Genomic DNA, 131,848 nt, shown 5'->3' with positions numbered 1-131,848 from the left:
GTCAATCAGTACATAGCGTCCCCTAGATACCTAGTTCAAATTGCTCTAGTGTCCAAAGCAAGTTCAAAGGCTTAGGGAGAAGTGCAAACCCCATGGTTGGGGAAGAGATATTGTCAGTGGTATCTATCATTATGACTCATAATCAATCTTTTTTCACCAAAATTTTTGAGCTGATTGACCCTTCCATTGAATTTGAGCCATTGGAAGACTAGAAATTTTTTACCACACTTCTTACCTCCTACTATGGTTCTTAGTCCATTTGGGCTGCCAGAACAAAATGTCATCAACTCTTGGCTTATCAGCAACAGAAATTTCTCACTATTCTGGAGGCTGGGAGGTCCAAAATCAAGGTAGAATCAATGTCTGGAGAATATTCATTTTCTTGCTTATAAATGGTGCCTTCTTGCTGTGCCCTTACATGGTAGAAGAGCTGAAAGTTCTCTCATAGACTCTTTTATAAAGATGCCAACCCCATTCATGAGGACTACAATGGTGAAGTGTGTCCCCCATAATTTCATGTATTGGAATCTTAATTACTCAATGCAGCAGTTTGGGAATATGGGGCCTCGTGGACAGAGCTTGAATGAATTAATGCCTTTCTTATAGTAATGGGTTAGCTATTTTGGAGTCTGGTGCCCTTTTTCTTTTTTCCAGTTCCCTACTTCTCCTTCCATTTTTCCACCTTTGGTTGAAACAAAAAGTATGTGACCCTCACCAGATGTGATCACCTGCTCTTAGACTTTCCAGTCTCTAGAACTATGAACCAAAATAAACCTCTGTTTTTGATAAGACTCCTAGTCTCAGATATTCTGCTACAGCAACAAAAATGGACCAAGATCATGAACTAATAATCTATCAAAGGCCCTATATTCTAATACCATCGCCTTGGGAATTAGGATTTTAAATTGAATTTGGGGGGACACATTCAGACCATAGCACATGGTGGTGACTTTCAAGAAATTCTACAAATGTTGGTCAAATTTACATTCAGTTTCTGAAGAATTGGGGAACACACACCAGACTCATCCATGGGTTCAAACTCCTGGGTTTATCCCTAAAGTAAGTGGAGTTTACTTTCAGTGATAATGAAATATGTGGAATAGACAGACAGACATCTATGGACTAAAGCCTGAGCCTGAGTCAGACAGACCTGTTCTTCATATCATCTCCAGACAACTTTCTCATCAATCTGGATTCCACCAGCTGCTGCAGTGTGTCACAGCGCTGCTTAGACGATCACTTCTGATCATCTCGTTACATGAAATATGGAATGAAAAAGTTCCAGACTTGGTCAAAGTCAAGAAAACACATGTCAATGACTAGAGGAATGAAGGAATCTGAACAATTGTGCTGATCCTGGAGTGAATCATTTACTGTTTATTTTTATTATGTTCCTTTAAAATTATAGTGACTTAAACCTGAATAGCTAGACTGACAGGTTTTGGTTGTTTGGGGACAACTAATTAAAATATTTTAAAAATCCTTCTAAACCATCTCACATATGAACAAAATTCAAAGTAATGATTCCTTTTGTTTGGGTTCAGAGATTAAAGAAGGGTGTTGAGAGCATGAATGTTGGCCTGTATTTGAACCCTCACTCTATGACCTACTAGCTGTACGACCTTGGGAAAGTTATCTGTGTCCTCATCTATGACATAATAATATAACTTGTTTCATTGGATTTTGTGAATATTAAATTGGTTACCACATGTAAAATGTGCTTAGAACAGTGTCTTGCATGTAGCTAATCTCCTGGGAAATATTAAGGTTAAAACACAGAGGATTTCTGAAGTCGGAACTCCAACTAGAGCTCTCTGATGAATTTCAGTGGTGTTGTAGATCTGGAAATTCCCAGACAACTTTTTAAACAGCAGGACACAGTAATTAGGTAAAAAATACCATGAAGATGAAAATCATATCTTTTTCCTTAATGGATTGATCTCTCCTGAACCTATATGGAAGTTTTAAATTTGCTCTTTTCCCCTGAATATTTGATAATTTTAGACCACAGTAAACTGACTATAAATAATTGAAAAAAGTACAAAGTTTACATACAAATATTACATGTCTAAGGCATGAGAGTATTAGATTCAAACAATTGACCCATATAGACAGTTTAAAAGGACTGGGGCTCAGTTTTCCGGGTAGAAGATGGCACAGGCTATGGAAGGTTGGGGGAGGGTTGCAGGAAGCATCTTATACAGGTGAAGTCTCTCAAGGAAAAGTCACCTGTGGTCATCTCTGTCTGAGCCAGGTGTCAAACCCTCAACCTCTTCCTTCTGTGGAACGATTGATTCCCAGAAGAAAGGGAGATATCCAATAGAAATGTTCCTGTCTGCTTTGTTATTTACTTTACCAAAACAGGTAGATGTGGATTTATTTTTGAAAAAAAAAAAAAACAGCTTTCCAGTGCCACTCCTGTGTATGCAGAAGTCACCAGTTTCTCTGAATAAGTAGCTCAAAGTATGCCAAAGAAATATATGAGGGGTGGGGTATGTTTCTCTTTCATCACCCCTTACTTGAGAATCCATATCTGTACCTAGTTATTAGCTTCACAATTGTGAAAAGTTGTCAGAATAAAAATGGAATCAAGATCTAATAAAAAATTAATAAAATGAAACTGGAAGGCTGTGGAGGTGGATATCTTATGCCTCTGCCTGATAACAATAACTATCACAACAGACTCTACCAGAACCACAACCTTGTACAAAGACCATTACAATGTTGTACAAAAAGTACTTTTGCAAAGGATGTAGGCCCAACAATGGTCTGTTTAATTTTGGACTGATACTGTCCTTATAATTGATTCTTATAACTAAGAATCATTGCTTCAAAATAATTGATATAATTCTTATTTTTTAAAATTTTGTTCTTTTTAGATAAACATGATACTAGAGTCTATTTTGACATATTATATATACATGGAGTTTAACTTCCCATTCCTGTGGTTGCACATGATGTGGAATTTCACTAATCATGTATTTATATATGAACATAGGAAAGTTATGTCTGACTAATTTTACTGTCTTTTCTATTCCCATCCCCCCTCTCTTCACTTCATTCCCCTTTGTATAATCCAATGAACTTTTATTCTTCCCTTCCCATCCCCCTTATTGTGTGTTAGCATCCATATATTAGAACATTTGGCCTTCATTTTGGGGGGATTGGTTTATTTCATTTAGCATGATAGTCTCTAGTTCCATCAATTTACTGGAAAATGCCATAATTTTGTTCTGCTTTAAGGCTAAGAAATATTCCTTTGTGTATGTATACCACATTTTCTTTATCCATTTATCTGTTGAAGGGCACCTAGGTTGGATCCATAGCTTAGCTATCGTGAACTGAGCTGCTATAAATATTGATGGGGCCATGACACCATAGTAAGCTCATTTTAAGTCCTTTGGGTATATGCTGAGAAGTGGGATAACCGGGACAAATGGCAGTTTTATTCCAAGTTTTCTAAGGAATCTCCATACTGCTTTCCAGGGTGGTTGTACCAATTTGCAGTATCACCACCAATATATGAGTGAACCATTTCCCCCACATCCTCATCAACATTATTGTTCCTTATATTCTGTTTTGTAATTTGTAATTCTTTTTTTCTAATTTGTTATATATGACAGCAGAATGCATTACAATTCATATTACACATATAGAGCACAATTTTTCATATCTGTGGTTGTATACATAGTATATTTACACCATTCATGTCTTCATACATGTACTTAAGGTAATGATATCCATCTTATTCCATCATCTTTTTTACCCCCCTACCCCCTCCCTTTTCCTCCCACCTCTTTACACTATCTAGAGTTCGTCTTTGTGTGTCTTTGCCTGGGTTTGGAATCAGGGTGATATTGACCTCATAGAATGAGTTTGGAAATGCTCCCTCTTTTTCTATTTCATGAAATAATTTGTAGGTATAGATATTAGTTTTTCTTTAGGTCTTGTAGAACTCAGCTGTGTATCCCCCTAGTCCTAGGCTTTTCTTGGTTGATAAGCTTCTGATAGCATCTTCTATTTCCTTGCTTGAAATTGATCTATTTATATTGTGCATATCATCCTGATTCAATTTGGGCAACTCATATGACTCTGGAAATTTGTCAATGCCTTTGATATTCTCTGTTTTATTACAGTACAGGTTTTCAAAATAATTTTCTAATTATCTTCTGTATTTCTGTAGTGTCTGTTGTGATATTTCCTTTTTCATCACATATGTTAGTGATTTGAGTTTTCTCTCTCCTTCTCTTTGTTAGTATGACTAAGGGTTTGTTGATTTTATTTAATTTTTCGAAGAACCAACTTCCTGTTTTGTCAAATTTTTCAATTGTTTCTTTTGTTTCAATTTCATTGAGTTCAGCTCTGATTTTAATTATTTTCTGTGTTCTACTGCTTTTGGTGTTGACTTCTTCTTCTTTTTCAAGGCCTGTGAGATGTAACGTTAGGTCATTTATTTGTTGACTTTGTCTTCTTTAAAGTAATGAACTCCATGCAATGAACTTTGCTCTTAGTACCGCCTTCATAGAGTCCCAGAGATTTTGATTTATTGTATTTGTGTTCTCATTTATCACAGATGTCTTTGGTTTCCCTCTATATGTAATCTGATTCTTTTCTCAACCCATTGTTCATTCAGTAGCATATTATTTAGTCTCCAGGTGTTGGATTAGTTTTTATTTTTTATTTTATCATTGATTTCTAATTTTGTTGTATTGTGATCTGATAGAATGCAGGGGAGTATCTCTACTTTTTTGTATTTGTTAAGAGTTACTTTGCAGCATAATATATGGTTTATTTTAGAGAAGGATCCATGTGTTGCTGAGAAAAAAAGTGTGTTTGCTTGTCAAAGAATGAAATATTCTATATGTGTCAGTTAAGTCTAAGTTATTGATTGTGTTATCGAGTTCTATAGTTTCTTTGTCCAGCTTTTGTTTGGAAGATCTATCTAGTGATGAAAGAAGTATGTTAAAGTCACCCAAAATTATTGTAGTCTATTTGACTCTTGAACTTGAGAAGAGTTTGTTTGGTGAACATAGATGCTCCATCATTTGGGGCATATATATTTATAATTGTTAAGTCTTGTTGGTGCTTTGTTCCCTTGAGCAGTATATAGTGTTCTTCTTTATTCTTTTTGATTGACTTTAGTTTGAAGTCTATTTGGTATGAGGATGGAAACCCTTGCTTGTTTCCACAGTCCATGTGAGTGGTATGATTTTTCCAACCCTTCACCTTCAGTCTGTGGATGTCTTTTCCTATGAGATGAGTCTCTTGGAGACAGCATATTGTTGGTGTTTTTTTTTTTTTTAACCCAATTTGCTACTCTATGTCTTTTGATTGGTGAGTTTAGGCCTTTAACATTCAGGGTTATTATTAAAACATGATTTGTATTCCCAGCCATTTTTATTTATTTTTGTTATTTAACTTGATTTGGTTGTTCCTTTGATTAGCTTTTTCTTTAGTGTAGTACCTCCCTTTGCTGATTATCATTGTTGTTTTTCATTTCCTCTTCATAGAATATTTTGCCAAGGATGTTCTGTAGTGTAGGTTATTTAGCTATAAATTCTTTTAAATCTTGTTTATCCTGGAAGGTTTTTATTTCAATATCAAATCTGAAGCTTAATTTTGCTGGATATAAAATTCTTCGTTGGCATCCATTTTCTTCAGAGCTTGATATATATTGTTCCACAATCTCCTAACTTTCAGAGCCTGGGTTGAAAAATCTGCACATAACCTAATTGGTTTCCCTCTCTATGTAATCTGATTCTTTTCTCACATGGCTTTTAATATTCTCTCATTATTCTGTATGTTAGGCATTTTCATTATAATGTGCCTTGGTGTGGATCTGTTGTGATTTTGTACATTTGGTGTCCTGAAAGCCTCTTGAATTTGGTTTTCCAATTTGTTCTTCATGTTTGGAAAATTTTCTGAAACTATTTTATTGAATACATTGCTCATTCCTTTGGTTTGGAACTCTATGCCTTCCTCTATCCCAACAACTCTTAAATTTGGTCTTTTTATATTATCCCATATTTCTTGAATGTTCTGCTCATGGTTTCTTACCATTTTCACCGTGTGGTCTACATTCTTCTCAAGATTATATATTTTGTCTTCATTGTCTGAGGTCCTGTCTTCCAAGTGGTCTAATCTGTTGGTGATGCTTTCAACTGAGCTTTTAATTTGGTTTATTGTTTTTTTCATTTCAAGGATTTGTGTTTGGTTTTTTCTTTAGAACCTCTATCTCCCTATTGAAGTAATCTTTTGCTTCCTGTATTTGCTTATGTAGTTCTTTGTCTAAATTATCTTTTGCTGCCTGTATTTGCTCTCTTATATCATCCTTTAATTCACAGAACATTTTAATTATGTACATCCTGAACTCCTTCTATGTCATTTCCTCTGCTGTGCTGGATTCTAATGATGTGGTATCTTGATTTGTTTGGGGCACTTTCTTCCCTTGTCTTTTCATGTTGCTTGTGTGTCTTCCTTTCTAGGTCTGTGGATCCAACGCATTACCGTTTTTACCCTATAGGCTTATAGTGCCCCTGTAGGGTTCCAATACCTCATCTTTGAGGGGAAAGACAATGTTAACAGATCCCAATAAAAACAAAATACACCTAAAAACAAATAGTTTTTATTAAGATGTTTATTGTTTGGTCACAGTGTACAGAAATGGTGAATTCAATCATTATCTACAATATAATCATTAGGTTTGTAAAAGGATTTACAGTTTCTGATGGTGGACAAAGAACCAGGGGTGAGGTGTAAGATGATATGCTGAGGAGGTAGGAGGTTATTATATCTGAGGAAGTGTGAAAGATAAATCTAAAGAAGGTTAACAGCAGAAGAATAGAAAGGTAGTAATTTGGGGTAGACAAGTAAAAGGAAAGACAGTAGAAAACATAAGACACACACATATAAATTAAGAAAAATAAAAAATGTTAAAATAGTAAAAATTGGAGAGAAAAAAAAAGAAGAAAAGGAATATACAGCACAACTGTAATATACTATTCAGTCGTCTCAGTCCTCAATATCTTAATTCATGCAGAGGACTTGGTTCACATATGTTGGGGATGTGAGGGCAGGAGAATAAAGAGGGAGAAGAGAAAAAAAGATCTTGAAGGAAGAAACAAGGATTGTTTTGGTTGGAGATCAGTATATTTCTTGCTTCCCTTCTCATCCAATAGGTGGGGTTGTCAATTTTTAGTTGGTATCTCCATGCTCAGGATGGGTGAGGGTTATGAGGATGTGAAGGTTGGTCTTGGGTGCAGGCACCTGGAAGTGGGGTATGGCACCTGCCAGTCCCATTGGGAGACTGCACCTCAAGGATCTCCTTTTAGGGTCTACTCCTGTGATGTGGGAGCAGGGTCTTATCTCCTCATCTCATCTGTAGATCTCACAGTTCCTGCTCTCTAAATCAGTCTCTAAAGTGTATCTCCCTCAACCCTCCCTTTCTACTTCCTAATCAGGAACCTTTCTCTCTGGGCATCTGTGTGTTGCACTCTGGTGGCTGTGCACTTGTTGCAGAGGACTTGAGGGGACTATGTAGGGGACTATGGCAGTAGCCGAGTTAGTGGCTGCTGGGGATTGGGGGGAATTAGAAAACTATGAGTACCTGGTTATCCTGTGTTCTAAACTGGTAGTTGCCCCAACTAAAGATGATGATGCAGGTGACCCAAGCTGGAGGCAGCTGCCTTCAGTGATAGGATGTCAGGGGAAGGACAATGTCAGGTTGGGTGGGGGGAGCCGGACGATGATGATGTGCGACCTGTTCAGAGATGAGCTCTGTGGCTGCAGTGTGTGGCTGTCAGCTTTCTTTAGAGCCTGTGATGTTCCCAGGTGCAGGCAAGCTACCGCAAGTAGGGGACTATGGCAGTAGCTGCCAAGTCCCAGAAAGTGACCAGGAGAGCCCCACATTTATAGGTGAGGGTTCACATAGAAGTAGTGGTCTGAGTTCCTGTGCGTGAGTAGTGGCTGAGTATCCTTCGTGGGAGTGGTGTCTGGGAATTCTGTACGGATGCTGATGCTGGTGGTCCCACTAAGGCACCTGGAGACCTGCTGGGCGAGTAGTTGAGAGTCGAGAGTCCTTTTCTAACGCCCATGCCCGGGACCCTGCACAGCACATCTGCCATGATACCTGCTCAGGAAGAGCTGTGGAGGGGTTCTCTGTCACTCTCAGCAAAGCAGTATTCCAACTAGTTGAGACCCGGGTTACGGAGCAACACAGAATGCTGCCTCCCTCTGGCCCATCATCTTGGAACTGTTACTTATATTCTTGATAATTGCCATTCAGACTGGAGACAGATGGAATCTCTGTGCAGTTTTAATTTGCATTTCTTTAATTTCTAGAGATGTTAAACATTTTTTCATATATTTGTCGACTGATCATATTTCTTCTATGAAGTGTCTGTTCAGTTCCTCTGCCCATTTATTGATTGGGTTATTTGGGGGGGTTTTGGTGTTAAGTTTTTCCAGTTCTCTATACATGTTGGAGATTAGTATGCTATCTGATGTTCATGTAGTAAAGATGTTCTCCCACTTTGTGAGTATTCTTCTCACATTTTTTATTGTTTCCTTTGCTGTGAAGAAGCTTTTTGTTTGATACCATCCCATTAATTGATTCTTATTTTACTTCATGCACTTCAGTAGTCTTGTTGAGGAATTGAGTTCCTAAGCCGGCACGATGAAGATTTGGTCCTACATTTTCTTCTAGTAGGCTCAGGGTCTCTAGTCTAACACTTAAGTCTTTGATCCACTTTGAGTTGAGTTTTGCACACGGTATTTAATTTCATTTTGCTGCATATGGATTTCCAGTTTTCCCAGCACTATTTGTTGAAGAGGCTATTTTTTTCTCCATTGTATGTGTATGTCACCTTTGTCTAGTATAAGATAACTATATTTATATGGGTTTGTCTCTGGGTCTTCTGTTTTGTACCATTGGTCTTCGTGTCTGTTTTGGTGCCAGTACATCCTGTTTTCAATACTATAACTCTGTAGTATAATTTAAGGTCTACTATTGTGAGGCTTCCTGCTTCATTTTTCTTGCTAAGGATTGCTTTGGCTATTCTGGGCCTATTATTTTTCCAAATGCATTACTTGACTACCTTTTCTATTTCTATGATCATTGGAATTTTAATAGAAATTGCATTAAATATGTATAGTGCTTTTGGTAGTATGGCCATTTTGACAATGTTAAATTCTGTCTATTCTAGAACATGGAAGAACTTTCCATCTTCCAGGGTCATCTTCAACTTCTTTCTTTAGTGTTCTGTGGTTTTCATTGTAAAGATATTTCATCTCTTTTGTTAGATTGATTCCCAAATATTTTATTTCTTGTGAGGCTATCATGAATGCAATAGTTTTTCTAATTTCTCTTGTAGTTGATTCATTCACTGATATATAGGAGTGCAGTGGATTTATTTATAATGGTGTTAATTTTATATCCTGCTATGTTGCAGAATTGATTTATGAGTTCTGGAAGTTTTATTGTGGAGTTTTTTTAGTCTTCTAAATACAGAATCATGTTGGCAAATAGAGATAGTTTGAGTTTTTCTTTTCCTATTTGTATCCCTTAAATTTCTTCTTTCTACCTAATTGCTCTGACTAGAGTTTCAAAAACTATGTTAAATTGAAGTGGGGAAAGAAGGCATTCTTGTCTTGTTCCAGGTTTTAGAGGGAATGCTTTCAATTTTTCTCCATTTAGAATGATGTTGGCTTCAGATTTAACATGTACAGCTTTTATAATGTTGAAGTATGTTCCTACAATCCTTAGTTTTTCTTGTGTTTTGTACATGAAGTGATGCTATATTTTTCCAAATAATTTTTCTGCAGCTATTGAGGTAATCATGTGATTCTTGTCTTTAAGTATGTTGATGTGATGAATTACGTTGATAGATTGCCATATGTTGAATCAAGCTTGCATGCCTGGGATGAATCACATTTGATCATGGTGCACTATCTTTTTAATATGTTTTTAGATGTAATTAGCCATTATTTTATTAAGAATTTTTGCATGTATGTTCATCAGGGATATTAGGCTAAAGTCATCTTTATTTGAAGTGTCTTTGTCTGCTTTTAGTATCAAAGTGATACTAGCTTCATAGAATGATTTGTAAGGGTTCCTTCCTTTTCTTTTTCGTGAAATAATTTGAGGTAGGTTGGTGTTCTTCTTTGAAGGAATGGTAGAACTAAGCTAAGAATTTGTCTGGTCCTGGGCTTTTATTAGTTGGTAGGCTTTTGATGGTGTCTTCAATTTCATTGCTTGAAATTGATCTGTTTAAATTTTCTATGTCCTATTGATTCATATGATTCCAAAAGTTTGTTGATGTCTTCAAATTTTTCTATTTTATTAGAATATAAAATTTCAAAATAGTTTCTGATTATCACCTGTATTTTAGTACTGTCCATCATATTTCCTTTTTTATCACTAATTTTAGTAATTTGTGTTTTATCTCTCTTTGTCTTCATTAGCTTGACTAAGGGTTTGTCACTTTTATTAATTTTTTTCAAAGAACCAACATTTATTTGTTGATTCTTTTGATTTTTTTTGTTTCAATTTCATTGATTTCAGCTCTGATTTTAATCATTTCCTGTCGTTTGCTTTTGGTGCTGATTTGTTCTTCTTTTTTAGGGTTTTGAGATATAATATTGGGTTTTTGTTTGATGACTTTCTATTATTTTAATGAATGTGTTCAACGCAATGAACTTTCCTCTTCAAATCGTCTTTATAGTTTCCCAGAGATTTTTTATATGTTGTGTCACTATTCTCATTTACCTCCAAACATTTTTTTAAATTTCATCCCTGATTTCTTCTGCTATTCATTGGTCATTTAGTAGCATAATATTTAGTCTCCAGATGTTAGAGTAGCTTCTATTTTTTTTATCATTGATTTCTAATTTTATTTAATTATGATCTAATAGAATGCAAGGTATTATCTCTATTTTTTTTGTATTTGCTAAGAGTTGCTTTGTGGCCTAAAATATGGTTTATTTAGTGAAGAGTCTATGTGATGCTGATAAGAAAGTGTATACTGTGAATGATGGATGAAATATTCTTTATATATCCATTAAGTCTAAATTATTAATTGTATTTTTTATTTCTATAGCTTCTTTGTTTAATTTTTGTTAGGAGGATCTATCCAGTGGTAAGAGAAGTGTGTTAAAATCATCCAGTATTATTGTGTTGTGGTCTATTTGCTTCTTGAAGTTCAGAAGGGTTTGCTAGATGTACATAGATGCTCCATTGTTTGGGACAGAAATATTTATGATGGTTATGTCTTGTTGATATACAATTCCCTTAAGCAGTATGAAATGTCTCTCTTTGTCCCTTCTGATTAACTTTGTCTTGAAGTCTTCTTTATCTGATATAAGGATAAAAACCCTTGCTTGTTTATGAGATCTATGTGAATGATATGCTTTTCCCCATTCTTTCACCTTCAGTCTGCGGATGTCTTTGCCTATGAGGTGAGTCTATCGGAGATAACATATTTTGGGGTCTTGTTTTTTAATCCCATCTGATAGTCTATGTATGTCTTTGATTGATGAATTGAGGCCATTTATATTCAATGTTATTATTGAGAAATGATTTTTATTCCCTGTAATTTTTATTTATTTCTGGTTTTTAATTTGAATCAATTTCTCCTTTGAGTCACTATTCTTCTAGTGTACTTTCTTCCTTTACTGGATTTTACTTTTATTTTTCATTTCTTCTTCATGAAATATCTTATTGAGTGTGTTTTGTAGTGCAGGCTTTCTGGTTGTGAATTTTTTTCTTTTGTTTATCATGAAAGGTTTTTATTTTATCAACTCTGAAGCTTAATTTTGTGGGCATAGTATTTTTGGCTGGCATCCATTTTCTTTCAGAGCTTCCAAGACCTCCTCGCTTTGAGGGCCTGGGTTGAAAAATCAGCCAAGATCTGGATTGGTTTTCCTCGAATGTGATCTATCATTTCTCTCTGGAAGCCTTTAAAATTCTATTCTTAATCTTTATGTTAGGAATTTTCATAATAATGTGCCTTGGTGTGGGTCTGTTGTAAATTGTACATTGGGGATTCTGTAAGCCTCTTATATTTGATTTTCCATTTCATTCTTTATGTTTGGGAATTTTTCTGATATTATTTTATTGAAAAAATATGCATTCCTTTGATTTGTATCACCAAGCCTTCATCTATCCTGGTAAATCTTAAATTTGGTCTTTTCAGTTTATCCCATATTTCTTGGAAGTTCTGTTTATGGTCTTTTAACATCTTTTCTCTGTGGTCAACTTGATTTTCAAAATTACTTTTTGTCTTCGTTGCCTGAAATTGTCTTCCAAGTGGTGTAGTCTGTTGGTGATGTGTTCCAATGAATTTTTAATTTGGTTTATTGATTCTTTCATTTTGAAGATTTCTGCTTGATTATTTTTCAGAATCTCTCTTTATTAAAGTGATTTTCACTTTCTATATTTTCTTTCTGATTTCACTCTTTATATTGTCCTTTATCTCATAGATCAGTTTAACTCTATACTTTCTAAACTTCTTCGCTGATATTTTTTCCACTGTGGCATCAGTGGATTCTGTTATTGAAGTATCTTGGTTTGTTTGGGGAGATTTGTTCCCTTGCTTTTCATGTTGTTTGTATGTCTACACATCTAACAGTGTGGATCTGAGGCAGTAGAGTTTCTACCCTGAGGACTTAGAGTGTCCCTGTAGGTTTCCAGTAACTCACTGTTTAGGGGGAGACAAATAATAACAATAACCAATACAAACAATATACAACATTAAGGCAAATATTTCCTACTATGAAGTCTACAATGTTAATTGTCACAACAAACATAAATGGTATGATCAGTTATTGCCTACAGTAAAAACAGTAAGTTTGCAAAAGCGTTTACAATTTCAAATGGTGGACAGAGAAAAAACAGAAGTGATGTAGGCTGTGATGATTTTGAGGGAGGAGGAGAGAAGATAAAAGTAAAAAATTAAAGGAAGTATGAAAGAGAGAGCAATAGAGATTGTCTATTATCAGAAGAAAAGAGAGAAAGAGAATCCAGGTAAGCAGATGAGTGAGAGAAAATTATATATATATATATTAATAAAAGTATATAAGACAAAATTGAAATATACTAATCAAACATCTTATTCCTCAAAACACTGATCCATGAAAAATAACTGGCTTCATATATGCTACTAAGAGATGGAATTCTAACACAAAGGATCCAAACACAAATGGGCTCCAGAGTCCATTGTTGAGATGGAATTTTATCTGAGCCCTGTGCTACCAGGAAGCAACCAAACTTGAGAAACCTCCCAATGCATATGCATTTCAGCTAGCAAAAACCCTCAATCCATCAGAGATTAAACCTGTCTTTATCCTTCCTCAAGATTCTTGTTGACTTTCTCTATAAACCCCCTCAGTCTTCTAAATGGCCCTGTTTCATTATTTGAAATGTTCCTCCTTAATGAGCATTTTCACCCTTGCAATGCCTTGTATAGACCCTCTACTAAATTTCTGGTGCCTTTTGCCTTCATGCCATAAAAGCATCAGGTAACCACCAGATCCCCAATACCTCTCAAAACAAATCCAATTTGAAGACTCCTAAACTATTGCTTTGGTTCAGTGAGCCACACTCATTCCACCCATTCTCTCACAATCATTTCAGAAATTTTACCATGGGGAGAAGGTAGATCCATGAGGAGGTGTGAGGTAGGTAAGTTTCTAGGAACCTGATGCAACAACAGAGATTTATGAAAATACAACTCCTTTCCAAAATATCTCTCTCTCTCTCTCTCTCTCTCTCTCTCTCTCTCTCTCTCTCTCTTTCAGTTCAATGAATGTAAGTGTTCTTCATAGGAAGCACTAGCAAAATTACAATCAGCATTTATGAATATCTACTATATTCTACCACATAATTTTCTAGGGTACAGAAATCAATAAAGTCCATGTCTTGCTCTCATAGAGTTGACACAAATAGTCTGGTAGCATTTCATCCTACTTCTCTCTATATAGGATTGCTTATTGGAGCACACTGGTTGAGGACAACCGTATGTGGACTTTTCTAGAGCAATGAATAATACCAAGTACGGAGATAGATGACTCTGAAGAGTATTATCATCCTCTCTCAAGAAGAACCAAACTCCTGAATTTCTCCCACCTTAGTGTTTGACAAGTGTAAGTATTCACCTTGCAACAAATGTTAAGAACCTACTATCTTCCAAGACCTCTTTCAGACACTGAAGAAATAATCTCATGGTTGAAGATACCCATGTCTCAGTTTCTCCACTATTTTATGATGTCAGGAGTAAGGCACACAGGTGACATGGTGAGAACACCTGTATCCTCTTGTGTATGACATTTGCTTCCAATCTCCAGGAGGGAAATCCTGAGAATAGATGATCAAGATCTCCATCTCATTTTTGTAATTCTAACACATCTGGTACTATTAGTATTTAACACTTCATTTTCTTTTTGCTCAAGATCCATAGAAAACATTCTTTTATTTTTTTCTCCTCTGATATTATCATAGATAACAATTTTGTGCTGGGAATCAAAACCCAGGGCTTCACATATGTTAGGCAAGTGCCTGGCTACTGAGCTACATTTCCAGCCCTTAAAGCAAATTATTTTACAGTGTCCTTTGTGGGAATTTTTATAAACCACTTCATTAAAATAAATTTGGGGAAATGTTCAGAAGAAGGTTACAAGCATTGAGAAGGCCATTAATTGTAGTACTTCTGTCATTGACTATAATTACCTGTTTTGCTGTTGTTGTCTCTCCTTTAAGACACAATTTCCTAGCAAGGGCTTTCATTTTGCTCAGCATTTTTATTCTCATGGTAGTTGTCATTAATTAAGATGCAATTATTGATGGAAGACAGCTAAGAAGCTCCCTGGAGAGCTAACTAGAAGGGTGTGGCCTTCAGGTTCTCACCCTCCCTGCCCTGCCCAGATAAACCTGTTTGCATCCATTTTCCACTTTCTCTCAAATTCACCTGTTGGCCTTCCCTGGGATTCCTCTCAAGTTATCCTCAGCTGAGGAAAATGCCGGAATGCAATATCCAGCTTCCTGGGGAGCTGCAGGGATGCCGAGGAGCACATCAGAAGACCAAGGCCAGCTGAGAAGCAAGAGAATGTTCACTGGACGAGTAAAAACAAATCGAGAAAAAATTAATTTTGCCTGATGCAACAAGGGAAAGAGACACCCCCCCATGCCCACACCATCCCTGCCTTATCTTAAGGCATTTGCTTTGTTTTTTTTAATATAATCATTAACACATATAAATTGTATGAATTAAAGGATTCATGACATTTCCACACAGAGCTTTTACTTGAGAAAACTTATCACTGTGAATTCTTTCTCTGCCCTTTTAAGATGTATGTAAATCTCTAAAAAGCTTTGGCTGCCTTCACAGCCCAGAAATGTCTTTCTCAAGGACTTGAGAGCCAACTCTTAGAAATAGAACCATCAAGAAAGACAGCAACCTTATCTCTCAGTTCTGTGGGAGGGTAGGAGCCTAATTTGGCTGGTGCCTGGCTCCAAGTTGCAAAACTACCTCTTGCCATAAAGATAAATTTTCTTTTTCCTTGGGATTAAGGCGATGAGCTAACACAGATGGCCAGCCCAATTACCAAGTGAATTAAGGATAAACTGTGTATGACAAATGGTGCCGTCAAGTCCTCTTACTGGAGGACACACACACACAAGGGGCTGTATCCGCCTGGATGTGTACAAGGGCAGGACCTCTCTCACTTTCAGACTTAGTGTTATTCAATAACAAAACAATTTCTTTCTCTTTTCCCTTTGTGGAGAAGGTTCCTGAGTTGGCAGGAGTTTTTTGTGTTTTGGTTTTTTTCCCAGTGCCAGGGATTGAACCCAGGGTCTTGCATGTAATAAGCACTCACTCTACCACTGAGCTACACTGCCAACCCCAGAGATTTTGTTTTTAATTAAATTTCCCCAACATCTTCAGGATCTTGGAAAAGAGGACATAACTGCATCACATATCCCTCAGAGGCAAAGCTAGCTGTCCAAAGATCAAGCTTAAACATCCCAGGACAGAGGGATGGTTTGAGGTCCACAGTGATGCTGGGAGTGTAAAGTAGGCCAGGGACACGGTTCCTTAAGTTCAAGGGTGAGTGTGTGTGGAGGGGGCAGGGTGAGAATGGAGACTGCCAATACCATCAGTGAGGTCTACTGAAGGAGGCTTATGAAAAAGCAGGATTGGGATTCAGGCTTGAGGCACCGTGGGCAGCCTGCTTTACTACCCATGTCTTCCCATGTCCAGAGGTCATGGGTCGTTCTTGTTCAAATGCAAATTTGGCTTCCGTGGTCCAGCCTATGGCCTGAGAGTGTTTATTTCTAAGGAGCTCCCATGTGGTTCTGATGCTCTGTATCTTGGGAACACATTCTGAGTAGCAAAGAGAGAAAAAAATGAAGCAGAAGACAGACCCACACTGGGCACAGGAGGAGCCAGCTGGAAGCCAGAAGAGAAAGTCACTGCCTTGTCCTCCAAGAGGACACCTGATTATTGTTAGGAATATTCCCTGCTCAGACCCTGGACAGATAATACAAATTCTGGATTATACAGGAATCTGCCATCTTCTAATGGTACACAGCCTAATTTTGACTAATTTTCCTGAAAGTTAGGCTTCTGACTAAGTAGGACCAGATAAAATAGAGGCTACGGGCCATTTCCATAGGATATAAATTGACCCAAACTCATTGGCAAAGTATAAGAAGGAGACAAGTTTATCAGCCAGAGCCCTTCTCAGACCAAGCCCTGTATGTCTTTGGAGAACACTTGAATAAGCCACTTGTAGTTTAGGGATGAGATTCCAAAGACAAGAGGCTTCCAAGGAAGGCAGTTTTCATTACCAATTGTAGGCCTTCCGTTTTACTGAATGTGTGTACAGATATGCTTCCAGAGCTAGACTAGAAAAGAGGCTGATCTTTGCCACCAGCCCCCATAAACACTGCATTTGATGTTAAAGGAAAATAGAGCTTTGAAGAGGTGTAAAATTATTGCTAGTCTGATGCACCTGCCTATTTAGGTCTGACCTTGCCAGAAAGTTCTTATACCTACAAGGTCTCTTCCCATACACCAGCCTTTACCTGGATCCCTTTCCAACCTGCCTTTCTTCTGAGCTTCAGTTTAGAATTCTTTCCTGACCAAAAATTAAAACTATTTACTTAGCTGGGGCTCACTAGTCCTCTGTGATGGGAATATTCATGACTAAATGGGGTTCTCTCCCCCTACCCAGACCTTTGAAAAATTACTGATACAGTCATGCAATGCATAACAATGTTTTAATCAATGACAGACTACATATATATAGTACAGTGGTCCCATAAGTGATGGTAGTAGTAGTAGTGGTGTTAGTTTGTGTAAGTACACTGTATGATGTTCACAAAATGACAATATTACCTAAAGACACATTCCTTAAGATGCGTCCATATTATTCGGTGATGTGTGATTATGTATGTATAAAGTACTTAGAATAGAGCCTAAGATATAGCAGGTAATATTTAACTTTCGATAAAAGAGTAAATAGAGAATTTGAGAGGATTTCAACAGTAGCAAGAAAAGTCTGGGTTTATGTTGCAGACCTAACTGATAAACTGAAGGACCCAAAGCCTCTTCTGGTGATAACACAGTGCTGAGTGGCAACTCAAGACAAAACTGGGGAGGCAGAGAGAAAAAAAAAAAAAAACGAGTAAGGAGAAGGTGGGAGAGTGAAGTGCGAATGTCCAGATGTGGGCACTGTTTGGAAAGGTTGGAGGAAAAAATCATATTTTGCACCATCTAATATTGAATCCCAGCTCTTGCTCTATATATTACAACCTCCCCCAACCTCCTATTACGCATTTGCTAAAAAGGGCTTACAGTTGTAAATATGTATCCTTTGCAACTCAGAAGCATCTCTCAAGGACCCAAGTGCCATTCCCACCAATATAACCATGAAAAGAATGAGCCCTCTGTTTCCAAGACTGCATGGGAAGACAGAATCCTAACTTTGATAATCGCCAGCCAACAAACACCAGCTGGCCTCATCTCCTTCACACTAATCAATCTTTTGTACTATTTACTTTTCTGCCTGCTGAATGCCCCCTTCCTCTAAACTGCCCAAATTAGAATGGAGCTAATCTCTCTTCCCCAACTATTAGGTTTTTTTTAAAAAACTCCTCATTTATAGTTGTTTTATAAGATGTTTTACAGAACATGTGGTTCTACTGAGGCCCGAGAAAGAGCTAGGATAGACAGATAGGAAACATGGGCAGCCTCCAATGTCAAGTTTTCACTGTAACAGATACAAGCCAGGTCTCATCAAGGTCAAGTTGATTCCTTTGTAAGCAAAAAATGAGTTGATAGGGAGACATCTGTTGCCTAGTGCTCAGAGCCCCTCCAAAAAGGTCACAGTAACCTAATTGGACTAAAAGGTTCATGGACACTGAGTGTCCTACCCAGGATTGGGTGAGGGGGCTAACTTCCTTGGCTCAGTAGATGCATATAAACCCCTAGACAACAGACACCCATTGGCAACCTCCTGCTTTGGGACACTTCCCCCTTTGGGACCTCTGCTTTCTTTTTTCTATTACTCTAATAAATCGTGTTACTTGGCTCTCACCTTTGTGTCCGTTGATTTTATTCTTTAAATTTGTAAGACAAAGAACCCACCTAAGCCCATGCTCCATGCTACACTATGAAGCACCTTAAAAGTCTGACCTAAGGATCACCCCAAGATGGAGAGAACTAAGCCTCAGGAATGGGAGCTATATAGACTACAATCAAGAACGAGGGGCACTGATCACGAAATTACAACACAGGACTCAAGTAGCATAAGCCTTGAAAGAACAACTTATCCAATCCAGACCAGAGACTATTATGAGATCCATCAACTTCCAAAAGCTCTTGAAAACCCTCTTCACTGGCTGATCAAGGAGATGGATGGAGCTTGCCTCCTGTCTCCACACCAGACAACTTTCAATAAAGTTTTATTTTCTTTTTTAAAAAACCAGTGCTTTCATATTGACTTCTATGCAGCAGGTCAAACACCGAGCTCTTGTTCAGTATCAATATGAAGTATCGGGGCTGGGGATGTGGCTCAAGCGGTAGCGCGCTCACCTGGCAAGCGTGCGGCCCGGGTTCGATCCTCAGCACCACATACAAACAAAGATGTTGTGTCCGCCGAGAACTGAAAAATAAATATTAAAAATTCTCTCTCTCTCCTCTCTCACTTTCTCTTAAAAAAAAAAAGTGGTAATTTCTAAAAAAAAAAAATATGAAGTATCAGTATCAATATTAAAATTTTATTTCTGACAAAGGATTAGGTAGAACTCTGGCATTCCATCTGGCTAGGATTCTTATTCCTAAATGTGCACTTTCTTTCTGTTGTTGTATTCCAGGTATACCAGGCAGATCCCCTCAGGGTGGTCTCCTACTATTAAAGCTTTTGGAATAAATTTCTCAGCATCCTGTGGCATGGGTTAAGAAACTGAATTTACTAGGAAAAAGGAAAATCCCCAAGGCCAATGTCAGTGAGGCAGCATTAGTCCAATTTCACCATCGGGGCAAGGTTGCTGGACATCTGTCCCTTAACCCCACCACAGTGGGTCTCCCTTCCTATACAGTAAGTTGTGAGAAAGTAGCCTTGTTCACTAGAGAATGTACAGATTGCTTGGTGCTAATTATAGGGTCAATTAGGAATGCCAGTTCTCCTCCACCTAAGGACCTTGGAGCAATGGGTTTTGCAGCCCCTCAAGGGAAAGTAAGGAGGATTGCAGTCCCATGAGGAGCTGGGTGTGGGCTCTGTGGCTGCTGAAAGAATAAGGGAACTTCTGGGTCCTAACTGACACCAAAGGAGCACCCAGAGCCATTCGTGGGCAATCCTGCTTGTTATAGAATACAAAACTCACCTATGACTAGTTAGCCTTTTTATTTCTCCCTGAGGAAATTTTCTCACATCATTGAATTTTCAAATATCATATTCTATCAGATAATATCCAATATTTTACTCTCAGACCATCATGTAAGTCAGAAATGGTATAAGAGAAAGACAAACATTCCTCAGGAGCAGGCCATTCCTTCTTTACTTTCCATCTCTCCTGTCCCCTCTTCTTTTAAAATTCTCCCATGATTTGCAGTTTTTATGGATGTAAAATTCATATAACATAAAATTTAAGTGTAGATTTGTATCTTATAGTAAGTACATGTTATTGTGCAACCACCATCCTTGGATCACTCCAAAACATTTTTATCACCCACAAGGAAAAATCCTGTACCAACTAAAAGTTACCCCTTGTCCCCTCCTCTTCCTAATTCCTGACAACATCAATCTGTTTTCTGTCTCTAAGGATTTGCTTATTTTAGGTATTTCATACATGATCTTCTGTGTCTGACTTCTTTACTTGGCATACTGTCTTCAGGGTACATCCATGTTGTAGCATCTCTCAGGACTTCACTCCTTTCTTTGACTGAATAATATCCCGTTGTGTATACTACATTTGTTTATTTATTATTGGCTGATAGACATTTTGATTGTTTCCACCTCTTGGCTTGTATAAAAAAATGCTGCTATGAGCATTTGTACACAGTACTTGTATAAGTGCCTATTTTCGATTCCCTTGAATATATACTTAGGAATGACATTCCTGTGTCACATGGCAATTTTGTATTTAACTTTTAAAGAGCCATGGTTCTTTAAAAAGATTTGTTATCTTTTGAATCAATTTCTAGTTTGATTTAGAATAGATGACCACTGTGCTCAAGATAGGTTACAGTGCTGTTGAAGCAATCACTAGTCTTGAATATTCTGAAACATTTTCCACTGAGGCTAAGTAGAGATAGTATTTATTTATTAAGAGCTGGAAATGTTTCTTCTCTTCCTCCTCCTCTTCTTCTTCCTCCTCCTCCTGCTCCTTCTCCTCCTCCCTCTTCTTCTCCCTTTCCTCATTTGCTAGGGACGAAACCCCAGGCCCCCCACATGCCAAGCAAACTCTTTGTTACTGATCCATACCCCAAGCCCCTAAAACTGGAAATGTTTCTAAACAAACACTTGTAAAGTTAACTGAATAAAAGTTTTCTTTGAAGTTGGATCAATAAAGAAACTTCTGGGTAACAATTCCGAAGAGGCCCAGGGAATGTAGTCAGAAGTCATGTGGGGACTGGGTTAGAGACAAAAACAGGTTTTAATTTTACATCTTCTATAGTCTAATATCCTAAATCCGCATGCCCTGTCTGCCCCTCCTCTCCTGCACTGCTGTCCCTGATTGGACACTTCTTCCACACTACTTGGGGCCGACAAGGCCTGCCTTGGCCAGCAGGCCATTCCTTCTTTACTTTCCATCTCTCCTGTCCCCCACCACGCCCCCAGAGAGATGCTGAGTGAACTTGGCTTTTTGTTTGAACAATGTCTACGGATGGAATGAATCACTCAAGAATAACTGTACTCTTGTGTTGTTTATTTGGCCTTGATTTCACAATGTGCAGGAAATCAGGCAGCCCTGACATTTCACAATCCCCCAGTTTTGCCACACTGAGTTGAATAGCTATTTAAACACAACCCAAGCCTCATTTGCTTCTAGAAAGTACCAACAAACTATTTCCAGAGGGAACATTTTTCATGTTAGAACATATTTTGGAAATTATATTTTTAGCCACCTACCTGGCAACTCACTCCTGGCTCTCCATTAGAATAGCAAGTCCAGGCAGGCAGAGGTATTCTCTCTCACACACAATTAATTCCAACCCTTGTCCTTCTGAATGCCCAAACCCTGACAACATTCTAATGTCACAGCTTTTTCAGCAAATATTCATTGTTTTCCTTTTGCTCTCAATTACAGGAGGGCAGAAATCCTGAACAATGGTGAAAGGGTTAACAGCTGATGTCAGGGCTGAGGTTGGGGCTCAGTCGTGGAGCACCTGCCTAGCATGTGTGAGGCACTGGGTTCTATTCTCAGCACCGAATATAAATAATAAAGAAGTAAAATAAAGGTATCGTGTCCATCTACAACTAAAAAAATAAATAAATAAATAAACAAAAGACTTGATGTTAAGTGTCTAGCTGACTGGGGTTTGGGTACAAATTTTGCTTCTGACGGGCTGGCTACTTGCTGTTGGACATGATGTTAGTCACCTTCTCTGTGCCCACTTCCTCATCCTTAGAATAGAGAGCATTAACCTCACGGGGCACATGAGGGTCAAATGAAGTAATACAAGTCCACCGTCTGGCACAAGTCTCCCCTGAACAACTGGTGGAGAATAGTGACATATTCATCAGATTTGTCACTATTTCTTTTCTTCTTTTTAGTTCCCTGCTTCCTACTCATCTCCACACCACCCCACCTACACATTCTATTAGTTAGAAGAGTCTATGTTTGTGGTTTCAGGACAGGAAAGGGAACAAGGCAAATTGTTTGCTTTTTTCCTAATTTTTGTATTTTTAAAAAATGTCTGCATCCTTAGAGGAACAACAATTCAAATTAGTAATAATAATTTTAAAAAAGGAGTTGAAGAGGAGAATTCTCATTTTCCCATAATCCTGTAATCCCAGCCTCTCGGGAGCCTAAGGCAGGAACATTGCAGGTTTGAGGCCAGTCTGGGCAACTTAGTGAGACCCTGTCTCAAAATAAAAAACTGGGCTAGTGGTGTTGCTCAGTGATAGAGCACCCTGGTTTCAATACCCAGTACTAGAAAACAAACAAACAATAAACTAGAAAAGATCCCCCAGACTGGGGAACAAAGATGATAATGGGAAGCCATGAGAATTTACCTTGTGGTTGGAAGAAAAAACAGAGAGTGCCTTGGGCAGCCTCCCAGAGATGCCCTCTGCCCCGTCATGGCATAAATGTGATAAAATGTTCCTGGTAAATAAACTCTCCTTCAGGGATTTGTAACCTGTCTACACAAAGAAGTTTGCAATGCCAGAAATTTGGAATGATAGAGGAAAGGGAGGAGAGAGTAATTTTTTTCTTATGAATCCCACAATGGTCAGGGTAGAAGATGCTCCACAAACATTTAGAAATAACACGTCAATTACTACAGTATGATGGTACATTTTATAGATCATCTTCAAATAATAATAAAGTCAAGAGTTTTAGAAGCATGTTGAACCCAGACTTATCACTAATTTAGCAAAGCCTAGGGTCATTTCCATTCTTTTTTAGGCTCCTGGAATATTAAAATAATCAATAAATAACAAAACACATAATGAAACAATTCACTCCAAGAATTAGTAGTTTTGTATCAAGCCGCTCATTTGCTCACCATTCTGCAATTCCGGCAAAGCTCAGCAGCAATAGTTTATTACTTCTGACCCACGGGGCATAGGTTATTTTCAGCTGGGAACTTGGTTAGGAGTATGACATCATGAATGGCCTTTCATGCTCCAGGGTCCTTCCCATGTGGTCTCTTATCACTCAGTCATCTAGTCTGAGCTTCTAACACAAGTTAGATCCCAAAAAGGCAAAAGAAGCAGCTGCCAAGCTCAGTAAAGTCCAACCCTAGATATGGTATCCATTTTGTCATGTTCTGCTAGTTAAAGCAGGTCACCTGGCCAGCCCCAGCTTTAGGGAAGGACTTTGATAGGACACAGGACTATAGGAAGAACAAGAACCATTAGCAAATACAGGGAACCATCATGGTTGTTAAGAATAACGATGTATTATATGATGGGCATGATGGAGTACACCTGTAATCCTAGGAACTCAGGAGGCTGAGGCAGGAGAGTCAAAAGTTCAGGGCCAGTCAAAGCAATTTAGAAAGGCCCTAGGCAACCTAGCAAGACCCTGTTTCAAAATTCAACTTATAAGTTCTGGTGATGTGATTCAGTGATGGAGCTCCTTGAGATCTGTTCCTAGTACTGGGGGAAAAATGGTATATAATAAATATTTACACTATAAATGCTTTCAGCATAAAAGTATACAATGACTATATGACTAACCTCCTTTAAGTGTAATGTCAATATTTTAAATTTAAGTTGGGGCCCAAACCACCTCTTGCTTCCCCAGGTAGCCCTGTCTTGAAAAATATGGACAAAGTTCTTTTTTCATCCTGAATGACTGTGTAATTTCAAAAGGTACCAAAAAAATATTTATTCATTAGTGTACTTGTTCTTTTTCAAGTATTCTGATTTTATGTGTAGAATTTTTCTGATTGTCTCCCTACCGGGATATAAGGCTCCCCGTGAAACATAGGAGCAGTGGCCCCTTGCCTTAGCACCTCACCCTCTGGAATTTCAGGGGTTATTAGTATATGCTGCCAAGCAGTGGCCACACCCTGAAGTAAAGTGCAGAATGTCACCTGTAGGGTGAGATGATTCTATGGCAATTAAATTAATGATGCTAATTAGTGGTAGAGGCAGAAATGAATGGCTGTGTACAAAACTACTAACTCTTAGAGTGATTTGTTTCATCATGTGTTTTGTTATTTATTGATTATTTTAATATTCCAGCTCAGAAATGAGGAGGAAGTTCCAAGGAGCATTGAGAAGCTTATATCAGATTTTTATATGGGGAGCCACCCGTGAGCTACTTGAGGGGTCTTCACTTGGTTGGTACTGAGCCATGGAGACTCAGGTTTTTTCCTTGGGAACTATCCTGGCTCTCCTGTGTGCATCAGATTGCCCAAGGCATGAGATCTCTGCCTCTGTTCTAGGGAGACAGCTTTTGTGGCTCTGGAGTGTCCATTGGGAACTGGACAGCCCACCTCCTACCTTATTTGGCATAGAACATTCCATGGAAAACCTTTGATGTTCCCCCATATAAATAAAGCAAGCAGAGGCTCCAGCTCTCTCTTTCTAATGTGAAAGCTCCAACCCTAAGATCTGCTAGGCGTTCCACCCCCGCTTTTTAAGAATTACTTTCTGTGTCCTGTGGTTTTTCTTTTTTTGCCGCCTGCTCTTTCTTAGCTTGTATTTCACAGCCAGCCCACTCCACAAAGAGGAACTTCAGTTCCGTTGACTGTGAGGGACGCGGGTGAGATTTTTAGTCTTTGGACCAAAGTCCCTGAACGTAGAAGTCATAGGGTGGAGATGAAGGATGCAAACAGAAAGGCCAATAGGTTCAAAAGTTATGCCAGCCTTCATGATAAGACAGAAATTACTGCAGGATTAAAGACTACTATTTAGGGGATATGCATTCTTTTTAAAAGCTGTTTATATTTTCTGTAATTAGGTCATTTTTGTTCTGTCATAGTGTTTAGTACATTTTTAGAATGCTGGTCTAGTCAGCTGTGCTAAGAGGAACCAAGAAAGAGCTTTTTGTCAGCTTGGGCCAGAGATTTAAAAGGGAAGTGGTTCACAACAGTGAAACAATCAAGTGAGAGATCCTCAATAGGAAGGTAAACCGAGGACATCAGAGCAGGAAGCCCTTGTTGAGAAACTCTCCCCACACTAGATATCTGTCATATATGGCTCCATCTCTCCATCCTCACAGTCAGTGACTTATCCTGAGACCCAGACAAGAGGAAGAAGGAATCTCAATGAATAATGAGATAATTGCGGTGGAATTGGTGACCAGGGCAGGAATGGGTAGGGAATAATGGACTTTACACTCCAGAATGAAGCCAGCAAATAGAAAATCTGATTTTAGTTGTCAGAGGTGGGGGTAGGGGTTCAATTTGAGCATGAACCTGTGAGTTCCAAGCGTTTGTTCAGACATGTTACCAAATCATTTTTCTAGTTAGAGAAGGAAAAGACACACAAAGATTGCTGCAGAAACCCCACCTCTCCCCCACCCCCCAAAAATAAAAACCTAGGAAAAAGACAACTGAGGGTTGATGGGTTAGCATGGTCCCTCAAGCAAACTGGAACTTGGGCAGAGTGAAGTTGTTCAGACAAATGAAATCCAGAGCAGAAATGGGAACAAAATAGACTGTGACCATAGCATAATTCCAGGTAGGGAAAGGCTGCTGGTGGTGAACACATGAGGACTGCGGGCCACACAGGCACAGGAGCCACCAGGCTTAGAATAGTTGAATCATTCCAGTCTCCAACAGGATCTGCCACTCAAAGATTGTTGGTAGCTGCAGCTGGGTAGAGCCAAGGAGTGTACAGCTACAGTCACTGCCAATATTCCAGCCTCAGTCCTGTCCCACTATCTGCTGCAGTTACCTATGATTGAGTGACATACCACACCAAGACTTGATAGCTTAAACCAACAACAATCCTTTATTTTGCATTTCAAGCAGGGCTCAGCAGTGGTCACTCATCCCTGCTCCATAATGTCTGGAGCGCATGACTCAAATGGCTGGGGACAGGTGGGAGACAGGAGAACATCTTTTTTTCTTGCAGGCTCAAAGCATCTCCCTGCAGTCCTTCCCATGCCCTCTCTGGGATAGCAGTCTCAATGTAGTTAAACTTAGGGGAGGCTCATGTTCCAAGAGCGAGTATGTCTGGAGTCCCAGGTAGAAGTTGCAAGATATTTATGCCCTAGCTTCAGAAGTTCCAGGATATGGTCATTTCTACCATGTTCTGTTGGATTAATAAATCATTAAAATTCAAGAGGAGAAGGTATCGATACTTCATTTAATAGGAGGAGTGGCAAAGAATTTGTCACCTTTTTAATCCATTACTCCATCTCAACAAGTCCTCAGCAACACCTCTTGATTCCTGTCCCCAGGTTCTCATTAGTGACAGCAATGCATGGAGTAGAAAAGGTGAGGGCATTGGAGGTCACCAACCCTAAATTGGTCCTAGGCAGGATCCACCACTTAGCAACTAGTTGAACTTGTTAGGTTGCATAACTCTCTGGAGCCTAATTTCCTCATGTAAAATGAGGATAATATGGTGTCCCACAGAATCTTTAGGAGATTGGTTCCAAGACACCCTCATGCCCATGGATATCAAAATCCCTGGATGCTTAAATCCCTAATAGAAAATGACACAGAATTTGCACAGAACCTACACTCATTCCCCATATACTTTTAGGGTGGTGTGTGTGTGTGTGTGTGTGTGTGTGTGTGTGGTGCTGGGAATTGAACCCAGGGCCTTGTGCTTGTGAGGCAACACTCTACCAACTTAGCTATATCCTCAGCCCCCTCTACATACTTTTAAATCATCAGTAGATCACTTATAATACAATGTAAATGCTGTATAAGTACTGTTGTACTGGGTTTAGGCAATAGTGACAAGAAAAAAGAATTTGTGATTCCACACAGATGCAACCATCCTAGGTCTAACTACATAATACACATTAGCAAAAAGATAGTTTTTATTCCTAAATTTAACTACATTGTATATATCAGCAACAATCTAGCTTTTACTCCAATGTTTTCAATCTGTGGTTGGTGGAATCCTAAGGATAAGGAGGACTGACTGTACTACTGCACTGGCCAAGAAATGTACTTCTCAGATCGTCCAGGGCAGATAGCATAACTGCCCAGGGGCTCTGCCCCAGCTGCTGAGCTCTGCTGAAATCTATCCTCTGATATCTATCTCCAGGTCCGGCAAGAGGCTAGCTTTCCAAGGCTGCTCCCAGCCCAGGACTAAGCACAGCAGGGATACTAAGGCAGGACATGCCAGACTTTGGGGACAAGGTTCAAGAACCAACACCCCTCCCCGACCCCATGGCCTTGCTAGACTCGCACAGCAGTGTCACCTGCTTCCTTCCATCCACCTTCCTTCTTTGCACCTTTCCTTCAAAAGAATCACATCTGCATCCCAGGTCCAACTCCTTGTCCAGTTCCCCTCCTACATTTCATTGTGCAATACTCCTATGGGACATTGTTCCTTGAGGACTCAAACACAACCATTTAATCATAGGACTGCCGCAGGTATTAAATGCATGGGTGTGTGTAAAGCACTAGGAAAGGCTTAGCACAGAACTAACATTCATTCCACATTTATTGAGTCCTTGCTGTGTGTAGGCCTGACCTGGGTACATGGGACGAAATGATGAGCAAAGCAGATGACACTACCAATTTAATTTGCTTAAAGCTCTTGCAGAATCCCAGCTCTTCAACAGGACACAAAGAGCCTTTCAAATCTGATCCCCAGGGCCTAGATATCCATCCAATGCCCTGCACATCTGAGCCTATGGTCAATAGAAACTTCCTTCTTCCCTCCTATAGATTTGGCTCTTTCAATGCCTTGCCCTCTGTTTCCTACTCTGAAATGCCTTCTCCACTCTTTCTTGCATACTTCCCTTTGGAGACAAACTCTTGCATATCTTCCAAAACCCAGTTCAACCGTGGGGTCCTAGGTCATCCAAGAGAAGTCGCTGGCTGGCTCAGATCTCAGCATGCATCTTGTAAAAAGCACTTGTTACACTGTGCTATAATTTCTGTGACAGTGTGCTGGCTAACTTGGAAGTTCCTCTGGAGCAGGAGCAATGTCTCATCCTATATGAAGCCCCAGCATTTGGCCCATGGTAGGCTCTCAGCATTTATCCACGGAGTGGGCAAGTCAATGAGCAACCCGAGAAAAGCGATTTCCCACTGCCCTAGCCCGGGATGACTGCGGAGCCTGTGGCGAGGGGCTGGGGGCGCGGCCCGGGCTGGCCGCGGTCCCACAGTCACAGCCGCAGCCGCTGAGGGCCTGCGGGGACCTGCAGCTGCTGGCACCGGCCAAATCGCGGCCGCTGCTGCGAAGCACATGACTGCAGCCTCGCCTCGGCCCCGCCCGCTTCCCCGCGCAGTCGCCGCTGGTCGCCTCCCCGGGTTGCTGCGAGGCCGACCGGCAGGCGTCTAGGCTCTGCGAGCTCCCTCCACCCTCCCAGCTGTCCCATCGAGGAAAACCGAAACCAAGCCTGTCCTTCACCCCGCGGCCCCGCCTGCCGGGTGCTCCGAGGGCCGCGCTCGCCCAGCTGCAGAGCCGACACAGCGCACCGCCCCGGCAGCGCGGCGAGCTGGGCACCGAGGACACGGGCACCGGGAGGGCGCGGGCGCCAGAGGATCCCAGGTCTTCTCGCCGCTACTGCAGCGGCCTTGGCGGCTGCTCCTCCCTCCTTGCAGTTGAGTAGCAGCGGGTGCGGCCTGACCCGGCCCGGGAGCCGCGCGCAGAATGGGCAGATGCTGCTTCTACACGGCGGGGACACTGTCCTTGCTCCTGCTGGTGACTGGTGTCACGCTGCTAGTGGCCCGGGTCTTCCAGAAGGCCGTGGACCAGACGATCGAGAAGGTGAGCGGTACGGGGCGTGTGTGTGTGTGTGTGTGTGTGTGTGTGTGTGTGTGTTTTTGTTTCCAGGACACCCTCGTACTTGGTCCGCGGGCAGGGAAGACCTGCACCCTGTCAAACCCTCCAGACGGGGACCCTCCTTTCTTCCTGTGCTTTGTAGAGAGGGTTAAAGGATGAAGATGGAGCGAGAGGAATGCAGATGACTGTGTTTCCTTTCATAATAACAAATTGGACTGTGACTCTTGACTTTTCAAAAATGCTTGTGTTTAGATTGTCATTTGTATCTTTCCCTACCCTCCTCACACACCTCAATCTCTGTTGGACCCAAACTGTTTTTCTGTTTCATGAAGAACTAAAAGTAAATGAAAGACACCACAGAAGAGGCAGGCTTGCCTAGCCTTTGAAGTGGTGTAGGGCTGGGGAGGAGAAGTGGGTGTGTGGTCTATTGTGTTCTTGCCTTCCTGTGCTGGGTAGGGCAGTTGGAGTAGACAGACCAAGTCATTGGACTAGGTGACATTTCATCCATCACAATCTGCTTACACAGACTTAGCAGCTTTGTATCTTGTACCAACAACCTGTGTCACCTTGTCTCACCATCATTCTTGCCTTTCTCAGACAGCCACCACTCTCAGGCACAGGTGCATGTAGATCCCTCTAGGAATTGGGACCTGTCTCTCCCCTTGCATGAGTAGGCTGCAAAGCTAGTTATGTCAGGAGCCCTCTCCATCCCTAGACTTAACCAGTCATTTCCTCTGCCCTTTCACCCATATCCACCAAGCCATGTGGAAAGAGGAACAGAGAAAGGTACTGGGATCTTTTTCCTTTTTTTTTTTTTTTTTTTTTAAGTCACTGGAGCAGCCTTTCTTTTTAGCACCAACAATTTCATGCCTTTATACCACTGATCTACACTTGTTATCAGCTAGATAAAATAGAGTCCAGGCCTTGTCCACGTTGAGTTACTCTACTTCCTGGTTAGTAAAGTTGTTTTATTCCAGGTGATAACAGCTATCTCCCTCTAACAGAGGTTTTGAGAAGTAATCAATTACTTGGAATCTGACAATTAAAGGCAATTTTTAAAGAAAGTGCCATGGCAAAGCATCATTTAATTTTTCACAATTTCACATTGCCAAGGGAAGACAAGGCCTACTGTCTGAGCTTCTCAAAGACCATTCTTTTCCTGAGCACCGAGTTCAGGAACAAAATAAGGCAAATCTTTTCTCTCCACATTCAAATGAAGATTTCACAGGACTTGTTTGAGGATGTAAACCCTTGTTTTGAGGGTCTAAGTAATCTGATAGTTGATACGTGAATTTTTTTTGTATAGCTTTAAAGAATTGTTTCAGGGGAGCCAGATAGGGTGAGTGATCTTCCGAGTTCCTCAGCTCTAGCCAGCCCTCAGATTCCCTGTGGGCTTCTCCATTCCCTGTGGGCTTCTCCATTCTCCATTTCATGTTGGCCCGGATTGCAGGTGGGGTGTTGCTGTAAGGCAGCCTAATACCTAAGTTTGTATAGGTTTTTCCAGTTGATTTTCTCCACAAGGAATGGCTTCAGACTGATGTTACAGTACAGGGGTCCTTTAGAACTGACCAACCCCAGCTCTGGAGCACTGTACAATGGGATGTCTGAAATAAAAGATTAGGGCTAGTTTAAGTGAACAGATTCAGGAATGTTGTAACTCCACCAGAGGACACACCTTACCATTTCGCTCTTTCCTGGATAATCTGTAGGGTACAAGGTAGCACAGGACAGTGGGAAAGAGTAAGGACTTTGCAGATAAAAACTCCTGGGAATGAATCCTGGCTTCAGGTTCTAGCTGGGTGAACATGGACTAGTTGTTTAATCCCTCTTCATTCATTTCCCCTATCTGTAAATGGAGATAATAACAAATAGTGTACGTAGAAAGGTTATAAGAATTATTCAAGGGGCTGGGGATGTGGCTCAGGTGGTAGCACGCTCTCCTGGCATGCGTGAGGCCCGGGTTCGATCCTTGGCACCACATACAAACAAAGATATTGTGTCTGCCGAAAACTAAAAAATAAATATTAAAAAATTCTCTCTCTCTCTCTCTCTCAAAAAAAAGAATTATTCAAGAAAATGGATATGATTTTTCTGGGATATAGTTAGTACTTAATACATGATAGCAATTTTGTTTTTATTAGAAGACACACAATGAAAGCGTACATGAGATTGGGAGTCAGACACACTGTATTTAGATCCTAAATTTGCCATTTTCAAGTTTTTTTCCTCTAGGCAACTTCTCTGAGCCTCAGTTTCATTACTTGTAAAAGTAGGAATGAGAGATGTTAGTATTTTGGACACAGTGGTATATTTACTATGGGGCTCATAAAACTTAAGCTTTAGATCCCTCACTTGCAGAGGCCCTTCCAAAGCCCCTATACCTAATTCTGTATCCCAATTTTTATTCCCAGGAAGGACCCCTCAATTTATATGAGGTTCAGGACCCATAAAATCTGAATCTGCCTCTGCATAATATTATGGGGCAAATGTAGAATTTTACATAGTGTCAGGCAAGAAACACATGACCAATATAGGACAGTCATTATATTACTATTAGTATTATCAGGTAATAATTCTTTCATAATTTGACTATTATATAGTTGTAATTGAATCCACTCTTATATTTCCAGTTCTTAGTGTTTTCATTGGAAAGTTGTCCATTGGAAAAAAAAAGGAGAGGGAAAAAGGATGAAGTTCAAATGCATAGTTTGGCTAATTGTGAGAAATAATTAGTACAGTAATTCCTGTAAGAATAATTTGTCTCAAAGTTAATATTGTCCTTGTGCTCTGAAGTGACCAGAGGTGACTAAAGGGAGACTTTTATGATGGCCAGTGACTATAGTGGAAAAAAACTAAAATATTCTTGTACCAACAGCCTGTGTTGGCTCACTGGAGACTGCCTTGTATTGGGCAAGCCCTGTAATAATTGCTGTTCAATGTTCTGCTTTGCAAAAGAGGCCTTGTAGTACCTTCCTCCTTTTGGGCCCATATATTCATTTCCTGGGGGACATTATGGCATTAACAAGGCCTTTTCTATCAAGCACTTGAACTTTCCTAAAGACCTAGTGCAGAGACCTGGCAAACCCTTTTCCTCTTACAAGGGAGAAGGGAGAATTTCATGTTGTATTTCATGTAGTAGCCCAACCAATTGTTTTGACACCTGGCACAGTGCCTGCTACATTGTAGGGACATAATAAATGCCTGCTGTTTCCCTTTTTAATTTTATTCTCAGAGCTTTGCACGTGCTAGGCAAGCACTCCAAAACTGAGCCACTGTTGTCTCACTTTTGATCGTTTTAATGGAAAGAAGAGTGCCCTGAGAAACAGCAGAACTAGACTCAAATCCTTTTGTCACCTACAAATACTTGGATTATGTTGAATAAACTAATAGCAAATTATTTTAAATTTATTTTTTAATTAAACAAATTTCCTAGTAGCAAATTATTTAACCCTGAAAGGTTCAGGTTTCTCATTTTGAAAATAAGGATAATAAGAATATATTGGGTTGTCAAATAATGAAATAAAATTATTTCTGTAAAGCCATCAGCTTAGTGCCTCACACAATGCCAGAACATTAACATTTGTTATTGTGTTTAGCTATAGTTTTCTCTCCTCCTCCTCTTCCTCATCATCTTCCTCCTCCTCCTCCTCCTCCTACTACTACTACTACTACTACTATTCTAGGGATCAACAACTATACTAAGTTGCTGAAAGTCTCACTGAGTTGTTTCTAACTTGTGATCCTCCTGCCTCATTCTCCCAAGTCCCTAGGATTACAGGCGTGTGCCACCATGCCCATCTCATCTGTTGACTGAAGCTTCCATGGTAACTCAAATTCCTTCTAGCTCCAAATTTCTGAGATTCTATGATACAGGCACAGTGACTTTTATTTAGGGGCAGTTATACACCTCAGAATAGTAAATTTACCTCTTGATCCCTGCAGACTTGTTGACAGTTTGAACATTTAATAGAAACAGGAGTGTGGAACTAACCTTAGGCTAACAAGAAATGGGTTGGCAAGAAAACCAATGAGAGGAAAAGAGACTTCATACCTTTTACCTCTTCTTCACAGGCCAAGGCAGGGTATAGCAAATGAACAGGACAAACACACTTACCCTTCACCTGGATGGAGGCTTTGGGCAAATGAGTAGCAGCTGGCCTCTTTGGGAATGTAGCAACTTTTAAGGGTTCTACTAATGCCTCAAGAAATAAAATAGAATCATTTTTAACCAAGTAGCTTTGGTTGGTGAATATATGGAGTCTTCTTTTTGATTTTCATTTTTCGTTTTTTGAAGTCTTCTTTTTTAAAGTCAATGCAGTAAAACAGCTTTGTTGCTGTATATGTAAAGGCGATCAGCTATATATTATCCTAAAGGGCCCTTCCTGGGTATGTACTTTATCTCCTGAGTTGCTTCTATTGGAAGCTAGGAAAACTTAGAATCTTAATGTAAGATTTTTCTTTTCTCCAGTTTCTATATCTAATATTTTTGTCTTTTAAAATTATAGTTATGAACATATTGATTGTACAAATTAATGAGATTCACTGTGAAATTTTCATATATGAATATATCATGCATTACAATTTTTTTTCTTAATCAGAAAAATGAAGAGATTGCTTTATATGTTATTTTGCATTTAAGCAAAGTGAGGCCTAGGGAAAGTAAGTAATTTACCTACAGTCCAATGGAGAGGTAGGGGTAGAGTTAGGCATGTGTGCTGGGTCTCCTGATACTGAACCCACTTTCCCCACCTCAAGGATGGCCACACGATCTGTTTGCCCAGGATCATCCTGCCCGGTACCTATTGTTCTGGTTTAAATATTAGCACCCTCTTTCCTCCAAAAGATTTCTGATTTGGACAATAAATCCTATGCCTCCCCACCCCCCTCCATGTCACATTCTTCATATACTGCACTGTCTTCCACTCTTTGGCATTAAAAAGGACTCATGCTCTTTAAGAGCTGTGTCCTATTCAAGCTAGCTCAAGCTAAGCTGGAGGGGGGGAGCCCTTAGATACCTAAGGATGAGAAGCACAGCATATTAAGTCCTCCTGAGAGTATAGTAAAAATTGGAAAGTCAGCAGGAACCAGGCATACTTTCCCACTCTTTCCTTTTCTTTCTCCACCAACTAGCTTCCTCTTCTGACTCATCCTGCCCTAGCTGTTTATGCATCTGGGGCTTCCCAAGCCCCACCTCTGCATGGCTTTTCAACTGCTGAGACTCCCATAGTCATGCTTCATCGCTTAGTTTCGCCTTTCTGGGTTTATATCATAGTGATGTGGTTGACTCAGCATAAGCAGAAATGACTGACCTACAAAGGCAATATCATTTATTTCCTTGCAGAATTCTTTGATTCCTAAGCAAAATTATGCAACTCTTTGCTGGCTTCTAGAAATATGATCTTGTGATAGCACAATCATAGTATGTTTCTTTCAGCTTCTTACTATTCCACCTTGACCACAAATGCACCTATTATTAATATTTATGGCAATGGAGTAGACCAGAAGTTCTCAGCATAGTACCTAGATTCTAGGGAGATGCAAAGTCGCTTATGGAAATGTAAAAAATAGCAGACCTTGCCCAAACCTGTTAATCAAGTTAAAGAGCTAACCATGAAATCCATTACTAGTTTGGATAGCGATTATAGTAGCCCATATCTTCATTTCTTGAGATGGGGATTCTAGTTGAGGATATTACTATTAATAATTACTACCATTCTCCAAATTAAATTAAAGCAAAGATTGGGGTGAGGGGAAGTTTTTGCCTATGAAAATTGTTTTGCTTTGCTTAATAAAGAGCAAAATTTCAGACTGTCAGGCCACAGCAAAGGGGCCGAACATCTGTTCTACCAGACATTTGCTTGTTTCCCAGAGAAGAATCAGCAGGTGGGAATAAGCTCATTAATGATAACATAGGAGGTTGGCCAAGTGAGGAGACATTTGTGGCCTTTATCATCAAGATATGTTCTATTCATACACAATACACTGAGAAAGGGACTGTTTTTAATCAGAGATGGTAACTAAGTATCTAAAGGAAAATAAAGGTTGTTGAAGCTATTTGCTTTCTATTTCTAAAAGCACTTTTAGGTATATGCTTTGGCAGTCATTCGTTTATTTAGCAAATATTGACAGAGTGTGTATCATTTTCAAGGCAGAATGGATTAACAGTGAACAAGATACCATGCCTCCCCTTACAGACTTTATAATCCAATTCAAATATTTTGGCCTCTATCTTTTTTAACCTCTTAAAAAGTGTTGAGGATCCCAAATAATTTATGTTTCTGTGGGTTATATCTATTGATGTTTACACTATTAAAAATTAAAACTGGTGGGCTAGGGCTGTAGCTCAGTGGCAGAGCGCTTGCCTAACATGTGTGAGGCATTGGGTTCGATCCTCAGCACCACATGAAAATAAATAATATAAAGACATTCTGTCCATCTACAACTACAAAAAAAAAATTTAAAAAAATTAAAACTGATATTTTTAAAGAACTTTTTTTCAAACATAAGAACACACACATACTCCAGTATCCATTAGAGCAAGGAAATGTTACATGTCAGGTAGCATCTGGAAAACTCCACTCTACTCTCAGAATGCAAGTAAAAAAGGCAAACACTATCTCAGTGTTGTTATGATAGTTTTGACTTTGTGGAACCCCCTGAGATCCCAGGGGTCCACATACTATACTGATCCAGTTTTCATTTAACTATGTTAATTTTTAGAATAATTTTTAAAATAAATAATTTCCTTGTCTTACATTTCTGTAAGACCAGTTTGGAAACTATACTACTAACATTTTCAAACCACCAGAATTGTTTTTTAAGTGTGTTATTTGTTGACTGTGTCCTTCAAGTGTCCCCAGGAACCCAGTGTTAAAAACAATAGTTTGGGTTCACTGTTTTAACCCAGTGTTAAAAACAATAGTTTGCATATCTCCTGTCTTTAGCTGTGTGATGTTCAAATTAAATGAGAATACCTGCATCTCTATATTTAAATTTCAATGATTCCCTTCTAGCCGCATCCCTGCAAGGATTTTCAATCCATATGACATTGTTTGGCATTTTAAACTAGCTTGAAATCTCTTTCTGAAGGTAGAGGTCCTGTCTTATTTAATTCTATACCATCTTCTCATACTGTCAAATGCAATACCTTATACAAAATAGGTGGTCAGGGGTTGGGGGTATAGCTCAGTGATAGAGCACATGTCTAGCATGGTTAAGGCCCAGCACTGAAAAAAAAGGGGGATGTCAATAAAAATTATTGGATGAATGGAAGTATGGATGAAATTTGTGTCTTTGGGAATGATTTTGTTTGCATGTTGTCATTTAGCTTTACATTTGTCCCATTCTGTAGGACAGTGATCACATATTTGCCTCATGAATGGCTTATACATTTAAAACTGGGAAACTGCTGTGGTTGGTGGCACATTCATGTAATCCTAGCTACTCTGGAGGCTGAGACAGGAGAATCACAAATTCAAAGCCAGCCTCAGCAACTTAGTGAGTCTGTCTGGAAATAAAATTTTAAAAGGCTGGGGATGTATCTCAGAGGTGGAGTGACTGCCTAGCATACGTGAGACTCTGGAGGTTCAATCTCCAGAATTGGAGGTCGGGGAAAAGATCTGGAAATTTCCTCCAGTGATCCAGATTTCTAGCTTCTCTTGGAACCTGTGGATACTCTGCAGTGCTGGCCCCACCAAGTCCTGTGTGGCAGCGGTCCATGAAGATAGGGACCAGCCCTTAGTTGGAACCTGCCTTTCCTATTCTCTGCTATCTTAGCCAGTTTGAGCTGCTTCCACAAAATGCCAAGGAATGGATGGCTTATAAACAATAGAAATGTATTTCTTACAGTTCTGGAGGCTAGGAAATCCAAGTCAAGGTACTGACAGATTTGACATCCAGTGAAGGCCTGCTTCCTCATAGATGGAGGTCTTGTCAGTAGCTTCACACAGCAGCCTCTTTTATACGGGCACTGAATCCAATTCATGAAGGCTGTGCTCTTAGGACCTAATTACTTCCCCAAAGTACCTTCTATACCACTACTTGGGGGTGAGGATTTCAACAGAGACATTTAGTAGAGACATTCCTACCACAGCATCCACTGTCATTAACACCCTCTTAGATTCCAATGCCCAAGAAAGTTTCCCTTGTCATCATGCTTTCTCTGTTGTCTTTTTTAGAATAGAAAAATATCTCTCTGTATCTGACCCTATTTATCAAAAGAGAGAAATCGAAAGACAGCTCGAAGAGGGTCACTTGTTTAACAAAAATGGGACAAGGCATATTTCTACCTAGAAGTGAGTTCTTTCATCCATCTGACCTCTTCACTGATTTTCACACCCTGTCCAGAAAAATTGAAGCACAATGCCATTGTTATAGTAATGTCATCACTCATTACAAGTCCCATTTTTTAAAATTTATTTTACTGATTAAAATGTTAAAAAAATTGTATATATTTATAGTAGACAACAAGATGTTTAGATGTATGTTTACATCATAAAATGACTAAATCAAGTTAATTAACCCATGTATTATTTCATATACTTATTATTTTGAATGGTGAGAACTTAAAATCTGGGCCAGGTGCTGTGGTGCACCTGTAATCCCAGCCACTCTGGAGGCTGAGGCAGGAAGATTGGGAGTTCAAACCCAGCCTCAGCAACTTTGCGAGTCCCTAAGCAATTCAGCAAGACCCTATCTCTAATAAAATATTAAAAAAGGGCTGGGGACGTGTCTCAGGGGTTAAGTGCCCTGGGATTCAATCCCTGATATCCCTCACCCCCCTGGGGAAAAAAAGAACTTAAAATTTACTCTCTTAGCAATTTTGAAATACAGTTACACATAAAATACATTGCTATTTAGCTATAGTCACCATGATATACAACAGATCTCTTGAACTTACTCATTCTGTGTAACTGAAATTTTGTGTCCTTTTCAATACCCCATCCCACCCCATGCAAGTCCATTTTAAGGGAATCTTCTTTTTATACTTAATTTCTGATAATCAGTAATGGAAGGAAGAGGGGACACAGGTATAAATAAGAAGGTAAGGAACACATCACATAGTTCAACTTTAAGAGATATAATCATGACCAAACAAGTTGTAAAAGAGACTGGACATACAAGTTACGCATAGAACCTGGACATTGTTCCCTTGGCCACATTTCTTATTTATTCAAACCTTAAAATTCTTTTTCTCACCCACTCTCTTATGTTTAAGTTCCCTTCTGGTAGCTGCTTTTTCCCATTAGACGGGCAGTTCCTAACCTTGGCTGCACATGTGTAATCACCTAAAACCTCTAAAAACATACCTTTGTCAGTATTTCATGGCAGGAGGATTTTTGGGATAGCTATTCCTCCACATGGTCCTGTATGGACTTTATAGACAGAGCAGCAGCTCACTCATGAACTAGCAGCCTTTGAATCTCAACTATCAGATCTCATTAGCTAAAATCATGACAGTTGCAATTAAAGCCAAATGAGTTAAACAACAGTGCTACAAATACAATGAATGCCAATATTTTGGTTCCTAAGTTAAAATAAGGATAGAATAATAATGGCAGCTTATTTCTTTTAGCACAAGAGAGAAATGTTGAGTAGTGGGCATTTCTTAAATAACTATAAGAGTCTGGTTTGGGTTTGGTTAATTGAGAGAGACATTTTTAAACACAAAGCAAAACAACAGATATTTTGATATTTGGTAAGTTTTATTAATCTGAAATCCAATAAGATCCATTTGTACACTATTCAGCCAGGTCTGCATCACCTCTGGGTGAATTTAGACTCTGTAAATGGCAGCATGGATGTATAAGTTGTGTTTAATTATTAAGTCATCCTGTTGCCCTGAAACAGTGACTAGCAGTGCTCTTGAGTCATAAAAGTTTTCTTAAAAGTATTGCTGATTGCCATCAAAGTCTAATGCAATTCCCTGAGTGCTTATTTTTATCATTTGGAATGGCTTACACCAGGACAGTTTGTTCAACAACTCTTGTGGCATTAATTTCCTGAAAGGTCATCTTCAGACCAACTTGGAGGTGATGTGCCTTGTGGCTGTATTAAATCATGTCGGTGGTGAGCAGTCGAACCTAATCCTCTGATCTATTGCATACACATCAGGCCGCAGCCTGGTCAGTGACTCCCTGCCCATTGTCATCCACTCATGGAGATTTCTTCAGTCCTGCCCCTGATCTGCTTTTTGTCCATTCAAGTTTAAGATTATGCTGGTGGAAACTTTACTTTTATTTTAAAGCAGTCTTACTTTATACATAATCAAAATATCATACTTTCCTAGTAATCCAAGATGCTATTTTGCCACTATTAAATAATCAAAAATTTCTAAAAATCTTTTAAAATCAGTATTGATGTGGAAATGCTGAGGTAATTGCTCATAAACTGTTTTCTGAAAATAACTTGGCAATATTTACAGGCTCATCTGTTTGTGACAATTTTGACCCACTAATTCTAATTCTAAGAAATTAATCAACGACTTGATATTCAAAGATATTCAAGAACATTTGCTGCAGTATGAAAAAAACCCCACAAATATCCAATAATAAGAAAATGACTAAGTAAACTGATTTATTACTGCAATGGAAAAGCATACAGATGTTAAAATAATATTTTCAAAAACTAATAATAACTGTGTATAAAAGGGTGAGTAAAAATTGATATGAAATAATACATATCTTATGATCTTCATTTTATCCAACATACACATATACACATATATAAAATACCAGAGAGAAATAAATCCACCTGTTAATAGTGATAGCATGGATGACAGGGCAAATAAATTTTCTTCCTTTTAGTTCATTGTCCCAATCTTCTACAAGCAAGATGGAGTGGGTAGGGAAGGACAGAGGAACAGTTTGCTTGATTTAAGGTAACAACCACCAGTAGCTTCTTAGGTGAGAAGAGATTGAAAGCAGCACTTGATTCTTTCCTGAACATTTGAAGTAATATCATTTGCAGCTTTTAACTGTCTCTTCTAAATATCAGTATACAAATTCCTGTTGATTGATAATTTATCATGATATCTAGGTATTTTTACCTGATGAAATGCAATATTTTCTTGCTTATAAGTCAGTGGGACTTTTGTGTCGTCACCTAAACAGGCTTATGCCTGTCAGACATATTGAAAGCCCTCACTATATACATATTGGCTGATAAACAGAAAAGTAAATTCTCAGAATAAATTATAAATTTGGCTGTTGGTGCTGCAAATTCAGCACATAAGTTGGTCATCATTGTAATATTTCTTTTACTGATAGTGTCCCAGTATTGTGCTTAGAAACATTCATCATGTTCTGCTTGAATACATTTAGTGCCATCCAAAGTCACATGGTAAAATTGATTTAGGATCAATTATGCTGATTTTTAAAATTGGTTTAATGAAGAAAACTCAGCTGATTACAAGGTTCATTCGGTGGCTGTCACTGAGGCAGAATCCTCAGAGAAGGGGATCAGCTGTTCCCAAGCCATGGTGTTAAGTTTAGGCTGGCACTGGGCTGTGACCGCGGATACTGGCTCCTTGTATCTGACAGAATGAATGCCTTCTTGTGCCAGACATTCTCCAGGCCTGAGCTTAAGGTTATTATTTGTTAGTTTCCCAGTCCTTTCCTTGCAGAGCAAGCTCTGGGAGTACATGTTGAATATCTGGGGCAGAAATTGGAAATTTAAATCAAAACAGGGCCCTCTTCTGGACATCTTCAGGTGGCATGGGATAGAGGGGTTTTCTCTGGATACATTAGCATAAGGGGGACTGAGCAGTCACCAGGAGCTCTAGGTTTCAGTTCACCCTTTCTTGGTTCCTCCTGTGTGGGGAGCTGCCCTGGTTTCCTTTCCTCAAAAGATCAGGGTGACTCCTCCGGAAGTAAGAGATCAATTTATGGCTTTTCTGTAGTTTTACAGTCCCTCTGGGAGTAGGGTTGCCAGATAAACTATAAGATGTACAATTAAATTTGAATTCCACATGGTAACAAATGTTTTAGTGATAGTATGTGTCCTGCAATATTTCTGTTCACTGTGAGTTATTAGTTGTTAACATCCTGCCATATTTATTTCGTCTCTCTCATGTACACTTTTTTTGGGGAAAGTATTTAAATATAAGATACAGGCATCAAAACACTCTGCCCCTAAATCCTTCAGTATGCATCTCAGAGGGATTAAAGCATTTTGTTTACATAACCCATGTGGTATTTGGGACATACTAATACAAAAAAAAAATTGTTGTTTATATGAAATTCAATTTAAACTGGAAAATCTGTTTTTTTATTTGCTAAATCTGTGACTGTAAATAGGGGTGCTGTGGGGTGGCCAAGCACAGGCTTTGCAACACTACAGACCTGGACTTAATCGATTTTGACTTAATTTAAATATACATAGATAAAAGACCAGAGAAAAATAAACCCACATGTTTACAGCGATAGCATGAATACAGGGGTAAATTCTCTCTCTCTTTTTCCTGTGACTCTGAAATGTCACTGCAGTGGGAAAGTTTACAGAATTATACAAACCGAAAAAAAAAAATGGGAATTCTTATTTTGTGCGACTCGAATTAAAACTCATAGATAATGTACGTAAAGCCTCGTGCAGCCCCTAACTCTAGCCGCTGGCAAGTGGTACTGATGGTAACTCTCTTCTGAGCCGAAACTCAGGAGAAGATAAAAATAAAGATGCAACTGTTTTAGAAACGCAGGCAGCTAACTGTATTTACAACTCCCCTCTGTTCTCTCCTCCCCTTCTCGCTGCGGACTTGGCGATGGAGGGTGGTGGAGGGGACGCGCGCATGCGCAAGGGCACGCACCAGTGCACAAACACAGAGCCCCGGGTGTACCCGGGCTTTAGAGAAGGTTCCCTGATGACCCTCAGCCGTGAGGTGGAGAAAAAGAGACATATGAAAAGTACATAAAAAGCACCACTGTTGAAGGGGAGATTCGAATGGAATAAAAGAAGTGGGAGAGTTTGTTTGATGTCATCCACTCAAGTAGGAAGCTGCCAGGGCAGAGAACTACCCCTGAGAGGTGGCCTACCAGGGACAGCCAAGCCGGGTGGAACAGAATTTGCCGCCAGCTGTGACTCTGGCCTGCTATCAAGGAGTGTGTGTGTGTGTGTGTGTGTGTGAGAGAGAGAGAGAGAGAGAGAGAGAGAGAGAGAGAGAGAGAGAGAGAGAGAGATAGTGTTTTCATTTGGCTTATTTAGTTAAGGAGTCGAGTCTACCAAATGTTTATTTCTATCCTAAAAGTTGGAGTGACGAGTTCAAGTCAGGCTATTCATAGATGCCTGAACAGCATGGCGTATTCCCCTTTCTGGAAATGGTTTTGTCTTCCTTCTTTCCTTGCTTCTGGAAACTTTCCCACTTTTCCTTTGGATCTTTGGTTACCTAAGAGCTGGATGGAAACCAAAAGATAAACCTGAGCAGTGAAACATCTGTTCACTCACATTTGCTGATTCTCATGAGGTCATCGTTTAGAGTTGGTTATCTAAAACAAAGAAAGGAGATCTGAAGCCCTGTCTCCCTATAAAATTCCCCATTAACCGTGATGGCTGTCAGCATATAGGCTGGTCTCCAGGCGAATCACTGATCATTGTCTGATCCCACTACTCGCATCCACCCTAATTCTTCCCATACCCTGTTCTTCTGGACCTGACTGTTTCCTGTAGAAAACTCTTTTGCCTAACCCTTGAGATTGCTGGAGATAACATTGTTAGAGCTGTCTCTCAAATATTCCTTGCAATAATCATTTCAAATAGTCTCTCCTCACCAAAGATTTGGTTTTTATTTGACACTCCTGACCTTGTGCCAAGTGCCTATGTTGAGTTGAGACAGGAAAGAGTTGTAGAAGATTAGACCAGTGTAAATGGGACGAGGGTGGACTGGGAGCAAGATAAGGATTAATTGAGAGGAGTTGTGTGTGCATCTCAGGACCTGTATTTCAGGACCTAGTCAAAGGGCTCAGTAAATGCTTGTGGTCTTAGTTATTACCATCTTTAGGTTGGGGTTAAGAGGATGTTAGGGCATGGTTTAAAGAAGAAAACAAACAAACAAAAACAGATCATGTCACTCCAGTGAGTCTGATGAAATATAGGCAACTCAGCAAACGTGAAACAGAACAAGGGGGCGGGGCAGGAGTCATTAATCAGGGTCCTCTCTTCCAGCCCAAAACAACAAGCAGTTAACATAAGATTGGAAATAAGGGCTGGAGTGCAGCTCAGTGGTAAAGCTCTTCCCAGCAGTATCTGCCCTGGGTTTGGTCCCTGGAGGGGGCGGAGAGGGGTGATAACCCGAAGGTGGAACAGAAAAAGAATGACTTAGAAAATTATAGTTTAGGTTAGAAAAAAAGCAATTAAAAAATTAAAAAGACTACATAGATATAAGCAACATACTTAATGATCTATGTTAAATGTAAAAAGCAGATGTAAAGCATGCCTATGTGAGGACACAATGAGCAGATAAAGTGGGGGAAATAAAGATAATTTAAAGATTTTAATTTTTTAGTTACCCTAAAAATAATTGTTCCTTTTTTTTAAGTGCAAATCTGATTCTATAAAATGTTACTGATAAACTCTAAGGGAGGGAGAAGGAATGGAAACAAAGAGAACTGGTTCCTTCTAGTCTTCCTTTATTCTTGCAAAACAGGGTGAGCCTAGTGCTCCTAGGTTCAGCTCTCCAGAAGTCCCAGGCACAGCCACCTGACATTTCACTTCCCTGGTTGATTTAGCACTCTAAATTCCTTGCTGATTTTTCTGGACACTTTTCACCCTGTATGAAAAATTTTACCTATTTAAAAAAAAATCACCTCAAAACTATGTACCCTATGGGGAGGGTGGGCTGGGTTGTGGCTCAGCGGTAGAGCACTTGCCTAGTATGTGTGAGGCCCTGGGTTCCATCCTCAGCACCACATATAAATAAATAAAATAAAGGTATTGTGTCCACCTACAACTAAAAAATAAAATAAAATAAAAAGAATTATGCAACCCAAGAGAATTCTCAAGTGTCAATCAGCCTGGTTAGTCCTCTGGTTTTTCTTGCCTGCTTTGACTTTAACATGTCCCTCTGTTTCAAGAGAGAAATAAACATTTAGTAGACTTGATTCCCTAACTAAACAAGCAAATTAAAATATTAGTGATAACAATTAAAATAGCCCTTGATGGCTTGCTAGAGTCATGGCTAATGGCAGATTGTGCTGCACCTGGCTTCTCCCAGTCTTTGCCTCCACCCTTGTTTTTTTCTGCCTGGCTGAAGGAATCTGATCAAGACTATCTTCTCTTCCAATATCACAAGCAAAATCAAGGGAAGCTAGTGTCTATGTTTCCTAGGATTATATTTAGTTGATTGAACAAATATTTCTCCAGGGAGGTCACTGTTCTAGGTGTCCCAGGTGCTATAGGAAGTATTAAACAAACAAACAAACACCCTGTTCTTCTTTTTGTAGATAAGCACTTTTCATTTTGAGACACCAACAGATAACTTAATACATTGACATACTGAGTAATGGCATTTTTCTTTCCATTTTAGGTTGCTAGATTCATATGTTTTGTGTTAATTCCTAGAAACTTCAGTTTTTAAATGTTTTCTGTGCTGACCACTTTTCCTCCCTCAGCAATTCCTGTATAATATGTCAGAAGGTTCAAAGGAAGGGAGAATCTGTCCTGTTGAGGGACACTCAAGCAATTTGTGGAAGAGGAAAAATTATTGTCTTGCCCTTTTCTGGAACGTCATGGACAAGAAAAAGAGATCCTTATTTTAATGAAATCAACTTTTTAAATATCCATGGATCTTCAAAATCCTTTAGAAGTTAAGTAATATTATTTACACATTAGACCCCATATGTAACATATTAGTTGTAGGTAGGTTAAACTCCAGTAACTGAGCTGTTTTTTAAAGTGCTGTATGTGTACTTCATCATGGGAGACTCCACCATATAACATGTATAATTAAAATGTGTAGTATGTTGTAAATATTTTATTAAAATGTTTTATGCAGAGATGGCATAAGAGAATGGAGAATGAAGGAAAAGCTTCTCCGAGTTCCAGACCCAGATCTGACATAAATAGAGAAAGTTTGGGTATCTCTTACCAGCCACAGGACCTTTCCAATTATGGTGTTTTCTTGCACTCTGAGCTTGAACTGACTGTTCCTCTGTCCTCCTCAGATAGGTTAGGCTTCTGTTTAATGATTGATTAAATATCTCCCACACCTGGGGCAGGAAGTGATCAGTGTGTGGCAGAACAGATCAGACCTTGCCAAGGAGTCAAGAGCAGGATCTTGGAGGTTGGAAGAACACAAGGGATTTCATAGTTTGATTTTTTCCATCTCATCATCCTGATCTCAGCTCATCCCATTATGTCCCAACACCTATAAATACCTATACAAATTTTAGGATACTTATAAAATTGCTCAATGTAAGTTTTTATAGGAATCCTGTAGATAGGATGATGGGACATAATGGGTTAAATAGTGAAAACCAAGAGTATTTGAACAATGTATGGTTTGGATAGAAAACTGAAGGTTGGCCATTCCAAGCTGACTTGAAGTTTTTCTGCATTTGTTTATTCTGTAGTCACCTTGTGTTTTTGTTTTTTTTTTCTTCAGCAGAGATTCTTGGTATTTTTTCTGTTCAATAATAGAGCTGTGTCATTGTGTTTTCTTGCAACATTGCTTCTATTAAATTGGAGCCCTGGGCTACTCAAAGTTGACATTCTGTCATGTGCTTGTTACATTTATAGCCAGTGGTTTTCCAACCTGTTCTGAAGCTGGTCTCTGTTTATTGTCACTCAGAGCTTCTTTGTCAGAGGATTGACAGGGAGAGCAGGGGCTGCTTTGCTTGCAATCTGATGCTGTTTTGTGGGGGAGGGGATAATACCAGAGATTGAACTCAGAGGCCTTTGACCACTGAGCCATATCCCCAGCCCTACTTCGTATTTTATTTAGAGTTAGGGTCTCACTGAGTTGCTTAGTGCCTCGTTGTTGCGTTGTTGCGGAGGCTGCCTTTGAACTCCCAATCCTCCTGCCTCTTCCCTTGCAATCTGATTTTTATTGTTTCACTAGAGTCCTGATATTGTATCAGTGGACCCCATTTTCCTTTCTCAGTTTTATTTTTAAAATTTTCTCAATATTAATTTCCCTACTCATTATTTTAAAAGTTGGAAAATATAAAATCTCATCAAGGAGAAAATAACAGTGATCCAAAGTCCCAAAGCTTAGAGTTAATAACTATTTTCATTTTGGCTTATTTATTTTTAGTCTGTGCTTTTATCTTTCTTGTGTATTTTAATAACTTCTGCTATGGAAATACAGTTTTTCTCCTTTAACATATTGAAGACTGTTATGGCTACAAGGTAATAGGAGTCTGCCTGTTAGTTGTGGCCACTTTATTTATCAGGCTTATGTTATCAGGCAACTGTGAATAACATACAGCACCCAAATCTCACTGTCTTGAAGTAACATCTATTTCACCTTGATGGGTGTAGGCTGGCTGCAGTTCCGGCTTGACTGGCTGAGCTCAATTAGGCTGGCTTCTAGGCTTCTAGTCAACTTCTGGCCAGGTCTGCACATTTCCATTTTAGGATCTAGGCTGAGGATCACCAGCTGCCAGGCTCTTCTCTTGGCAGAAAGTGACATCTCCAAGACATCTGATAGAGAGGTGCCATGTATCTTAAGACCTTAGCTTCAAATGGTGCATTGCAACCACCCATTTACATTCAGTTGGCTAAACTTTGGCATTGGCCTGGCCTGAAATAGTAGGGTGGGAAGAATACTCCTGCCCTAGGGAACCGTGACAATTCATTTGGTAAGGCTGCCATAATAAGTGCCACAGGTTGGGTAGCTTGAACAACAGAAACTAAGAGGCCATTGTTTCGGACAGAGCTCTGTACCAGGTCCCCAGAGACCCAATTAAAAACCAAAATGGAGCCATTCATAATAAAGTTAACCAAACTAAAATTAAGTTATCTTCTGCAAAATAAAGAGAGAACCAAATTTCCTAGAACCTGAAGTAAATTGTTGTTAAAAATGAACTTCTATTGCCCCTGCTTACAAGGAAAATAAAAAAATGACAAATCTACTTTATTGTTTTGTTTCTACTTTCCTCATGCCTTTTCTGTCTATAATACCAACCTCCTCTGCTCAGTACATCAGAACACTTATTCTATTTTGCAGCACATAAAGTTAAGTAAAATATTTAAATTATTGTTATCTTGTCCTTTGACAGCAAGATTGACTTCTTCTGAAGCCTCTCTCCTTGGCTTGTAGATGGCCATCGTTCCCTGTGTCTTTATGTGATCTTTTTCTATATATGTATATACATCTCCTGACTTCTTACATGGACACTAGTCATATTAGATTAAGGCCCAACCTCATGACCTTATGTAACTTTGGTTACCTCTCTAAAGAACCCAGTCTCTGCATATAGTTACATTCTGAGGTCCTGGGAGTTAGGACTTCAACATAGGAACTTGGGGGTGATAGGGGTATATAATTTAGCCCAAAACACCTGGCAAGGGTAGGAAGCAAAGGAAGGATTATGGACAAAGAATACAGTCTACCATAGTTGCTTAACCTCAGTGAGGCTCGATTTCCTTGTCTTTGAAACAGGGTCAAGTATGTCCATTTTATGAAATTGTTGGGGATTTATATAAAAATGCATATAAACTCCTGGTGGTGAAGTGAGTCAGGATCAATGTGGTTTCAGCTCAACTGGAAGGACCCAAACTGGTCTGGAGCCTGTCTCCTTGTTCTTGTCTCACCTGGGCAAGCTGGAAGTGTATGGTACTTTTCAGAAGAGGCTAAATTCTTCAGCAGCTGTACCATCAGTGACATCTTTGAAAATAACAAAGCCAAGTGGGGCATTTGGTTTTGGCAATGCCATGTTCCCACCCATGAGCTATGTCTCTAGCAACCTTCCTTTACAACAAATATTCATTGAGGACCTATGGCTTTGTGGGATTATGGGGCCTCTTGGTGTAATGCATGGAACTGTTCTCAAGAGATAGCCGTTGAATGCCTGTGAAATAATTAAAATAACTGAGGTAGAACATCTGAGTAGGGAGCATACTTCCTGCTTCATGTCCAAAACCAACGGCCTTACAGTTTTGTAAATCTCCTTTTGTTTTTTCTTTCCTAGAATATGGTGTTAAGGAATGGTACCAAGATCTTTGACTCCTGGGAGAAGCCCCCACTGCCCGTGTATACTCAGTTCTATTTCTTCAATGTCACCAATCCAGAGGAGATCCTCAGAGGAGAGATCCCTCGGTTAGAGGAGGTGGGGCCATATACCTACAGGTAAGTCCCAACCACTTGCCTCCTTGCCATGCTAGAAATATGGAAGGACCCCATTGTGCCTGCCCCTCGTTGCCTCTGCTGGCATCACCCTGTGAGCCCTGTGGGGAGCACAGGTGTTGGCTCCATTCTGTCTGAAACACTGCTGATGGGCGTGATACCTCCATAGAAAATTACTGACCATGTGGACTGGGCCGAGTTCTAGTGTATTTTGTTTGCCATAAAGAACCACTCCCCACCTCTGGCTGTTTTAAGGTCACCCCTTGATACTCTTTAGTGACTTTCAGGGTCTCCCCTACCATTTCCCTTTCCCATATACCTTTTAAAGTCAGTTTCCAGAATTCACCATGGGTCTGATATACCTTTCTGTTTCTTCTCTGCCCCTTCCCCCGACTTATCCTGGGTATGAAAGATAACTGAGTGGCAGGGTTGGTTAGAGTCTTTGGCAATAACCACCAGTTTCAAACATTGAGGAGGTAGAATTGCTTTAATTATTGTTTAAAAGATGAGCAGAGGGCGATGCTTGTGGATCTTATAATCAGAACTTTTTCCCTCTTGCAATATCCCCCTTCTCCCTCTAAAGTAGCTCCTCCTCCCCTCTGCAATAATCTTTCCAGTAAAGTCTCTCCTTGCCAAGTTAAAAATGGATAGGTTAATAGAGGAAGCTGAGAGTAAGTTCTTTCTTTTTTTAGGACCACTAAATGGTCGAAATGCCTATAATCTGTCATAACTGTTCACTCAGTGTTTGATGCATGGCTGATTCATTTGTTATGAATCAATATTTTTCTTGGTGCTGAAAATTCAGAGATAAAAGCGCTGGTCCTGCCTTCAGTGATCTCCCTCTACCTTTGGAGTCAGACGATGACCTATTTCTAATCTTACCTCTGCAACTTATTGACTCACTGTGTTTTAGTTTCCTTATCTGTAAAGTAAGGATAAAAGTAAAACCTCCAAGTAGGATTATTTGAAGATTAAATGATTCGATGAGTCAGTATTTATAAAATGCTCAAACTAGTGCCTCATACACAGTCAGTGATGGCAAGTAAGTGTTTGCTATTATTATTAGTCTTAATGGATTTATTTGGTCTGGTCATGATTCAAAAATCCAGAATGGTAAAATGAACCCAGTTGTTATATAAAGGAAATTTAAGAAAACGCTTAGGTCCTTATTTTTATTTTCTTATTTATTGAGAGACAAGGTCTCACTGTATTACTCAAGTTGACTTCAAACTCCTGGGCTCAAGTGATTCTCCTGCCTCAGTCTCCCAAATAGCCAGGACTGCAGGTGTGTGCCACAGTGCCTGGTGGGGTCCTCATTTTTTAAAGCACTTTTATGTCTATGACTAGGGACTGGGGTTGTGGCTCAGTTGTAGAGTACTTGCCTGTCATCGAACCTTGTGAGGTCCTGGGTTTGATCCTTAGCACCATATATAAATAAACAAATATAGTGAAAAACCCATTGGCAACTAAAAAATAATTTTTAAAAATTCTATGACTAAAGAAACTGTGCTGTGTGGTAGAGCAGTTCTCTCTCTGAGGCTCTCCTGGGCAGCAACAAATGGTTTCAGGATTAGGATCCAATATACTGCATGGTGGTGGTTTTATTGTTTTAACTAAATTCCTTAAGGTGAGGGGGAGGCTGCCTCCATAGGAACAAAACTACCCTGAGAACTCAAAAAGAACCCCAACACATGACTTCCACTCTGGGTTTCCTGGCCTGTTCCTGTGGTCATTATCCTTGACTCCTGAGAATAAAAGACCTGGACTCTAAGCTGGGTGCTGTGGTATGTGCCTATAGTCTCAGCTAGTGAAGAGGGTAAGGCAAGGGCTGGGGATATAGCTCAGTTGGTAGAGTGCTTGCCTAGAATGCACAAGCCCCTGGGTTCAATCCCCAGCACCACAAAAAATAAATAAATAAGTAAAAAAGAGGGTGAGTGAGGCAAGAGGATTACTGGACCTCAACTCCAAAAACAAACCACCAAGAAGACGACATGTTTTCTAGTCAACTGAAAGCAAACTCAACATTCTGCTGAAATGTCTCCTGGTTGTTGTATCTGGGTGTAGGTATGCTCTGTTAGATGTATTTTAGGAATAAATCCTAGAATTAAAACAGTGTTCAACTATGCACACAGCCCTCCATGTTCCCATTTAATATGGGCCTTGACTAATTACTCTTGGGGAAAGTTCAGGAACATTGTTTTCAAGGGTTCTTCCATAGATCATATGTTGTATTAGCAGTCCCTGAGGCCTTACTACTTACTGGAGGCACAGACATTGTATCTCATTGAAGCTGCTTGAAATATTGTTGATGTTCATAAATACTTTAAAGTTATGGTAATCATCCAACCTGCTGCTACTTCTTACTTACAGTGTTGATAAAGAGGCATATACATATTGCTTCTTAAATCACAGATTTTTAACTTGATAACAGTATTTCAGTATATAGTAGGCCCTCTGTATCTGTAAGTTCTGGGCTTGCCCATATTTCTGTCTGTTTGAATAGTTAATCAACTGTCGATTTGAAAATATTTGGGAAAACATTACATTGTTGCTGCTATGTACAATATAGTTAGTGCTGTGGTATTGCTTCTGTACTGAATAGGTACATCTTTTTTCCTGGTTATTATTTCCTGAACAATACAAAAATATGCAACTATTTACATAGCATTTACATTGTACTAGGTGTCATAAGTAATCTAGAGATAATTTAAAATGTAGGGGAGGATGTGCATAGGTTATATGCACATACTACACCATTTTATCTAAGGGACTTGAGTATCTGGGGATGTGCATTTGCGGGGTGGGGAGCTAGAACAGACCCCCTGCAGATACCAAGGGATGACCAAAATTGGTTTCCTTGATAATTATGGGTATTTTATTTCCTGTATTTTAAAATGTTGATCTGAGAAATGGTCCTGAGGGTTTCATCATAGACAGCCTATGGAGCTTATGGCACAAAGAAGGTTACGAATCTCCTGAGAACTGATCCAGTAGGTTGGAAGGATTGATTCCTCATTCACTGTCTTATTTTTCCTCCATGAGCTTTCCTGCCTCTGGTTCTAATTCTTGCCTTCATTTCTTCTCCACTCTGTTGCCAGAGTGACTTTATAAAAGATACATCTGATATTTCCTCCTTCCCTGCTAAGTGTCCTAGTGATGCTCCTTGTGTGATTGATGTCCAAGGTCATAGAGATTTGGCTCCTTGTTTGTCTAGCCTCTTTTAAATTTATTTTTTGGACTTATAGTAGTCAGTTTTCCAGTATGATAACAAACACTTGGGGTAATCAACTTATACAGAGAAAAGGTTAATTTTGACTCATAGCTCTGGAGATTTCCATCCATGATCGGTTGGCCCTGTTGCTTTTGGGATCTGTAGCAAGGCAGCCCGTCATGGCAGTAGTGCATGGACCACTCACCCCATTGTTTGGAAAAAGAAAAAAAGCAGAGAGGCAGTTTGGAGTCCCACCCTCCTCTCCAACAGCACTCTGCCAGTGACCTGAAAACCTCCTTCTAGGCCCTACCTCTTAAAGGTGCCACAACCTCACAATAGAGCCACTCTGGGGAACAAGCCTTTAACACACGGGCCTTTATAGAACACTTATCCAAACCATAGCAGCACTTCTTTTTTCCCTTTTTTGTGGTGCTGGGAATAGAACCCTGGGCCTTGTATGTGGTAGGCAAGCACTCTACTACTGAGCTACATCTGCAGCCTTGCAGCACTCTTAACCTAGAATTTTAAATTCTGAGTTTTCCAATAGAAATTTAATACAAGTCACACAAGACATTTAAATTTTTTTTTCTATTAGATACATTTTAAAAGGTTAACAATAACAAAACAGCCAGGTGTGGCGGTGCACCCACATAATCCCTGTAGCTCAGGAGGCTGAGGCAGGAGGATTGCAAATTCAAAACTAGCCTCAGCAACTTAGTGAGACCCTGTTTCAAAATTTAAAAAGGGCTGGGATGTGTCTCAGTGATTAAGTACCTCTGGACTCAATCCCTGGTAAAAAAAAAAAAAAAGTTGAAAATATAATTTTAATATTTTATATAATTCAATAAGATCCAAAATGGTATCATTTCAACATGTTATTGATATTCAAAATATTAATGACATAGTTTACACTTTTTTATACTAAGGCTTTGAAATCCTATGTGTCTTTTACATTTACAGCATGTTTCATTTCCTTCTAGTTATATTTTTAGGACACATATCTGTATGTGGCCAGGGGTTACCATATTGGATAGCTCAATTCTAACCATTCTGCAATTACTTGTAAACTGTCCCAAACTCTACCTTGCATCAATTGCCTCTGTCAAACAGTGAATTCATCAACATTTTATTTAGCTTAAATCTGCCTCTTCCTGGAACTTGTCCCTGGTATGTGCACCCATTACAACAGTAACTAAATGCATCTTTTAAAAAATTATTTATATATGACAGCGGAATGCATTACAATTCTTATTACACATATAGAGCAAAATTTTTCATATCTCTGGTTGTATACAAAGTATATTCATACCAATTCGTGTCTTCATAACTGTACTTTGGGTAATGACGATCATCACATTTCACCATCATTAATAACCCCATGCCCCCTCCCTTCCCCTCTAAACCCTCTGCCCTATCTAGAGTTCGTCTATTCCTCCCTTGCTCCCTCTCCCTATCCCGCCATGAATCAGCCTCCTTATATCATCTTAATAATTGATTTACATATCTGTCTTTCCTTCCAAAGTACCAGAAGCTCTATGGAGAACAAGAATCAAGTCCTTTCATCTCGGAATATTCAGTGTCTAATGAATATGTGTGGAATAAGTTAATGAAATATTCTTGGCTGTGGCTTAAATTCATAGGACACAAGAGGAGAAATTGTTTAAAAACAAAGAACAGGAGTAGCTTACCTGGAACCACAAAACTTAGGCAGGAAAACTCAAGAATAGGATCAAGAAGGAGGGACTGGGTCCTGAAAACAAGTAGCTTTGTTAGGAACATGCAGAAACACAGAGCAAACTGTTGAAGACTTCTAACTAGATTGAATGGGTTGTGAGATCTGGGATTCATAGAAAAACATGGCTTTTCAGGCCCCTCTATGGGGCCTGTTGGGCTCTATATATTTGCTTTTGGTAGTCATTCCTTGGATCTAATTCTTGTCACTTGAGACTGTTGTTTCCTGTACAGGATAGGCTGAGCATTCAGTAGCTCCTGCTCAGGTGTTTGGTAGTTCCACAGGCTCCCTCCCTCCACCTGAGTCAGCTGACTGTGTCTGCTGTGCCAAGGGACCTGGGGCAAAGGAAGGGGAGGGTGTGGGGCTGCTGGTGATGGGAAATCTCTGAGTGGGGAAAGGCTGTGCTAGGCCTGACTCACCTGCCCACCATTGGCAGTTGGCACATTTCCCCCTAGGTTGACACCTTGGGCTAGTTCAGACTGTGATTGTTCTTGGGAAAAGATGACACAGTTCCATGTGTTGATAAAAACCAGTCCGTCTGGTGTGAGGAATGTAGTGCCTTATTTGTATTTTTGTAAAGCTGTGGACTTTGCTTCATGAATTCTTTGTTTAGTGACAAATGTGCCTAAAATTTGTATCAGATTTATAATATCTCGTGGCTTTGCAACCATTTTGAGATTTAAAAAAATTTTTCTAGGCATCTTTTTTCTTTTTCTTACTATTTAACATTTCAAAACTTAAAAAGATAATTGTCCAAGTCCTTTTCAACTAATTTCTTTTTCTTCTTTTTTTTTTTTTTTTTTTTTTTTTTTGGTGCTAGGGATTGAATCAGGGTCATGTGCATGTGAGGCAAGCACTTTACCAACTGAGCTATATCCCCAGCCCTCTTATATGAATTTGTTAAAATGTCCCATTATATAATGTTGGGTTTCGTAGTTACACTGTCTGTCGGTTTTGTTCATTTCTTTTTTAGGCCTGATAGTAAGAAAAAAAGATGTGAGGCAGGTGTGTTACCGCACACCTGTAATCCCAGCTACTCAGGAGGCTGAGGCAGGAGGAGTGAAAACTTTGAGGCCAACCTGGGCAACATAGTGATACCCTGTCTAGAATAAAATTAAAAGGGCTGGGGATGTAGCTCAGTAGTAGAGTGCTTGCATAGCATTCACGAGGCCCAGGATTCAAAATCCAATACTAAAAGAAGAAGAAGAAAAGAAAAGAAGATGTGAGGGATATAAAGTGGGCTTTTAAAAAACTGTTCATTGATTATGAAGTAATATTGAATTATGAAATAGTATTCAAAATATATAATATCATATGTAGCATTATCTTTAAAGGGATAAGCTATATTTTATATTAAAACATTATATATATGTATATATGTATACCTATATGTGTGTATTTATATGTTATACATACATATACAGTAATCACTACATATAAACTTGAAACTGTAATAAAGTAAAAGAGGAAAAATCTACTATCCAAGGTTTCACTGTCGCAAAAATAAGCAATGTTAATATTTTGGTGGATGTCCTCTCAGCCATTTTTCTAGGGTGAGTTTAACTTTTAGGTAGTCCTCATACCATATGCACGTGCAAATACGTATATATTATATGTATGTAAATATACATAGGCATTATATAAGTATATATAGTAAGTATATATATAGGCATTTTCCCATGTTATATCTTTTTTTTAAAAAAAACTGACAGATTCTTTTATTAACAATCATAAAACTATACAACTGCAATAGGAAAATCAATTTTTCTTTAATGAATTAAATGAAAACTAACCTGGATCTTACAGGGTTTTCAGCAGGTACTGGGTTTGGTGCATACTTCCAAGGACAGGGCATCAGCTTGCTAGGAGCAGCAAGGAGTGAAAAGGAGGAACAATAATTTATCAAACATTTTCCTAATGGTTTCCCCCCAAAGTAATTCCCCTGAAATTAAATCAGAAAATAAAATATATGTATACCCAATTTCGGACATGACTCACCACATGCATCAATCTTCATTTTACAGTTTCGTTATTACTTTTTTAAAGGTGCTCAACACAAACTCAAATTTCATTTTAAGGCCATGAAATTGAGGGATGTGATATAGCAATTTCTTAACATCAAAGTTTAATTACTGCACAACGGTTCAAGCAACAAATACAAAGAAAATATTTGTATTGCTTGCTTCTTTCCCTCCAGCACAATTATGACCAGCAGGCACTGTTGTTCTGGTCACAAAAAATCCTTGCATGAACAATATTTGTTCTTTTTTTAAAAAAATGGAAATTTGACTTGTTTTTCTTTTCTATTATGGAAAAGAAAGCTAAACAGTTTTTAGCATCGTTTTCTGCTGGCTGATTAAAGTCGTGAATGTATAAATCCTCTTGGTCACTTAACCTCGAGATCCAGCATGGAGGAGACACAAACAGTGAGGGAGTGTGCTTCCTCATTCTTATCAATAGGAAAGCCAAAGCAAAAATACAGCCCCATAGAAATTTCACCATTGAATTGTTTTGAAATCTGGAAGCTTAAGAGTCATAGCTTTATGTGTCAGTAGACTCTGCAAATCTTTGTTAGCTCAAAATAAACCCTGATCTAGCAGATGATGTGTATTCCAAAGCCCATCTCTCAAAAAGCCCCATGTTCCTAGAAGGTCTATTAAACAGAGGCCAGCGGTAACTGCGGTTACTACGTGCCTCCCATTTGCACTCTGTGAGAGTCAGGTCCCTGTGATATAAAGGACAGCTATAAGTCTCCAGAGCGTTTCAATCCATACACACACACACACACACACACACACACAGAGAGAGAGAGTTATCAATAGCCAACACTGCTGACACTCAGAAAACTAAATACTCTCCTAACTGAATTCTAAAGGAAAAGTACCTTGAATTTAAGGTGTTTTTTTTTTTTTTTAACTTTAGTCTTCAGTATTGAAACTGCTGTGTTACTCCATTTTTCCATGAAAAGAAATAGAAAAATTAAGTTGGGGGAAAAATGTTTAAAATGAATGACCTTGGGAAAACATTATTAAATAGGTTAAGAAAAAACCTACAAATAAAGAAAGTATCCTGGGCTGGGGTTGTGGCTCAGTGATACAGCGCTTGCCTATCACATGTGAGGCCCTGGGTTAGATCCTCAGCACCATATATAAATGAATAAAATAAAGGTATTGTGTTCACCTACAACTAAAAAAATAAAATAAAAATAAAAATAAAGAAAATATTCCAATAGGAGGTAAAACCTACATGCATAGGGTTGCTCACAAGAGCGTAACTGATAATAAATAACAGAAGCAAATGAAATATTCAGTAATAAAACTATGAAATAAATGAGGAAATGCCCAAATGATAAGATGTCATATAGCCATTAAAGATAATTAGGGAGATGATGAAAGATGAAGATCCGTGACGTTGCTAAGCCAGATACAAGCAGAATCCCTGCCACGTGTTAACAGTATGTATACTGCGCTCCTGTGCAAAAACCACCTGGAATGTATGCTGAAATGCTGTGTGTCACTGATATGGGTAGTTTTCCCTCCATTGAAAAATGATAGAAAGCTTTTATAGTGGCTACAAATTCTTTAGAAGAAAACAGAAATATAAAACATATCTTTGAAAGAAATGCACCTGAGGGAGGCACAGTGCTGACACTAGGCAGAAATCCATTTGCCTCGACTAGGGAAGGTGGCATCTGTCCAGGCGCAGCTCTCAGGAGAGGGAGGCCCTTCAACAGGAGGGAGAGAAGAGGAGTGCCCTAGAATGTCCATGGCCTCACCTGAGGTCCCCAGTGTCCCCACAGTGTCCCCAGCCAGGCCCTGATGTGCCCACCTACAGCACTTTCATAAATACACACTTCTATGAGAACAAAATTTTACATCAGTCTTTGTAAATCCAGATGCATAATTATCTCCTCATAATAAAGCAGTTTTCAATCAGCAATAAGTTATTTGTTTTTTAAATGACAAGGTGGTGTTAACTATTTATACATGTGACCATAGAGACCATTGGGTGATAGCCATCACAAGTACCATTAGATAGAGCATTATGTAAGAAAAGAACAATTTCAATACAAAAGAGAAATACTACATTTCCTATTTTACTGTGAGAACTGGGGCAAAAGATTACATTTTCTCTAAGTGCAATAGAATGGAGTTACAAAGGCTTCTCCATAAGCCCCAAAATATAGGGATGGAATATTTTTTATTGTTTTATGTTGACAATTATAACTACTAGCAAGTTTAGCTCTCTGAGGAAAATGTTCAGTTAAGACAAAATCACACAGAGCAGTAATGATTCTCAAATAATTGCCTAATAAAAAAAATTTAAATAGGAAATTATTTATAACACTAAATTATTGTTATCAAATATATGTATATCAATGAATCACCATGTCATCTTATATCATCAACATCAATAAATGCTATACTCAAGTGGCTTATTAGTATATTACAGTATTCTACTACAGAAATAACCATAAGGAGCTTGACATACTCAATATAATGATAATGTTTTAATTTTTGCATGCCATGTATCTTTCAGTTACATTCTCCCAATTGATTACATTCCAAATAGCTTTTAGATAATCAGGTCTGACTTTTTAAAAAATTTTTTTTTAGTTGTTGATAGACCTTTATTTTATTTATTTATATGTATTGCTGAGAATCGAACACCAGTGACTCACACATGCCAGGCAAGTGCACTACCGCTGAGCCCCAGCCCCAGCCCCAGAGCTGACGTTTTTATGCTGAAGGTAATAAGCATGCTCCCAGACATCCATCCCCTGCAATGGAATAAGACCTGTTGTTCTTTGCGAAGGATCCTAATTAGAACAGGCAGCGATCTGCAGGCGTCCCTGCTCCTCAGTGAAACAGAGCCAACCCCAACCAGACCCCCCCACACACACACACACATTTGATGGCTTCCAGCAACTCTCCTTTGGGTTCTCCACCACCATTAGGACTCAGATTTGTCCAGAAAATGGTGTGATTGACATGACCTCCGCCGTTCAACTTCAGTACAGGTTGAAGGGCCACCTGAGCCTTAACACCTCCCTGGGCCAGTGCCTCCCGGTACTTTTCTTCTCCGCCACGTTCAGGTTGTTCTCGTTGGCCGCGTGGTGCTTGATGTGGCGCAGCTGCATGATCTGGGCGTTGATGTGCTGCTCCTGGACGCAGTAGCCGCAGGGCAGGCAGGTCGGGGAGGCTGGGCTTCTGCCCACACCTTAGAGGCCCCGCGCTGCACGTGGCACCTCACAGCGCTCAAGGTCCTCAGCCGCCGCCTCAGAGCCTCTCAACCACTGCGCCCACCCCAGCGAGCTAGTGTCTGCCCCCCCCCGCCCCGCGTCCCGGGCTGCGCCCCCATATTATATCTTTTTTTTTTTTAATTATTTATTTGTTATAATCAGTTATACAGGATAGCAGAATACTCTTCGATTCATTGTACACAGATGGGGCACAATTTTTCACTTCTCTGGTTGCACAAAGAAGGGTCCATATTGTATCTTGATCTTTATAAAATAAATGTTGATCGTGATAATATTCAATAGAGTGAATATATCACTACTACACCTTCTTCTATGACTCCTTCCTTTTTGAACATACAGATCCAGTTCTTGTATCAGAATAGAATAGTATTGAAACTTAGAAAAGGAGGAGCTCCTATCTTTTGTGGCGACATAACTGAAGGCTGATATGTTAAGTGAAATAAGTCAAGCGCAGAAAGACAAAGACTGCACGATCTTATGAGTATGCGGGTTCTAAAAACCTTGCTCCCCTAGAAGCAGAGAGTAGAAAAGAGGTTACCAGAGCCTGGGATGGGGGGTTGAAGAGATGGAGGACAGTGAGTTCAAGGGATAGGAGGAGGAACTTCTAATATTCTAATAGCACACGGTAAGACAACAATTAATTATTTCCAAATAGCTAGTAGGAGAATTTGGAATGCTCCCAGAACACAGGAAGGAACACTGCTTCCTAAGTTGGGCCATAGATATGCCAGTTACCCTGATCTGATTGTCACACATTTTATAGTGTCTTGGACTACACTGTGCCTCATAAATATGTACAATTATTATGTGTCAGTTAAAAAGACAAAGGTTTGATATTCAAGTCTATTTTCTTGTAATTCAGTCTTTTTTTTCCCTACATGTAACTTTTTAAGGATCAAACTGTCTTCCTTGCCATTTAGCCAAGGTAGAAACTTTGTTCAAACTTTTAAATTGTGTGCTTCTGTTTCTTGGATTCTTATCTCTCAGCTAAGCATATAATTTTTTAATATCAAAGAAATGATAAAAAAATTAAAATCCCACGATTGTTTCCAAGAAGAGTGCCTACCCTTCTTCTAAGCCTGACTTGCTCTTCTATGATAGTCTTTTAGATTCGTAGCCCTCCCCCCCCCAAAAAAAAGGAACAGAAGTGGTTTTGAATGAAATAATGTATTTTTTTTAAATCCTTAAACTCAAAAGTAAGAAAAATAGAAAAAGATCCCCCACACCTTAGTAGTGCTTGTCTTTGGCCTGCTTCCCCTCTGAGACTTGGAAACTCATCTCCACGAGACGTGTTTTTTCCGTGCAGCCTTGCTCTTACCTGATGCTGCTCTTTCACATCATCTCAGTCATGTCATCCTCTGCCCTGACCACAGCTTTCCCCTATGCACTCAGAAGTGGGTCCTATGCTGTCATTCTGTGCTGTCTGTCCTGCTGTCCATCCAGCTGTCCGTCCGGCTGTCCCTCTGCCTCTGTCTGAAAGGCATCCTCCACCTCCTACCTAGGGGCAGCCTGTACTATCCAGGACCAACCCACAGGTGCACGATGATGTTCTTAGGATTTGCTTTCCTGTTGCCACCCTCCCCATGGTCCTCTAGCTCCTGTGGTCTTCCAGCAGAGCACTTACCACAAGGAAGGCAGTGTTTCAGTGGCAGTCTCCCTGTCCTGCTGTGGGTTCTCTGAGGACAAACAAGAACCAGGACTCATCCTGCCTCTCAAGAGCTAAGCACAAGCCTTTGCACATGGTATTAGTATGTGCCAGGTGTGTCTTCACTGGATGGTCGATTTCTGTGGATTTAATTCTCATAACAACCCTACAAGATAGACATGTTATTACCTCCATTTTGCAGATGAGGAAACTGAGCACAGAAGCGATGAGCAACTTCTTAGTCCCAGAGCAAGTATTGATGATGCTAGGGTTGAATGCTAAACCAAGCAGTCAGATCTCAACTTACGCTTCTCTCTTGCACTCAGTCACTCCCTACAGTGATTCTCAGCAGAGGATTAGGTGAATAAAGGAACCAAAAGGACCCAAAGAAAGGGTTGAATGACAGTATTGCAGACAGCCAATTTATCCAGTAACCTAGATGATTAGATGCACAGATGTTAATTTTTCAGCCAATTAAAATTATTCTTTTTGGTTTCCATCCCTCATCTCAGACTATTTTTCCTAAAATTATTTCTAAAATCAATTGTGTGTTTGCCTGCCTGATTAAATAGTTCACAGAGCATCATCCAATCATTTCTTTTTCTTCCTTCCTTTCTTTTTTTAGTACTCTGTTTCTTTTTTTAGTACTAGGGATTGAACTCAGGGCTGGGCACATGCTTGGCATACACTCTATCACTGAACTACACCCAGCCCTTTTTTTATTATTTTTTATTTTTATTTTTTGAGACAGGGTCTCACTAAGTTGCCCAGCCTGATCTCAAACTTTTGATTTGCCTGCCTCAATCTTCTGAGTTGCTTTGAATTACTGGTCTAGAGCACAGGCCCAGGTCATTTCTTAATGACTAGAACCATCTTGGAGATTAACAAATGTTAACTGTGGTCTGAGTTTCATTAGCATCTCTTAATTAAGAGGGACCTCCAGGCACTTTTACATATGGTTTCTTGACTAATTTACTTTTTTTTTTTCTTAAACTCTTGTTTGTATTTCTAGATGCTTCTTTGGTCTATTTTTAAAAGTGTCTTTTCGTGTTCTCTGATACCATAGGGAAGTAAGTGATCACTTCTTGCTCTCAACCCGCTGTTTACCAGTGGCCTCCTTGATTTTAGTTGACTGTTGGTGATCACTCATGGGGGATTTGGGTCACTAGATTTGTTGATGTTATTACTAAAAACCCTTCTTTGTGTGCTGTGTCCATCTCATTGTTGCCAGAGTGACCAGAGTGCTTGGGAGGAAAACATTTTAGTTTCCTCAGACTAACATATATATTTTTTAAGTATTTCTTTTTTAGTTACAGATGGACACAATACCTTTATTTCATTTTCACGTGGTGCTGAGGATCGAACCCAGTGGCTCACACATGCCAGGCAAGCGCTCTGAACCACCACCCCAGCCCCTAGCATATTGTTTTGAGAGGAAAGCCCTGGCTCTCTCTCTCTGTGGTTGCTTGGCGTCTGTGGAATCAGAGGTCATGTCTTACTGTCTTCTTTCAGTTAGAGCGCTTTGTAAAGGCCAAGTGTCAGTCATGCCTTACGATGACTGGTGGAGGACTCCAGACTGTGAGAGAAGTCACGTAGTTAACTGTAAGTGACCTGACATAGTCAACCTTCAGGGAATTACTTTTTTTTTTTTTTTTTTTAGATTTGGAAAACCTTGATCTTCCAGGGTAAGCAAAAAAGAAAACATTTAAAAAGCTATCTCTAGTCAGTAAATATAAATAAACATAAAGAAAGCAGGCTCTAGGTTTGGGGTTATCCAGGCTTCTAAGTTCATGACCTAGGGCCTGGGTGAAGAAAAAAAAATAAGCCTTACTTAGCCAGGTCATTGACTTTTGACATTAGTTTTCTAACTTGGCAGAGTTGACCCCTGGACCTATTCTGAGTTCTTCCAGGCTCCCCAGCCTGGCTTTCTTTGCCTGCAAACTGGTGTTCACTCTCGTGTCACTTTTTCTACATCTAGTTCCTTAGCATCGAGCTCAGTTAATGTGCAGACCTAAGCACATATTGTAAACAGCTACTCTTGCAGAAGGTTTGGTCCTCATACTTGCTACAGAGAAGCTCTGGGGATGCCAGTTGAATGTGGAGAAATGTGTCCTCTCTGTCAGCACCAGCTGTGGCTGAGCAGGGGTTTAGCTTTGAAATTCCCTCTCCTCCTCCATCTTCTAACAAATCACTTTGTTTTGTTATTTCTAGTCTAACCCTTAATTTTATTCATTTATTTTTCCATATTTTTTATTGGTTCATTATAGTTGTATGCGGCAGTCTGGCTGGGCACAATTCAGGAGCCACTTGTCAAAAGAAACTAACTTTATTTTTAGAACTACAAACGCCAAACAAAACAGCTCCTCAGGAAAAAACCCTCAGAGCCCAACTGCCACCACCGGCTTCCCACAAGCCTCTCACTCCCACACCAGCCTCTCCACCTCCCACAATCCTCCTGCTCTTGAGGCCGATTGGCTGGGTTGCATGGGTGGAGCCAAAGAAGTCCCCCAATGAGCAGCTCCGTGGAGGAGCCAATCAGCTAGATGTTGCTGGGGCCGCTGTGAGCCAATCATCAGCTGGAAGTCTGAAGGGCAGGGAAACAGCCCAATGAACATCACCGCAGAGGAGCCAATCAGCTAGATGTTGCTGGGGCCGCTGTGAGCCAATCATCAGCTGGCAGTCTGAAGGGCAGGGAAACAGCCCAATGAACATCACCGCAGAGGAGCCAATCAGCTAGATGTTGCTGGGGCCCCTGTGAACCAATCATCAGCCGGCAGCTGGAAGTTTGCTGGCAGCTGGAAGTTTGCTGGGGCCCCTTTGGCTGTGGCTCTCAACAGTTGTACATAGTGGTGGGGCTTCATTGTTACATACTTATACATGAACACAATATAACAATATAATTTAGCCAATATCATTCATTCCCCAGTATTTTCTCTTTCCCTCCCCGCTAGGCCCTTCCTCTACTCTACTGATCTCCATTTGATTTTCAAAAGACACCTACCCCTGAATACCTTTCTTTTCTTTTTTCCTCTCTAGCTTCCATATAGGAGAGAAAACATATAACATTACTGAGTTTAGCTTATTCCACTTAACAATAGTCTCAAGTTCCATCCATTTTCCTGCAAATGACATAATTTTATTCTCCTTTATGGCCAAATAAAATTCCATTGTGTATATTTACCACATTTTCTTTATCCATTCATCAGTTGATGGATACCTAGACTGGTTCCATAGTTTGGCTATTGTGAACTGTGCTGCTATAAACATGGGTATGCATATATTACTATAGTATACTGACTTTAATTCCTTAGGATAAATACTGAGGAGTGACATAGCTGAGTCCTATGGTGGTTTCATGTCTAGTCTTTTGGGGAATATTCATACTGATTTTCATAGTGTTTGTACTAATTTACAATACCATGAACAATGTAAAAGTATTACTTTTTCTCCTTATCCTCTCCAGAACTTATTCTTGTTTGTATTCTTGATGACTGCCATTCCGACTGGACTGACATGAAATCTCAATGTTGTTTTGATTTTCAATTCCCTAATTGATAATGATGTAGAACATTCTTTCATATATTTGTTGGGCCATTTATATTTCTTCTTTGAGAAATGTCTATTTAATTCATTTGCCTATTTATTAATTGGTTTATTTGTTTTCTTGGCATTTTTTGAGTTCTTTATATATTCATGTATGTAGACATATGTTTGATTGACAGTAATTATACATATTGATGCTGAACAGTGTGACATTTTGATATATGTGGGATGTGGACTGATCTAATCATAACAACTAACTTATCGTCTCATTTATTATTTCTTTATGTTAGGAACATTGAAAATTCTTTCTATTAGCTATTTTGTACTATTCAGTTATTAGAGTCAACCATAGTTATCCTACTGTGCTCTACCAAACACTTTCTAAGAGATTTCCTAATACCTCATTTGGGGAACTAACTTGAACCAAACTGAACTATGCATCACAAACAAGAATAAACTCTTTTAACTTACTAAGCCTTGGGCCTCATTTTTTTTCCCTCAGTAGTGGGGTTTGAACCCAGGGAAGGCCCTTGCATATGACAGGCAAGTGCTCTATCACTTAGCTATATCCACAGCCCTTTTCAAAATTTTTATTTTGAGATAGAATCTTGTTAAGTTGCTGAAGCTGGCCTCAAAGTTTCAATTCTGTCTCACTCAGCCCCCTAAGTAGCTGGTCTTACAGGCATGCACCACCACATCCAGTAAACCACAATTTCTTCAATGAATTTTCAACTGAATTCAGGATAGAAATAAGAAGGCATTAATAAATAAATTGAAATTCAAACTGAAGCTATAAACTATAGTGAAAATGTTGATAATATTATAGGATCAAACCATACCCAAGGAAAAAGAGTTTCTTGGTTGCTTCAATTCTGAAGCTATAAACTAAAGTGAAAATGTTGATAACATTACAGGATCAAACCATACCCAAGAAAAGAGAGTTTCTTGGTTGCTTCAATTCTCTGGTCAAGATGGCCATTGATTGCTGTACTTTCCCAATCATGGGGGAAAAGAATGAAAACAACCTTTTTGGAGAAAACTATCTGAAGCCTCATTTTCTTCAATCCCACATTTGAGCTTCAATCCCAAGGTTTTAAGGGTTTTTTTTATATATATACAGCCTCTCTAAATAATTTATCCTTTAGAAAGAGTTATATTGAAAGTATAACTTTGATACTGAAAAAAAAGGAAAAGTCTTGTTTATGAAAGTGGTATCTATTTTCAAATATTTTTTTTTCTTTTAGGGAAATCAGAAACAAGGCAAATGTTCAATTTGGAGATAACGGAACAACAATATCTGCCGTTAGCAACAAGGCATACGTTTTTGAACGGAACCAATCTGTTGGAGACCCTAAAGTTGACTTAATTAGAACACTGAATATTCCTGTACTGGTAAGCAGACATTTTTATGTCATTGTGAATTTTAGAAGAAAGGAAAAAGATAAGGCTAGTATATGGTTTTGGTTTTAGGAACCACTATTTAGGAACCTATTTAGGAACTGCTATGTTTAAAATATATTTTATATATATATATATATATATATATATATATATATATATATATATATATATATATATATATAATGTAGAAAATGTATCTTCCTTCTCTTCTTTAAAGCCATCTTAGACTTTTTTCCCCTGAGGTCTATTAACAAGGTCTTTTCAAATGATAATAAAAATACAAAAATACAAATTTTAGGATTTGTTTTCACAGTTTCTTCCTGTGTGTTCAACATTAGCACTTGTGAAATAAATAAGAATTTCTTTGGTAGCTAGTAATTTAAAACATACTTATTTGTCCCCCCCCACACTTCTTAGTTGAGATTTCTATCTGGTATTTCAGATTCTAGAAATATGCGGATTGACTTTTTTCTCCCTTTTTCAAATTGCAAAGAATGGGCCATTGATTAGAACCTATTGATAATGGCAATTCCACCTTATAATGGCACCTATACTCTACTTATACTATACTGAAACCCAGGAAACTTGTTTTTGGTGGTTGTGGAGGACCAGGGATTGAACCCAGAGGTGCTTAACCACTGAACCACATCCCCAGCCCTTTTTATATTTTTTAAAAATTTGAGACAGAGTCTTGCTAAGTTGCTTTAAGGCCTCGCTAAGTTGCTGTGGCTGGCTTTGAACTTCCGATCCTCCTGGGACCAGGAAACTTTCTGATTCAAGTACACCAACCTCTTCTGAGGTTCTCACTGTACCTCCTAGGTGACTGCCCCATACATATTCAGTTAGACACTTGTTGGACCTAGAACCTAAGAGAATATGGATCTCAGATCCTGCCTTACCCTGCCACCTAATGGTGTACCGTTTGTAATGAGGGTACAACTTTCAGCTCTGCTCAGAAGGAACCGTAGCGCCACCGTGTGGTCAAAAATGCCACGTATTCACAAGAACTTCCCCCTTCTGTGGTGTTGGGATAACAGCCTGCAAATGAGGACGCTGAGCTCACATTTACAAAACGTAATATGAGAAGGAACAACAACTGAAGAGCCTTATTATTCCACATGCAACCAGAGAGGAGCTCACAGACTGATTTTCAGCTATTTATCCTCAACATAGAAGTTTCCAGCCCCTCTGATAGTAGAAGAGAGTAGGGTGGAGGTGTTTTGGAGAGGAGCACACTCTGATCTTAAGTTGCCTTTGTCACCCAGACCGTCATAGAATGGGCCCAGGTCCGCTTCCTCAGGACGCTCATCGAAGCCATGTTGAAAGCCTATCAGCAGAAGCTCTTCGTGACTCACACGGTTGACGAATTGCTCTGGGGCTACAAAGATGAGATCTTGTCCCTCATCCATGCCTTCAGATCTGACATCTCCCCATATTTTGGCCTGTTTTATGAGGTACGTTGAGTTTTCTTCAAAGCTTCTTTGTTCAGCTTATGGTGAGGGCAAGGGGAGAGGCACCCCAACTAAGATTTCTTCTTAACTTAGATTTTTCTTCTAGAATTCCAAAATTGTCTGTTATTCTAGATGTGTCTTATACTGTAAGAAAAATAAGAAAGTGTATGTATGTGTGGTTTTTTGTTTTATTTTTTTCTTTTTTACCCTGAAGCTGGGGATTGAATTCAGGGCTTGCAAAGTGCTCTACCCCTGAGCTACATCCCCAGCCCTTTTTAAATTCTATTTTGAGACAGGGTCTTGCGAAGTTGCCAAGACCGGCCTCAACCCTCCCTGTTTCAGCTTCCTGAGTAGCTGGAATCATAGGTGCCTGCCACCATGCCTGACAAGAAAGTGGGTTTTTTTGGAAGCAAAAATTCTTGAATAACACAAATAGTTGGCAAGTTGGTTATAGACAAAATTAACCTCAGGAAGAAAGTGTTAGATTAGGGGTAGGTAGGATCCAGGATCACAGGTGGTTTGTTTATCTTTAAATATATAGTTATTTTCAAGTTCAGCCTATCTGAGAATCTTACTCTTATCTATGTCACAGTCTTCTGAAAAATTCCTTCTCCAGGATGCTTCAGATTTTGTTCTCAAGCCTTTGAATTGATTGAATGAGGTCCACCAACTCACAATTTTTTTTATATATACTAGGAATTTAACCCAGGGTTAAATTAACCACTGAGCCACAGCTCCAGTGCTTTTTTAAAAGTTTTTCATTTTGAAACAGGGTCTTGCTGAGTTGCTTAGGGCCTCACTAAATCCCGAGGCTGGCTTTGAATTTGCAATCCTCCTGCCTCAGCCTCCTGAGCAGTTGGAATTATAGGCATCTGCTTCACCCACTCACGTTCTTGAGGGTGATCTCTTTTAGTTAGTTAACTGATTGTAAGTATTTATTCCATCCATGAAATGCTGTCACAATAGCACATCTAGACTTGTGTTTAACCAAACAACTGAACAGCCTGTCCTAGACATAAAGTTAACCATCATAGTTATTTTAAATTATCACATTCATTTATTTTCAGAAAAATGGAACTAATGATGGAGATTATGTTTTCCTAACTGGAGAAGACAATTACCTTAACTTTACAAAAATTGTGGAATGGAATGGAAAAACGTAAGTCTGACGACTTATAATAGGTTTAACTATTTTTTCATTTTTTATTTGAACTAAGTATACATTCTTTAAAAAATTTAGCATTTTTGGACAAAAATGTCTAAATATGTAAATGTAAAAATGTATAAATATTCTTGTAATTATTTTGTAAATTAAGGGGACATGATATATTTTTCAAATTAAATAATAATGATTTGTAGAGTTATCAGGATCAGGTGTAAATTACAAGTCAGGGTCAAGTCTCTCTCTTTCTCAGTAGTCATGGAAAGATGTGCCGTAGCCACAGCACAAATACTTTCCAACCAGTGATTGTTTGGGGAGGGAAGGATGATTCTGGTTCTCTTTTTAATTTCATGGTTGTGAATTGTTGATGTATTTTTCTCTAAAGATAAAATATGTGTAAGTTCAGTATTATAGCATTTTAAGAATGTTTTATATTTTAATAATTACAATGAATCACTAAGCTACTTCCAAAACAGGAGCTGAGATAGCTTACAATAAAACTATATAGAAAACAAAATAATCTGATTTTTTTTTTTTAGAGTCAGAAAAATGAGAAACCTTTTAGGGAGAAGGAGGCTAATTCTTCAAAGCCCAAAGTCAAGGAGTTCCATTCCTGAACATTTGATTTACTTGTAAACTCCAGAGCAATCCAGGAAAAGGGATATACAATGAGTTTTGTGGGCTTTATTGGCTGTGTTATTTCAAGGAAATAGACTACATCCTGACTTCAAATTCTGAGAGAAATTCATCATGTGTATTTTTTGTAAAAAGAATTTTGGTAACATAATGAAAAATGTCAATAGCAATTTTAGGTGTAACGTAAGCATTTCATATTACCGTATTTCTAATTCATTGGAATAATTTTACAGAAAGTTTAGCTAATATCTGTGAGGTACATTTCTTTCTGTTTCAAAGGTAGATTCCAGAAAACCCAGGAAATGAGCGGTTAACTTGTCCTGTTAGTACTTATTCTGTATCAGTCATCTGGCTAGTTAAAGAACAGGAAAAAATAAAAAGCATTTTCTGTAAGAATTATTAAGGCAAAATACTGCACGGTTTACCTAACATACTACCTCTTTTAAGAAATACAAATTTAAAAAGCATGTCCAAACATGAACCAGGTCAAACCAACCAAGGAGGCACTAAGGAGGGTGAGCAGTCACCTCACAGAGGTGAAAACAGGCAAACTCCTCCTCAGTCAGGTAGCCAAGGGCATCAACAGTGGCAGGTCGTGTGGATACCCGGGTGATAACAGGCACAAAGTGGTACTTGGTCTCTGTGGTCTTCTTCCCAAAGCCCAGCCATGAGAAAAATACCAGACTAATCCTCAAGGAGAGATATTTTAAAAAATACCCAGCCATCCCTGCTCAAAACTGTCAAGGTCATCACATACAAAGGCAAGTGTGATAAAGTATCACAACACGGAAGAACCTCAGGAAATATGACCACGATGTGAATCGTGGTGTCCTGGATGGATCCTGGAACAGAAATAGAACATCAGGGAAAAACTAAGAAAATGGGAATAGAGTATGGACATCAGTTAATAATAGCATATCTACATTACTTCATTAATTGTAACAAATGTTCTACAGTAATGCCCAATGCTAACAATGGGAGAAACTGGGTGCAGAATGGGGGAACTCTACTAGCGTCACAATTTTTGAACTATTTTTAAATTAACAGTCATATAAATTTTAAAAGCATGCACATATATGTACGCAAACATATTTACACACACACCCAAATATATAAGATATCTAAAAGAATTTAGAAGAAGCCAGGATGACTGTCTTAACAGTCTGGTGGTGGGGTGGAGGAAGTCCAAGGTGGCTAGGTATTGGTACTTGTAAACAGGATATAGCTGGATGTCATTCTATATCCAATCAATTTTCCAGGCTTTTAATAGGAGAGCTTAATCTTTTTATACAGATGTTGTAATTATGGGTACATTTGTGATACAATGATATGTTATTTGATATATTGGACTTATTTCTACATTTGCTTCCACACTTAGATTTTTATATTCATATTTAGCCATACCTTTTCCCAACATCTGTTTCTTCTCTTTTCTCCTTCCAAACAAGACAATAACCTTACCCAGATCTTACCACCCACACATGTACCTCTTCCTTGTTACTCTTATCTACACCTTACTTCTCACTCTTACCAAGTTAAATATAAGCTAAAAAAAATCATTATCTCACCAACATATTTACTAATTTATACTTCTTTTCTTCTCATGTCTTCCTCCTGGGTTCATTTTTTTTCTTGCTAAAGATTGTCTGTTAATATGGTGATTTGCAATCACAGGTCATTTTGCTAACCGACCCCACCCCCTGCACCCCACCCCAGGAGACATTTGTTGGTGTCTGGACGTTTTTTAGTTGTCTCAACCTAAGAGTGCTGCTGGCATCGGTCTACTGGGTAGTGGCATTGCAGCCCTAAAGCCTACCAATACAGGACAGAAAAGTCCCAAGTCCAGAAGGTTAATAGATGGAGAAACCCAGCATGCTTAGCTCTTTCATTCAGTAAGGCTCTGAGGTGGTAAAATCTCTATGACTTTGCATATATTAAATGTCATTATTCCACTCTGAGTTTTGAATGATTTTAGCCAGGTACAGAATTCCAGGACAACCATTCAATATTACGGTGCTGTTACTCCATTGATCTTTGGTCTTTATCTTTTCCCTTTATCTTCTGCAAAACCATATCCAGATCTGAATTTATTGTATTTATTTTGTTTGGCCCTTGAGGGATACCTTGAATACTTTCAGCAATTATCTCTCTTCAATCACTGTTTCTCTGGTATTATTTTTAAAATATTTTTTAGTTGTCAATGGACCTTTATTTTATTTATTTATATGTGGTGCTGAGAATTGAACCCAGTGCCTCACACACACTAGACAAGTGCTCTACCACTGAGCCACAACCCAGCCCCTCTGGTATTTTTCAGCCTAGTCTTACGTACTCCTGGAGCCCCTGAATTCCTCTTACACATTTATTGAAGACTCTCATCTACTTTCTGTATCTTGGTCCTTTAATTTTTATTTTTTCTGAGCTTTTATTTTTGTAAATTCCTTAGAACTATCTTCCAGTTCAGTTTTCTCTTTAGCTATGGGTTTTATTCCTATACTGAGTGCTCCCGCCCCCAAAAAATAACCTATTTTTTTTTATATCTAAGATTTATTTATTTTACATTTTTGTATCTTCCTTATTTCATTCTTTTTTATTTTTAAAATAATTTTCCACTATTTTTTAAGGATGTTATTTTTTCATTTGTCTCTTGGAGGATACTAACCAGCATACCTATTTAAAGTATTGGCCAGGTTGTTTCATTATTTTAATTTCTTCTAAAGTGAATTCATTTCTTTGTTGTTGATTTTGTTTCTGGTCCTTTAATGTAAGTTTCCTTCAATTAAAGGAATCTTTTTTTTTTTTTTCATTTTCTTAGTTGTTAATGGACCTTTATTTTTTGCTTATTTTTATGTGGTGCTGAGGATCGAACCCCATGCCTCACACATGCTAGGCAAGTGCTCTGCCACTGAGCCACAATCCCAGCCCCTAAAGGAATCTTGATTTGCAGAATTACCTTAGTTGGGAAGGGAGTCTGTTATCAGTGTGCACGGGTTTACTTATCTCTCCTTACCTCTCTTTGTACCGATTTTGTACTTCCTCCAAGTCTCACACTCCGAGTCCCCAGTCCAGAACCAGTGTGCCCATGGGAGCCTCCAGCAGTTGCACTGGGGAAATCAGCAGAAAGCTGGGCTCCACTTCTGGTTATGGGTTCTGGTTATGGGTTTTCCCGCCTCCCCAGCCACTAAACTTTCTACAAGTTTAAATCCAAGCAGCAGGTACAAGCTGCTTTCTTTGCCGTTTTTTTTTTTTTTTTTTTGGATTGGGGGATCTTGCACATGCTAGGCAAGCATTCTACCACTGAACCACACACAAGCCCCCCCTCCTTTTTTTTTTTTTTTTTGATTCAATAACTCTTTATTGTCCTGCAGGAAACCCCCCACAAAGGGACCTTCGAAACAGGGGAATGAGACAGGCATCACAGAGACCTTTCTGACAACTTGAACAAATGGGGGACTGTCGTTCGGGTGGGAGGACACAGCTCACCTCTGTTTTCTGATGGCACTCTGTGCTCTGATGGGCCATCCATGCTTGGACCCAAGGAATGCCATCAATAGCACAAGGCCCAGACCTGGGCTGGGGCCAAGTGTGGTTTACATTGCCTGTTCTACAGGGGACACTATGGACATGTCACCTCCACTCACCTCACCCCAAACTACAGAGGGAAACAGATCCAAGTGCTGGGAGGCCTCAGGAGAGGGGAAGAGAGTGTTGCATGGGCTGGAGGACACCAGAAGATGGACACACAGTGCCCTAGTGCAGCTTCTGGCAGACATCTGAAGAGGGGGCTCATCCAGACCATTCTAGGGGCCAGTGGAGAAGGCTCTAAGGGCACTGAGCTTGTAGAGCCCCCTTTGTGTGACCCATCACACCTGGGGACCAGAGCTGTCTGCCAGGGGCAGGCTCCTCACCCATGGTGCTACCTCACAGGTAGGGTAGGTCGTTGTCTGCATCGGGCACTGGGCTGCAGCAGGAACCCAGCAGGCAGGGACAAGAGCTCTAGGGGAGTTAGGCGTTCTGAACTGGAGGACAAAGGGGTTTCCTCAAGGTGGGGTCACAAGCCCAGGGGAGGGGACAGGGAGATTCTGAGTAGTCAGTGAAATACAACAGCAGACAGCCCTGCCACATGCTCACCTTCACCTTCATTTTATTTTATTTTATCTTGAGACAGGATCTTGCTAAGTTGCCCAGGCTGGCCTCAAACCTGTTATCCTCCTGCTTCAGTTTCCCAAACAGCTGGATTCCAGAGGTGCACCACTACACCCTGCTCTTTGGCTACTTCTTTTTTTCTCATATTGGAGACTGAACCCAGTTGTGCTGTATCACAGAACTACAACCCCAGACCTTCGTAAGGCTTTAAAATGTTGAGACAGTGTTTCTCTAAGTTCCCTGGATTGGCCTCAAACTTGCAATCCTCCTGCCTCAGCCTTCCTGAGTCACTGGCATTACAGGAGTGCCACCGTGCCCGGCTCTTTAGCCTCTTTGATCTCTGCCCATTAGACCCTGATTTCAAACCCGTGGTGAACCACTTTTAATCTTTATTAACTTCAAGGTGGAACTTCCAGTTCTTTCTCCTTGCTTTCAAATCTGCCACCAAATGTCTTTAGACCTACTCACCACTTGGCATCTCTCATCTCTACCATATCTAAGGAGAAGTTTGAATTCTAGTATAGACTTTTCAGATATTCTCCTTTCATGTTTTATCACCCACAGCTTTACTTGGACTTGGGAAAAGCCCCAAGTTCTTGAACTTAAAGTGTCATCTTGAACTGAAATTGGGGAAATTACTATGTATTGCCTGCCCTTTCCTTTCTTTTGTATTTTGAACTGTTTTAGTCCATTCAAACCGCTAAAACAAAGTATCATAGACTGAGCAGCTTACAGATACTGGAAGTTTATTCCTAACAGTTTTGGATGCTGGGAAGTCCAGGATCAAGGCCCTGGCTGACTCGTGACTGGCGAGGGCTCAGTTCCTCATGGTGACTTTCTTCTCATTGTAACTTCACATGGGAAGGGGAAGGGAATCACTGGCTTCTCTTTAACAAAGGCACTAATGTCATTCATTCATCAGGGCTCTGCTTTTGTGATCTGTTTACCTCCCAAAGATCCTATTACTATCACCTTGGGGATTAGCATTTCAACACTTGAATTTGGAGCGGACATAAGTATTTATTCCATTGATGTATCATTAGTTTAAAATATACATACAAACGTGTGTGTGTGTGTGTGTGTGTGTGTGTGTGTGTTTGTATTTGGTGCCGGGAATTGAACCCAATGGTGCTTTATCATTTTTTATCATTTGTTTGTTTGTTTGTTTGTTTAGACATCAGGTCTCACTACGTTGCTAAGGTTGGCCTCACATTTGTGATCCTCCTGCCTCAGCCTCCTGAATTGCTGAAAGTATAGGCATGTGCCACCACACATGGCTAAAAACTGTTTTTTTAAAAAACATGCTATCTCAACTGCGCTTTCAGTTAGCATAAAGTCATTTCAGTATTTCTTGTGATCCAAGAGAAGTCCTCCATTATTTTTGGAAGAGAGTAGTATTCAGAAGATGCATTGACTCTGTCATGAATATTGTAGAGCCAGATATGTCTATTCAGAGTCTGTCTGTGGCCTGGCCTGGCTGTGGACAAGGCATTATTAATGCTAAATTGGGTTACTGCTTTAAGTAAATCAATATTCCTAAATCTTTATGTAGGATACACAGTTTGGAAGAAGAAAATAAGGCTTTGGAGCTTTTATGTTTTTAAGATGGATTTGAGGTCCAGGACCTACTTTTTCTCCTCTCCTAATCCCTAGGACTCTGTGTCTGTGTATGAATATAGCCACCTCCAATTCCCTCATGGAAAGTCTTGACCATTTAAAAGAATCTATATTCCATTTTGATCATCATGACTCTTTCTCATGCTTATCAATTGTAGGTCACTTAACTGGTGGGCAACGGACGAATGCAATATGATTAATGGGACAGATGGAGATTCTTTTCATCCATTAATAACCAAAGATGAAGTCCTTTATGTCTTCCCATCTGATTTCTGCAGGTAAGAACTTTAAAAATGAGTTCTATTTTTTAAAACTAAGGATTTTTTACTACAAGAACACCTAAAGCATGAGGAATGTGTGCAAATGTACTTATTATGCATAATAGTGATAAATGCTGATGGCACATTGAGAGAGCACAGACTCCAGAGCCTGTTTGGTTTTTTTTTCAATTATTTTTTTCTTTGTTCTTTTTATATATACATGACAGTAGAGAGTATTTTGACATACATACATGGAGTACACTTTCCCATTCTTGTGGTTATACATGATGTGGTGTTTCACTGATCACATATTCATATGTGAACATAGGAAAATTATGTCCAATTAACTCTACTGTCTTTCCTACTCCCATCCCTCTCCCTTCCCTTTAGTCCCCTTTGTCTAATCCAGTGAACGTCTATCCCCCTACCCCTTATTGTGCGTTGGCATCCACATATCAGAGAGAACATTGGGCCTTTGGTTTTGGGGGATTGGCTTATTTCACTTAGCATGATAGCCTCCAGTTCCATCCATTTATTGACAAATACCAAAATTCCATTCTTCTTTAAGACTGAATCATAGTCCATTGTATATATTTACCACATTTTCTTTATCATTCATCTGCTGAAAGGCACTTGGTTACATAGTTTAGCTACTGTGAATTGAGCTTCTGTAAAAAATTGATTTGGCTGCATCACTATAGTATGCTGATTTTAAGTCCTTTGGGTATATGCCAAGGAGTGGGATAACTGGGTCAAATGGTGGTTCCATTGTAGGTTTCTGAGGAATTTACTGCTTTTGAGGATGGTTATAATAATTTGCAGTCCCACCAGCAATGTATGAGTGTACCTTTTCCCCCACATCCTTGCCAACATTTATTATTATTTGTATTCTTCCTAATTGCCATTCTGACTGAAGTGAGATGGAATCTCAATATAGTTTTTTTAATACATTTTTTAGTTGTATAAATGGACCTTTATTTTATTCATTTATTTATATGTGGTGCTGAGAATCAAACCCAGTGCCTCACACATGCCAGGCAAGTGCTCTACCCACTGAGCCAGAACCCCAACCCCATCTTTTCCACTTGTGCTTTGCTGGGGTCTTACACTTGGTGTCACCTTCTCTGCTTGTGGTCACCACACTGGCATCTGTCCATGCTGGTCTAGAGGACTCTTTTATTTATTTATTTTTAAACATGTCTCCATTCCAAATGTCTTCCTTCTTTTCCTCCATCTCTTCTTTTTGACATGGGGTCTTTCTATGCTGCCTCAGCCTCCCAAGTGGCTGGACTGCAGGTGTGTGCTACCACACTCTGCTTACGTTATCTTTTTAATTTTTTACCACACATTCTGTTTTCCCTGGCCTCATCCTTTCCACCCTGACCCTGCTCTTCTGTCATGTCACCTCTGCTTCTATTCTCAGACTTCTGGAACAGCCAACCCCTGCTTCCTCTAACTTCCTGCTCACCAACTCCTGTGGGGCTTCCTGTGAAACTTCTCCTCCAGGAAGAAGGAACCTGTAGCATTTCACACTGAGATTCGTTGCTCTCACTCTTCTCTACACGGCTGTTCTGCCAGGGTTTCCTGTCTCCCATGACTGCACCACCTGCCATCAGCCACACCCCAGAGTCCTTGGCCTGCAGACCTGTCCATCTCCCTCCTGTATTACACTTATGCAGGCACCACATGATATCAGTCCACCCTCAGAGGTGGCACTTGGATTCATCCCACCTCTCCATCCCTGCTCCCTGTGCCACAGTTTGGACCCTTTTAGATCCTTGCCACCTCTCCTGTAGAACATCACACTCACCTTCTATCTAACCACTCTCTTTAGTAAATATCTATGGAAGGATGGAAAGAGGAGATGTTTGAGTGCAGTGTAGAACAGAGGAACTCAGAAGGGCCAGAGGAAGTTTCAAAGGTTTGGGACAGACATCATACTGTAGTGATGCATGCTTACCCAGGTTTATAGCAGCACCTTTCACAGTAGCCAAACTATGCATCCAAGGTGTGTGTCACCATAGGCAAGGATAAAGAAAATGTGGTATATATACAAAATCGAGTTTTATTCTGCCTTAAAGAAGAATGAAATTATGTCATTTGCAGGAAAATAGATGGAACTTTAGACCATTTGAGATAAGTCAAATTCAGAAGGTCAAGAGTTGTGTTTTCTCTCATATGTGGAAACTAGAGAGAAGAAAGGTGAGGGGCAGGGATCTCATGAAAATCAAAGGAGACCAGTTGAGTAGAGGAGAGGGACAGACTAGGAGAAGGAGGAAAGGAGGGAAATGGAAAAATAAAAATAAAAATATGGAAAAATAAATTTTAAAAAATGTAAACCCTACCCTTCATGTACTCAGTATCCTGAACCAGACTTTGGTTTGCTGATACTCCTTTTCCCTTTATTAAGGACTTTATGGGTCATAGATACTGGAGCTGGATTGTTCTGACAGACCAGTTGAATTTGGGGAAGTTTTGTGACTCTGTTGTTAAATATAGATATAATTAAAAATTAAATTACATGAATGTATAATTAAATAAGTTAAATGTATAGTTAGTGTTTTTAAAATAAATTAAATAAGTGTTTTAATAAATACTCAAAGCTTAAAAAAAAGATTGGGGACAGAGGAAACATATTCTTGTCTGGTGTAACTGGCTTTGGAGAACCATTTGGTAAAGTTTAGTAAAACAAAGAGGTACAAACTCATGACTCTGTAATTCTCTACTAGATGGTTCCAGGCATGAACTCTTGTATCTGCATGCAAGGAAATACAGAAAGGAAGTTCATTGCAATATGGACTATCCTAGTGAAAAATTAGAACCCAATCTATGCTTATGAAAAGGGAGAATGTAAATAAGTTGTGGTGTATTCATATGATGGAATATCTTATAGGATTTAAAATAAAAGAACCAGGATATATGTACATTATTATTAATATAATAAAATTTTAAAATATAATGCCAAATGAAGCAAATTACAAAAAGAGAATTTTATATTTCTAAAAATCAACAATGACATAGTTTATGAATACACAAATATGTGAAAGTACAAAGACTTGAATGGAATGACAAACCCCAGATTCAGGATAGTGGTTTCCTCAGGGGAGGCAGAGAAGGAATGAAACTAAAACATTATATAGAGAGCATCAGTGGTATCCATAATATAGTTTTTTACTTACCTAAGAAGTGGGTATAAAGGTATTTTCTATACTCTTTCTCTGTTTGCTTAAAGTATTTCATTAAAAAATGCCCTGGGCTAGGATGTACAGTGGAAGGCCTCTCTAATGTGATTCACAACCTTGCAAAGATGCATCAATGTCTCCGGTTCCAAGATGAAAAAGTGAGGCCCGGGAATCTATTCCCCTCATCTTCAAATGAAGGGCTGGAGGATCAGTGAGGGCGGTGTATGTGAATGTGCTGGGTCGATCAGGCCCCAAGCAGATGTAAGGGGAGGGGGTGGTATAATAATAGGTGGAACTGCATTTGAAACATTTAGGAAGGCAGATAATATTGAACTCTGTTTAAATGAATGATTGGGACAAAACATGGAAACTCTTTATTTGGGGAAATGGGTATCAAAGTGCAGTCATGCATCATTTAATGACAGGAATATGTTCAGAAAAACATGTCATTAGGTGATTTCATCATTGTGTGAACATCATAAAATATACTCACAAACTCATAGGGCACTGATGTCACTAGGCAGTACCCTATGGGACCACTGTCCCATATGTGGTCCATCACACACTGAAATGTCATTATATGGTTCAAGACTCTATGTTCTGAAATCAAATATCTGCCTGATGTGGCACTTTTCAAGTTCCTAAGACTCTACCTGGCCAAGTCTTTGGCTGCATTTTCCCCTTGTGCTTTGCTTGGGTCTTACACTTGGTGCCACCTTCTCTGCTTGGGGTCACCACACTGGCATCTGTCCATGCTGGTCTAGAGGACTCTTTTATTTATTTTATTTGGAATGTCTCCATTCCAGATGTCTTCCTTCTTTTCCTCCGTCTCTTCTTCTTTTTGACATGGGGTCTCTCTCTGCTGCCTCAGCCTCCCAAGAGGTTGGACTGCAGGTGTGTGCTACCACACTCTGCTTATGTTATCTTTTTAATTTTTTACCCCACATTCTGTTTGCCATGGCCTCTTTGGATATTACCATATTGCCACCTCTTCAACATCTTTCATTACAATCGACCTACTTTATTTCACAGTGAGTTGGCCGAACACCTTTCAATCATTCTTTTGCATCTTTATTTTCCACTTACCTTTAGCTTTGGGCTGTGTAGTCCCTGAGAACTATTGCTCACTTACCCATTCTGGGCAGATCATGCTGACTAGAGCCCACACTGACTTTTTATTCTTACACCCTAACAGGTCAGTGTACATAACTTTCAGTGACTTTGAGAGTGTACAGGGACTGCCCGCCTTCCGGTATAAGGTGCCTGAAGAAATATTAGCCAATACCTCAGACAATGCCGGCTTCTGTCTACCTGAAGGAAAGTGCTTGGGGTCAGGAGTGTTGAATGTCAGCATCTGCAAAAATGGTAAGAACTCAGAGAGACTTGGATCGTGGTGGTCTAGGGTACAGAAAGATGGGGAGTGCAACCAAGAACATGACGCCAGCCCAACAGAAAGAATGATTCTGACCTTTCCAGAATAATGTTTTGTAGCATGGCTATTGAATGACAAAAACCAAAAAATGTGTGTGATGTTGTTTTAGAATGCCATGTTTTTGTTTTCTGAGCAGTAGTTTAGAAGTCTTAATTGTAATAATACCTTATATTTACTGAGCATTTTCTACTGCATGTGCTGCTATTCTAATGGCTTTGCATATTTACATGTAGTTAATACATACAAAGCAATGAACTGGTTTTATGTTTCACACAATGCTAAAGGAAAAGCTGGACAATCTGATTTCCAGGAAGAACATATCTTGGCAAAGATTCATAATGATTTTGAGGTAGAATCAGTTTTGAACCCTGACCACAGATTTCCCATTGTCTCTTGCTGTCTGCTCCTTTATCTCCTTTTATCTGTACCACTGATAATACTGAATGAGGCAGAATTATCAGTGATATGGCTGACAGAGCTATCTTCTTCTTTTTTTAAACTTTTTTTAAAATATTTATTTTTTAGTTGTAGTCGTACACAATACATTTATTTATTTATTTATTTATTTATTTATTTATTTATTTATTTATTTATTTATTGTGGTGCTGAGGATCAAACCCGAGGCCTCGCACATGCTAGGCAAGCGCTCTACCGCTGAGCCACAACCCCAGTCTCATCTTCTTCTTGAAGATTAGTTTTAACAGTCATATGTTGAATTATCTATAATAACTTACTAAATAGATGTTCAGAATCCTCTTTTTATAATTGTAGACAGTGTCTGGCTCTTATTAAACCCTCAAGAGACATTTCAAAGGTCATCGTAGGTCAGAGAGAAGAAAATTGGGGCTGTGTGGAACTGTTTAGCAGTAAAGTGCAAACTGCTATGCACGTGAGAGATGATGTGTACCTGGAGCCATGGGCTGGTATGTTTATAAACGGATTTAAATTACTTGCCAATAAGCTCGTTCCTCCAAAACCATATTTTCCTGGCAGCAATATCTTCTTTTCAGTATCCAGATCTGGAATAGATTTCCTTTAATAATTATTTCTCTGTTCAGTTCTTAAAATGAGTAAGAAAGAAAAAAAACCGTCTTCATATGGGCAAACCTTGATCTGGTTAACAGACATACAGCACAACCAGGCAAACTCTCTTTTTTAATTCTTTAATTGGTGCATTATAATTATATATAATAGTAGGATTCATTATGCCAGGCAAACTCTTTAAAAATTCTTGCATCAACATATCCAGGAGCACAAAGTTTATCTTTGGTAAATAATAAAAAATAAATTTAAAAAAAAGCAGAAACAAGGAAAAAATACATTTCTATTCACTGGTAGAGAATTTTTCCCCTTTGTGGTGGGCATTGAACCCAGAACAAGATACTTACTAGGAAAGCACTCTCTCACTGAGCCAGACTGCCAGCCCAAAGAATTGCAATTGAAATGGGTACTTAGAGGTGGGATGTCCTCATTCAATTAGAATTATGCCTTCCTAATCTGAGAGCTACATATCCTGGGAAAATTTCTTTCTTTTTCTTTTCTGGTACTGAGGATTAAATTTAGGGGTACTCCACCATTGAGCCACATGCCCAGTCCTATTTGTTGTTTTTTATTAAGAGACAGGGTCTCACTGACTTGCTTAGCGCCTCCCCATTGCTAGGCTGGGTTTGAACTCACGATCCTCCTGACTCAGCCTTTGGGGTTACAGGTGTGTGCCACCACACCCAGCCCCCTGGGCAAATTTTGTAACTTCTGTGAACCTCAGCTTCTACAAATGCAAAACAAGGATATATTAATTCTAATTTCATAGAACTACTAGGAGTATTACTTAATGTACATAAAGTTTGCACTTTATAGGTTCAATAAATATTTGTTGAAGAATAAATAATTTAGCAAGGACTTCTGTATATATAATGTGCAATAAAATAATGTGGGGTATATGAGATGGCAGAAAATGATGCATAAGTCTTGAATTAGGAGGTACAGAAAAGTATTTTAGTTTGTCCACTGTCTTCAAGTTTATGTATGGCTTTTCTTTTTACTTTAGTAGTTTGTATTCAGTAACTTTATATACATTTTATATTTTAAAAATTTAATAACCACCTTCATTCATTTCTGTTTCCATTAAAATGCAGGTGCACCCATTATTATGTCTTTCCCACACTTTTACCAGGCAGATGAGAAGTTTGTTTCTGCCATACATGGCATGCATCCAAATAAGGAAGATCATGAGACATTTGTGGACATTAATCCTGTGAGTACACACTTCTTCTTGGTAAAAGAGTATGTTTTTTATTCTGTATATGCAGTGTTCACTTAGTCCTGAGCATCTTAAGAAACACACTTTTTTACATATGTGTATTCCTTCAAGTGGGGAAGAAAAGGTAGATCAGTGCAGGTTGAGGGATGGTCTTACAGCCCTGTCCTTAGAGGGCTGAGTCTGAGGATCTAATATGCAGAAACACCTTCAAACTTACTTGAAAAAAAAAAAAAGGAAGGAGGGATGGAGGAAGCAGCAATGAAAATTCAGCTATTGGAAACACCTGAGATTGGATCCATGTAACTAACCTTGTTAGTCCTCTGTTGCCAACCCTGGACCTGAGCATATATATGTTTTTCCCATTGGGACACAAATCAGTAAGGTTAAAGACATCTTTCTGCTTGCTCACTGTCAGGAACATTTTGGCTGAAATTTAAATATGTATATTAGCTTCAGTCACTTTTGGTAAACTTCTTTCTATGGTACGTTTGAGAGTTTATTATATGATATTATTAATTTTTAAAACATCAGATCTATTTATGCATTTTTGATCCTGTATTCACAGAGGAGAAAAACTAAAACCATGTTGAAATGATAGGAATATCATTTCACAATGTGAGAGTCTCTCACTGTAGAGGCTAAATTAGGTCAGATAACTTTATCTTGGAACTTTGAACATTATGGGATAATAAAGAAAAGCAACAATATTCTTTTTTAAATATTTATTTTTTAGTTTTTCAGTGGACATAACATCTTTATTTTATTTTTATGTGGTGCTGAGGATCAAACCCAGTGCCCCGCACGTGCCAGGCGAGCGTGCTACAGCTTGAGCCATATCCCCAGCCCCGCAACAATATTCTTTTAGTACCACATTTCATGGGCATTTCACTCTCAGCTACACTCATCACATCGGTATCTGAGAACCAGTGATCTTACCCTTCGTTGAATGAGATCAGGTGTGACTCTCTTCCTTCTCTCTTAGCCACCAATCAGTTCTCATCAGCCAACGGAGTGCAGTGCTTGTTGCCAAGGGGTGGACATGGTTCTATTAGTGCAAAGATGGAGCTGCCCTGGGGAAGACAACTGATGTAGTTACTCTTCCTGGGCTCTGTGATGTAGGCCTAGACTTGGATGCCATTCCCTAGATGGGACCACCGTCCTCCTCTTAGCTCTGGACAATTGTCCAGCCCTGACAGGGGATCTGGGGCTGTCCTTCCTGCTGGGATCCTCTCAGGTTTTGCCATGCAAAGTGGCAGTATCCTGGGAGCTTTTTAGAAATGCCCAGTCTCAGGCCCTACTCCAGACTTACTGAATCAGAATTTTTATAGAATTCCCAAGGATTCACATTCATATGAAAGCATTGGTCTACCTGACACGATAATTCTTGTTCAGTTTTCCCTTGTGTTACTCTGCCCATTAAACATGGTAATAGCCGCCTGTTTATCAGAGCCTCATAGAAAGGCTGCTTGATTGAAAATATCATGTTTGTGATATAATAAATCCTAATGTTTTCTTCTCACTTCTGATTTGCAGTTGACTGGAATTATCCTAAGAGCAGCCAAGAGGTTCCAAATCAACATTTATGTCAAAAAATTAGATGACTTTATGTAAGTTTTGCTTTTTTCTACAGAAGCAAGAAACTAGTTTTGCTACCTTGACTTTCAGGTGGGGCAGTGTCTAATTGCTCACCCCATTCTTCAGGGAGGGGAAATGATCAGCATTTTCATGGGTGCCAAGGTCTTAGAATTTACTTGTTTTGTTTAATCAAATGATTTCTGTAGATGTTCTAAGTCCTTAGTTTACAGCTTTGTATTATCCTCATTTTACAGATGAGGAAACCAAGGCACAGAGAATTTAAGAAACTTGCTGAAGCTCACACAGCTAGTAAGACTTGTGCATACAACCTGCTTTAACCTACTCCATCGAGCCTTTCCCATCATACACTATGACTCTGGTTGCCATCCCTCCCCTGTTTCTGCTCCCATCTGGGGCCAGCCAAAAGTCTCATTTGGACAGTTAAAAGAGTTTCTTGAGTCCAGGCTTTTCCTCCCATTTTCCACCTTTAAACCACTCCTTAGATAGAATTCTTAAGTATAACCTCCTGCCCAAACTTTCAATGGGACTTTTTTTAGCTATGCGAAAATGCTTATGATAAAATGTTGAATGAAAAACAGGATGCAAAACTATAAATACTGTCTTATTCTATTTATCTATCATCTTGCTTTGTTTCCCCATTGAATTCACCAGATTTAATCTTAATGCCATGGTTCTTTATAAGAAGCAAATGGGGTTTGTAAGAATATGCTTTCTCAATCAAGTATGATGGAGTGTACCTTAGTCCCCAGTAGTTGGGAGGCTAAAGCAGGAAAAGTAAGAAGATTGCTTGAGCTCAAAAGTTCAAGACCAGTGTGAGCAACATAGTGAGACTTTGTCTCAAAAAACAAACCAACAAACAAAAAAAACCCTGCATATATGTATTAAAGAGGCAATATAATTTAGTAGCTAAAATCTGGAATACAATTCTGGCTCCACCACCTGCTCTTGGCAATTCTCAGCAAATTATCTTCTCTGAGCTGTAATTTTCTTAGCTGTAAATCTTTATTAATGCCTTCTGCATGTGACTGCCATCAAAAATTGAATCAAATAATGTTCTCAAAACACCCATCACAAAGCTGGCACATGAAAAACATTTAGTTGATTCTTGTTTCAAAGTTAGTACTTAAGTGGCCTAGTTACAAAACTTTCTGAGGAAAAGTGGCATTGTTCTATCTGGTATAGTCTTCTTGTGATGATTCTAGGAAGAACAGTGATCATTTTGATGAGTTTAATTTCAGTGATTTGTGTTTTGATAAAATGATGATGATAATATAATAATAACAAAATGATAATCTAAGTGCAACCCTTGGAGTTGCTAGACTGACACACTGAAATATAACTTATGATTGATATGTTTGCAAACATAACTAAGAAGTCTGCTGTAAATTCCAGTAATTTAATGAAAAACATGTACTGAAATTTTCATATAAACATGTTCTCCAGGTGAAGGTACTATGGTGATGAGGAAAACTATTAAATAATGTCATCATTTGTCTTTGTAGTGAAACAGGAGACATTAGAACCATGGTTTTCCCAGTGATGTATCTCAATGAGGTAAGTTTTGAGAGGGAGGGAGCCACAGGTATGTTTTAACTGTCTAATCTTGGAAAACTTCCATTATATTGTAGCTCTGAATAATTTAAGATATGAAAAAGTGGGGAAAGATACTTGTAGAGGAGCGGGTTCTGGGAATAGCACATGCTAGGCAAGTGCTTTATCACTGAGCTATACCCCCAGCCCTTTTTTTTTGTATTTTGAGAGAGAGGCTTATTAAATTCTCCAGACTGGCATTGAACTTGTGATCCTCCTTCCTCTGGAGTGGGTAGGATTACAGACACGTGCCACCATGCTGGAGGAAAGATGATTTTAAAACTGTTTGTCCTCGGAAAATTTCTCTTAAAAATGTTTACATGGCAATGCCTGTGTCTGGGAGTTTCGGAGAAATGACAGAATTTTTCCTTCTCAGGAACATTAGTTGGGTAAAACTCCCTTCTGGAACTGGTTATGTGAGAAACAAAATGCAGAAGTGAAATGAGGCATTGTTCAGCTCTGCTGAAGCAAAATAGCCAGAGCTCATGTATATGTCTTAAGTCTCTGCCTCCTTCTTTGAAACCCTGTCAGTTTAAGATCCCTGTGATAACTCTCTTTAAAATCACGTATCTGATTTACTGTGATTATATGTCTTCATTTCCCCTCTTTCATCTAGTTTTGAAGGGGAAAACATGTAAGTTTTTCTCCTTAAATAAATTATTGAGCATGGATGGTGGAAGGAGACGCTCATCATTATACAAAATACATGTATGAAGATGTGAATTTGGTATCAACATACCTTATATACAATCAGAGATATGATAAATTGTGGTATAAAGGTGTATTAAGAATTGTAGTGCAAAAAATAATAATAAAAAAGAAAATAATAATAAATTATTGATTGGTAAACTTCTATTATTAACAGTTGCATTTTAAAGTTTTTATTATTTCTCTCCATTTCCTTAAAATACTTGTTATTCATAGAAAATTTAATGAAATTAGTAAGGAAAAGAATTTTTTAAATCACTATTCACAAAATCTAATGCCCATTTAAGGTATCGTTTTTATTTCTCAGTGTTTTCTAAAAATTTTTTCCAGAGACAACTAAACAAAGATTAATGTTTTCTATTTAGTAAAACCTGTGCCCTTTGTAGAACTGTTGGGAAATGACCAAAAAAAAAAAAGTGTATAAAGTTAAGCACTGATAAGCCTTTCAGTCCTTGAGGAGGACAGTTGACATCTTCAGATGTTTGTTGCCTCCAAGTATTTTTCTAGTTTTGATATTATGAGTTATTGAAATAATACCATAGATGCAGGTTTGCATCTTTTATTTCTTCATTTAGCATTATGTTGGTGGTCATGTTTATAAATTATGATTACAGTTCTAAGACAAGCCTTATTGTCTTAGAACAATAAAAATAGGAAAAATTCAGGCAGTATTTGCCAGTTTAGAGGACCTGGTTGAGATTGCTCCAGGAATTGTCATTGTCATTGTTTGTGGGGAAGGACACAAACATAGAACTTTTTGACAGTACAGACAGATGATTTCCTGCCAGTTTGAGTTCAGAAGAGTGGCATTTTTGAAGTGCTCTCCCCCTAGCTTTTGCTTTGCTTTTTTGTTAAATACCTGATTTAATCCCAAAACATTGAGTAAAAGCTTTTGCTTTTGCTGTCTCCTAGAAGTTCCGTTTTTCTCTTCTCTAGAAAAATGAAATATTAGACCTGGAAATGACCTTGGATATTCCTGCCCCAACATCTTTTTACCAATAAGGAAATTCTGACCCTTAGGGGTATTGGCCAGTTTTTGAAAGAATCGCCATTCCATCTTGTGACTCACTCCAATGCAAATTAAATCAGAATTGTTGCCTTTAGTTTTTATGGGATTATGGTCTTTAGATACCTCATCCATGACACTAGATGAGAATTCCTCTGCACTGCATGCTGAAAACACTCTGGAATTCTGGTTAGCCCTACAACTTACCTGAACACTTTCTGTTAAGACATCTGGTCCTGATTACTATAGATGAATCAAGAGAGAAATGACACTTTCCATGCACCATTTTTGGAGTGTTTCATTCATCCATGGAGTCAACCAGGATTAACTGGTCACTTTCTTTGTGCTGGGTGCTATATCCAATGCAGAGGTGACTGAGATGTCTTACATTCACTGACCCTACAGTCACTGGGAGATAAACAGGTAAACCACAGTTATGATGGGGAATGCAGAAACAACAAATGGAGGTTCCATAGGGTGAGGAGGAAGTCTAGAGAACAGGCCTTTTGTCAGGTCTGAGGTGGCCAGAGGTAACTTCTGGAAGGAAGCAATGCTGAGCTAGATTTTGAAGAAATTATCTGATACAAAATACATTATCTCAGCATTTCTGAATTCTTTTTCACTCTTTTATAATTTATGTTAAGAGTAACATATGTTTTCAGGAGAAAAGATATTCATGAATAAATTCCCCCTTTGGTTACTCTAATATATAAATCAATTTTCAGTATATGTGGCTTGCTAACAAAAGGACAAAACCAAATTGTGTTCTGTGACTTGAAAGAAAACCATTACTCCTGATAGTCATCAAGGGAATATTATGTTCTTGCTTCGCAGAGTGTTCTCGTTGATAAAGAGACTGCTAGTCGACTAAAGTCTGTGATTAACACTACTTTGATTATCACCAACATACCCTACATCATCATGGCACTGGGTGTATTCTTTGGTTTGGTCTTCACCTGGCTGGCTTGCCGAGGACAGGGATCCATGGAGGAGGTGAGTACTGATTAAATGAATTTCTTTCTCCCTTACTTGGTTAACTTTCCAGAGGATTCCTCAACTGTGCTTCATTGAAGGGCCATTAGCTGGCTCAGTAGGATGGATTCTGGGGGCTTTCTATGTGGGAACACAATGATTTCCTGGTTACATTACTGTTGGACCAAATGGTAAGCAAGGCATGTGTGTCAAAGAAGAGTGTGTCGAGTAAGGCAGGGGGATAGAATGCGGCTTTCTTGGTGGGATTGGAATCCCTGTATGTATCCCACTCACATTTCTTCTCTTGGCCTGCTTCTTCAAGGGCCCCTTAAGCTTCAGATGTAACCTTCTCCAGTAGGCCTTTTCTGACCACTTTCACGCCTATACCAGAGAAGCACCCTTCTCTATGTTAGCCCAGGCCACACTTACTGATCACACTATTAGGCTGTCTTCCTCCATCTTCCTCCACCTACCACCCCAACCCCAATTCTTCACATATGGGGCAGTTTCTGACATGAACACCTGACTTCCCTTCTGTCTCTCTTCTGTATCTCAGGGAACAGCAGATGAAAGAGCACCACTCATACGAACCTAACTGAATTTAACCGTCACCTGAGCTTGGTGAAGGAACATGTGAACTGTCCTGAAACAGATGAGGGGACACTCCACATCCTTGTAGACTCCTCGCCTGTTAGGAGAGAGAAGACAGTGCTGGCAAGTGATGACAGCATGTTGGCGAGAGGTGAAGAGCAGACTGACATGGCTGACCATTATGCTTCATGAAAATCACATGGTTTCTGAAACTGTTTTTTCATGTGTCTAGCAAGTATTTAATAAACTCTTGTCATTTTTTGTTGTTGGGTAGCTACAGAATTTTGTGACCAGTTGTAGATATAATGTCTCTGCATCTCTTGTTAATACTACCTGTCAATATGTTTCATTCACCAAATTTTGTGCTCAAAATACGTATATACTGCTTTATGTTGTATTCCTCCACTTCACTCCCCAAACAAAAGTAAATAAGAGTTTCGAATACAGGGTAAAATGATAACCTTTTCCAGTACATTATTCAAATGCATTTGATTTCCTCTTAAAAACATTACATATTGCATTTCATGTTAGTCTTCAGTTCAAATTCCTCCAGGAAAATAACATGGTCTTCTGGTTACATTCATACTGTGTGGGAATCAAGCAGGAAAGGGATCAGGTGAGGTGGTACCCATGAGTGGATAGTGATATGCTCCTAAGGATTTTTAAGTTGTACTTTTTTTAACAAAGAGAATGCATAAGTAAGCTTGGTGAGGATAGCTCCAGATATTTCATGTAGAGTAGAACTAAATGCTAGTTATGATATTTGTAGATAGTTAACTTTACTTTTAGTCAAAATTATCTTGATGTGGAAAGATGCTTCTGGGAGGATGTAATCAGTGATCCCCCACTCAATACTACTGAGTGATTTTTTTGGGTAAAATTATGAATATAAAAAATCTACCCATCCATAGCCTAAGTTACACATAAATTTCAGGGAGTCTGTCTAGATCAGAAAGACATTTCTTCTTCAGCAGTCTTCTTGGTAACTTGAAACTTTTTATAAATTCTTTCCTCAGATTCAGTTTCTTCCAGTGTTTTGTGGCTCACTGTCATTCACTGAGTAGAGAAAATGCCCTACATTTCCTGCGACAATCATTTTGCTGACAGAATGACGAGTAAAGTACTACACCTAATGTGCTTTAAAGAAAGGTCCCCTTGGGGTGAGAAGCAGAGACAAGTCTCTTCAAAATACTTCTTGGTTTTCAGTGTAACCAAAGGCAGAAGATTGGGAATCATCATTAGTCGCAGTGTTCAGGATTCAAGGGTATTTTCTTTGATTCTCAAAGTTCACCATGCATTTTTAATTGAGAAGCCTATACAGTTATCTGGCAAAGTGCCTATAGAACTTCCTAACAACTGAATCATTTGAAGGGATTTTTTGATATTTGTTTAAAACTGAATTTCACTGTAAGCAAATGAAGAAAAAAAATCATGGATTTCACTTACATAGTTTCTTAGCCCTACAGGGAAGTAATAAATCACGTTAATTTACATGCCCAAATTTTTCTTCTCTATAGACTAAAGCAATATGTAATGTGTTTCTCTTCTTGAAGGGGCAATTCATTATACACTCAAACGTTTCTATAAATCAACATAAAAACCTTAGATACCCCAAATCATCAAAACATGAAAATTTATATCAAATATATTTGGTCTTCAATAATGTCAAATACCTACATTAAATATTTATCAATATTTAATTATATAATTGGCATATTTTGTTCATCATGTATCTACTTATCCATACTAATGAAACGGATAGGCCAGTATATACTCATTGGTTCTATTCTCAGGATATGAACATCTGTGAGAAGACTTTTAAATACTATAAATGATGTACACATTTAGACTAAATCTCATATAGGCAAGGAGACCAAATATGCATTGATTATATTTTTGTGCCATGATTCTTAACAGTGACAACTTAAAACTACATTTGATATTTTCCTTCTGAAAAGTCTGTGGCAAATCCATAAACTATAGTCAAAATTATAGGTTGGTTAAGAAGAATGATTATACCTATTTGATTTTAGGTTGAAAATAGCAAACTATTCCTCTTGCTTATTCCCTTGCAGCCATCATCCTGGAAAGACCCCAAAGGCTTTATGATTGTCAACATTGCCATAATCACAGCATGGCAGGCAGGGAAAACTGGGAGTTGAGCACAGGGCAGGAAATGGCCGTTGCCACTTTTAGCTCCCGGCTTTTCCCATTAGACTTTATTTCATCATGTTCTAGAAAGATCACCAATGGTCAAGTGGAATAAGCACTACACAACTAACCCCTATTGGGGTTTTTACTTAAGGGAGACTAATTTTTAATTTAAATTGTTTGAGACATGAATTCTGCCAAAAATGATTCTCATAGTTGGCCCTCTGGACATTATTACTGGAGTAAACTGCTTGTGTCAGAATGTTCTTCATGTATCTTATACAGTTGGTTTATTTCATGCGATTCTTGGCCTGATTTATTTCTACCCTTAATGCAATGAAATATTTCACTAATAAAAAACTTTATATAAAAGTTCACTGAGAATCATATGTCATCTGATGTCCAGTTGTCTATGGAGTTTCTCTTAAAAAATACAACTTAACAGATGCAGCCCTGAGGCACACCCCTTCAGGCTACCCTCAATTGGTCCCATACTCTGCTTTTCTGCCTCAGGGGTTTCTCCAGAGCCCTTGGAAGCCCCAAAGGAGTGTGGGGAGAGCTAATAATACAAGAGCCACCCTAAATCAAAGAAGGCACAATGAGCTGATCAGTGTTCTAATCCACAGAGGGGCAGTGCCCATGCTTATTCAAGATGGCTCCTGAACCAGGACTGGGCACAGTGGGAGCTGCTTTCTATTAGCATTTCCTCATTCTGCCTCACTGGTCCTGTGCCTGAGCTGCTGCTTCCTCTCAAATCATCTATCTGCACTAATATCCTTATCTCAAATCTGCCTTTAGGAACACGCAAGTAAAATGCAGACAAATCCACCCAGAAGTGCTCAGGAGGATAAGAAAGCTACTGGAGAGGTTCTGAAGCTTCTGTTTCTAGGGACATCGGGACTTTTATTATTCCATAATTCCAATATTAGGAATTATTATTCCTATCATTAGTCCAAAAATTCAGATCATCTTCAAAATTTTTCCCTTCTCAATATTGCATCTTATTCCTCAAATCAGAGAAGATCCAGATCAGTCATACAGTTCCTTGCTCTGTGTTACAAATGTCCCTATACATCAAGACGTGGTCCCTAGCATATGCCTTTCCTAGGAATCCCAAATCCAATTTCAGTTGGTTTGTGTCACAAGGGGAATGCCTCGAACCTATATCATCATCTTTTTTTTTTTTGAGCATCGCACCATTTATTTGTTCTTTCAGTAATTGTTAAGCACCTACTGTGTACCAGATAGTAAGACTCTGTACAGTTTCTCCCCATTTTTCAAAGTAGCTAAATGCCACCAGAGGACAGAAGGGAGGTCCTCAGTAACCCAGGAGTCTTGGCTCCGCCTCTTCGGCTTTGGGCTTTTCCTGCTCCTTCCATCCCTACTTCACTTAGAGGTTGTTACAGGCCCATGAAGAACACAGAAACCAGTCTTCATCCACCACTTCTCCAGCCTAGGGCTTAATCCCTTTGGCTGAGAAGGCAAGGTCTAATGTTATACCTTTAGTCTTTTCTCCTTCAGTTTTGGGGTCCAACCGGAAGGCTTTCAGAAAGGATCCTCTAAATCTATATCTTCTTAACCAAAGGTATATAAAGACACATGGAACTTTGTAACATACCAAGCCTAATTATTTCAAATCAAGGAGTAGAAAAATCCAGAAAACATATTCAAAAGGCTAATAGGTATTAAAACATACCCAGGAACAATAATTAAGACAGTATGGTATAAGGTGAAAGGTGTAGAACACAAAAACCAGAAACATGTGTACGTGTATCACAAGATTAAAGTTCCACTTCCAGCAATTATATTCTTCCACTTGTTCAACTATTTTTAAACTTTTAAACACCTTGACATACAGTTTACACACCATAAAATTCGCCCTTTTTAAATATACAACTGAATGATCTTTAGTAAACTTACTGAGTTGTACAATTTTAGAAGATTTTCATCATCTCAATAAAATCTCTCATGCCAGTTTACAGTCATTCCCTTTACCCAGTCCCTGGTAACCACTAAGCTGCTTTCTGTCTCTATAGATTTGCCTTTTCCACACATTTAATGTAAACACAATCATACAGTATGTGGTACTAAGGCCTGACTTTTCTACATTATACCGAAAAATGTGCTCAACTAATTTTATTGGCCATCCACTATATGCCAGGTACTAAACCATAAACTAGGCTACTGATGACCAAAAAAGAGACATGAACCTTATAGTCTAGTGGGAAAAATAGTAACCAAACTATCATACAGGTAAATGTAATAATTCAACTAAGTTTCATGCGAAGCAAAGCATCTCAGACAGAAGGAATGAATGTGCCCAAGAGCAGGAAGAAGCATATTTACTCCAAGTGACTTGAGATGTTTGGCTGGAGTTCAGAATGGGAAGCTAAGGCTGTGGAGAAAGGAGGGGCCATGTCATGTTGGGTCACATTGAGCTATATAAAGATTTTGGTATTTTGGCTTATTTTATTTTAAGACCAATGGTAAGTTACTGAAGTATTTTAAACTGGATTGTGAGGAGAAGGTAAGTGAGATACCAGGTTTGTTTAGAAAGACCCATTGTAGCTTCAGGTGAAGAATGAATTAGAAAAGTGGACATGAATGCAGAGAAATGCTAGAAGGCTGTAGTGCCAAGTGGGTCCTTTTGATGTCCCCACTGATAGGGAAGATAGGTATTCTGTTTTCAGCTGTCATATGCCATCCTTCCTGGTGAATTCCACAAAGCCACATAGCATGGGCTAAGGAATGGATTTTATGGGGGAGAAGTTAAAATGTATAAGGTGAAGACTGTCAGAATAAAAGAAGGTACAGACTCTCCATCCTCCTGCTAGCCCATGGGGAAGTAAGTTGAGGGTCACAGTGGTCTCTGTAGGGAGAATGTGTCTCCCTGCTCATCCTCCTTCCAATAGGAGAAGCATGAAGAAGCAGTCATAGCAACAGGTGGTTTGGATTTGGACTGCCATTGGTTTACTGTTATTTGGGAATGCCAGTTGTCCCTAGAATGTTACAATCTTGCTGGGGAGATGGCATTGGTTCCATGGGAACCCGAGTTTGGGTGCTCCTTACTAGAAGGGGGTTACTCCAGCCACAGCTAATTCATATTCCAGGTGACCCAGAATGAACTGCCTGGGTCACACTCAGACAGTCCTGCTCACTGCTCTACAAGGGCCACTGCAGAAGTCTAGGTTGGGATTATTACTTTTTCTGCAAAGGACCAGATAGAAAATAGTTTTGGTTTTGCCAGCCACATGCTGGCATTAGTTATGCTCTGCCATAACTTATCAATTCTGCTGTTTGCAGCCTGAAAGCAGCTATAAACAATTGTGAAAGATGTGCCTGTGTTCCAATAAAGCTGTATTTTACAAAAATAGGCAATGTTCTGTGCCACAGTCCGGCTGCAGCAAAATAACTGGGGGGTGGGTGACGAACAACTTGTGTACATTGATACAACTTGTGTACATTGATACAGCAGGAGTAGGAGCCGTTTATTGTAGGACAACAGAGGTATTTATACATTCCACATAGCTTATCTTAATTAACATAAACTAGATACATCAGTCAACCAATAAGGAATCTCCACATTTAATGGCTCAATGGAGTTACTTCACAAACCACTCCCTCTGGCAAAATGCCAGGCGCCATCCTGACTTGTTTACAGACCTTAACAGTTCTGGACTTGGACACTCTATCTTAGGCTCCCCTGAGGGGTGTCCGCTCTCTTCTTAAAAATGGTGCACAGGGCTGGGGATGTAGATCAGTTGGTGGAGTGCTTGCCTTGCATGTGCATGTACAAAGCACTGGGTTCAATCCCAGCACCACAAAACAAAACAAAACAAAAGGTACACAATTGAAACCTCCCTCCCTTCATACTCTCTCCCTAATAATAGCATTTATTTCCCTGCTTTCAATTATAATGTACACATGAATCTCTATGCTCCATCTCAACCCCACAAATCCAAACACCTGTTGGATATCCCCAGTCACCTTGTCCTCAAGTCAGTAAGAAAACTCATTTTCCAAAATGTGAAATGGCATCACAATCTGTCTTATTGTTCAAGTCAGAAACCAGAGATTCCTGATAGACACTTTCCCTCCCCTTTACATTGCATCAACCAATCATTTTTCAGTCTTCATCCTCACCTGCATATCATGGCTTTCACTAGGAATCTGGCAATAATGACTGTTAGCATATTAATATTATTAATTTTAAAATAAGTAACCTTTTTACATTTTCAAAAAGTGAAAAGTCTTCCTTTACTACTATCTCCTAGCCACCCAATTCATTATCCCAGATACAACCAATATTGTTTTTTTGAAAAAGTATATCTTCCAGGAATATTTTGAATATGTGTGTTTATATTTTCTAGCTCTCTCTTTTTTAAACCCAAATTGTGGCATACTATAGTTGTTCTGAATTGTTTTGTACCTGTGTGTGTATGTGAGATTTATCTTTTGAGAGCTTTCTTGTTAATGCATAAAGAGCTTTTCTTTTTGTTCAAAGTCTATGGTTGAATTATACCCCTTTGTAAAAAATGTCAAAAATTGATTTAGCCAAATCCCTGTTTCCAACCATTTATCATTAAAGTAATACAATATTGAATAACCTTTTTGCCAAGTCATTTATAAGGTAAATTCCTAGCAGTAGCAATCGACATTTGTTAAGTTTTTGATAGATACATGGGCTTTTATGTTTTTATTTTTATTAAAATTATCCATACAAGCACATACAGAATTCTACAAAGTATGGTATTAAAAAAAAAAAAAACCCACACACAGTGGTACCTCTTTTAGTCTCTCTTTTTAAATTTAGCCCCTTGACTCTAGATAGCATCTGCTTTGTATATTTTCAGGTTTATTTATTTATTTTAAAATTGAAAATTTTAGTATTACCCAGACTCCTATCTATGAAGGATGAAGACCGGCTCTTTCCTACCATTTTCCCTATACCCCCATATTTTTTTTCTATTTCCCCCATCTTTCCAGTAGGGAGTTGTGTTATAATTTTGGCTAGATCATAATTACTGGGATTATGTGGGAACTCTCCACAAGTAAGCCATGTTATTACCTTTTATTATTTTTCCTTTCTGAGATATTGTCTCTTTTCTCTACTTTCAAATTTGTGCTGTCTAAATATCTTTATAATTTAAAAAAATTTGGGTTTTGGAGTCAAGAAACCTGAGTTCAAAATTAGGCTCCAAAACTTACCAGCAAGGTGATTTGGGGTAGCTTGGGTAATCTGCTTAGCAACTCAACCTCAATCCAAAAGGGCTTAACAACAGACTCTTCTGTAGGTTATTGCGAGGGCTAATAGGGGCACAGATGTCAGCCGTTACAAGGCTCACTGGCTTCAGCAGGGCCCATTCTATTCTTCTCAGTGCTCACCTTTCTGTTTATGGGTCAAGAGTACAACCTCCCCGGTACCTGTTACTTCCACCATAAAATAGGAATAATCGTCAACTGTCTCCTTAGACAGTTAAGGATTAAAATAGTGTAAAATGATAAGCAGACTGCCTGGCACATGGTACACACAACGTGTTGCCACTACACAATTATCTTTCAGTTCTTCCGACATGCCTCCTCTTTCTGCCTCTGCTTCTCCAACTCAGCTTTCAGGACTGGGTTCAAACATCACTTCCTCAGGGAGCCTTACCCAGATCCCAGGCCCTCTTTTTAGTGGGTCAGCATCATGTACTCTCCAGCACGTGTTCATCCCAAGCGGCCGACCGCCCATCTCCACAGTAACAACTTCGGCCCCTGCAGAACTTTTCCAAAGAACCCCGCTATGGCAATTTCTAAGGGCGCTCAGGCGGGCGGCACATCCTGGCGAGCTCTCCAGCATTTTCCTGAGTTGTGACGCTCCACGCCACGTGAAGCCACGAAACACCCCCCCCCCCCCCGGAAGCGAGCGGGTCCTGGGCGTTCCCTTTCGACTCTCCACCCACTACGCCCAGGGTCTGTTCCCGCCTCTTCGGCTAGGCCCGAAAGGGGCGGAACGCGGTAGTACGGCTGGTGGTTTCTCTTCCGGACGGAAAAGAGGAGCGTACTGAGCGTCGCGTCGCGGGAGCAGCTCTTTGCTCCGGTTTGGTTCCCCGCTCCCGCGACATGGCCTTCAATTTTGGGGCTCCCTCGGGCACCTCAGGCACCGCTGCAGCCACCGCGGCACCTGCGGGTAAGTTATCCCCCGGACCTTCTCGGAACTGGGGAAGCTTTTGGTCCATCCCCCGGGTCCGAGACGCGGGCTTGGAGATCCTGGGTCTCCCGACCGCGCAAAACACTTTAGGGGGGCAATGGAAGAGGGTGGGCGGCCGCAGGTCGGGTGGAGGCGGTTCCTGAGGAGGCCGCTTGGGTACGCGAGGCCCTATCTGGATCTCGCGCCCTGCGCTTGGGTCCCCGCGGGGCTCCATCCTCCCGCGGATTGCTTCCCGCCCATGAGGAGTCCTACTCGTAGAGGTTGGAGACCGCTCCGATCTCCTCGTACCCGACACCCCCAGCTCCTCTCCGCATCAGCCTCCCGGCCAGGCGGGAATACACACTGGTTCCGGCGAGTATAAGGTTGGGGAGCCCGGAGCTGCCCGGAGACTCCTTCGTCCTAGCCCTGGGGCGGAGTGGGGGGCGGTGCCTAAGCCCTTAGTGGTCTTCGCCGAGGGAATTCACGCTCCTGCTCCTTCCCTCTGTGTCCCCATCTCCTCTGCTTTCCAACCTATTTGAAGCGAAGTAGGTTTGTTCACTTCTGTGAAATCCCTTGCTGAATCTTGTAATCCTTATCTTACTTTCTTTTCTTTTTCTTCTTCTTCCCCTTCCCCCTTTTAAATTTTTGTTTCTTTGCCTGCACGCCTATCAGGATTTGGTGGGCTTGAGACTGCCAACTCCACCGCCAGTGGGTTTAATTTTGGGGGTTTCGGATTAACTGCTAATCCTGCAGTGAACTTTAATATTGGGAATTTCGGTGTTTCTACTACCTCGGCGACTCCGTTCAATTTTGGTAACAGTCTGGCAAGTGCAGGTAGATAACTGCGGGTCATAAACGAGTGTTGGGAGCTGGAGTCCAAGAATAATATTTCGTGGTTTCCAGAGTTTGGGAAAGAACAGTGACTTGTCTAATAAGGGAAGGAAATTTATTTCTTAATGAAAATCAAAAATAAAACATTTTTATCAAGTTGTGACTGTCTTAAATTATGTGGGTTTTGGAAGGCCTTGCAAGTTATAATGTTCCCTTGTTAAATCTGCATTTCATTGAACGAATAAAATAAGAATTTGGAATGAATTTTTATATCTTCCAAATTATTAGATATGTCTTTCAAATTGTAAGCTCACCAGACAGGCTGATTTTCCTGGAATTCTTGGACTCCTGCAGTCATTTTTCATTTTTTTTTTTTTGCATTTTTCATTGGGATATCATTTTATTGTTCTTGTGTTTCCAAGAGAAACAGTCTTATACGAACAGCAGTAAGTCTTGTTTTATAACCCTTTTAAAATAATGTACTTCTTTGGTCAACTCATCAGATTAGGATATATTTCTATAAGACATATAATTATAGGAAAAATTATCCACATCTTTACTGGATTTTTGAGAAATTTAACTTATTAGATAACATTTTGAGTTTTAAAAGGTGGACCAGGTGTGTTTGCATTCAAAAAGATAATTATGAAGATTGTTTATGGATTGTTTGAAGCTCATCAAAATTTTTTCAAGACACAAACAATAATAGATATATGTTTGAATTTAAAATAGATTTATGTATACTTTACATACAGTGATACCATAGAAAAATCTTGTTTTTCAGCTGCTCGTATATGAATTTTTCATCCATTATGCCTTTTATGCCCATGCCACTTATATGCATTTTGTAAACTTTCTTTACTTCTTAAAACATGCTTGGAACGTTATGTATTTTTGTTCATTCACTTGTTACTGAAATAAGACTATTACCTTAGCATCTGAAAACAGTTTGAGAAACAGTTTAAATTCCAAAGATAAAATAACCTGTTATCATTAAGATATATTTGAAGTGGACACTAATTACTGTCCTTTGGTATGTTTACTTTCCCGATTGCTTAAAATTGGCACTGGGTAAAACAAACCTTAATTTGAAGTTTGTGTTTCCAAGTAAAGCCACCCAGCTCATAATTCAACAACAATAAATAAACCTGTTGGTATTCGCTTGATTTAATGTTGATTTGGAGTTATCATGGTTAATTTTGAGTTTTGATAATAAAATGATGTCTCAGTGCCTTTCATATGTTGACTAATTTAGTTTTCAGCAAAGGACTGGTAGAAACTCTTTTTACTTTCTTATTTTGTGTCCATGCAGATCCACTAATTCAATAAAACATTTTTGGTATTGTGGAACATGATAAGTCACTAACTTGTGTTTTCAGTGTGTAGGCAATTCAGATTATATCATAAGTTATTCTGTGGAAGTGAGGAGTAATGAAAAGATTAAGAACAGTGTTTAATACTTTTAGGTTTTTTTTATCATTTAGTTTGCAGTATGGCAATAAACCTACAAGTTAATAGAATATTTAGTTGTGCCTATACATGCAAAACACAGTCTACTCTGAGTAACTTTCCAAGTCAGAATTAAATAGTGATATCAAATTGCTTTTTCTTCTTATATCTTTTATTTTGCAATACTGATGAATCAGTTTTATTACAAGAACATGGGATTAAAGTTAGCTCAGAAAACCTGTGTTATAACTCGGTATTAATATTTCAAATATATACTTTGAAAGTTTTTTTGCCATCACATTGATAATCAGCTAAAAACTGGCAATAAGTAAAAACGAAATTATTTTAGATTGGCTCCTATTCCATTCCATTCATATGTTGTTAGATATGGTTAAGGTTAATTTTGTTATTAAACTACCTAAAGTAGAAATTTGTTGGAGTTTCCACATTGTAGTTCAGAGACTGGTGCTAGCTCTGCTCATCTTCCCTGCCACTGCTTCCATTTGTGTTTTTTCCCCTTATTTCTTCCATTAAGAAACACATTCTTATATAGTAGTATGTTTCCTTTGAAAAGTTGCTTAGTCTTGACATGGACTTAAATAGAAATATAAGGTAATGTAGATATAAGTTAATTCGCCAATTTCAGTCTCTCTCTCTCTCTTTTTTTTTTTTTTTCTTGAGACTGGGTCTTGCTGTGTTATCCAAACTGGGCTCTAACTTGTAATCCTCCAGTCTCAGCCTCCCACAACACTATTTTTTAAAACGTTTGAAATTGAATTAAGATTTAGAAATCTATAAATGAGGGCAGGGGTAGTTGTCTAGCATGATTAAGGCCCTGTGTTTGAGCCCCAGCAACACACACATACACAAAACCAAAAACTGTAAATTCTGTGTAGAAAATTCAGATTTTCTGACTCTTGGGGGGAAATGGGAATAGTATTATGATCTACTAAACTACCATTCTTTTGCAACAATAATCTGCTAGAATTTAGGAACTGCTGTCATTTTTAAAAACTTCATTTTAAACAGTTCAGAAAACATCTGGTCTACTTTACTCATTAATTTTATTGGTCTAAATCTTACAGACATTTGAATTTGCAATCCTACTCTAAAAGTACATGTAAGAGCCCAGCGCGGTAGCATACACCTGTAATCTCAGCCGCTCAAGAGGCTGAGGCAGGAAGATCGTGAGTTCAAAGCCAGCCTCAGCAGCAGCAAGGTGCTGAGCAACTCAGTGAGATCCTGTCCCCAAATAAAATACAAAATAGGGCTGGGGATGTGGCTCAGTGGTGGAGTGACCCTGAGTTCAACTCCCGCTACCAAAAAACAAAAAAGGTACATGTAAGAGCCAGGCATGATGGCTCATAACTGTAATCTCAGCTACTCAGGAGGTTGAGGCAGGAGGATCTTGAGTTTGAGACTAGCCTGGTCAACATAGTGAGATCACATCTTAAAGTAATAATAACTATAATAATTAATAATGAAAATGTGTAATAATCATTTTAGAGTTATGGCAGTAGGCTTATATGTTTTCTCAGCTGTGAAAGAATCACCTCTTTAGGTGGAAGATATTATATGTGATATTTCTATTTCAAATATTTAGCTGCTATTTCTTGTTATATATTGACTTATTGATTAGTAGTATAGTTTTAAAAAATTAATGTTGAAAGTAGAGGAAGGAAAATTTAGATCAATATATTTTGACTTTATGTGTAGCAATTACTTATGATATAATTTGAAAAATTGCCTTTATATGTAGAAAAGAATCTTTCTATTTTTATCCTTTTTTAATTAGGTGGGTTTGGAGGATTTGGTACAACATCTACAACTGCAGGTTCTGCGTTCAGCTTTTCTGCCCCAACTAACACAGGCACTACTGGTAAGAAGCCATCGGAAGTCATTGTTAAAGTAAATGTGGTAGAGGACAACTTTTTTTTTTAACCTACGCAATTCCAATTTTTATTTCTTCATTCAAAGGACTCTTTGGTGGTACTCAGAACAAAGGTTTTGGATTTGGTACTGGTTTTGGCACAACAACAGGAACTAGTACTGGTTTAGGTACTGGTTTGGGAACTGGACTGGGATTTGGAGGATTTAACACACAGCAGCAGCAACAGCAGCAAAATAGTAAGTATAAGGTTTTCATCTTCAACTATAAAACCATAACAATAATAGCTAACATTATTGAATATATCATTTAAAATGCTTTAGTGAATTATCTTCTTTTTTTTTTCTTTTTTTTTTTTTTGAAGAATTATAAACATTCCAAGGAGACCAAAAGCTACTTTTTATGTTTGTGTATGATAGCAACTGTGGAGAAAACTGATGGACATGATTAGGATCATAAGGTTCCTTGTATAGGATCATTTCATTAAATTCTTTTTGTTAAAAATAATACAGAAAACTACTCAAGAGTTCAGCTTACTGAAGTGTGCATAAGATGAACGCTGGAGAGATGACCCTGGCTACCCACTTCAGAAGTCCACCACCTTTTTTGTTCATAGTCAGAGGAACTATAGTCCTCTTTTATTATCATTTTCTTTTCTCATGTGTGTAATAGTATTGATTGCCTGTGTTAAATCTCTGTACGTTCTCCTTTTATTGCTCTTTCTTATTTTTCAGTTTGTTGAAGACATCAGATTATTTGTCTCAGTTTTTTGTTTAGAAATTTATTCGTTGCATTTTTTTATTGGTGCATTATAATTGTACATAATAGTGGGATTCATTATGCCATATTCATACTTGTTTATAACATAATTTGATCAATCTCATTCCCCTGATTGCATTCTTGTAGTATGGTTTAACACATCCTCTATATTTCTTAGTGGTTGAGTTGGATCCAGGGGCTTTTTTATATTGATAGTTTAGATTTTTGTTTATAAGACTATTTCCTAGGTAGTGTATTCATCATCAGAAGGGCATATAATATCTGATTGTTTCTTTGTGTATGATGTTAGCAGCCATTGGTGATCATTACCTAGATCCATTAATTCAGTATGGGTAAGAAACAGTGCTATTTCACCTTGATTTCTCTTCCATTTGTTTGTTGGAGTTATCTATAAAGCAAAACTTTATCTCATCTGTTTGGTTGATTCTTTCCCTTTATTACTCTTTTCAGAATTGATTCCCTAACATTCTTCAAAGTTGACTATTTTCCGAGCATTTTTTAATCCAATGCAGTTATTCTTATTGATGTTTAAATATTTCCATCTTTGACCTTTGCGCACCTCTTAGGTTAGCTCCCAAGTCTGTCTGATATAATCTCTTTAACTGGCTTAGACTGCATGGTCTTACACATCAGTGACTCTTGTCAGTATGCTAAATTCCCTTAGCAATGTTTCCCATTTGCCTAGGGGGAGAAAAGTCCAAGCCTGTGTATTTCTCCAACCAAATAGTGCTTGAGAAAAAAAAATCACACAGAAGATTGTATAACCTCTGTAAATTCTGTATCACCAATCTCAGTTGGGACCTCAGCAATGCTTGGTAATCAGACAAATTTTCTGTTTTTAACTTATTCTCCCACTTTCTATGGTAGTTATTTTGGACCTTTATTTTCCTAAAAATCTCAAATTTCTCTGTTCTCAGTTTAGCAGATGGCCTTGACCCCCCCCCCCCAATTCAAAGAATAGATGGAATCTTTCATTGCAGTTCCTTCAACTTTCCCCACTTTTAAATCTCTTTCTCCATCTGTAAGCAGTTTTTCCTTCTTACACCTGTGCTGTGCATCTCTTAATGCCTATCTTTGAGAGGGGCCCTTGTGCTGTTGATTCTTCTAGCTACATTAGCTACGTTCCCCAACCCCTAAAAAGTCTTCAGTTTTTCTCTGTGTCCTTTTTATCGAAAACAACCTGAAGTTGTTTTTTTCCTCTTCAAAACAATAATAACAATTGTAAACCAACAAAAAAACACACTTTCACATTTCACTTCAACTATCACTCTTCTCCCTTTCACAAACTACTTGAAATGATTGTTAGAGTACACCCTCTAGTGCTCTTTCCTTTTAGCCCCACTAATCTGGTTTCTGTTTACTCTGTCAAATAGTTAAGGTCAGTTATTATCTCAGTGAATCCAGTGAACATTTACTGTTTTTTATATATCTGCAACCTGGAGTCATCAAGTCAGAATGTGCTACATTTGTTTTTATCTAGCTCCTTTCCCCCTTTTTTAAAAATTGGAATACTTTAAAGCAAATTCTAAGCACATCATTTCACCCTTTATTTAATGTTTCTCTCTTTAAAAACGTGGACATCCAGGGCGCAGTGGCACACACCTTTAATCCCAGCAGTTTGAGAGGCTGAGGCAGGAGGATCGTGAGTTTAAAGCTAGTTTCAGCCACATTAAGGTGCTAAGCAACTCAATGAGACCCTGTCCCTAAATAAAATATAAAATAGGGCTGGGGATGTGGCTCAATGGTCAAGTGCCCTGATGAGTTCAATCCCTGATACAAAAAAAATAAAAAACAACCATGAATATCATTCCAACCCACGGTAATTCCTTGTTATTATCTAATACCTGGTCCATAATCAAATTTCCTCATATGTCCCAAAATGTTTTATTCATTTGGTGTTTTTTGTAGTTATAGGTGGATTCAATACTTTTATTTTATTTTTATGTGCTGCTGAGGATCAAACCAAGTGCCTCACGTGTGCTAGGCGAGCACTCTACCATTGAGCCACAACCCTAGCCTCTCATTTGGTTTTTCTAATCCTGATAAGGTCCACACATTAATTTTCTTGTTATGTCTCTTTAAGGTTTTTAGTATACAGAATTTCCTACTTTCTTGTTCTCCTTCTCAGGAACTGTTGCAGAAATTGGGCCAGTTGTCCTGTGAAATGTCCCCCATTCTGGATTTTTTGAATGGTTATTTCTTTGTATTATTTAGCTTCATCCTTCATAATTCTGATAAATGAAGTTAACTTTAGAGACTTGCTTAGATTCAGGTTAGACTCGTGGGCAAGAATCCTGGCAGTGGTGTTATGTACTTCATATTACATCACACTGGGAGGCTATCCAGCTTTCACTAATGCTAGAATTGATTAGTGGGTCCATGTGGTAGTAGCTGATCTCTTTATAAAGTTCCTCATCAGCTTTTAATCTGATGGCTTTATTCATTGGTGATCATTGCCTTAGTTATTTTATGAGAAATTACAAAATGTTAATTTTCTAATTTCCTTCTTCCTCACTGAAATTCTCTATAAAATGATTTTTTTCTTCATTTCCCCAAGCCTACTTGATCACCCTGATACAAAGTTTATATGGGAAAGACATGAAAAATTCTAACAGACAAATTTTTGTAAGGAGTTGGTGGCCTCATTTCCATTAGTGTCTAATGAGTTGGAATTTTTTAGATTTTTGATCTTTTTAAAATTATCATTTGAAAGTGTGGACTTTAATAAATATATTTCAGTTAGTTGCATTCATTATTAGTATTATTATTTTTGGTGCCTGGGGTTGAACCCACTGAGCCACATCCCTAGCCCATTTTTGTATCTTATTTAGAGACAGAGTCTTGCTGAGTTGCTTAGGGCCTTGCTAAGTTGCTGAGGCTGTCTTTGAATTTGTAATTTTCCTGCCTTAGCCTCCCAGGCTGCTGGGATTACAGGAGAGTGCCACTGTACCCAGCTCATTATTATTCTTGATGCTCACTTACCTTGTCACGTTTCTAGGAAATGGGAGCACTTCGTTGATACTCTCATTCTATTTTTATCCCTGCCACATCCTTCAGTACCCTTTAAACTTTTTGCCAGTTTCTTCTTCCCCAGAGATTTTGCACATTCTGTTTGTCTATACTATTACCTCATGGCCTAGCCAACAAGTTCCAATTAGACAGATTTCTCTTGACTCCCTTTCTCAGGCTTTATTTACTCCCTTACTTAGTACTCATAGCCTTTGTTCTTCTCTGAGAAACTTATCACAGTTGTTATGATATGCTCAATTTGTTTAAAAGATATCATCTGTCTTATTTACCATTGTATCTTTAGTATATAGCTCTATCTGACACATTTGTTGCATGAAGGTATGGTAAACACACACACACATATGCACTGTATGTAGCCAGACCTGGTGGCACACACCTGTAATCATAGCTGCTTGGGAAGCTAAGACGGGAAGATCTCAAGTTCAAGGCTAGCCTGGGCAACTTAGCAAATAAAGTAAAAAGGTACTGGGGCTAGGTGTGGTAGTCCATAATCCCAGCAGCTCAGGATGCTGAGTTAGGAGGATTGCAAGTTCAAATCCAGCCTTAATAAAAGGAAGGCACTAATCAACTTGGTGAGATGTCTCTAAATAAAATACAGAATAGGGCTGGGGATGTGGCTCAGTGGTGGAGTGCCCCTGAGTTCAATCCCCAGTACCAAAAAAAAAAGGTGCTAGGGATGTAGCTCAGTGGTAGATTTTACTAGGGTTCAATCCTCAGTACCCCCCCCACACACAAATATATATATAATAAAGAAATACATACATACACATGTGCACTTACACATATACCAGGAGAGACAATATTGTTAAGAACTCTAAATGACCATAACATGTTCAGCCTCCCAAAATGGCTGTGCACTCTATGTAGGTATGATATGACAAAATAATTCTACTCTTACATATAACTAAAAAGAACAAATAAAAAAATTCTAAAGGTGTGGTATGTTCAATGAAAAAGATTTTCTTTGGGTAGCTAAAGAAATAATGGCAAAAGGACTCTGACAAGGTAGGAAGATATAAGAAATCTGATACGCTAAGGCTTGAACAGAGTCTATTGGATTTTGAAATTTGAGTTCTTCTAATGTCTTCTAGCTTGTGAATTTTGAGTAGACTAGTGTGACTGTAATCCAGTGTGAAATATAAAAGGAGAGGCAGAATATAAATCAGTAAAGATCTTCTCTCATTGAAAAGTTGAAGAAGGAATTGGGGTTGGGGCTTAGTGGTAGAGCGCTTGCCTAGCATGTGTGAGGTATTGGGCTTGATTCTCAGCATAAATTAATAAAATAAATGTTCATTAACATGTTAAAAAAATTTTTTTTAAAGTTGAGGAAGAAAAACCTTGGAATTTCTTACTCAATGCTAAAAAGTAAGCTTATAATAAGCCAGGATTCATGTTTTGATTTCCAGTCCATTTCTTTCCAATTTTTATGTACCCGTTTGGGTACTAATAATACTCTTCTGGATGGTAGGTAACAGGAGCACCTCTCTATCTCTGTAGAAGACCTACAAACCTTGGTGATACTTTTCACTCTTTAGAGAGAGAACTTAAATGTCAGATATAGTGTTCTAAAACTCAGGTCATTTTGGTAATGTCTTCATGGTTTTTTTTTTTTTTTCTTATCTACATATCCTTTTAAGAAGTTTCCTTAAATCTATTTCCTCTTTAACATCATGTAGTTAAAATTTTAAGGAAGATCTATATTGCTGATATAAATGGAAAGCAAACCTGTATAATTTGCTATAAAGAAAATAAAACCAGCCAAGCACAGTGGTACCAGCTGCTTAGGAGGCTGAGGCAGGAGTGTTACTTGAGCCTACCAAAGCCCAACTTGGGCTGTAATACTGAGACCTCATCTCAAAAATTAAGAGAAAAAAAAAGATGACCAAAATTAAGTACAAAGAAAATATGATATTATTAATAAGCTAGATAAACTTTGCCTTAAGCTCTGAGCCTTAGACTTTTTCTTTCCTTTGTTTGCAACAACCTGAGACTTTTGATATAATCAGATCATCAAAAGGTAACTTTTTTGTTATGTGAATTAATGCCATGTAGTAGTAACTCAGCTCTTGCTTGACAGCTTTCTTTGTTATTTTGGCCGGGGGCCGGGGGCGGGGGGGGGGGGCTGTCTTTTTTTAGTCTTTTCTTTTGTGGAACTAGGGATTGAACCTAGGGCTTCGTGAATGAATGCGTCCCAGCCCAAGCTTGACAGCTTAACTCATACTTTGGGAATATTTTTCTGCTCTATCAACTTTGCCATTGTTACATTGGAGAAATTGTAGCCCAGAGACTTGCTCCAAGCTACACAGTTATCTAAAGCTTTAGCCTGGCATCCTGATGCAGATTATGTTAGTCTTTTCACTACATATTACTTTATAATCAGTGATATAATGATTTTTAGAATCATTTTATATTATTTATATTATAGAAACTTATATTTTATATTAGAAATTTATATTATTGAAATACAATAGCAATATTGTTTTTTTTAAATCCTGTAACTTCAAAAACTTTACTTTTTCATATTCATATGGTTTTTTTTTGGGGGGGGGTCCAGTTTTAGTGATGGAATTAATTGTATTAAGCTATCGTCATTAGAAAAAGCAAGTTTAGTATTTAAGACTTGTTTTGTGTCCCTTTGTCTTATTTTCCTATACTGCCATAACAAATTACCAGGGTGGCTTATGACAACAGAAATTTATTACTTTACAGTTCTAAAGATAAGAAATCCAGGAATGGGTTTCACTGTGTTAAAGTGATGGCAGATCTGTGATAAATTCTGGAGGCTCTCAGGGAGAATTCAGTCCCTTACCTTTTCCAGCTCCTAGAATCTCCCTACACTTCATGGTTTGTGGTTCCTTCCTCCATCTTCAAAGTCAGCAGCGTAGCATCTTCCAATCTTACTTTTACTCTGAGCTCCTTCTTCTATCTTAAAGGACAATTATGATTATACTGAACCCATCCTGATAATCCCAGGGTAATCTCCATATTGCAGTACACCTAACTTAATTATATCTATAAAGTCCCTTTTGCCATGTAAGATAACACATATATAGGGTCTGTAGATTAGGATAAGGACATCTTGGGGGAGGGGCATTATTCTGCCTATCCCATCTAAGGATTTGAATTGGGTTTTGTTGTTGTTGTTTGTTTGTTTTTAGCATTAGGTGGTCTCTTCAGTCAGCCTGCCCAAGCTCCTACCCAGTCCAACCAGCTGATAAATACTGCAAGTGCTCTTTCTGCTCCGACACTATTGGGAGATGAAAGAGATGCTATTTTGGCAAAATGGAATCAACTGCAGGCATTTTGGGGAACAGGAAAAGGATATTTCAATAATAATATCCCACCAGTGGAATTCACACAAGAAAATCCCTTTTGCCGATTTAAGGTATTAATTCTGTTTTTGCTCTTTATTTTAAAAAGAATACATTCGAAAGAACATGATTTTTGGATTAAAATTATATCAAGAAAACAGTTGCTTGTTTCTTTGGTACTCCTTGAACACGGTATGATTATACTTTTAAAAATATAGAAATTATAAAATCAGAATGTTTTCTTTTATGGCTCAGAGGGATCAGAATATGGCTAAAGATAATGTATCACTAGAATGTGACTTATAACTTAAGGGAAAATGGTCTGCCTTGCACACCTGTAAAGGGGAGACTGAAAATTAGACATTAGTTGTATTCATATAACGTTGGTAAGTAAACTGCAACCTGGCCAGTGGACAGTTGTCCTTGGCACGTGTAACCCTATTGCCATTGTCTTTGTTCTAATTTCTTGTCTACCAAGCAACCATCTCATTTTTAAAAAATTTATTTAATTAGTTACACATGACAATACAATGATCTTTACATATCATGCATTTGAATCAGATGGGATATAATTTCTCATTTTTCTGAGTGTACAGGTTGCAGAATTACATTGGTCATGCAGTCACGTATATAACCAAAGCAATAATAATATCTATTTTATTCTACTGTCCTTCCTTTCCCCCCTTTCCCTCGCCTCTCCTCTCATCACTTTTCACTACCCAATCTAATGTGACCCACTTCTTTTTTTTTCCCCCCTCACATCTTCATACCTGTATTCTGTATAATGAAGGGGATTTCCTTCCCTCTTCCATGCAATTCCCATTTTCCTCCCTTTCCCTCCCACCTCTCTTCCCTATCTAAAGGTAATTTTCTTCTCATGCTCTTCCTCCCTACCCCATTTTGAGTCACCTCCCTTATATCAGAGAAGACATTCGGCATTTGTTTTTTGGGGATTGGTTAACTTCACTTAGCATAATCTGCCACCATTTCCCTGCAAATGCCATGATCTTGTTATTTTTTAGTCCATTGTGTATAAATGCCACTTTTTTTTATCCATTCATCCATTGAAGGGCATCTAGGTTGGCTCCACAGTCCAGCTATTGGGAATTGTGCTGCTATAAACATTGATGTGGCTGTGTCCCTATAGTATGCCATTTTTAGGTCTTTTGAGTATAGTCCGAGAAGAAGAATAGCTGGGTCAAATGGTGGTTCCATTCCCAGTTTTCCAAGGAATCTCCACACTGCTTTCCAAATTGGCTGCACCAATTTGCAGTCCCACCAGCAATGTATGAGTGTACCTTTTTCCACGCATCCTTGATAGCACATGTTGTTGTTTGACTTCATAATGGCTGCCATTCTTACTGGAGTGAGATGGTATCTTAGAGTAGTTTTAATTTGCATTTCTCTGATTGCTATCGATGTAACCATCTCATTTGAATTTGACTTCATATATTTATTCATCAGTGAAAGAGAGTATGTAGGTCTACTTAGCAGTGTATTTTCCATAAAAAGTTAATGTATTTTAGTCAGTTTTATATTTCAACCTGTGTGTGTTTGTGTATGTGTATGTGTTGCTAGGGATGGTACCTAGGGCCTTTTGCATGCTAGGCAAATGTCCTACCACTTAGCTGTATACACACACAAGCCTTGTACTTAAGCCTTTTCTGAGTTATGTTGTCCTATGTCAGTCCCTTAAACTTAACCAATAGTCTTGGGTTTGGAGCTACAAGGCTGAGGATCAGATGCTTGAACAGAGTGAAACAAAAAGTGGTCAGCCTGTATTTGTTAGAGTACATATCTTAGTCTCATCACTCTAACAAAAAAGTACACATTTGGGATCAAAGGCATTTCAGATTGCACTTCTGAATAAGAATATTTGCATATGCATAATGAGACTCACCTTGGGGATAGGACCCAATCTAAACGTGAAATTCATATATGTATTATATAGTTTTATGCACAACCTGAAGCACGTTGCTGTTTTGACTGCAACCCATTACATGAGAGCAGGTGTGAAAGTTTCCCCTGAGCCATCATATCAAAACAATTTCAGAATTTGAAGCACTTTGGATTTCAATTACTCAACCTATATATTTTTTGAGTAAATTAGTTGAAATTTTAATCCTTTTGTTTAGTGATAAGAAATGCAATAGTAGATATAAGTCGAATATAATGATTTAAACTTTTTCTTTTTTCAAAATTTGAAGTATACTTGATAACAAGATAAAGAGCAATATTTTAGCCTGGGTCTGGGTAATGGTTCAGTGGTAGAGTGCTTGCCTAGCACATGTGAGGCACTGGGTTCAATCCTTAGCATTGAATACAAAATAAATAAATAAATAAATAAAGGCATTCTGTCCATTTACAACTACCAAAAAAAAAAAAAAAACACCCAAAACTAACATGTTTAATAAAAGTTTTGTTATATGAAACCATAAAATGATAGACATTTTTTTAGTGATTTTAACCTGACAGTTTCATTATTGTGCATTAAAAGTATTTATTTGTAAATCATTTCCTTATCTAGAACTTTAAGATTCTATGAATCAGGTATATTGTGAAATTAATTCAGTTGGCCTGTGATTTTTGCATTAATGTTTATAATGACATGCAAAGTAGTTTGATTGGTTCTAAATATTCAACAATAATGAATATCAAACTTTTTTCTGAGTAAAAGCTCTTCAGTTACTATTTTAAGGAGCAGATTTTAATTTCACCCTATTTATATTATTCTTGGGTAATATAGTTATAATTGTGTGACTTCTTTGGGTACAAAATAATGTATTCTTCATAACCAAACATTAAGCTGTTTTGTCTCATTGTAGCAGCTATTAAGCTATTAATATTAAACACTTGACTTAAGATATGTACATATTTTTATATTATTTATTTTGTCATTTCGCAGGCAGTAGGTTATAGTTGTATGCCCAATAATAAAGATGAAGATGGGCTAGTGGTTTTAGTTTTCAACAAAAAGGAAACAGATATTCGAAGCCAACAACAGCAGTTGGTAGAATCACTGCACAAAATTTTGGGAGGAAACCAGACCTTAACTGTAAATGTAGAGGGTATTAAAACATTGCCAGATGATCAGTAAGTATATATAAAATATACTATTTATTTTTGTGTGCCGTGGTCCAGAGAGTAGTCAGCAGAGTTTTTTTGTTGTTGTTGAAAGACAGATTATATCTTAGAACAGAATGTTATTTCCCAGCTGGTGGTTATTTAGTATTTGTAGAAATGTTTGTTTAAAAGCTTTTTTTTTTTTTTTTTAAATTTTGGATTTCTTATTAGATGCTAATAATTTCATAGATTTTCATTCAAGACCAGGAGGAAATATTTTATCACAGTTATACAAACTGAATGCCACATGATATTACTAGAAGGCTTAATTAACTTATTACCATTCATGTTCATTCATGACTAATTGTGATTACTTCCCTTGTCCTCATATGATTTTTAGTCTTAGTGGCAAGGCATTTTACTTTAGGATTTTAAGGTTGAATTTTACTTCTTGCTATCAGTAATGCAGAAAAGTAACCCATAAGTTTCAGCAGAATCTTCAAAGTATTTCTTAGTTCTGGAAAAAATATCAGATAACATTTATGTAGGACTTCGCAGCTGACCAAACCTTTTCACAAATTTGATCTTGTTGACCTGCATTTTAACTTTTATCATTTAAATTGGTTGACGACTGAATTTGAGGGCTTATTCTCCAAGATTTGAGGGGGAAAAAAATTCTGAATTCATCTAGCACCCTTCTAAAATCATACGTTGTATTGATATTTGTGGCTGTGGGTTATATGTACTCAATATTTTATAAGTTGGGTTTTTTCCCTACAGGACAGAAGTTGTCATTTATGTTTTTGAACGTTCTCCAAATGGTACATCAAGAAGAGTTCCAGCTACAACATTATATGCACATTTTGAACAAGCTAATATAAAAACACAATTGCAGCAACTTGGTGTAACACTTTCTATGACTAGAACAGAACTATCTCCTGCACAGATTAAACAGATTTTACAGAATCCTCCTGCTGGTATGTTTCTAGAGTTATACAATTGAAAAAATGAAAGATTTAGAAATAAGTGTTCCCCTTTTAGGAGATGTTGGTTGGTTATTAATGTTAATCAGTATGAGCTTATCACATGTCTACTTATTTGTGAGATCGTTTTGAATATTTGCATTCATTCATTCATGTAACTTTTTATTATATAGCTAATATATTTGTTAGAAATATTGAGAAATTATCAACTAAAGAAAAAGAATACATAATTCATCTACCCTCATATTATTTTGATTTCCTATAGCTTATCTCTTAAGCTGAATATTCAAATAAAACCTGAATTTTTTTCCACCGTAAGAAATTCTAGATGGCCTAACTATGTTGACTAGTTCTCCTTTATTTCCCTTCCCTAGAAGTAACTATTAATTCTTTATCTGTGATTTTAAATGTAAGCATACGTACTTGTAGTTTCTTTAAAAAAAGTACTTTGCACTGTACATTTGCTGTAGCTTGCCTTTTCACCTACAGTCTTCCTTAGTACTTTTCATGTCAGTACATGAAGGTAAATTTTATTCTATTTAAACACCTACATAGTATTTTACACATATGTGTTGCTGTTTAATTCGCGTGTTGTTTCTGAGTTTTCAGTTTTATAAACTGTTTCCTTGTAGATATGTCTAGAGTACATGGGTATGTACTTTTTTAGAATGGATCTCTGGAAATGAAATTGGAGTCAATATTATATATGTTAGATATATACATTTCATATTGCCAAATTGCCCTCTAAAAAAACCCCACCATTTAAATTTCTTGTTTTTTGGGGGGCTACTGGGGATTGAATTCAGGGACATTCGACCACTCAGCTACATCCCCAGCCTGATTTTGTATTTTATTTAGAGACAGGGTCTCACTGAGTTGCTTCGCACTGAGTTGCTGAGGCTGGCTTTCAACCTGCGATCCTTCTTTCTCAGACTTCGAGCCTCTGGGATTGTAGGCATGCGCCACCACACCTGGCTCCATTGGAATTCTTAACAGCAATATTTTTTGCTGCTGCTGTTTTGCTACAGATGGCAATAAATTAATTTAAAAATTAATATTTATTTTAATCTGCATTTTCCTGATTACTAGCAAAGTTGAATTAGCTAAATATTTGCATTTTTTGTGAATTACCTATTTATGTCCTTGGTCCATTTTCTATTAGGGTCTGTCTCTGTCATTATAGGAGCTCTTAACTGTATTCTGAAGGTTAATCTATTATTCTGTAGGTTTTAGATATTTCCTTTCAACCTGTATTTTTTGTTTTAGCTTTGTCCTATAAAACTTTCTACTTTTAGAATGATCATATTTGACAATCATTTTTCATTATAACTTCTGAGTCTGTCTTTGGGGAAAATCTTTCCCATACACATATTTTAAACACAGAAAAGTGTTTAAAAAATATTTTTTCTTTGTGGTAGGTGTTGATCCTATTATTTGGGAACAAGCCAAGGTGGATAACCCTGATTCTGAAAAGTAAGTATATCTTCAAGCTAATATTTACTACTATGGAAGCAAACAGATGTAAGCTAAGCTCTTAATTGTATTTCTAACATTTGAGGAGTCTATTTTCATTGCTTTAAAAAAAAAATGTTTGGGGAGACCCATAGTGTGGTGAAAACTACTAGAGATGAAGAAATCTGCTGTTTCCCCAATTAACATTGAGTTTCATTATAATTTTTGACAACTATATTTCCTCATTATTTCCTCATTTGTAAAATAGGGAGGAACACTTGATTTCATATTGATCCATCTAGAAATTTGATGTAAAATTATATATTACTATGAAAATCTTATATATTTTGTAGTAACAGACTTAAGATCAGATAATTGACTACTTGCATTTCTTCAGGTTAATTCCTGTACCAATGGTGGGTTTCAAAGAGCTGCTTCGAAGATTGAAGGTTCAAGATCAGATGACTAAGCAGCATCAGACCAGATTAGATGTAAGCAACTAGCTTTTTATTCTCTGGTTCTGGTAGTATGTAGAGGGACTAGAGACATTTAATTATTTTATCATGGGTGCCATTTTTCTCTTATGGGGAACCAGTATACTGCACATTAACAATTATAGCTTTATACAACTACCTTCTTTATAATAGGGTTCTTAATACAATATAAATATGATTTGATATATTTCAAAAATATTGATTTTCTTTTTTGGTACTCAAAATATTTTCTAATTTCCTTTGAGAATATTGATTGTTTTTGATTAGTGAATTATTTAAAAATATTTTTCATTTCCAAGTGTTGGAGGTTTTTCGGGGATTGAACTCAGGGGCAGTAGACCACTGAGCCACATCCCCAGCCCTATTTTTTATTTTATTTAGAGACAGGGTCTCACTGAGTTGCTTAGCGCCATTGCTGAGGCTGGCTTTGAACTCGTGATCCTCCTGCCTCAACCTCCCCAGCTGCTGGGATTACAGTTGTGTGCCACCATGCCCAGCCCATACATCTTAATATTACAAGTAATTTCTAGTTTTTCATCTGTTATCTCTGCTTTGATGTCCTTTGTGGAATAGAAATCCTTAATTTTATTGTAATTAAATTGGGGTGTTTTTGATTTTCCTTTTTTGTCCTTAGAAATTTTTTAAACCATTCTTTACCCTAGGATCTAAGAGTCACCTACATTTTTTTCTAACATTTAGAGTTTAATCTTTCACATTTGCCTCTTTTGCCCTCAGTGGAGTTCACCTCTTTACATGTTATGTGACTTGAACTTTTTTTCTGAATGGTGGGTCTATTTTTCAAATATCCATAAAAAATTTGATTTACCCCATTTAACTAAGAATTTGAATTATTATATGTATATATGTATATGATCTAATTCTAGATATATTATGTTTCAGGGTCCAGTTGGTCTGTTCTCACAAGAGTTTTTTACTTTTGTGGCTTTGCAACACGTACTAAAAGCTAGTAGATTGAATTTCCAGTTTTTGTTCTTCTCAGGGTTTTCTTGGCTCTCTATGGACCTTTATTTTTTCATAAAGATACTGGAATCAGTTTTTCAAAATGCCAGAATTTTGAAATTGCATTAAATGTAAAGACTAATTAGTAAAGAATTGAATCCTAATGCTAAATCACTCCATACATGAATATAATTTGTCTCTTTAATCACTGATGTCTTTTATGTCCTTCATAATTATTTTAATATAATTAATTCTTTTTAAAAATCTTGCATGCTCCTTTTGGTTAATTCCTGGATGGTCAATAAATACTGCAGATGGTAACATGGTCACCTAGTTTTGTCTCTTTATAATGGCCTGGCATTTATTTCCTTCAAAGGTGATATGCACAGATGGACTTGTTAAAATATGTTATACAATCTTCTTATCCTCTTTCCTATGTCTATGTTAGCCAGTGACATAGAATGATTCATTATGATGGTACAGTTATGGGATTAAATCCAGTTGGAATGCTTTAGTAACATGGAGAGATTTTTAACCTAGTTTGTTAAGATTTTGTAAGGCAGAAAGTAGGAATTTAAGCCAGCAAAGAATAAATTAAAGATCCAGTGTCATAAAAATGTATTCAGTTGTAGAATTCATATTTCTTTTCCTCTCCAATCTGATTACTCCAAATATTCTGTAAACAGTTGTATTGGGCTATACTATATTTTATGGCAATAGAGTGAGGTGATTAAGCCTACCCCTACCCTCTGCCCCTTTTTACTATGCAATGCCCAAATATCCTAGTGCTCTGAAGAATTCTTTTAATAGTAACTTAAGATTTTTAGATACATAAGAAGGAAAAACTGCAAATGCATAATTAAAGGGAAAGAATTTTATATTTTGAGAGATAAATTTCAAGTTTATTTCAGATTTAGGCTTTGCATATAGGCATACCTGATAAATAATTGTAATACCCATACCTGACTTATATAAAAGGCATTTTTTCCCCACAGATTATATCTGAAGATATTAGTGAGCTACAAAAGAATCAAACTACAACTATGGCCAAAATTGCACAATACAAGAGGAAACTCATGGATCTTTCCCATAGAACCTTACAGGTAGTAATTTGGAATTTTTCCCCCAACATTTACAAGATGATACATGTGAATTACGTGCTGAATATAGGAAAAAAGAGACTCAGAAGAAATAATGATCCAATCTGTAAGTACCAAACTTAGTAAAACCTAGACATTGGAGGAGAAGTCTTACAGGGTTGGATAAGGAGAGTAAAACTCTTAAAGTTCACATCTTAGTAACAGAGTAAAGGAAAACCAGGAAGAAATAAAGCATTTTAGTATGAGGAAAGCATATATGAAATCACTGATATCTAGTCTTCATAAAGTAGAAAATACTTTTTATTTTTGAATGCCAGAAAAGGGAGTGTAACCACTAATGGTTGAAAAAAACAACAGAACTTACAAATTAACAAGAGAAAATTAAAAATGAACAACAACAACAACAACAAAAAAACCACCCTGAAATTATAAACTATCATGAAAACAAATATTACATACCAGAATCAGTGGGATGCAGCAAAAAATGTCCTCAAGAGGAAAATGTATAGGCTTAAAAAAAAAAAAAAACTTCATGTCTAAAAATCAAATGAAAGAAAATAAACTCATGTTGTAGCATGTTAAAGTACTTAATTTTCTTTTATTGCTGAGTAATACTTCATCATATGAATGTTCTGCATTTTTATTCACTCATCATTTGATGTACACTTTGGTTGTTTTCACCTTTTGGCTATTGTGAATAATGTTATTAATATTTGTGTACATTTTATTAGATGTATGCTTCCATTTTCTTGGGTATAAATCTAGGAGTGAAATTTCTGGGTCATATGGTTAATACTGCATTTAATTGTTTGTGAAATTGCCAAACTGTTTTTCAAAGCAGCTGTAGCATTTTACATCTCTATTTTTAGCACCTTAAAAAAAATCTATGAACAGATATTTCTAATAAAAAATGCAAATTATGTTTAGTGAAAAAAAGACTTACTGGCTATATAAGGCATGATTTCATTTATATGACATTATGCAAAAATGGGACAGTGCTGCTAGAGGCTGGAGATAAGAACTTTGGGGGATGATGGAAATAGTTTATACATACTTTTGTGGGTTATATGGGGGATTACCCTAGGGCCTTATACATACTAAGCATGAATTTTACCATTTAGCTATACTCCAAACACCTTTTTTATTTATTTATTTTTTGCAAGTTTTTTTGTTTGTTTATTGTTGTTGTTGTTGTTTTTTAATAAAGAAGGATAAGTGTTTGAAACTAGCTTCTAGAGGGATAAAAAAAATAATGATGGAATTCCTTTATCAGATTTATAACTTACTTTAAACTTCTTGTACTTTTGGGGTATCTTTTTTTTCTTTTCATTCTCTCATGCTTTTTTGTGGCAGGTGGGAGGCTCTGCAATGCTAGTGATCAGACTCAGGTCATCATAATTTTGGTGGTGGTTACATGACTGTATATATTTGTCAAAATTAACTAGAGACCTATAGAACTCTACACCTAAGTGGGTGAATTTTGTTGTATGTGGATTATACCTCAGTGAATTGGGACCAGAAAACCCCAGAAATTCTAAATTAAGAAATGACAATCTTTCAATATAACAGTGTTCTAACACATTAAAGGAAAATATATAATAGACTATATCCAAAAATAGCAAATATTTCAAAAGGCAAAACATAAAAATGGATATTCAGAACCTAGACCCTGAGATACCCAATCTTATCATTATTAATCATGTTATCATGGAGGTTTTCAAAAATATAATAAGCAATAAAATAAATATCAATACTGGACAGGAGATCAAACAATCAGTTTGCTGATGACATTATTTAGAAAACTCAGGACAATTTATCATAGAATTAGTGTAATCTGGCTAGATATAAAGTGTAAAAATTAGCTTTTCTTATATCATCATGAAAACAGGAAAATACAACATTTGTTATGATGACAAAACTATAAAATACTTAGGAATAAATTTATGGGGAAAGTACATAATTTGAGGTCTTTACAAATAGATAAAACCATATTTTTAGATGAAAAGACTTCATAAAGTTTAAAAAGGAATTAAATATTTTAAAAAATTGATTAAAATGTTTGTTTTTTTTTTTTTTAAATAAAGAAGGATAAGTGTTTGAAGCTAGCTTCTAGGACAATATAAAAGAAAAAATGAAGAGGACCTTCCTTTATAAGTAAGGTTTAAGAACCTACTTTAATAAAACTCTTGTGGTCAGGCTGGGGATGTGGCTTAAGCGGTAACGCACTCGCCTGGCATGCGCAGGGTGCTGGGTTCGATCCTCAGCAGCACATAAAAATAAAATAAAGATGTTGTGTCCACTGAAAACTGAAAAATAAATATTAAAAAAAATTCTCTCTCTCTCTCTCTCCTCTCTCTCTCTTAAAAAAAAAAAAACTCTTTGTGGTCAAATCAATGTTAAATTGACAATAGGATTAGACATAAAGATCTGGAAGAGAATCAGAAATCTAAGAAGATGCAAGTATATCTGTATGCTTGACATATGACAGAAGTGGTAGTTCAATTTAGTGAGATTGTTTAGTAAACAATGCTATAATAACTGTGAGAAAATAAAATGTAGACCACTGCATCATACTATATACAAAAGTAGATTAAAGACACAACTCTTAAAAAAAACTCCTGAGGCTGCATGTACAACTTCAGGGATTAGAGAGACACTTGGTCAAAAACTGTAAAACGGATACTACATAAGAATTAGAAAACATTATGGCAAAATATACCAGAAGCCATGTGTCAGTAGTTGTGGAAATTTTGCAAAAAGCATTTATTTTATCTTTAGTGTTAATATATGTATTATACAAAAGAGATTCTATAATTTGACAAGAAAACCTAATTGAAATGTGGGCAAAATATTTGTAAAGGCATGTCACAGAAAAACAAATACAAAGTTACTTCTTAACCAGAGATGCTCCTCTGGCTTACTAGAAGTCAGGGATTTGCAAATTAAAGAAAAAAATTTTTATATTCATCAGATCAGAAAATTTTAACCACCACTACCAGTGGCTGGCAGGAATGTGGGGTAACGATAACTCTGACAAGTAGTTTGTGAATCTACACTGTTAGAATTTTTGGAGAAAGCCATCTTAGCAGCTTCTATTATAACTGAAAACATACTTTTAAGCCCAGCAATCTCATTCTTGGGGGTCTACAAAGATCTTTATATGTAGTAAAGCATTGGTCATAGAATCATAACTAGAAATAAATATGTGCCTATCAAGATAATAATGATTGATTATTGGTTATTACTCATGAAAAGGCATGAAGCTGTTAAAAATAACAAATTAGAGCCACACCTCTTAAGGATTTTAGTATGATTATAATTGAGTTAACTTTGTGGGGGAAAAAAGGATTAGGAGTATGGATGAAAGTTTGAAGGAACTTGCAGTTTTGACACTGTGTATCTTGGGATTGGGAGTAAGAGCAGAGCAAGTCTGCCTTTAGTGGTCTCAGCACTTATTCCCGATGTACTATTAAGTTCGCTTAAAGAAAGAAGCACGACACAGAATAACAAACAGTATAGTTGTATTTTAGATACATGTTTGTGCATGTATGTTTTGTATGTGTGAACGAAAGTATAGGGGAATGAACTTTAGTCAGGGCTGTTTCTCTTGAGAGAATGAGAGAAAATTTGCCAAAATTCTTGTATGGTTTCTAGACAGGCAAATACTGCTTTTTAAATCTGAAGCAGAAGTCCAATAAAATTTTTAAAAACTTAAAATTATTATAAGCTCACATTTTTATATAAAGAACACTTGATTCTGAAAGGCTATAAAGGTGTAAAACTGTGAGGTGCATAGAGAGCCTACATCTTGGGGGCAAATCTTTACCCCTCACACATCCAACAGAGCACTAATCTCTAGGGTATATAAAGAACTCAAAAATCTAAGCACCAAAAAAATAAATAACCCAATCAATAAATGGGCCAAGGACCTGAACAGACACTTCTCAGAAGATGATATACAGTCAATCACCAAATGTATGAAAAAATGTTCATCATCACTAGCAATTAGTGAAATGCATATCAAAACCACTCTTAAGATTTTATTTCACTCCAGTCAGAATGGCAGCTATTATGAAGACAGACAATAATAAGTGTTGGTGAGGATGTGGCGAAAAAGGTACACTCATACACTGCTGGTGGGACTGCAAATTGGTACAGCCAATATGGAAAGAAGTATGGAGATTTCTTGAAAATTGGGAATGGAACCACCATTTGACCCAGCTATCCCTCGCCTTGGTCTATACCCAAAGGACTTAAAAACAGCATACTACAGGGACACAGCCACATCAGTGTTTATAGCAGCACAATTCATAATAGTTAAACTCTTGGAACCAACCTAGATGCCCTTCAACAGATGAATGGATTAAAAAATATGGCATGTATATACAATTGAATATTATTCAGCAATAAAAAAGAATGAAATCATGGTATTTGCAGGTAAATAGATGGAGTTAGAGAAGATAATGCTAAGTGAAGTTAGCCAATCCCAAAAAAACAAATGCTGAATGTTTTGATATAAGGAGGCTGATTCATAGTGAGGTAGGGAGAGAGGGAGCCTTGGAGGAATAGACAAACTCTAGATAGGGCAGAGGGGTGGGAGGGGGGGTATGGAGTTATTAATAATGGTAGAATGTGTTGATCATTATTATCCAAAGTACAGGTATGAAGACACAATTGGTGTGAATACACTTTGTATACAAACAGAGAGATAAAAAATTGTCCTCTGTAAGAATTATAATGCATTCCGCTGTCATATATAAATTTTTAAAACAAGTGTTTTACAAAAAGAAAAAAAGTATAAAAACCATAGGTTTAAAAGAACTGTTGTACTCCTTCTACCAGCACTTAAGTGATACTTCTACGTAGTACCACAGAAATGTGAGTCAGCTCTTGAACTGTTAAGCCCAGCTTTATTGTTAGTTTTCAGCTAATTTCTGTCAACAGCTAGTAAAATTACTTGCATAACTGAAAAAAGTTCTGTTAGTATTGATGATTTCTTTTTAATAGGTCCTAATCAAACAGGAAATTCAAAGGAAAAGTGGTTATGCCATCCAAGCTGATGAAGAGCAACTGCGGGTTCAGCTAGATACAATTCAGTGTGAACTGAATGCACCTACTCAGTTCAAAGTAAGCATTTCTACAACATAAAGCTAGAATTTATTTCAGATGGATTTGCAGACAAGTTTTGAGTAGTTTTCAAACAATAACTTTGCATTTTTTTAACATTCTTTAATTAAAAAACTCTAAATTGAACTTAGTCATGATTTTTGGCTTGTGTTAGTGCTTCAAATAATGTACAGAGCAAGAATTGGAAATTTTTAATTGATAATTTTGAAACTCTCCTTTCAAAAGGTCTTCTTTTTGAAATGGTTGCTGTTGTTAGCAGTTAGTTGTATTTTGACCCATTCTTACTCTTAGGGCCGACTAAATGAACTGATGTCCCAAATCAGAATGCAAAATCATTTTGGAGCAGTCAAATCTGAAGAAAGATATTATATAGATGCAGATCTATTGCGAGAAATTAAGCAGGTAAGTGTTGTACAAAGATGTACTTTTTAAAAAGTGTCAGCTTACCACTTCACATGCATTAGGATGGCTATTATCCAAAAATAATAATAATGTGTTTGCAGTGATGTGGAGAAGTTGGAACCTTTGAACTGTTAAGGAAAGTGGAGCCTATGGAAAACAGTGTGGTAGGGCCTCAAAATGTTATAAACAGAGTTACTAGGTGATCTGGCAGTTCCACTCTAAATGACCCAAGGAAATTGAAAGCAGGTATTTGAACAGATATATATCCATATATATACACACACAATGTGCTATTTCTTCCTAAGAAGAAGAAAATTCTTACACATGCCATAACATTGATAGACCTTGAAGATGTTATCCTAAGTGACATAAGCCAGCCATAAAAGGACTAATTTTGTATGACTCCACTTACATGAGGTACCTAAAATAGTCCAGTTAATAGAGAATAATGGTGGTTGCCAGGGGATGAGAAGAGGGGGGAATGGAGAGTACTATTTAATTGGCACAGAATTTCAGTTTGGGAAGATGAAAAGTTCTAGAGATAGATGGTGGTGATTACTGCCCAACAGTGTCAATGTACTTAATACCCCTGATTTGGGCTTAACAGTTCAAATGATAAATTTTATTTTCTATTTTACCACAATAAAAAATAAGTGAATCATGCCCATCACCATCTCCTCTGAGCATATAAAGGGTGAATTTAGAGGTAATAGAAGCCCTGAAGTTACCTAGACCTTACTACTCAAAAGTGTAGGTGGCAGCAGCATCTGGAAGATCATTAGAAATGCAAAATCTCAGTCTTTATTCTAAATCTACTCAGCTTGCATTTTACCAAGGTCATAGGGAGATGAGTGTGCATGTTAAATTGAAGAGTAACTATTGGAGATCATACCTTCCCAATCTGTATGCCACATACAAGTATATAGAGTTAAGGGACCTATGCAGAGGTTGGGGTAGCCAGAATCTTCAACCATGTGTCTAAGGCTCACTTTAAATGAAAAATAGATTTTTTTACTATAGCTTATTTTCATACAAATTTATTTAATGAAAGCTATTTAAATATTGATTGTGCATAAATAAAATATTAAACGAGGTATAGTGTCTCATGCTTATAATCCCAGCAACTTGGGAGGCTAAGGCAGAAAGGATCATAGGGTTGAGGCCAGCTTTAGCAATTTAGCAAGACCCTGTCTCAAAATAAATTTAAAAATAAAAAAAGGACGGGGGTGTAACTCAGTGTTGAAGAGTGTTTCTGGAATCAGTCCCTAGCAATAGCAGCAGCAACAATGATATATTATATATATATCCACACACACACACACACACACACACACATAAGTACCTATATGTATGTGTGTATGTATATATATATTATGTATATATTTATGTGTGTATGTATACACATATGTATTTGTTGTTTGTATAAAAGATGGTAACTTGGTGAAACACTAGGTGTACTGGCATGAGCTTGAGGATTTTAGATAGTTATGTCATTAACAAAGCAAATCTAGTGCTTTGTGGAAATGTAAAATAATACATATACTTTTGATTATTATGTGCTTCTCTTTTTAAAGTAAATATAGCTTTAAGGGGTAAATCTTTTGAAGGTTATCTTTAAAGAGTTGTGAGGTGACTATTAGCACATTATAGTACAGAGCCATATTAAAGAGTCTGTACATGCAATAATATTGGAAATCATATAAACAGCCATCTTTCTAAAATGTTTTGGAATTGAACCACAACTTGCCCTCTACTTTATTGCCTTGGGCAAATGACTTACCTACGTCTTTAAAGTAAAAATGACCCTGATACTCCAAAGGGTGCTCAAGGATTTTAAATGAATAAGCAAGTTAATTTCAGTGAGGCTATTAAACAATATGTTAGTATATGGGAAGGACTCCTAAAATGTTATCAACTATATTCATCATCACCCTTACCATCATTTGTACTTCAAAACATGAAAATTGTTTTTAAAATGTTTACTTTTCTAGCCATCTGTATTCATCTGTATTTAAGTACCTTTAACTTAATTTTGTTTTAATATCATACTTTTGTTTTTAATTTAAAAACATATCTGTTAAAGATGCTGCTCATATTTTATCTTTCTTGAGAGTATACTTTACTGTGGGTTATGTAAAAGTTTTATTAGAAAAAGATGTAAAAATGTTTATGCTTGCCTGTTTTATTTAGAGCAGTTACTACGTACTGTATTATTGCTAGTACAATACTAAAATTTCTTATGAGTAGCTTGCAATTTAGCAGAATAATACATTAATATGTTCTATTTTATTCTAGCATTTGAAACAACAACAGGAAGGCCTTAGTCACTTGATTAGCATCATAAAAGATGATCTAGAAGACATTAAATTGGTAGAACATGGATTGAATGAAGCCATCCATGTCAGAGGTGGTGTCTTTAGTTGACAGTTCACAAACTTGTGTTGGTGGTTGGTGAAATACATCCTCTCAACTTACTTCATCAGGCCTTCCTTAAGAGAATGAAACTGACCACATGGAAAAAAAAGAAAATGATCCTCTCCTGGCTTGGGTTTTACCGACAAATCTGAAATAAAATAGCCACCTCACAACTCTTTAAAGATAACCTTCAAAAGATTTACCTCTAAAAGCTATATTTACTTTAAAAAGAGAAGTACATAATAACCAAAAGTATATGTATTATTTTACATTTCCACAACAGCATTTTCTTAACTATAATCAGTGTTTAATGATTATTCTTCATTCAGCTTTCCATAGCAAGTAAATATATGTCTACTTTGCACATAATTACTGAGCTGTTGGATATTTGTACTTCAGAGAGTAAATGTACATCAGTTTTTATATTTGTGAATTCATCTGTGGGAGGAGTAGAGAAAAATCCAAAAGTATTTAATGGTTAATGTGGTTTTCTTTTTTGTTCTATAAAGATTTAAAAATATATTTTTATATTACTTTACTTGTTTGGAATTTACAGAACACACCTAAGCAATTAGGGTATAACACAATTACCATTTTTGCAAACTTTTTGTTTTTTAAATCTTTTTATTTCTAAAAGAGATGAAAACTTTTAAATAAATTCTTTATTTGTAATTTTAGATAATTCTGTCTGTGTTTTCTTTATTTGGCTTTTGGGGAAAGACCATTAATGTCCACTCAAATCCCAAATTCATAATTATAATCAATCCAGGAGTTTTAGTCTTAAGATATCATCTAGGATAAGAATTCCCTGTGATAGCATTATAATGTGAAAACAGATAATCTGAGTTAGACAACATAATGTTTCTTTAACAACCCAATTTTTTTTTAAAATTTCTGACTGCAGTCTATAAATACCTGGGCTGCATATTGTTGGTCACCTCTTAAAATGCTATAACTTTACATTACTATGTGATGCTTTGGCTTATATTAAGAGGTGTTACAAGAAATTATCTCATAAGTCTTCCTATTGTATTTATGGGGAAGGTGAGAGATAGGATGCATGTATATCCAGAATGAGACCTCACTGAAGGAATTTCTCTGTTAGTACTGCAGACTAGGAGTTGCATAAGACGACTAGGAACTTTTAAACTGATTGTTCTTTCCAAGTTAACTGCTATAGTCAATTTTGACAGTTTAGGGCATGCAAAATTTGTTATATTCACTGAGCCACATAATCTAGTGGGCACATGACTAACCATGTATGCCGTGCTCATTTTCATGTTCTGGCACTATTAGGTTCTTGGTTCCACAAGATAAATACAACTAGATAGAAGTCAGGGTCTGCCTTTTAAAGACAAGCCAGTCATCCTAGGCCCCACTGGGAACATATGCATAGGGCACATGTAGTACTACAGGTGTGTTCCTATTAAATGATAACCGAGTGCTGTGGACTAAATCTGTTTCCGTAAAGTTCATAATTAAATTCTAATACCCAGTATGATAGTCCTTGAATGTGGGGTCTCTGGGAGGTGATCAGGTCAGGAGGGTAGTCTTCAATCAATGGAATTAGTGTCCTACCTCTCCTGTTCGAGCATTCTGCTATGTGAGACCCAGCAAGAAGACGGCTCTTCTGCAAGAAATAAAAAGGGAGGCAGATCAGGCCCAGCAGCCTGCTGAGGGGCGGAGCCGCTCCCCCCCCCCCCCGCACCTGCAAGGTAGACAGACCTGCGACCCACCAGCAGAACAGGTCCAGCGGCCTGCTGAGGAGCAGGCCTGCCCCCTCCCCCCGTGCCTGCAAGGTAGGCGGAACTGTGACCACCAGCAGATCAGGCCCAGCAGCCTGCTGAGGGGCGGAGCTACCCCCTCCCCCCGCACATGCAAGGTAGACGGACCTGCGACCCACTGGCAGGTCAGGCACAGCAACCTGTGGAGTGGCAGAGCTGACCCACGCGCCTGCAGGGTAGGCAGACCTGAGACCCACCAGCAGAACAGGTCCAGCGGGGGAACCTGAGGAGACTGCTTCTTGGAGCCTGCTCCTAGCAGAGCATGCACTGAGCTCGGGGCGGCCGGGTTCTGGCTCCCGGAGCTGCTTTGGCCCAGGGCTGGGGAACCCACGGAGACTGATACTTGGAGCCTGCTCCTAGAAGAGCGTGCACCCAGCTCAGAGCGGCCGGGTTCTGGCTCCCGGAGCTGCTTTGGTCCAGGGCTGTGGAACCCGCGGAGACTACTTCTTGGAGCCTGCCTCTAGCAGAGCATGCACCGAGCTCTGAGCGGCCGGGGTCAGGCTCCCGGAGCTGCTTTGGCCCAGGGCTGGGGATCCCGTGGAAACTGCTTCTCGGTCCGGGTCCTGCTGGGTGCTGTGGGGGCCAGAGGGGCTGAGTGGAGCTGCCGCCTGCGCCCAGAACAGTCCAAGTGGCCTGCCGGCTTGGTATCACGTCACCCCAACTGCAGCTGGGGCCGAAGAGAGCAGCCGCCCACGCCTGGAACAGGACCAGCAACCCGATGGCGTGGTAGTCAAGTCACCCCATTTGGAGTAGCGGCCGAGCAGAGCCACCGCCCGAGCCTACAAGGTAGGCAGACCTGCGACCCACCGACGGGACAGGCCCAGTGGCCTGCCAGCGTGGTGGACACGTCGCGGTGGACACAGGCTGAGCGGGGCCGCTGCCTGTGCCTGGAAAAGGCCCAGCGACCCACCGGCGTGGTATTCACGTCACCACAATTGGAGTTGGGGCAGAGCAGAGCTGTCACCCGCGCCCGCAGGGTGGGCAGACCTGCCACCGACCGGCAGAGCAGACCTAGCGGCCCGCCAGTGTGGTAGACAGATCACCCCAATTGGAGGAGGATCACAGCCACTACCTGCCCTTCAAGGGAGATTTTTCAACTATACAAGAGCAATATAAATAAATAGAGGGAAAATTTCAAAAAAACAACAGTTTCACCAAGCAGAAAGAAACGCGAGCAGTATGAAAAGATAAGGAAAGAAAGGACCACAAGCAATGCAGGTCAACTCAACTCTAGAAGAGGTAATAGCTGCAACAGATGGAATGTCAGATAAAGAATTCAGGATATACATGCTTCAGATGATCTGGAGTCTCAAGGAAGACATTAGACAGCAAAATCAGACAATGAAAGATCACTTTGACAATGAATTACATAAACAAATCCAAGAAGCAAAAGATCAATTACACAGGGAGATAGAGGTAATAAAAAACAAACAAATAGAAATCCTAGAAATGCAGGAAGCAATAAACCAACTTAAAAACTCAATTGAGAATACTACCAGCAGAGTAGAACACTTAGAAGATAGAACATCAGACAATGAAGACAAAGTATTTCAACTTGAAAAGAACAGACAGCTCAGCAAGACTGTTAAGAAACCATGAGCAGAACATCCAAGAAATATGGGATAACATAAAGAGACCAAACTTAAGAGTCATTGGGATACAGAAAGGCATAGAGGTCCAAACCAAAGGAATAAACAATCTATTCAATGAAATAATACGAGAAAACTTCCCAGACTTGAATAATGAGACAGAATCCCAAATCCTAGAAGCCTACAGGACACCGAATGTGCAAAATCATAAGAGATCCACACCTAGACACATTATAATGAAGATGCCCAACATACAGAATAAGGAGAGAATTTTAAAACCTACAAGAGAAAGGAAGCAGATTACATTTAGGGGTAAACCAATCAGGATAACAGCTGATCTTTCAACACAGACTCTGAAAGCTAGAAGATCCTGGAATAACATATTTCAAACACTGAAAGAAAATGGGTTTCAACCAAGAATCGTGTATCCGGCGAAATTAAGCTTCAGGATGAAAGATGAAATTAAAACCTTCCACGATAAACAAAAGTTAAAAGAATTTGCAGCTAGAAAACCATCTCTTCAAAAAATCCTTGGCAAAACATTACAGGAAGAGGAAATGGAAAATAACAATGAAAACCAACAGTGGGAGGTAGGACAGTAGATGGGGGAAAATAATCAAAGAGGAAAACAAATCAGGTTTAGTAACACTAATAAACAAATATGGCTGGAAGAACAAACCATATCTCAATAATAACCCTAAATGTTAATGGCTTAAACTCACCAATTAAGAGACACAGGCTAGTTGAATGGATCACAAAACAAGACCCAACAATATGCTGCCTACAGGAGATGCATTTGATAGGAAAAGATATACATAGACTGAAGGTGAAAGGTTGGGAAAAATCATATCACTCATATGGACTGCGGAAACAAGCAGGAGTGTCCATACTCATATCAAATAAAATAGATTTCAAGCCAAAGTTAATCAAAAGGGATAAAGAGGGACACTACATACTGCTCAAGGGAACCATACACCAACAAGACATAACAATCATAAATATATATGCCCCAAACAACGGTGCTGCTATGTTCATCAAGCAAACTCTTCTGAAGTTCAAGAGTCTAATAGACCACCATACAATAATCATGGGAGACTTCAACACACCTCTCTCACCACTGGACAGATCTTCCAAACAAAAGTTGAATAAGGAAACTATAGAACTCAATAACACAATTAACAACCTAGACTTAATTGACATATATAGAATATACCACCCAACATCAAGCAGTTACACTTTCTTCTCAGCAGCACATGGATCCTTCTCAAAAATAGATCATATATTATGTCACAGGGCAACTCTTAGACAATATAAAGGAGTAGAGATAATACCATGCATCTTATCTGATCATAATGGAATGAAACTGAAAATCAACGATAAAAGAAGGAAAAATCATGCATCACTTGGAGAATGAACAATAGGTTACTGAATGATCAATGGGTTTTAGAAGACATCAAGGAGGAAATTAAAAACTTCTTAGAGTTAAATGAAAACACAGACACAACATATCGGAATCTATGGGACACATTGAAAGCAGTTCTAAGAGGAAAATTCATTGCTTGGAGTTCATTCCTTAAAAAAAGAAAAAACCAACAAATAAATGATCTCATACTTCATCTCAAAATCCTAGAAAAAGAAGAGCAAAACAACAGCAAAAGAAGTAGAAGGCAAGAAATAATTAAAATCACAGCTGAAATTAATGAAATCGAAACAAAAGAAACAATTGAAAAAATTGACAAAACTAAAAGTTGGTTCTTTGAAAAAATAAATAAAATCGACAGACCCTTAGCCATGCTAACGAAGAGAAGAAGAGAGAGAACTCAAATTACTAGCATACGGGATGAAAAAGGCAATATCACAACAGACACTTCAGAAATACAGAAGATAATCAGAAATTATTTTGAATCCTTATACTCCAATAAAATAGAAGATAGTGAAGGCATCGATAAATTTCTTAAGTCATATGATCTGCCCAGATTGAGACAGGAGGATATAGACAACCTAAACAGACCAATATCAATTGAGGAAATAGAAGAAACCATCAAAAGATTACCATCTAAGAAAAGCCCAGGACCGGATGGGTATACAGCAGAGTTTTACAAAACCTTTAAAGAGGAACTAATACCAATACTTTTCAAGCTATTTCAGGAAATAGAAAAAGAGGGAGAACTTCCAAATTCATTCTACGAGGCCAACATCACCCTGATTCCGAAACCAGACAAAGATACTTCAAAGAAAGAAAACTACAGACCAATATCTCTAATGAACCTAGATGCAAAAATCCTCAATAAAATTCTGGCGAATCGGATACAAAAACATATCAAAAAAATTGTGCACCATGATCAAGTAGGATTCATCCCTGGGATGCAAGGCTGGTTCAACATACGGAAATCAATAAATGTTATTCACCACATCAATAGACTTAAAAATAAGAACCATATGATCATCTCGATAGATGCAGAAAAAGCATTCGACAAAGTACAGCATCCCTTTATGTTCAAAACATTAGAAAAACTAGGGATAACAGGAACTTACCTTGACATTGTAAAAGCAATCTATGCTAAGCCTCAGGCTAGCATCATTCTGAATGGAGAAAAATTGAAGGCATTCCCTCTAAAATCTGGAACAAGACAGGGATGCCCTCTCTCACCACTTCTGTTCAACATAGTTCTCGAAACACTGGCCAGAGCAATTAGACAGACGAAAGAAATTAAAGGCATAAAAATTGGAAAAGAAGAACTTAAATTATCACTATTTGCAGATGACATGATTCTATACCTAGCAGACCCAAAAGGGTCAACAAAGAAACTATTAGAGCTAATAAATGAATTCAGCAAAGTGGCAGGATATAAAATCAACACGCATAAATCAAAGGCATTTCTGTATATCAGCAACAAAACTTCTGAAACGGAAATGAGGAAAAACACTCCATTCACAATATCCTCAAAAACAATAAAATACTTGGGAATTAACCTAACAAAAGAAGTGAAAGATTTATACAATGAAAACTACAGAACCCTAAAGAGAGAAGTAGAAGAAGATCTTAGAAGATGGAAAAATATACCCTGTTCATGGATAGGCAGAACTAACATCATCAAAATGGCAATATTACCAAAAGTTCTCTATAGGTTTAATGCAATGCCAATCAAAATCCCAACAACATTTCTTGTAGAAATAGAGAAAGCAATCATGAAATTCATATGGAAAAATAAATAAAAGACCCAGAATAGCAAAAGCAATTCTAAGCAGGAAGTGTGAATCAGGTGGTATAGTGATACCAGGCTTCAAACTATACTACAGAGCAATAGTAACAAAAACAGCATGGTACTGGTACCAAAATAGGCCGGTGGACCAATGGTACAGAATAGAGGACACAGAAACCAACCCACAAAACTACAACTTTCTTATATTTGAAAAAGGGGCTAAAAGCATGCAATGGAGGAAGGATAGCATCTTCAACAAATGGTGCTGGGAAAACTGGAAATCCATATGCAACAAAATGAAACTGAATCCCTTTCTCTCACCATGCACAAAAGTTAACTCAAAATGGATCAAGGAGCTTGATATCAAATCAGAGACATGGCATCTGATAGAAGAAAAAGTTGGCTACGACCTACATACTGTGGGGTCGGGCTCCAAATTCCTCAATAGGACACCCATAGCACAAGAGTTAACATCTAGAATCAACAAATGGGACTTACTCAAACTAAAAAGTTTTTTCTCAGCAAAAGAAACAATAAGAGAGGTAAATAGGGAGCCTACATCATGGGAACAAATCTTTACTCCTCACACTTCAGATAGAGCCCTAATATCCAGAGTATGTAAAGAACTCAAAAAATTAGACAATAAGATAACAAATAACCCAATCAACAAATGGGCCAAGGACCTGAACAGACACTTCTCAGAGGAGGACATACAATCAATCAACAAGTACATGGAAAAATGCTCACCATCTCTAGCAATCAGAGAAATGCAAATCAAAACCACCCTAAGATACCATCTCACTCCAGTAAGATTGGCAGCCATTATGAAGTCAAACAACAACAAGTGCTGGACAGGATGTGGGGAAAAGGGTACACTTGTACATTGTTGGTGGGACTGCAAATTGGTGTGGCCAATTTGGAAAGCAGTATGGAGATTCCTGGGAAAGCTGGGAATGGAACCACCATTTGACCCAGCTATTCCCCTTCTCGGTCTATTCCCTAAAGACCTAAAAAGAGCATGCTACAGGGACACTGCTACATCGATGTTCATAGCAGCACAATTCACAATAGCAAGACTGTGGAACCAACCTAGATGCCCTTCAATAGACGAATGGATAAAAAAAATGTGGCATTTATACACAATGGAGTATTACTCTGCATTAAAAAATGACAAAATCATAGAATTTGGAGGGAAATGGATGGCATTAGAGCAGATTATGCTAAGTGAAGCTAGCCAATCCCTAAAAAACAAATGCCAAATGTCTTCTTTGATATAAGGAGAGTAACTAAGAACAGACTAGGGAAGAAGAGCACGAGAAGACGACCAACATTAAACAAGGATGAGAGGTGGGAGGGAAAGGGAGAGAGAAGGGAAATTGCATGGAAATGCAAGGAGACCCTCAGGTACAAGAGGAAGTGAGGGGAAAGGGAAAAATAATACAAGGGGGAGAAATGAATTACAGTAGAGGGGGTAGAGAGAGAAGAGGGGAGGGGATGGGAGGGGGGATAGTAGAGGATAGGAAAGGCAGCAGAATACAACAGACATGAGTATGTCAATATGTAAATCAATGGAAGTGTAACTGATGTGATTCTGCAATCTGTATACGGGGTAAAAATGGGAGTTCATAACCCACTTGAATCAAAGTGTGAAATATGATATATCAAGAACTATGTAATGTTTTGAACAACCAACAATGAAAAAAAGAAGAAATAAAAAGGGCCCTTACAGGAAGCAAATCTGCCAGCACCTTGATCTTGGACTTCCTAGCCTCCAAAACTGAGAAATAAATTTCTGTTACAAACTATCCAGTCTACAGTATTGCATTATCATAGCAGCCTAAACACATTAAGATGTTAAGTTCTAAATTTTGGGTGAGTAGGAGGAAG

The 131,848-nt window shown here is 38.3% G+C and overlaps 2 protein-coding genes and 1 pseudogene across 3 annotated transcripts; 2 read left to right on the top strand and 1 right to left on the bottom strand.

Annotated features, from left to right (window-relative positions):
- The first annotated feature begins 28,636 nt into the window (after positions 1-28,636).
- Positions 28,637-90,303, top strand: SCARB2 (scavenger receptor class B member 2). The gene is made up of 12 exons (XM_081303253.1): positions 28,637-29,082; positions 48,219-48,376; positions 65,012-65,159; positions 66,434-66,622; positions 67,687-67,778; positions 74,339-74,458; positions 78,818-78,987; positions 81,190-81,308; positions 82,848-82,921; positions 84,413-84,464; positions 87,049-87,207; positions 87,743-90,303. The coding sequence occupies exons 1-12, from the start codon at positions 28,966-28,968 to the stop codon at positions 87,779-87,781; spliced, it is 1,437 nt and encodes a 478-aa protein (XP_081159379.1). The 5' UTR covers positions 28,637-28,965; the 3' UTR covers positions 87,782-90,303.
- On the bottom strand, positions 57,827-58,611 carry LOC308654257 (superoxide dismutase [Mn], mitochondrial-like; annotated as a pseudogene). Its single transcript has 2 exons — positions 58,020-58,611; positions 57,827-57,905 (listed from the first exon to the last, which is right to left on the bottom strand). The product of its transcript is annotated as a superoxide dismutase [Mn], mitochondrial-like (transcript).
- Positions 90,304-95,893: 5,590 nt separating the features above from the next.
- NUP54 (nucleoporin 54) lies at positions 95,894-125,068 on the top strand. Its single transcript, XM_081304723.1, has 12 exons — positions 95,894-96,100; positions 100,176-100,259; positions 100,358-100,507; positions 107,237-107,463; positions 110,295-110,482; positions 111,233-111,429; positions 112,854-112,908; positions 113,285-113,378; positions 115,337-115,444; positions 120,449-120,568; positions 120,860-120,970; positions 123,266-125,068. The coding sequence occupies exons 1-12, from the start codon at positions 96,034-96,036 to the stop codon at positions 123,392-123,394; spliced, it is 1,530 nt and encodes a 509-aa protein (XP_081160849.1). The 5' UTR covers positions 95,894-96,033; the 3' UTR covers positions 123,395-125,068.
- Positions 125,069-131,848: the final 6,780 nt, after the last annotated feature.

Source organism: Spermophilus citellus (assembly GCF_964194105.1).
Source record: "Spermophilus citellus genome assembly, chromosome: 8".
Taxonomy (NCBI): Eukaryota; Metazoa; Chordata; class Mammalia; order Rodentia; family Sciuridae; genus Spermophilus; species Spermophilus citellus.
The sequence above is the reverse complement of the archived record's forward strand: the minus strand, read 5'-3'. Positions and strand labels throughout refer to the sequence as shown.

Bases quoted from the DNA above. Each gene is read 5' to 3' on its own strand.
- SCARB2 (XM_081303253.1), top strand. From the start codon at position 28,966: ATGGGCAGATGCTGCTTCTACACGGCGGGGACACTGTCCTTGCTCCTG. The intron at 65,160-66,433 runs GTAAGCAGACAT...TTTGTCACCCAG, and splicing joins CACTGAATATTCCTGTACTG to ACCGTCATAGAATGGGCCCA. The intron at 81,309-82,847 runs GTGAGTACACAC...TCTGATTTGCAG, and splicing joins CATTTGTGGACATTAATCCT to TTGACTGGAATTATCCTAAG.
- NUP54 (XM_081304723.1), top strand. From the start codon at position 96,034: ATGGCCTTCAATTTTGGGGCTCCCTCGGGCACCTCAGGCACCGCTGCA. The intron at 100,508-107,236 runs GTAAGTATAAGG...GTTTGTTTTTAG, and splicing joins GCAGCAACAGCAGCAAAATA to CATTAGGTGGTCTCTTCAGT. The intron at 120,971-123,265 runs GTAAGTGTTGTA...ATTTTATTCTAG, and splicing joins TATTGCGAGAAATTAAGCAG to CATTTGAAACAACAACAGGA.